The 144,179-nt window shown below is 40.5% G+C and overlaps 6 protein-coding genes across 10 annotated transcripts; 4 read left to right on the top strand and 2 right to left on the bottom strand.

The window, feature by feature from the left end:
• Nucleotides 1–65,542: 65,542 nt before the first annotated feature.
• On the top strand, nt 65,543–67,510 carry agtr1b (angiotensin II receptor, type 1b). Its single transcript, XM_040044553.1, has one exon. The coding sequence runs from the start codon at nt 65,543–65,545 to the stop codon at nt 66,632–66,634; it is 1,092 nt and encodes a 363-aa protein (XP_039900487.1). The 3' UTR covers nt 66,635–67,510.
• cpb1 (carboxypeptidase B1 (tissue)) lies at nt 65,572–72,151 on the top strand. Of its 2 annotated transcripts, none has more exons than XM_040044547.1 (11): nt 65,572–65,591; nt 68,162–68,237; nt 68,316–68,440; nt 68,553–68,652; nt 68,748–68,849; nt 69,478–69,582; nt 69,673–69,783; nt 69,900–69,990; nt 70,353–70,555; nt 71,393–71,477; nt 71,782–72,151. In XM_040044547.1, the coding sequence occupies exons 1-11, from the start codon at nt 65,587–65,589 to the stop codon at nt 71,967–71,969; spliced, it is 1,191 nt and encodes a 396-aa protein (XP_039900481.1). In that variant the 5' UTR covers nt 65,572–65,586; the 3' UTR covers nt 71,970–72,151. The 2 variants fall into 2 exon arrangements, with proteins under 2 accessions (XP_039900481.1, XP_039900480.1); XM_040044546.1 differs by lacking the exon at nt 65,572–65,591 and adding an exon at nt 67,791–67,916.
• A 1,831-nt stretch (nt 72,152–73,982) lies between these two features.
• Nucleotides 73,983–87,237, top strand: gyg1b (glycogenin 1b). Of its 2 annotated transcripts, XM_040044555.1 has the most exons (8): nt 73,983–74,116; nt 76,169–76,304; nt 76,424–76,598; nt 76,695–76,857; nt 83,878–84,004; nt 85,088–85,304; nt 85,955–85,993; nt 86,254–87,237. In XM_040044555.1, the coding sequence occupies exons 1-8, from the start codon at nt 74,110–74,112 to the stop codon at nt 86,410–86,412; spliced, it is 1,023 nt and encodes a 340-aa protein (XP_039900489.1). In that variant the 5' UTR covers nt 73,983–74,109; the 3' UTR covers nt 86,413–87,237. The 2 variants fall into 2 exon arrangements, with proteins under 2 accessions (XP_039900489.1, XP_039900490.1); XM_040044556.1 differs by lacking the exon at nt 85,955–85,993.
• A 120-nt stretch (nt 87,238–87,357) lies between these two features.
• On the top strand, nt 87,358–92,511 carry bdh1 (3-hydroxybutyrate dehydrogenase, type 1). Its single transcript, XM_040044554.1, has 5 exons — nt 87,358–88,781; nt 89,097–89,207; nt 90,254–90,395; nt 90,484–90,636; nt 91,241–92,511. The coding sequence occupies exons 1-5, from the start codon at nt 88,569–88,571 to the stop codon at nt 91,705–91,707; spliced, it is 1,086 nt and encodes a 361-aa protein (XP_039900488.1). The 5' UTR covers nt 87,358–88,568; the 3' UTR covers nt 91,708–92,511.
• A 278-nt stretch (nt 92,512–92,789) lies between these two features.
• On the bottom strand, nt 92,790–119,871 carry nck1b (NCK adaptor protein 1b). 3 transcript variants are annotated; one of them, XM_040044550.1, is made up of 5 exons: nt 119,421–119,867; nt 108,500–108,550; nt 107,934–108,174; nt 96,999–97,750; nt 92,790–96,906 (listed from the first exon to the last, which is right to left on the bottom strand). In XM_040044550.1, exons 3-5 carry the CDS (start codon nt 108,157–108,159, stop codon nt 96,706–96,708), a joined length of 1,179 nt encoding a protein of 392 aa, XP_039900484.1. In that variant the 5' UTR covers nt 108,160–108,174; nt 108,500–108,550; nt 119,421–119,867; the 3' UTR covers nt 92,790–96,705. The 3 variants fall into 3 exon arrangements, with proteins under 3 accessions (XP_039900484.1, XP_039900485.1, XP_039900486.1); XM_040044551.1 differs by lacking the exon at nt 108,500–108,550 and having other exon boundaries at nt 119,421–119,871; XM_040044552.1 differs by lacking the exons at nt 107,934–108,174; nt 108,500–108,550; nt 119,421–119,867 and adding an exon at nt 105,585–107,460.
• A 1,898-nt stretch (nt 119,872–121,769) lies between these two features.
• slc35g2b (solute carrier family 35 member G2b) lies at nt 121,770–125,220 on the bottom strand. The gene is made up of 2 exons (XM_040044549.1): nt 124,408–125,220; nt 121,770–123,284 (listed from the first exon to the last, which is right to left on the bottom strand). Exon 2 carries the CDS (start codon nt 123,256–123,258, stop codon nt 122,008–122,010), a length of 1,251 nt encoding a protein of 416 aa, XP_039900483.1. The 5' UTR covers nt 123,259–123,284; nt 124,408–125,220; the 3' UTR covers nt 121,770–122,007.
• Between the last annotated feature and the right edge of the window lie 18,959 nt (nt 125,221–144,179).

Raw genomic sequence — 144,179 nt, 5'->3', positions numbered from 1 at the left:
AGGGAAGTTCGATTGCACATTAAGAAAAATACATGTATCTATTTAGCTGTGTTCCTTTTAGTTCGAGTAACATGATCTGCATCTGCGTGTGAAACTGCCCATTCATCACTGGACTACCATTGAGAAACTATTCTAAGCAAGTAATCTATAACCTTATGAAATGACTGAATTGACCCAGAAGAAAGAGCAAGTGTTCAAGAAGCAGTTTAATAAGAAGCTCAGTGAAATACAGGGCAACGTATGAAAAACCAGTATAATCGCCTTGCTTGCACTTTGCCCTTATTTTTAACACACATGTTGAGTGCTTGACTCAGACGGTTCGATCGATTCGCAGGTTGTCGATTGTGCCACTCACATGTGCACCCTTATGATAATAGGCCCTTTTAGAGTCATCTGATTCTGATGATGAATTGGACTTCCATAGTAAGCCAAAAAGGAGTTACTGTGGTAACCGCATGGCTTGTCAATCACTTGCAATCAGCCTTTTCTCTCTGTTCATTGCTTGATGCGTCAAGATTAGGACCTTCTCTGTGGGGGGTTTCAAAACACTCAGAGGAAATGAAGAACCATGTGGAAGTTCTGCGGCTGATGTTTGGAAACTTTTGCAGAATGTGACCCTTCGGCTTTGGCTTGCCTGCAGCCGAGAAGAACTGAAAACTTGACTTTGTGGTGACGTGGCAGTACCTTGCGCCAATTAGTACCTCAAGCACAGACAGAGAAATCTTTTTTCCTTGTAGCTAAAACAAAATCTATTTTCAAAAATACAACTGTGCTCTAATGTTTTGTTTTAAACCTCTACAGTGTGTTCATCAGCCAAAGAGACAGCATGTGTTTCTGACCATGGGCTTATAATGAAATGCCCACCTTAAGAATAGAAGGCCATTTAAATGCTAATGATTTGCGTGTATAAAGGTGAGGTAAGGGTTTGAAAATGTCCCACTGTAAGCTTGTCTTTGAAGATAATCACACAATATTTAACGCAAACTATTAGAAGCTGTTTTCAATAAGACAAAAACAACACTACGTCATAGGTAAGTTTGTTTTCCTGTCTTGTGGTTTTTCTAGAATAACTGCGGGCTTAAGCAACTGCATGCTTTTTAAATTAGGTAACATTTTACCATAGCACACTGGCAGCAGTTAAACGTTTAGGGGAAGTGCAACTAATTCGCTGGGCAGGACTATGAACTGTGGCATTACATTGTGGAAGAAAAGGGGAAAAGCCATATAACAGAAGCACAGAGGCTCTAAAGATCTTAATTCCCCATTAGTTCCTTATTCTCTTCAGTGACAAAGACAGGGTCCTTTCAGTCTTGTGTTCCCTTGCATACCAAAGTCATTCAACAGAGGAGACCTTTAGCAAGAGCAATGCTCTATTCAAGCCATGTTAATTACAATTTTAAACCATTATTTGTTTCAACACCTGGTTAACCTATTCAGACCTGTTTAAATCCTCTTTATTATCCCAGGTGTGATGGGAAGGCACTAAGGAGTGAAAGGTTCCTGTGTGTACGAGGAACATAATCAAGCCAGCACTACATAGTCTTGAATAGCTTTTAGGATAAGATCAGATGTTACACACTCCAGTCCTCAAGTAAAATGGTGCTAGGTGGATTATGTCTGAAAAGAGGATTTTGTCAAGCATGTGTCCTCAACTTTTCTTTTTTTGGCAGTAAAGCATCATGAATAGCGTACTGCTTCTTCAGCAGCTGTATTAGAGCTAGAAAACTCAATGGAAGGCTTAAAAGCAATTGGCTTTGTTGTACATTTCTGTGCATATATTTGTGTTGCAGTTAGAGGCTTTCGGACTGAGAGGCCATGCTGCGTCATGAGGATGGATGGCGTTTCTATTAGAGGACGTGGTCACAGAAAGGTCTCATCTTCTAAGCTCCTTTTCTTTCTCCAGCTCTCACCTACTTTGAAGTTGTAGTTAGTAGTTACACCATAGTCCTCTGTCCATTATGATGTCATTAACAAGGCTTTACACAGGAACTTGACCCCTGTGGTGTCTTTGTTGCCATGGCCACTCGTGGCTTACCTGTCTTAGGTACTTGTTTGAGGATGATCCTATTTCAATAGGAAATATCAACAGAGTGGCATAATGGGACAACATGATGAAAATGGGTAAAAGGAGAATATTACACCGTCATGAGAGCTTTTTATTCTGACTTCACTCAATGCCTTTTTCTAATTTCCTGGTCCACCACCTACATCCACAATGGCTAGAGGCTGTTTGTATACACCACCTACTGTGTGGTTCAAATATAGTGCAGACTTCAATATAGTAAAGGATAGCCACACCAAGTTCTGATTAACGAATTAACACCCTCTAATAACCCTTCACCATCCTCCCTTAAACGGATTAAGTCTCCTCTCTAACACTTTCTTTTGCTCAAAATTTAATTAAGATTTAGATTTGGTTAGAACATGCCAGGACAGATTCACACTGCATTCATGATGTACTTAAATTAAGGAGCAAAGCATCTTAAGCTGCTTCACCAATAATTAGACTATCTCCTTTTGTAAATGGCATCTAATTATGCATTATCCCTTTGTAATTCAATTTCTTTGTAATTTACAGCACAGATACTGAGACCATCTATTTGTGTTTTAAAGGTCATCTTCCCTCAGTTTTTTGGACTCATATTGAGTGCAAACCTTTTAAATGCACACTTTATTTTATAGATCTCTAATAGAGCTGCAGTTCATCTACAGCACAGGTCCAATTAGGTGCCATTTTAACCCTTAGCCATCGTTGAGAAAACACTCTCAGTTAGAAAAGAGTCAACGGCTACTTCAGAACAGATAGAGCAAATAAAGCTTCATGGCAAGTGTTTACCTACATGACGGGTTACCAAACAGTATATTTCTTTCTTTTATGTCTATGTTGACATTTGGCCTCCTGAGGTTGTTGCCCATGTATTTGTATAGTGATGTAAAACAACAGAATGTCCTGCCCAGTGTTAATTTACTCAAAGCAGGAGGGGATTCTGGCCTGGCCACTGACCATTACACAGTAGGACAGGGGTGTCCAGCTGACTGTCCTTTTAATCGACAACAGCAGGCCTAAGGAATTTAACAGCATGGGATTCTCCTTTTTTTTTTTTCCTCCAGCAAATAACGTTTATGGAAGATTTACGAGTTACCGGAATTGTCTGGGCATTCCTTCCTTTCAGAAGATTCAATTAGCAGCTGTGAACATCTCGCTTAAAGTGGGTGATAAGACAATTGAAACAGTCACCTAATTATTTTATCCCTGTGCAGTGGAAAGCCTCCCCCGTGCTGGAATCCCTGGCCTTGGCTTGATGACATGAAGTAAATGGGTTAAAGCAGCAGGGGTGGCAAAATAGGTGGCTCTCCCGTAGATGTGTTCCCAACATCTAGCACCTTTAAAGTGAATCAAGGATCTGCAGGATTGCCAATCTATTTGATAAGAAAATATAGGCAGCAAGGTGAATCAAATTACCTGCTTTATATGCACATTTATGAGTAGGTTGCACCTTGTAAGGTCAGACACTATACAGGATTTACTTGCGTATTCCCCATAGTAATGGCTGTTGAGAGCAGGCCAAAGGATGCAAACTGCGATAAAGAATTGATTGATTCCTATTTCAACTATCAGCCCATATGGAAGTTTCAAAAGCTTTACTTTACCCCAAGCTGGCTAAGAAATACTTGGACTGAGAAGTCATGTGAACAGTGCAGAATAGTAGCAGGAGGCCACAAGCATGAAGTCTGTCCTGCAGCCAGGTTTTCCCCCCTTGTTTGTAAATTAGCTGTGAGTAATGGATTCTGGGAAACTGCCCTGCTGCACGGTTGCTCCCTCACTGCCCGTCCCACCCTTGCTTCCCTGTCGGGATTGCCTTCCCAAATCTGTCCTGATGTTCCTAGTCTGTCAGGAGCCGCCCCAGGGGGCTGTGCGATAGCCCGCATGGCCTACCCCCTTCCCGTCTCTGGGTCCAAGCCAACTGAACCGTGTAAGTCCCTGCCATTGCAAACACGGTGACCCCAAATGGGATTGACATATCCCAGACCGTGGACGCTAGGCCACCAGTCCGGTGACATCAGTTTCTACTGGTGGTAAGAAAACGAGCAGCATGATGTGATCATGTATTCAGTTTGAGGGTGTTTACTTTGATAATTACATAGAGAATGTCACTTCTGCAAGTATACAAGAAAAATCTAGGCTAGGGTCTTTGGATGATGTGTAAACAACAGTTTAGCTAAAAGAAATGCCTTTAAATTCACTGTGAGTGAAATCTGCACTGTATGGAAATCAAAGAACATGCTCAATTTCCTCATTTCCTCTGTACTGCTACACTTATCCTTAAAGCCTTGGCTATGACTATCACATGGGTCCCCAAGCGCACATTAGAGAGCCTAGGGGGTCCCTAAGTGTCACCCATGAAATCAGGATGTTAGGGTATGAAAAACAGGGGAGGGACCGCTAGTAATTCTCATTATTGTTAAATGTTCATCGTCCCTGGTGTTGACTTTGCCTTAGTCTGGCTCCACTGCCAAGAAACAACACGAGTACTACACCCGCAGTCTGTTGTAACTGATACAGATATGGGGAAAATCTTCTTAAGTCTAAGTGTGACCCTAAATTAATTACAGCTATATCTGGCAATTAGTTGTGCAAATTTTCCTCACCACATCCTGCTGTAAAATTGTCAAAAAAAAGAGAGAGAAATAAAATCAACTCTTGTGAAAGATTAATAATGTTATGGTGATAAATCCTATATTTTCTAATTCTAATTCCAAAGGTCAGTATCAACTTGTCAGCAATTAATGTAAAGAAGGAACTGCAGCGCAGCCACATCATTAACACTGTGACCCTGTAAAATCCATTCTGCAGCTTTGATTGGCAGAGAGAAAAGAACTTCTCAATGGCAGATTTTTGACTTCCATAATGGCTTAATGTCTGCGTTTGACAGAGATATTGGGGAAAGAAGAGTGACTCTTTGCGCTTTGGCGTGGCCCAGAGGCTTTTTCTGTCACAGCTGATGACAGTAACTTTCTCCATGCAGATTAAATTGGTGTTTACAGATTTGCCCTGGGTGTACATTTTTCCCCCTGCTGGGCTCCACTGGCTGATGATGAGTCGCAGATGAGACCAACCGTTTTCGACACTGATGCTTATGCTTCCATCACACAGAGCTTGTAGTGGCTTACCAAGCGTACAGCACTGTACTGCCACACAGTGCTTTCCGCTCTGGCACAAATGGTACAGTATTACCAGCTATTTACATTTGCAGAAAATGTGAGTGCTGCTGCTGTTGCGTCTGTCATGCTGTACTTGCTGCATGCCAGAACTGCCTGGCCAAGGAAGATGAAACGCTGCAGAGAAAATTAAACATCATCAGTCATGATGTTGACTGTAGACTCGAACCAAAGGTCCCATAGAGTTACAATAGATATCAGTGACTTCCCAGTGCTGTTTTACTTCTGGAGTTTTCACAGCTGGTCAGTAAGAATGTGCTCAAAGTTTAAAGACACAGTGGGTTGTTTTCACAGATGCCTTTTTTTTTTTCTTGGGACCCCACTTCAAAAAGGAAAGCAACTCGCTTTATGGGGAGTAAAGTTTGGGCTTCATACTCATGGAAAACTAAACAGATATACATACAGATTTCCACTATAATGTTGATTACTGGTGCATGGATGTATACATATGTTGTTTGCAGGAGCAGCGTGAAATGCATAGAGCGGCATGGCACGTGATCATATGGAATAATAAGTATTTGATTACTGAGGCATATTAAAAAGCATGGAATAAACAGCTGTGTAGTCACATGGCCTTCCACTGTATGAAACACTAAAAGTGATAAGCTATTGTTCCAATAGCAACATGCAAAATATTAAGTAGTTTGCTACATGCAATTTGCATTGATTAAACTTTAAAGGTACAATTGTGGGGCAGGGTATGGTGATTGCTTCAAGTGTTTGATACAGAGTATTTACTCTGAGGGGCACTTTGTTAGTACTAATTAACTACAGTAAAGGAAAAAAGAATCAATGAAGAGAATAGTTTTGACTACCCTGGTCATAACAGAAAGGCTTAATCACCATAAAATACCCACTCCTGTTACAAATCGCCATATTTCATTTTATATTTTGGTTGTCATGCGCCACTTGTGTGTTTTCTTTAAAAAACAAAACAAAAGCATATGAGTGACACTGGTGAATATTGGCATTTGTGTGCACTTATTAAACCGGTTATTTTTTTATAGATATGATTAACACTCCTTAAAACTTTTAAACCATCGCCAAAAAGTGTCAACGGCCGAGCAGAGAATATACAGAGCAGCACCTATGTGTGTATTCATTTCAGGTTGTAAACAGTAGCCTCTGAGCACTGGGTTGTTATCGAGTTGTGGCCCCTGGCGTAGGATTGATCCACTTCAGTCCAGCAGCAGGGGGGCGGGAGCTCTGGAGGGGCTCAGCAGGGCTCCAAATCAATAAGGTTAATAGATGTGGGGGCCACGCAGTCAGAGGTGTGCAGCCTGGCATTTTCGGTGCCAATGAGGAAAATTCCTGATGACGAGGTGTCTCTTTTGGAGCCTGCATTAATGTCAGTCTGATTACCTGGAGCCAGGATGTCAGATACAGTGGAGGCTTGTTCCTCGGCCATTAACCGGAATTAGCTTTACAAGGAGACCCTTCAGATTGGAGACTTTAACTTGCCACCTCTTCATCCGCTGTCCATTGAGAACAAATTGCCAACCCCTCCCTCTTTTCCTGCTGACTCTATTCTTTCACGCTGATTTCTATAATGCCAACAGTTTCATAATCACTTGATGAGTAATTTCCTCTCATTTGGGATTGGGAGAGAGAGAGAGAGAGGTTTCATTTAGAAGTTTCTCCCCCCCCCCCCGGTCTCATTTTTACGGTATTTCTCACATCACGTTTTTCTTAAGAGCATAATTGAACAAGAGGAGAGGGTTGAAGGGGGAAGAAGAAAAAAATGATTGCACAGTGCAAAAATTAAACGTTAAAAAGAGTCACGACAAAAATTGAAGGTGGTTAAAATCTTGTTTAACTGACAAAATGGAAATTAAAGCTTTCTGTTAAAAGATTCACTCTTCCACATTTGCTGCCGGACCTGGCTATCGCTCTCAGAGTCTAAATTGAATTTCCTCATATTATTTATTTTCGAGGACAATAATCTAACAGTTCACAGTGAGTCTTTTGTACATTTTCCTCACACAGAAAGTTTGTGCTTAGCTTTCCCACACTGTGATATCCACTAGACTATTAAGATTTCTGAATAGGGCCCTTCAGTTTCTCTCAGACTTACAGCAGAGTTTGAATGGCGAAATGCAAATGAAGTACTTGCTGATCCATTCTCTCAGTACCTGGTTGATGTCTATATAGAAAGCCAAGCATCTGAGTGCATGTCTCTCTGTGCGTGGATGAGGATATACAGACAGAGGTGAGGCTGGCCAGCAGCACACCTGCAATTAGCCATGCACCTGCATCATCTGAATTAAAGTGCATGAGCAGAAGTCATGCTGGCTTCACTACCCTCAGCCCCCCTAAACAAAACACTGAAGTCATTTGCAATAAAAGAATCAGTTGTCTCTCTCTCGCCCCCTCCCTCTTTCAAAAGGACCCTTTGCATAGGAAATCAGTTGTCTGTCCCTTCATGGACATCATGCCGTGTGGGCTCCCATGGAAATGAGTTTTGGCATTGTTGTGCCGAGGCACCCCCCCTCTAATAAATTGAGGAGGATTAAGGGAGAAGAATGTAATAAAGGATAGTCATTTCATCATGACAGCCATTTTTAGAGGGGGTTGGGGCAGCCAGAGATTTAAAGGATAATCAGCCTCGGGTTTATTTCCATAACATGCATTACAATCTGCTTCTTTGAACTTTGCTGCCACTTAGGTTACTAGATTTGTACGAGGAAAAAGAGAAAAAAAAGCACTATTATCAAATGTTTAGTGTTGGAGGGTTGAGTGACATATTAGAGACATCTGAGTGAGTTATTAAACCGTTATGGCTCTTGGAGATTATTATGCATTAATCTAAGTACTTTGAAGTGTGTGCGTGTGTGTGTGCGCGTGCTTCAAGAGTGGAATTATAAGCATACATCTCCTAAACTAAGGCTGTAAATGATATTTAAGAGTCTTGCATCTTCTCACTTTCAAATATATTTCCCTGACTTCTTATTTATATGCAAAGAAATGTCTTGTTCAAATAAAATAAACCTCAAGTGGTTAAAATATTTACTTTAGTCTGATCACACAGCCAAGTTCTACTTCCACACGAGTATTAGTTTTCATTGATCATGAAGTCAGTGTCCACCCAGCCCCTGCTAACTGTTTGTTTAGTCTCTGTATTTGATTGGAAACACTTCAGAAATGGTGACCAGCAGCAGGTGAAGGGTGCCTGAGCTTTGATGTCTGTGCTCCTTATTGATCCCATGCATATTCTAAAAATCAAAGAAGGCATCAAAGGCATAGCTAAACTCTTTAAGACTCTGCACACACCAAAAGGGGCACCAATGACAGCGTGAACAAGCAAAGCAGGTGGTGGCTGCTGGTTGGAGCACTCACACCTCCAACTCCCGTCACAGCCCAGACAGACCGCTCAGGGCTTCTATTTTAATGTTGGACAGCAGTGTGGCTCCCACTTTGACTGGCACGTATGTCTCATTAGAGGACAGAGAGGCAGCTTGAATAAATCTAAAGCTCAAAAGAATAACCAAAACCACTGCAGAGGACAAATTACTCGAATATAACATTTGCTGCTATAAGTGAATAGAGATACTTGACAGTTAAGTATTACAAAAACGTAAAACAAATCTGAATTTATAAAATATGGTGTGTTTTTATCAGCAGCAAATTCTCTAGATTTTTCTCTAAACAGTAGCAGTGAAACTCTGGAAATCTTAGTAGTCCATCATTCTTAAGCAAAAATGATGCAACATGTGCTGCCAAATTTCATAAACGTAATAAGGCTAGTGGGCTGTAATTACCAGGAATGTCACTAAAACAAGCAATAGCTACGACAGGTAGCATGTGTACAGTGAAGAAAAAAGATACTTAGATAGTAATTTGTATTAAAGATTATTATCAGATTAGAGACTCATTTGCAACAGTATTGATGGCAACAGTGCCGTCTTCACCTTATCTAGTTTACCCAAAACTTCCTACAGCCATCCCCTCGATAGCAGCTAAACACATGAACAGCAGCACAACAAACTTGACAAAGCATCTTAAAAAGTGACACTCTGTTCTGTACAAAGATTTTCCTGTATACCTTCTGTTTCAGCAATATCTAAGTATTAAACAGTTGTCGTAAATATTAAGCTGGCCGGTACACATGTTAACGTTAGCCCCATGTATCTATTTTGCAATTACCCACATTAGCTGTCTTTTAAGTTATCATTAAGATAGTGGCTAGCAGCTATGGCTAATAAGTAAATGATAACATTAATGTTTGAGCCAGAAAAGATTAGTCTTGCCTGTCAGTAACGTTAATAGATAGTTCTATTTCAACCGGATATCAAAACTGTTTTTGTTGAAAAAGTATTAGGTTCATTATAAAGTGGTAGATTGAAGGTGAGAAAAGTCTACCAGCAACTAGACAGCATCAATGGCAACCTTACCAGGACCTTTTAATCAGGAAAGCATCACAGTGCTAAGTCAAGGGGAGGAGCTAATCTGCATGTTTCAGTATTATTGTAATCTTTATTAAGGATTTGTTGCTGTTTTTATGTTTTATACAATGAATTTCTATAAGGAATGCATTGGGGTTGGTATCTTCCTTCTGACAACCGGACTGGAGAATTTGAACCACCAACCTTCTGATAAGCAGAGGACAAAGCAGCTCCAACTTTGTTTCTAACCCCAATTATTTTTTATCTGTCATTAACTTTCCTTAAAAAAGTAACAAAATGATTAAAATAATTTAAGTATTACTTAAATATATAGACCTAATTATAACAACAAAAGAACTTTTTTTAGTACTTTTAGTGTTAGTGATATATAAGAAGAGTTGGCCAGATCTAATTTTGTGGCTACCAATCTCTCTGACAGCAGACGATACACAGAGCAATCACCTCAACAGTCAATGGCTCCACTATTGGCAGAATTGATGACAGTAACGCAACAAGGTGGAGGCTGCAATCGGAGCATCTCTGTGACACTCCAAGATAAATCCACACTCCTTCAACCTCCAGCTCCCCCTCTGATGTATGCCTGTCCTCTGCTCTCCTTGGGTGCACATGGGAGTTATTTGAGCCTTTCTGGGACCAGCGGGAAACAACGCTGCCACACCAGCTCACTGTTGGATTACCCTCATTGCGTGAGTCTTTGGCCTCTTTCCTCTTGTGACGACACAGGGTCGAGTTTACGAGAGACTGATTTAACTCATTCACCGCAGTCCACTGCCACTAGCCACATGCCTGCCAGCCCAGTGATTCTAGTACAACACTAAGTGCTCCTGAAATGAGGAGACAAAATGCCTCTTTGACTCAGTTCACAAAGATTTTTTTTTTAGGGGTGATGATGGTTTGATTTTATGCCCACCACTCTCTGGGGAGTTAATCCTAAAGAAATATAGCTCAGAGCACTATATGTAGCTCCTGTAGTTCCATGTTGTAGAATTTGTGCTAATTTGCTTACCTCCATAGTAGACCTGACTGTGCTCTGGTGCCTCGTGGTGCCTTTTAAAGCTAAATCTCAAGTGACAAATATTAAAGGTCAGAAAATGGGTTAATGGTTATTTTCAAAGCACCCCCCCCCCCCCCCCCCCCTCAAATATTTCCATGTCTAGCCTTGTTACAGGCAATGATTTATTTAATGATTTTCTACAATTTATAAAAAATGTTGGTTATACTTGGTCAAATAAGTAAGACATGACCAGTGTTGAACAGCTTTTTTCCCCATTTACATGAGATTACTTAAACATGAAACCCAACAACAGGATCGGTACTGCAATGGGCAAGCAAACAAGCAACAAAGAGCACCTTAAGCACCCCAAGAAAACCACTAAAATATTGTTTTTTTTAATAGTTAAATCAAGAAACAAACATGTTTTCTTTCTCCCACAGCTATCAAAAGGGGGTGTTTTATATCCGTCTCTCAGTTTGGGTTGTTTATTTGCTACCCGAGCCTTGATGGAGAGCACTCTACATGATTGTCAGTTCAAACTTTACTTTGAAAACGTTGTGTAGTGCCATTTTTTTTCCAACTGAGAAAAATAAGCAAGTGCATGACACACCATCGACTTTGTCATCCTAATGAATGAATATTAAGGCTGCTTCATTTGACCTTAAGAGTTTCAAGTTTCTACTGGAAGTCAGTCGAGTTAGAAAATATATTCTGATTATAATTTGATTGTCTAGAAATAAGTTCCAAATACAGAAACGTGCATCTGAAAATCATAACACTAAACTTTTTTTTAAAAAAACTCTTCTTGCTGATTGTACATAGGTTGAGATGACTGATCTTTCTCGTTTTATGGGGTGGAAGCTCAAGAAAGAAAAAAAAAAGGAAAAAGCTTATCCTGCCTTTTCTCAAGAGACTTAACACTAATACATACAATGAACCTACTGACCCTTGAAAGCCCTCTTTTTAGTCATTGTAAGGATGTCATGTTTTTATTGGCTTTGTTTTTTAAGTGCTGTAAGTAGTCCGTACAGCAAAACGTCTAACAGAGGCATCCCACTGACGTCCCAAGGGACACAACATGAGCAATGCTCTCACATTTACAGGGCAAACAAGGGATACACTTTGCAATGGGGGTTCTAATTGTGCTATTTTCAACAGAAAGTTGCAGACGTCTTCATTCCAATGCTTTTTCTTTCCCTTTTGTCAGTATGAATTTCTGGTGGAGATTTGGTGGAGATTTACATCAAAAATTATCACTGACTCATTGGGAACAAGTGAACATCATCTGTAGCTGCAGTTGGATGTTTCCTCTGCTTTGGTGTTTCTGATCCGTGTCATGTAATTAAAACCCAAATAATGCCAAGTTAACTCCTTTAAAGGAGGATGAGCATTAACTTGAAGTTTTCGGGCAAAAAACCTAAATAAATCATAGAAAAAAACTTTCTAATGAGCTATGAATTGCAATTGTGTTTGACATAAAACGTGCAGTTTTCAACATATTTGTATTTCTTGACATATTTCCTCCACAGTGTTCCAGCTCAGGGCAATGAGAATGTTTAGAAATGGTGTGAAAAAGTCCGCTGCTTGTGGCCAAAAGAATGAACTATGGCAGACTGGAGATTGTGAATAGCCCTTTTACAGGTCACAGAATCCTTTCAGCCCACTGACATTGTTATTATCTGACCGTCATAGATGGGCCTAATTAATATTCTAATCATATGCCTCCGGAACATTGTAAGCAAAATTATCCGCTGAGTACCATTTGCTTATTCAGTTAGTTGTTGACTCTGTTGGTGAGAAACCACCACTTTGGGAAAAGTGAACATTGTGTAAAGGCTGACTTAAACTCAAAATCTATATTATTTCACTGGTGTGTTTATGGAATGACACAAAGTCAATCAAAAGTAAGAATATCTAAATTTAGGAGGAAACTTTGGGCTTGTTAGTTTCGCAAGCATAAAGATTATTTGAGTCTTGATTTGGGGATCTTGTTAACAACCACTGGCTTTTTATTGGGGCGGCGTGCAGCAGCAATATGTCTTACTTCTTCAAATTTAATTGACAGAAATCCTTCCAACTCTTATTATCATAATTCACTCATGATAACTGTCTTGCAAGTCTTCAAACTCTTGCAAGTACCCAGATAATACAACAGCCCCTTTTGAGCATTGCACCTTTGTATTGATGCCCAATATTGGAACTGTATTTTAATAGTTTCTGAAGTGCCTACAAAACGCCATGCTGCAAATCTCCATCATTATTGCTCCCCGTCTTCTCTGTGGGGAGTTAGCAGAGTTATGGAGTGTTGTGACGAAAGAGACCTGAAGTCGACAGACATCTTTCCAGGACGCACAGTCTCGCTATGGAGCGCCATCAGATGGGAAAGTGAACAGACTGAAATGCTAATTTCCACACAATGATAAATCTGCGGTATGAAATTGTCGGTACAGAGCTCTCGCCCCGAGGCTGTGCGTTATTGCTTTATTCTATTAGTCAGTTATTACCAGCAATCACAGTCAACCCCCACTGCCCCCACACACAAAGGCCCTTTTACATTACATTTATCAGGCGTTGTACAAACGTTGAAAACATATGACGGCAGCCCTGAGAGCTGTGTTTCCTCTGGGGCTGGGGGCCTCTGTAGAGGGAATGGAGCTCCAGCTGGCCCATAGTGCATCTGTTCACTGGGCTGGCCGGCAGTGACACCATGAGGGCCACTTGCAATCTTCTCCATCAAGCTCTCGCACATCCTCCTAAAAACGGCACTTGTTAGTTTTTATTTGTGTACATTTAAGGATCTCTTGAAAGCGACGACGTTTAAGGCTCAGAGTCAAGTTTTCAAAGTGAAGTGTGAATGCTTCTGACAAATATAAGTTTCTGCTAATGCATCTGTGACAGCCACCTGACTCTGCACTTCTAATTCTGGTACTTCTTCACCCAGATGTTCAGCCACATGCCCTCTCTTGAAGTCCTCATATGGGAGCAGCAGCCTGAGGCTGTTTGCATCACTATCTGTAGAGTAATTACCATACTGTTTTATATAATGCCAAGGCAATAATAGGGTGATAACATGCAATTAAGTAGTGTTCTCTGATTTGGACATAGACAATCTTTCCTCTCTGCAGCCCTGAAGATAAAGTGCCCATCTCAAAATGTCAGATTGCAGCAGCTTAATCTGATTATTTTCAATTAATATTCATGTCTCTATCCTGGGATTGTTGCCGCTATCGACAGTGATAAATTGAGATAAATTCGAAGCCAAGAAACTCAATTTGGCTGAATTTAACCGGCTATACTTTTTTTGCCACTCACTCCCTTCCTGGTTTTGCTCCATCTGTCATGCAAGATGAAGGAAATATTCCAGACCTGATTTTTTTTTTAGCATTAGGAAAGTCTTGAAAGGAGCAAGATACCCATTAAAGGGTGATATGATTGTGTCATGTCATTTCCCCACTTTGCAAATTTCCTCTGAGTGCTGTTGGAAGGTAGCAGGCATCTGAGGATGGCAGCTACCAGGGGGATTGGTGTTTATAGCATTGCCCAGGAGAGTATTGCCTGGGACCTGAGAGATGGTGGCTTGCAATTTTAGCCACTCTATACAGATGATTTTGTAAGTGTCACTGAGTAAAACCAATACAACAGGACTGTCAAAAATCTTAGGTTTCTATGTTTTCAGTAAAAAATTACATTTGTTACAAAGACAGCTAATTTTTATAGAAAGAGAGACCTGAGCTGCTGTGGTGAGCAGGCTGCTCAAATGGGCAGGCAGATCCGTCACATTTGAGCAGATTCTTCCATCTAGCCTGAGGGAGCGTGGTGCTCACCGTTTGAAGATTAAAACATCCACTGTCATTTCCTGCTCCAGTGGTTGCTTTACCAAGAAGACTAGAGATATGAATTGTATTTTCCACCCCCTTCAGAGCTGATTATCGAGAGCCAGGCCTTTCAGTGGCCTCCATGTTTCATGGTGGTCTCAGGAACAAGCCACCAAAGAGGCGGAATTGGAGGGGTGCAGATCAGCTGTGTGTTGTATTTGTGTAAGCCATTGTTCCAACCAAATACAAAAAGGTGAAGCATGGCTAAATCCTTTCTACTTACTTGTGCGGTTCTTGTGTGTTTGTGCGCACAGCCGCGTCCATGTGCCTCCCTTCACATGCATATGTCTGTGTCTGTTTTTATGTGTGTTGGTCTATTGGTGAGTCTCTGAATGTGGTTGTTGGTGTGTTTAGACCCTCCATTTAGTCTTCCCCTTAGCCCATCAGTGCGTTGTCAGCAGCACATCCAGTAGAGAGAAAGGCCGGGGATAGGACTAGGTACCATAGTGGGGGGCTCTAATAGAGCCATCAGTCAAGTGCCTGTCCAGCCGACCATACTACGGGGCGTTAGCGTTAATGCTGAGGCGCACGGCGTAAGCGCTGAGGAGCAGGGCTGTTTGTCAAAGGGCATCCAATGTGAAGGAAGTTGTTAGTTAAGTGTGTTTGCCCTGTCACATAGCTGTACGACTCTCCCACTGGAACACCTTTCTGTGGCAGCTTTGGTTTGCTGTCAGAAAGGCCAGAAGGTGGAGGGTATGCTAGCTACACTTTAATGTGTACATTTTCTGGTTTATTATTTATTTTTGGCCAGAGTTCATATCTAGTGTGTTTATGGAAGTATGTATGAGTGGATGGATGACTGTTCAACCATGTATTTGTATCTAACATATGCACACTTCTCTAATGTACATTTTATCCAGATTGTGAGTGCATTTTAAAAAGTTATTATTGCTGTTGTTGTTTAAAAAGAAGTTAATTACTCCCTTACTTAAGTAGCCATTTCACTAATAGGAAGCATTTTAATAATAATAGCTTTTTGTCAAAGAAAAAAAAGATTTGAGGATGTGTCTTTAGCTCTGTGAACTATGATGGGCTTTTTTTTTTATTGTTTTATGGTCATTTATAGACCAACCATTTAATCTCATTCAATAAGGACTGACCAGCAGTCTGTAAGTTAGCACAATTTCATGCTCTTCCATTTATTTTTTCCAGGTTTTTCAAAGACTCCAAACACTGCAGTCTCATTTATGCTGATGTTTGATACTTTGGGGAAATGTGCATTGAGAATATTAACATTTGAAGGAACTATGAAAACATTGCTCAGCACTTTTTTGATGAGCTTTAATATCATGTTACAAGACTTAATTAATAATCTCAAATGGTCATTACCAGAAGCTCTAATCATAAGCAAGGCTGTAGCAGATATTCTTCTGCTGTTGTCTGTCTATAGTAGCATGAGAGCTATTTTAAGGTTGGCTGGAAATGCGTGTGTGTTTTTGTGTACGTGTGCAAGCCACTCCCTGTGTGACCTTCTGGAGTGTGAGAGGAGCCACAGTAAGTCACACCCTGACTCTGCATGGAGCAACAGCCAGCACTGCCCACTCTCCATCACAAGATCAGCATATCACTCCACTTCTGCTGCATCACAGATCATCTTTCAACACATTTTTTTTTTATTCCTGTGTGCCATTTTAACCCTGAACTGTCCTACAAATACTTCTTTTCCTGTTTATACGATTAGCACACAGTCTTGTCAAATAAGGTGATGAGAGAACAGAAGTGAGATTGTTTTGGAGCTACTGCTTCTCTGCAATATAGGTTTTCGTTATGTGAAACCATACTGAAGCATTATGTTTCACATTGAATTGTGTTTAATGTATTTCTATAACAGATACATATATGCCAGCTAATTAGCATTATTTCTGGAAAAAAAGTCTCACCTGAGCAAGCCATATGTTTTTTCCGACAGACTTTGCAGAAAATACTTGTAAAATATGGTTCATCTTGACGCTTCTTTGAGAGGAGAATGTTGCCTCGGGTCGAGATTGAAATAGCTCAGCTGTTTCCAATACAACAGCTCTGTTTTAGCAAAAACAGAAGTCGAGATTTAAAGATAGCACATGTTGGAGCATATAGATCTTATGTTCACATGGGACTTGCTGCTTGTTTAGAGACTCTCTGATCAAAGCCACCCCTCCTGAGAACGGCTTTATTAGATTTCACACCTTCCCCCTAGGAGTCGGGGAAAAACACAAAGCATACTTTTCTACATCAATAAATATTCATTTTCCTCTGAGATTGATCCCTTTTCGAGTTTTTTTTCCTCTTTTTTTATTAAATTGCAGCACATTAGGGTTTATCAAGGCAGCGTAATGGCTATTTTGACACAAATAATCAAATCCTACAATCTTTTCAAGCCTTGTAAAAATCATCCCGCATGTTCTGACCCATCAAAACGAAAAGAAAGAAAAACAAACCGCTACCTTCGTCTTGATGAACTGCATTCTCATCAGCATAATGACAGAGGAGGAAAAGCAATGCCATCTTTTAATTGGCTGGGATTAAGTTTGGATTGAGAAGACTTTTTGGTTGAATGAGATCTGGGCATGCTGCCAAATGAATAGAAAATGGTGTTCTCTTCCTCTCGACTGGTCATGGCACTCCCTCGTCATTAGGAGGAAGTGCATGTGAGCCTTTCCAGATTTGATTTTAATAATGCCAACGTCTTCATTTTGCCTCCCAGCCTCCTTAAATGGTAAGTTTGGGGGTAAATGCAATTCTGGCTCGCCTTTCTCTGTTTAGGATCTGCCATAAAAACACGTCGCGGTTCGTTTGATTGCCTGCTCGAGAAGTATCAAGCATATAGCAGGACTGTTTGAAAGCAATACTCTGAAATTGAGGAATTGTATTGGCTTTCGTGAAAGAGTTTAGCTTAACTGAAGGGTGTTAGAATGGGGTGAACCTATTGCTTTTGGGTTTTATGCTTAGTTTTTAACAAGTGATAATGTCCAGATCTGAAAAATTAAGCTCACACTGAAGTGGCAAAAACTGCAGTTCCTCAATTTGCCACTTGAGGTTTGTTCCAAAACCAAATAAATGCCTGCACATGCCTACTGTATGACGTCCAATTGTATAGTCATAAATAAAGATGTTTAAAGACTGGTTTGGCTAACTTAATTCTTGTGTAAAAACTGTACTAGTTGGTGACTTTGTTTTAGGTCATCTGTTTAATAAATTAAAAACATTTAAATTGCATTATTAGAGGCATGTTTGCCTCTAATAATGTTTGAGTAAAAAAAGCAGCTGCCTGCTACGTGTCAATGCAGCTAATAAGAGACACAAAACAAGGCCTCCCATTGTGTTTGTGTTGTTGGTGCTGTTTGGAGAATTTTTTTAATGCAATTACCTCACAAAATGGCTTAGACTGAATTCACTCGGCCTTTAATGTGTTCATTTCTCAGTCATTTTGAATGTACTAATGTCACACATTGTAGAACTGAATTATGAATCTGCTGCTTTGCGTAGAAAAAAAAAGAAACTTCTTAAGTGCCACTGCAGGTTTCGGTCAAACAGATCACATCTATTCAGCACGGCTCTTAGCCAATGAAATCACATTATGCAAATATCCTGAGAAAGCAACATGGTCTGCTGTGCTTTCCAGCAACAAAATAAAAAGTTGATCATTGCTGTGAATAATCAGCTTTTGTACATGAACAGCTACTAAATTTATCTTATCTTATCTTATCTTATCTTACTAACAATTGGCTTGCTTGGCTCATGCTAACGGCTAATCGAAGCTCAACAAACTTACCTCGTAACGATTGGTTACTGTTGCTATAACGATTCCACGAGCAAAAATACTGCTCCAAAAGCCAAGAACAAGCACTTAACCAATGCATTCATGTGAATACGAAGCTGCTCATCTAGAATTCTTTGATCCAGTTTTAGTGAGTAAAATTCCATTTTATTCTTTTGTTAGCACATGTGTTTCTGATGCACATATAAAGTCCTTCCATGAAACTTATTTACCCAGTTGGATAGAACCCCAGTGTCATACGTGGTTGTGGTACAATACTGATGTCCTTTCCACATAGAATAAAGGTCGTTCAAACAATCTCTCACAAAATGAGAAGTATATCAAATTATTGCAAAGAAGAAAATAAATGCATTTGTCTGCAACTAACATGGTTGGTGCATGATTGTGAACAGACATCGAAACAATGTCTTCTCCGTATACACCAATTAGTTTAAGAAAAAGAAGATCAACAATTTCAAGCTAATTATAGTTTTTGACATCTGCATATGGTTTTACTTGTGGGATGATGCACCTAAATCTTTGGACACTTCAGACTGCAATAATCCCATCTGTCTGCGAGATTCATGTCATAAAATGCAGAGTACTACAGTGCACAAAGGAAGACGATTAACTCAGTAGGCTATGTGATACTTTCTAAAGGTGTGAGGTTCCGACTTTTTTGTTTTATTTTAATCTACTGTATAAAGACACAGTAGAAAACACTCACTGAACACAAGCTTTCTCTTGCTAGAAAGTCTGACGAGGACGTCTAGTTTGTGTTTCAACCTTGACTAGACATTGGGAAAAGGCCGCCAGCTGATGGTTACTCAATGTCTAAACATTCACTTTAGAATGTAAAAAATGTTCAGGGGTCAGGTTGAAATCAAGGCTGTTTACATAGTCTACTGTTTACCTATACATATATTCTGTTACATTACATCAGCTGTAATTATGCAATGGTCCCTGTGGCCAATTACGCTACAGTATTATATATATCTTATTTATGGCCACATGATTACCAGAGTGTTTGACAGATAGTGCCACTATGTCCCCGTTTCACCATTTCAAGTGCTGGCATTGTCAGCATACAAACAAACAGGCAGAGTGCTGTTTCCTGCTCTTCCCAAATGAACCATCTGGCCTGGGAGCCAGCTAAAGCCAGAGGTTAGAGCTCCATTTCCCTCCCTTCTCGCCACATCACCATGACAACGGATATAGAAATCACACTGTCTCCTGGGAAGAAAGCCTGGGTGACACCACACAGTGGCACTTTTGTGGTACATGAAGAGAGCAGGGTTCATTTAGGTGAGCCGGTCAAGGATGAGTATTCAGTCCTCTGAAGAGGAAAGATCAGGGTGGACAGAGAGGGGGGGGGGGGAAAAAGAGGCCTTGGTCAAAAAGCTGTGATGCGGCTCCAACCACTGAATACTCCAGCCAGAAAGAGAAAGGTGACCAATCCATTTATTCTGAAAATAGCCAGCAAGTTTATCAAGAGCCAGGGCCTGTCCGCAGGTCTTTAAAAAACACAAAATCTTCTCTTTTTTAAAAAATATTTACAGGCAATTTGAAAAGTAACTCACATTAGACCATGCCAAAATATCTATTTGGCTTTTGGCCACAGAATTCTCTAACTTGTATAAAAGGGTTATACAAGACATGAGAGGCCTCTGCTGGCTGCTGAGGTCCTAACATCTGTCGCATTAGTGGGAAACAAACCACATCCTACACAAGGGACTGTGACATAAGAGGCATTTGGAGGAAGCAGCTACTGTAAAATAAGCAGAACAGCAGCATCTGAAATCCGAGCAGCTGTGTATAGTGTGACTTCAGAAGGCTTATTAAAATTCAATGCACACTCCGTTTGATGGATTAAATCTAAGAACTGAAAAGTCTTCTTCCTTTCTGTGTTTAAGAGCATGTGTCTAAATCCGTTCAATAAAACAGTCAAAGGCTTCACATTGTTCGCTGAACAATAAAAATCGATACCATTAAACACTTCTTTAAGAAACCCTTAAGTGTTTCCCGAGAGGCCTTGTCAGTTTCAATGTATCATATCTTTTTACAGTCTTGTCAATAAAACATTTGGAGGATCTTAAATTCTTCATTACATCTCAGAGGCAGAGGTCTCCACACGTCTTTTTTCCCTCTAGTTTTGAAGATTCGGGTAACTGATAGATCAATAGACAATACTCTTAAGAGGAGTGAGCATACCTTTCATGCAGCAGTAACTTGTTTCTTCCTGCGCCCCAGCTGTCTGGGGCATCTGTCCAATCAGAAGATCCCATAAGAAAAGCCTGACGGAATACAAGCCTCATCATTCGCTTCCTGAAGGCATTCCAATTCCTTCACAGGCATATAAGCAATTTTTACAGTAGTTAAGCAGAGGTGGAACTGCTTCACATAATCTTGCTTAGACGGTCTCCACTGTCGGCCCAGTGACAAATCATGTTAAATCCCAGGCTGAGCTCAAGCACACAGTGGAATAAGCTTTTCTGTAGCAATAAACACCCGGGTACGGACAGCGCAAACACTTCTGTGATCAGTGTTATCCATCCTCTGAGTACAGCAAAGCATCCTCTACCCTGCAAGTCACAGCTTGTGGTAATGGATGTTTAATTTGTGTCTGTTTTCCATGGGCTCCTTTTTTTTTCTTCTTTTTAATGTGAATAAACTATAATTCAGAGGTAAAACAGCATGCTGTGACAGAGCTGTGTTGACCGTGAATTGGTGACGTATTCGTTTATGATTATCGGGGTTTTGTTTGGTGCCCGAGGGTGTCAAAAAGTCAGTTAACTAGGTCAGTTAACTATTAACCAAGTTGGGTTATTTAACCTTTTTTTCTCCCCCTCTTTCTTTTACCATCTGAACCATTGGTGTCCATGCCTAACTTGACACTAACTTGACTCTATGGAGCAGCTTTAATTGCTTAACCTTAAGCTGACCATGACAAAGTAGCCTTTTCAAAGTAGCCAACAGGCTTACTTCCACTACAAATAGCAATGCTGTGGTGAAAATAGCATTTAAATCCAGAAAACACACACAAATACGCGAAACACAAAAACAGTATTAGGGCGACCAGACACACAAAAGAGCACATGAATTTTACAACCAATGGAGAGTCAAATTTTTTAAACTAAATGCCTGACTAGTCATCTTTTTTTAAAATTTGCATTGTTTAGTTCAAAGTTATGGCACTTTAAACTGTATTTAAATGCAGTCCCCTTTTCTTTAAGCAATTGCCCATCTACTGATAAAGAATATCTATAAAATGTCAGGAAACAAAATCTCCAAATTCCAAAGAAAATCAATTTATAATGATATAACAAAGTAAAAGGCATGAAATTTTGCCCTTTGAGACACTAGAAGGAGAAAATGAACTTTTTACCCTCACTGTTTGTGGTATTAATGCTGTGTGTACCCACAAACCTGTTTCCCCCCACTTCTGATACTGACTCTTGACTCTCTTGGACTTGAGGCCCTCTGAAGACTGTGGCATGTGGCATGCCTCCCAGCCCCTGCCTCATCACCCTTACTCCTCTCCCACCCGCCCCCTTTACCCCATCCTGTTTTGAGCTTCATCAAAGCAGAAGTAGCTCAAGGATTGCTAATGCTTTAGATGGTAGCACTAGTCCTAACAACCCTGAGGTTGAGGAATTCTTTGCAGCAGACTAAGGTCATTTTTTTCTCCATTCTCTCCCCCCTTCTCTCCCTCACTTTCTCTCTCCATCTAACCCCCTCTCTCCCCCAAAATGCTTTTCTCTATTAATCAGAGCTCACAGCTCAAACTGGTCTTCAACTTCCTCCCCAATCCTTGCTAAGCCTGTCATTTCTGGCTATTATTTACTTTAATGGGCTTTGGCTGATCCCTGGCGAAGCCTTGGATCTGAGAATAATGCGGCTGAGGGTAGCAGACCCAGACGCAAGTGCGGGGCTGCCTGTAGATTAGCTATGGCAGATGGGCTTTACAGGGGCTTCCTGTGAGCAGGAGTGTTGATTGAGAGGGCATAATGAGAGAGGTGGTGTCCTCACAATGGACCCAGCCACCTCGCTGCACCTCTTGGGTCCAAACAACCCCACCGCCCACCCCCCCATTCTCCAAGCCCCTCAGCACTCTCCCTCTCCTCACCCTCCCATCTCTCTCTCTCTCTCTCTCTCTCTCTCTCTCTCTCTCTCCTGTGCGGAAGTCGGAGTGCAGAAACAAGCACAAAAGCAACTGTAAATAACCATGAATGTTAATCCAGCATTAATTGGTTCCCTCTTAAACTGGGTGTGCACTTTCACAGGCTGGGGCTCCTCCGCAGGTCATTAAAGGCATAGACCCCTTCTCATTGTTTACTTAACAAGCTTTTTTTAAATATATTTCAACAGACAGACTAATAAAATTGACCATGGCTACAGTATCAAGATGAACTCACTTGATCGTGTTTTGTCTGAAAGAGAAACAGTAAAATCCAAACTATGAAGCGGGTAAAAATGATCCTGTACCCCTCACACCCACACACAAGCAAACAATTGTCTACTTTTAACACTTTCTCCTCACTCTAAAGTAAATTTCCTTTTTTTTTTAAAAAAAAAAAAAAAAAACTGCAATGTTGTTACTGTTGTCCCTTACTTGGTCTGTCACATGTTTCTCTACACACTCTGCAGTGTTGACACTGGGCCCTGGGCCACACTAGGGCAAACACTCTGCAAATGAAGTGTGGAAAACCCCACAGTAGTCTCGGGGTCAAGTTTGTGTACAAGAGTTAAAATTTTGTTCCGCGCAACTCTCTCTGTCTACAAGCTCTGGAAGTTTCCACACAAGGGCCACTACACAATCCACAGACTCCAATTATCCCCTTCCTCTGAGCGCTTTAAGCAAGTTTTTCTAAACTCCTTTCACTTTGCTCTTGTCAAGCAATGAAAGAAAAACTAACCACCATGTCAAGAGAACTCAGCTGCCTAGCAACAGGGCCACAGTTTAATTCTGATTTGCTTCAGGTTTTGAGTAATGGGAATTGACAATGTTAAGCCAGTCACAAGTGTTGTTTGTCACCTCTGAAATGCAAACAAAAATGCATTGTTTTTCCAAAGTATTGAGCATGATTGATGTTTAGAGACCACAATGGTATCGTTCATTTCTCCCTTGTGTTTTTGCCAGGATTGATGTCATATCTTTTCATGGCAAGTTAAAGGTTTTGAAGGGCCATGAAAACGCACAGCTTTTCATCTCGCAGCAGACGGCAGCGCGGCGCATGCATTCCTATAACTGGTGAACTTTAATGATTCTATTCAGCCTCTGTTCATCTCACCCAGAAATAATTTAATAAGAAACTTTGGCCTTTAGAAGTCTCTGTGTCCTGTCACAATAGTCAGTGGACAGACAAAAGACAGCCTGAATACAACAAAGAAAAAGTCCTGAATATGAAAGCCTTTGATACTCTTCATCTGCTTGTTCTTTGACTTTTTATGGGTTTTTAAAAAAATAATTGTTATTATGCTAGACCTTGATACTGAAATATTTTGATGCGTGGCTTTACACTTTTTAGAGATCACTTTCAGACTTCAAGACTGAGCATATGCTAATATAGAAATTCATGAATACAGTAACTAAAATCCACATTCAAGTAAAAAAAAAAACTGCCATTTAAATGATAAAATATACTCACCTACTGTACAGCCATTCTAAAGTTTGATTTTTAACGCCTTTATTTTTATTGGTCAGTTTATAAAAATAAAGGCGTTTTAAACTCTGCATTTCTCATGTAATTTACTCTATTTATGATAATCTTCTTTGTCCTACACACAAGCTTTTTTTTTCCTCTCTTCAGATCACTGTGCGTGTTTGTATGATTTGGAAGATGGTAATTTCTTCTGCTCCAAGGAGCATTTTTCAAAGGCACAAATGACACAATAAGAAAGCCATCCATCACAAAGGAAAATTAGTGTAGAAATAAATGGCAGCCCTTGCCTCTCCCTCTTCTGTGTCCCGTGTGAAGCTCGGATGAATATTGAGGCAGACAGCAGAGAATAGTCAACAATAACCTCAGTGACATCAAAGGCCCAGACAGTGGTACTGAGGAAGCCCACAGAGGGCCAAAGACAAAATAAACAGTGGCTATGTCAAAGCCCACATTTCTCCAGCTAGAACTCCCCCTTCAGACGCGTTACTGTTGCAGGTCTTCAGAGTGAATCCAGCATCCATGCTGTTGTGTTTATAGTGCCATCTGCAATAGATTCTAAAGCTTTATCTTCGCTGCAAATAAATTTCTCCCACCCAGGGTTAACACTGGCCTCAGTGATAACAACGCATCTTATTCTCACCAGCCAAAAGAGACTTCATTTTCTTAATTGTGGAAAACCCCACTGTTCACTTTGTGCGTCTTGCATTCATTGCCATTTCAAAGCACCATTCAATATATGGAAAGCAATCTCTCACCAGCATTTAGAGTCTCCATTATATGGAGTTTAATTCATATCGTATGAAGTGACAGTGAAATCTATGTCAGCGCAGAAGTCATGCATATGGCGCATGTAATATCAGAAGCCCGCAACATGACTGCTTTTTACATTCCTATTCCTCCTGGCATCATCACGAGGCAAGGTTGCATACTTAACGTATAGCTGATTTGATCAACATTGGCAATTTGGTTAAAGATTTTGGAGGGTATAATTTAACAAGGCAATTAAAAATAATCTGTCAAAATGATGAAATATTACAAGGTTTTTATCACTTAAACAAAAAAGGGAATGTATATGCCAGCGCCAGTCATAACACATGGAGAGGAGTCTCGGGCTCATCTCGTTTTGAAAGTCGCTCATTTATAATCATCAACATGCTGAAATAATCAAGAACTACACCACCACAACAAATAGTGCTTGGTGTGAAAAACATATCTGATGTCTCTCAGGTTCTGACATTGTCTGAAATGTCTTCCTGCATCCATAACGAATGGCTTTTAGCACTCATGCCATCTGTCCTTAATGAGTCCATTTTCTCTCCGAGCCATTTCCATACTGTATTGTGCATTGCCTTACATGCATTTGCATAATTGTTCAAAGATTTTGCGCCAAAATAGATATCCATGCTGGGAGTGAATGTGAGAGGATGAAGCCGGAGAAGAAAAGACGGGGAGAGAAAGAAGGCAGAGTGAAGATGTTTGTGAAATAATGTGCAAGGAAAATCCATTTTTCCTTCTAAGCCCCACAGTAACCTAATCAGGAGTTGCTTTATCTGCTAATCCACATTTAAACTTTAACCTGTAGGGGGGCTCTTTGTGTTAGTTAATGTAAGCATAAAAGCAGAGGCCGGCCTGAATGACTAATCAGATCTATCATACATTGTAAGACTAAATAGCTTTTCCAAAAGGAAATCAGAATTAGCGTGACTTCCATCTAAAGAGAATCAGGGTAAACTTTAAATGAAACAATGGCCATATAACAAAATGGTGGAGTGGAATAAATTACTGTTCAAAAGGCAACTTCTTAATCAGCTCAGCTGTCTAAGCCAGACAGAAACGGCAAAGTTGGGTCATTTGGTAAATAAAGGCGTGGAAGGGCAAAACCTCAAGACGCAGATAGGCAGCTACTAATGAAGCCGAAGTTCGAATGGAGTGGAAGGACAGGCATATAAACAGGAACAAATGCTGGCAATTTAATAAAAAGTAATTTGAGGGAAATCTTTAAAGGCCCACAGGACACGCTGCAGCTAAGATGATAAATGACAGTCGTGACAGATGACATATTAGCCTTTTAATATTTCAGTATACAAAGAGAATTAAGAGTTTGAGCTCAAAGCAGGACGCAAATGAGATCATCCAACAACAATGGTTAATTCATTGCAGTATTTTACAAGTATCAGCTGCTGGCGTGAACTTGCCATTACCCAGACACGCCAGCTAAGCAGAAGAGGTGTTTTGGTGCTTTAAACACATTTTCTACATAAAATCATTGCTGAAAAAGAAATAAAAGTACATAAAGTTGTTGAAATTCTCCCAATCTACATAAACTATGAATATTGATAAAGGCGCTGAAACAATGCATTATTTACCATGACATAAAGACTCCTCACTGGATTCTGAAGTCAATTACCTGTCACAACTGCTACACGTTAAATGGTGCAACTCACATGAGAGATCGAGAGAAATGGTGATATTTTTCCACTTCTTTTCACAGCATTAAACATCTGTTGACAGAGTTCATGTTTACTCCTGTGGGACTAGCACTTAAATTTGTTTTCACTCACTCTTACGTTACCCGTGTGTCAAGGCACCGAATCCATGTATGTGGCATCGCAGTCACATACGGAGTCCCACGAATAATGTGCGTAACATTCAAATGAATATAATGATGCAGAGTATCTGACTCAGTACAGATTATAAAAGGCTATTTTTCTACTTTATTATTCTTTTGGAACAGGCTGTGCTGTGCTGTTTATACATGTGTAAGAGACGGACTAGCAATGCTCCCCAATTACAATAATTTTTCTGCTTTTATCGACCATTAACATTAAAATGCTGTTCTTGGACTCAAAGCAGAGAGGGAAGATTGAAAAAAAAAAAAGCGTGTCATTCCCACTTATCAATGTATCTAACTATATAATTTTCCCTCCATTAGAGACCAGGAAGTGCATCTGTATCAGCATTATCATATCCAACTGTAAAGCAGTTCCTGATGTATTTGAATCCTCTCTTGAAAAAATATAAAAAAAATCACAGTAATTATGAGCAGTGAGATTCATCTTACAGAAAACCCTTTAAACTTGTGTGGATTTTATTTATTTATTTTATAAATCATAAGCCTTTAAGTCTTGTAGTAAAGAATGAGGTTCTTTTTGAGGGATTTACACATAAAAGCACTGTTTTCGTTTTATAAAGCACATAAGCACAAAATGCTCTTATGCAAAGCTTGTTAACATATAGGTGCATGGACAATCCAAACAGTAGCATAGGTAATTAGCTCACTGTATGAGAGCCGCTGAAAGCTGGGGGATGCACTCAAGGTGATTATCATTTTCATTTTAATAAAGGTAGCTGCTCCCATGGTAGGTGTGTGTACAGTCTATTTATGAACCCTAAATGCTCCTAGGATACTACATAAGAGCGGGCCACTGGAAGATTGTGCTGTGGTCTCTGTGCAGGAAACTATGCATTTTAGCTTCCAAGGGTCTGAGCACACAGAGGGGCTACGTGTCCTCTTTTTCACTTGTGCTGTTATTGTCTTGTTTCAGCCAACATCCCAAAGCTCTTTTGTAGGATCTAACTCCATCTAGTGGTCCTGTGTGCCATCTTCAGCACATGCACAACTTTAAACCGGATTCAACTCACAGCTACAGCATAGGCACGTTACTCCAACTCCTAATTTAGATCCTTAATCAGAAGGAATTTCAAATATAGTCATTCGACCTCGGGGGACATTCAGGGACTTTTCCAGTTTCCTGTTCTTAGTATCTTCATTTCGTTTGTGTTATAATACAAACCCAATTCCAAAAAAGTTAGGATACTGTAATAATACTGTTGGATGTGCATATGTTTCAAACCATATATTTAAGTGAAAAAAACTTGCCAAGGCAAGATATCAACCAAGTGTATGGCTGATTTAAATGTGATGGCAGCAACAAGTTTTAAAATAAAAAGCTCCATGTTTATCTCCGTCTTGAATCATGTCTTCATTCCAACACTTAGGCGACTAATTGTCATACTTTGGAGTAAATCTTTTTCCATCCTTATTTAGTGTAGCAGGCGCTTTTATGGCATTGTTATTTCATTATGTACTAAATGATTCCAGTGGGTGACGGGTCTGGACTGCAGGCAGGCCAGTTTAATACACCAGCTGTCCTCCTTCAGGAGTATGTTGCTTGGAATACGATTTGGTATCGTGTTAAAATAAGCAAAGCATTCTCTGGAAATAATATTATCTGGTTGCCAGGATGTTGCTCTAAAAACTGCATGTAGATAGTTTAGCATTAGTGGTGCCCTCACATTAATGGCAAACTGGTAAAACATACCATGTGCACCATATGATCACAAATGCTGGCTTTTGAACTGTGCACTGATGACAAGGTAGATTGCACTTTCCCCTAGGTGTCTCTAGGCAGGATACCAATATCAAGAATAAACAATATAAGACTATCAAACTTAATTCAAAAGACCAAAAAAAATCTTTGAACTTTGCTTCAGTTCATCTTGAATAAGCTAGGGCCCCTAAAAACACTGGATCTTATTTATGCATGTTTTCTTTCTATGGTAAAGCTTTCATTTGAATTCATATGTGAATGCACTGACAAACCATGTTTCCTGACCCGGTGCACCGATGTCCAACATTTTGCAGTCTGTTTTTCACATATTATGCCCATTCAGTATTGGTCTTGTCTCCTGAGCACAGAGACTGATAATATCCACAGTGGATGATGAACGCTCCAAATTCTTTGCACTTTTACACTAAAAAAAACATGTTATTCATAAATTGTCTGGCTGTGTGCTGTAGACTTTCAAGCTTTACTTTTGAAGGTCTCAGCTCAACTGAGATGCTCTTTTTGTTCCAAATTACATAACTAATTATATAACCTAATTAGATGTGTTGTGTCCTCCAGATGTGTTTGTTAGTGTTACATAACTTTTCTAGTGTTTTGATGCCCCTGCTGCAACTTTTGGAAACATGTTGCTTGCAAATTTAAACGATACAGTATAATTATATGTCCTTGTAAAATAAAGAATAAAACGTCTTTGTACTTAAATATGGGGTTTAAATCACTTGTACGTCATCACATTCAATTTTTTTCCCCCTTCTTTAAATTTTGCACAGCATCCAAACTTTTCTTGGAAACCAGGTTGTAAGATGGGGTACTGTGGCAATGTCTCTAAAGGACCGGTCTGCCAGAGGCTGGGGGTAATAAAACACTCAGAGCCTAATAATAAAAGAAGCCATCTCAAGGGACATGTAATCTTTGCACATCCTCTAAAGCTCATTATAACCATAATACCACAATAAAGTTGTCTCTGTCATATTAATGTTACCACTTTTTTTTTTTTTTTTAGAATTCTAATGAAGTTGTCCGGTCCATTTTCATTTAGCAGATTACGATATATAAAGAAACAATAAGGGAGGCCGAGGCTTTGCGACTGTAATCACGCAATTTACAACCACTCTCAGGACTTATATGACAGGCCAATTTCCACACTTATTAAGCCTCTGACACACTCGAAATAATCGTATTAGCGTTTTTTTTTTTCTGAAATTAGCCCAATTTCTGGCAGACATTCTTGAATTGACGTAATAGACTCTTATACATAACTTGTGATGTCTCTATTGCTGCTCAGCACCAGGCAGGGGGTGGAAAGGATGGTCCTTACTCAGAGCTATCAGTCAAATCCTGCTCTCTGCCTGGCCCTCTATAAACCAAACTTTAGATTCCTTTATAAAATTTTCTAATCAAGGATGGGGGGCTAAATGATTTCATTTGCTTTGCAAAGAAAGATATGGCATGCTTTACCGTCCCTAGCAGTTTCCTGTAGTTAGGGTCAGAAGCGAGTTACGATCTCTACTGCAGCCAACTTCCCCATTTGTTTTTCGCCTACTATGTTTAACATGGCTGACATTTTGCCTCTGTGCCACTGGTAAACACTGCCAAAGTAGCAAGCACGAAACTTGCGGTGTCATAATTCACGACCACAAAATGAGGCCTCTCACCGCGAGTGGTGGAAAGAAGAAACACAAGGCACAGTGCTCATCGCCCCCCTCCAGTGAGGAATGCACACACTGCAAACCGGTTTCTTGTTGGGGTATGCCACATCCTGGTACTTTTATCTTTAACCCCTGACCCACAGCACATCTGGAAACATAGTTGGAGTCGAACATAAGGAAGTTTTCTTTTCTCTTCGCTTGGAGTACTCAGAGCTTTTTTTTAAAGTATTTCTGCAAAACAGTAGACACAGCTTTCTCCGAGCAGAGATGTTTAATGGCTGCACTAGCTATGAACTCTGGGATATCGACTATTTGGGCAGTCAAGTAAGTGAGTATGGGACACTGAAATGGTTTGAAAACACTATTCTTCTTCTTGGCTGGGTGGTTTCAAGACTTGGAAGTAGATAAACATCTCAGCTGGAGGTAGACTGCTTTGATCTTCGAGGATGATGATCTGGACATCGAAGTCGAGCCAATGCAAACATTTTCGTGCGGGATATTTTGAAGTAACACACAGAGGCACATTTTTTTCTCTTTGGATCAACTGTTTCCAATCAGCTCGTTATTGGTTCTTCTAATCCTTTTTAGACAATATAGGGTGGAGCATTTTTATCTTTCTTGCCGAGTGTTTAGTGGTTTGTTGGAGGTGGACTTTGTGCATGTGCTAAAATGAGTAACAGGGATATCGTCAGTCTTGTGATAAATCGTCACATCGTGGTACTGATTGGGCCACTTTTGACAGCATGAGTCAGTCAGAGGGCGTCTCGGCGACACAAGTGACCTTCTTTGAATGAAGATGGCAATCAATGGAAAACAATTAGTCGTGCAAGTGCAGGTATTTAGGTGCTGTTTGTTACCTGAACCGAGAAGTTATGTTAGTCAGTGCAAGGGGGTGAAATTATTTGTTCATCACTTTCACTATTGAGACCCGTCATGAGGTTATGGATATGAAAATCACAGTGATTTAGTGGTCATTAAAATGTGTTCAGAATTTGCAAATTAATCATGATTCATCTCATAAACAATGACACACTGCTCTCTTCTGGAAAAGCTGCTTTTATAAGGTAATAGTATCAATATTGGTTCAGTCGGATCAATACCAAAATTTGCAGTATCACACAGAATTAGTCGTGACCATTTAGTATCGCTGACATTTACTGGAGTACCTCCACCACCTTCCTCTCTTGTTCCAGCTGTTTTTTCACCCACAGCTGTTTCATGATTCTTTATAGGGGCTATTTTAGAGATAACACTAGATGTCTCAGTAACACTAGGAAAGAAATTAAAAGTGTTGACCGAAGCGATAAATAGGAATTCTTAGCTAGTCTATGTCTAACTCAGAGGACGTGATCCAAAGCTGAAATCTCAAAAAGACTGACTTTACACTGATCTTTCTTTTGGTCGTGGTTAGAGGATTATCTCTGAGGTAAATCTTCATCTTCATCCCTCACAAGCTTAAACAATTATTTCATTTCTTCTCTATTTTTCTACCAGTTAATGTTGCACAACTTTGAATGGCACTGGCCTGAAAAAAAGGAAAGAAAGAAAGAAAAAAGAAGAAAAAAAACAAGCTTTTGTTGTAAAATAAATAAATGTATTTAATGAGATATGAAATGCTTATAAATGTCTTCTGACTCCACGCTTAATTGCAGCTTGTCACCCTAAAGCACTCACTGATATATTGCGCACGCACACAGAGAGCAAAGCATTTTGTTTTCAGTCTATGACTTTTATATTACATCTGTGTTTTGTGCCAGAGTTTTCAAATGCCACTAAAGCCTGCTCAGTAATTTTAATGTATAATGATGTCTATCACTGGAAGTTTATAGGTAGGCTTACATCACTTAGTGTGACACCAAATCACGCCCAAATCATGCCCAGGGATGTATTTTTGCACAAAAAAGAAAGAAGAAAAAAATCAAGTAAAGCACCAACACAACAGCTTCTCTTCTTTGACAAAAGTTATATGAGCAAGGCAATCGCTGCCAACATTTACATCAAAATTCACCAATAAAGTCAGTGTGCTGTAAAAACGGGCTATATTTTTACATCTGTGGCCCTTGCTGAGCGAGGCTGCACAGGGAAGACCATTTCACACATCTTACTACCCTGTGGTTTTCCTGGCTTACAGTCTCAAGAGTCCATGTTCTCCACATTTTCCTGTATGCTCTGCCTCGTTAACTCTTACTCAGACCTGCTAGTGTGAAAAGACATTTTTGCTCTGTTGTTCTTGATTGTTATCGGCCCAACTTTGTTTCCCAATTTTCTTTTTTCAGAAAGAAAAAAAGAAGTTAAAGAAGCCTGCACCGTCTTCGCCAGCTTATATACATGAACTTGTATGATTTATGAGAAGGAAGAAAAGACAGTGGTATCTCGGGGTTAAGCTGGAAAGCTTCTGGAAGGCGTTTGAATGCAACACTGCATGTTTTAGCTGTCGAGTATTTAGAATAAAAACAAAAAAGACAGCTGCTGTAGTCTGACCTCAATCTTTGTGCAGATAAGACAAAGTGCAAAAAACAAACAGAAGCGAGTAATTGAGAGAAAATGAGATTGAATGTGGCAGAAATAAAACGACGACAGAAGTTCTGACTTCATAGAAACACTTTCTTTCACACTTCTATCAGCGCCAACACATCAGCAGCAATCAGAGGCTGGTTCAGCAGGCCAGATGAGAAATCCAGTAAAGAGTCTGGGAGGCAACAGATTAGAGGAGGTCACATCATGCTAATGAGAGTCATTACTATCACATGATAGCCAAATAAACTAATTGCCAGCTTATTTGCGAAAGAGAATGTCCTAAATCAAAAGGTTAATTACATCTGAGACAGAGTCCTTCACTGGAAATTGACCTTTAGATGTTGTTTTTTTGTTTTTTTACCCTTTTTCTCATTGCATTCCTATTTTCTCTTTTCTGTGCAAGAGACAAAAGGCCACATCCAGCTTGCCTGCTTGTTTTTTGATAAGCTTCAGGCACAGACCCTTGCCTGCTACTTTTTGTGTTTTCCCAGGAAGTGCCTGGCTGCATAATTAGCAAACATCATCAGACAAGAAGTGGTGCCACCAAGGACTTTATTTTTCCTGAAGTTTCTGCGCCCGAAGCTTTCCCCCAGCCACCAAAGAATGTTTGTTCTTCTTGAAATTAGATGGGTTTAATTGCTGTGGAACAACAGCAAAAACACCCAGCCCCCTCCAAACACAAACACACGCACACACACACACACACTCACATAAAAAGTCTAAGATCAGGCGGGCTAATTATGCTAATAGCCAATTGTTCAGCCATGGTGATATGTTTACTGAGGGAGTTGATGTGTTTCCTTTTGCTTCGTCATAAGCAGCCTGTCTACGAGTCCTCTGTGAGATCGCTGCACCTGAAGGCAAGAGGACTGTGCCCTCATCCATCCTGCCTAACCCATTACCCTTGGACAGGGAAGAAGATAAATATTGTTGCAGATGCGTAACTTTCTGCAAATGAGATTTTTCAAGCCAGATTTATCAAGCCTTGGCGGGGTGTTTAAGGCTCCAAAACTTGGCCCTCGGCATGATAAAATGGCAGCACATGTTTCTGAATCACCCACCACAGTGTTATTGCCAAAGGGTTATGATGATATAGTCAACTGTTTTTTTTCCCTGTTGTGCATCATAGCCTTTGAGGTTCTCATATTGTGTTTTCTCAAAGCCTAAGACCTTAAAAATTCTGGATGAAGAATATTATTTATCTTTATTTTTTTTGCAAAAGTGTTGCTTCTTCCTGCTTTTATGATGCCATATTTTTAGTTTATAGCGTGCAATGATTGAAGGTCGTAACGTAATGAATTTTCTACCTTCTTATCTCCTGTAAGATATTCATTCCTGGTTACATAGTTCATTAAAAGAAAACATTGAGCAGGATTTGAAATTTCATTTAGCTTCTGCAGGTTGTCAAAAGAAAGCATGCTGCTCCTCCATTTTTTAAAGAAAGAAGGGGTACATATTCTTGCATGAGCAGGTATTTTCCTCTGCTCTAAATCATCTCCCTTCATTAACAGATATCCACATTTTAAAAAGGATTCATAGTATGTGGGCTCACATACATACATACATGCCAAAAAAATACAAAAAAATAAAATAGAAATCATAGATTCTGCAGTAAAAGTTGTGTATCTGAACCTGTTGCTGCTGAGTCTTGTTTTTAATGACCCTCTGCGGAGCATCCCACAGCGAGGTGCCATATTTATGTTGGCAATATAGGCGAAAGAATTAGGAACATAAAACTCAGCGGCCACACAAAAACTCTCAAGGACTGCCGTTTTGTGTGGCTGGCTTTATTTATGCAACTTTTTCTTACGTTCAAAACAATATTTCCTTTCTCGCAATGCTTTGTGGCTGTGACGTCTCAGTGAAATTTACGACCTGAAAGTATTTATTTACGATCGCCTTCGCTGAATAATGCTCGCGTTTTGTTTTACCCATTTTTCTCCCGACAGTCTCTCGTTTGTTTTTTCGGTCCACTGGTAGGAACTCAGTCCCACAAAACTACACGGACAGTGTGCTCAACGTGGCATGGCTCCTGCAGGCCAGCATTGCCCAGAAGACACAATAAGTTGAAAAACATACAGTACTTACAGAGTTCTACTATGAGACTCATGCAAGACTCTTTTTTATATATTTGAGTAGAAATGAGGACAGTTTTTATTTTTTATTTTTTAATTTTTTTTTTTTTGTTGTTTTACTAAAACAAAAAATAAAAGGCTTCTTGGTCTGTGTAGAAGTAAAGGTCAACAAGCTACAGACTTACAATGTTATGGTTGAGTGGTGGTTGTTACAGCAGGTGTTGAAACCTCCCAACAAAAACCATATGTCATATTTATTTTTTAATGGGAAGAGGTGCTTGTAAATTCCACCAACCTGCACCACATGTCTATATTGCCTGTGCAAGAAAGAAGAAACACAATATAAGGAAGGTTAAAATGTATTGAACTTCATAGGTGGGCTCGGGGAGTGGGAGGGGGGGGGGGGTCTAAAAGCTTAGCCCAAAATCTAGGAATACTGTAATTCTACACTTTGCCTACCTCATGTCCTCTCCCTCATCTACACCCCCTCCTCCAGGGGGAGCTCTAACCAGCGGCACCAGCAGCAGGAGGTTGCTTGTAAAATAAACACAAGCTGAAACCTCAGGCTGAAGACTTTACCTGCCCTTTGAGCCAGGAAACGAAAAACCGACAGTGAGGCTGGTTTTGTCTCTTTTCCCGTCTTCACTGTTGGTGGGTCTGGACCAATAACATAAAACATCATTAATATCTGAAATGAAATAACTTTTTTTATGCTTACTGCAGACAGCAAGGACAGATGCTCAATTAAAGGGCGATGCGGTGTCTCCATAAAGGTGACCTTTGACACTGCATTTCCACTCCAAATCAACACTCTCCTCACACATTCCTCTCAAGCCAACAGGGAGCCTGGAGTTTCTGCAAATGAACGATCTGTCAGGAGGCTGTTTATATCCCATCTCCCACTCCTTTATTTAACACTCTCGCATTAAAAGGGAAGAGCTTTTTAATTAGCTATGGACTCTCCTATTTTAATCAACTCACAAGCGGAGTCCAGCTGCGACAGCCTTGACAGGCGAAGACTGGTGACGTTCCAAATGCTGACTGCCCCCCACACCCACACCCACAAAAAAAAAAAAAAAAAAAAAGCGAGAGAGACGAGACCAGTAAATTTGCAATCTCGAGTGGAAAACTGTTTAGAGAGATAGATGAGTAGTAACAGCCTGTCCCTTCAAGGCTAGATGAGTTACTGCAGTAACTTCTGAGCTTTGTAAAGTATTTGAATATATACATGTTGTCCTTCTGCTGTCTGCATAGGAATGCGAAGGTCACCTGAACTAGAAACAAGGAAAGACTGTGATAACTTCTATGTAATGAATTCAACTCTCGCCTACTCTCAGTCTCGTCACATATTGCACATTACAGTGCATTAAAGCCATTACAAAGATTTGATTATACCGGACTTCATGCCAGAATGTGCATAATGAAGTGCACTTGGCACATTAATCGTCTTGCTTCATCAACATCATTTGCGTTATCATCCTTCAGTTCAGCCACTGACTTCTACCGAGCTGTCTTTTATCCCTGGAGTGGCTTTAAGCTCTTAACTGAAATCACAACAACACTGAAAGTGTAACTGAGGGTCTTGTTTCCACCATTTGATGTGGCTGCCAGGCAGCCAGTGGGATACTTTGAATTTAATTTCCTCCATTCAAGATGCAGCTTTTATTTACATGACAAGACTGAACAGATTGCACCGACCTTGGAAGAGATAAATGAAAGAAGGCAAAAAAAATAAATAAATAAATAGAAATTAGAGCTGATATCTGCCAAACAATGTAATGCAATTAAAACGGAGAGAGCTGTTGCGTACATAATGTTAGTCCACTCACTTTAACCATCAGTGACTTTCTGATCTTTTATTACACATAGGAGAGTAGCCCACTGTTAGACTATGATGTGCAATCTGCTCGCCTCTCATATTGTCATGGAAATGCATTAGCTTAGGAGATGGGTCCCTCCGCAGTGCTCTCAGTGGACGGCACTCATTAAACTAATTACACATTGAACCTAAACTGGGTGGAGTGTAATGAGGTATGTGATATTCACAAGGAACTTATGCCACTGGGAACATGCCAATAGAAATTTATGATGCCACCATTCCACACCTGCCTGATACTCACAATCAGTGAAAACATAATAGCTTCTGGAATCTATTGGAGTAATTGGAAATTTGGAGTATCTGGAGTGCTAGAGGGGAGAATGGACTGAGTCATTTAGAATCCATAAGCTTATAGATTCTCTCTGTAAAAGCTGCAAACACAATGAGGATCATACTTTCAAAATATTACAACCAGCTGCCTAATTTTGTCCATGTTCCCCTGGTGCTGCACAAACAGCTCTAATCTATCAAAGTGCACAAAGTGTATGAACATAGGACCTCAAGGGGTGTTCTGTGATGTCTGGATGTTGGTAGTGGATACTTTGGATCTTGTAGGTTGCTAGGTGGGACTTCTGTTTCTGCATGTTTGGTTGCACTGTGCTGTTGATCAGATTGTGATCTGGGGAGGTTGGAGGGCAGTTCAGTGGGTTCCCTATGTGTGGGGAAACTTTTTTACATTGTGCAAAAGTGAGTTTGCACGCAAAGTCATTGTCAAATTCATGTCACATTTGTGTGCACCTGCCGATATTTGTATGTTAGTGAATCAGATTCATTCCAAATCCATGGCTTGTGTTTGCTGCCTGCATATCATCTGCCATGTATTATCGGCCAGCATCACTAACATGTGAATTATACTTCTGCATCAGATCTGTCTTTGAACTTACGCCATAACCAGAATCTCAATTTAACCCCACGCCAACCTGACGTGCACCTCCCAATAAATGTAACTACACTACCACAACAGCTTTAATGGTGTGCAAGGTTGTGGTGTAAGGATAAAAGGAGTTTCTATATAAGTTAAGACAGAGATTTCCCACAGAAGTTTAAATCGAGTTTTAGACGAAAAAGCAGGAGAAAGTTTGACAGAAGAAAATTCATTAATAATGTCTAAATACGAAGACATTTCACTTATGGTGTTTGAGAAAACTGTAAATAATTAGAAAAAGGCAATAACATAATAATATATATCATTATTATTAGTAGTATTAGTAGCAGTAGCGGTATTAGAAGTATTAGTAGTAATTACAGTACAGCACGTATTCTAACACAGCCAGATATTCATAATTTGCTCATACGAATGGTCTGACGCACGTCTAAGTTTGTTCTGAAAGAATGAAATACAAAAATGTTGTTGGCTTCTTCACATCATTGCTGAGCTCTGATCAGGGACTATGCTGATGACGTGTGCTTGGCGTGTAACATTGCTTGGATGGTTGGTACATGTCAAAGTAAGGTACACTTGGCAGATGTGATGCTAGGAGGTTTTCCAGAAGAACTTTGCATTGTAAGCAGATAAATGTTCTTCACCTCAACAGTCAGTATATGAATATTGTCATATGACACTATTTGTATTGCAAGTTTTTACACTTAACTAAGATTTTTAATTAACAGACCAGAGCATTGATTAGTTGTGTTCAACAGAACAAACCGTACCATCTACACCCAAGTATCGTTAGTAACCTAATCAGAAGTCAAATGAAAACATCAGTAGGATATAAAATTTGACCCTACTTTCTATCATGTGGATGTTTTTTCTTTACTCTTAAGAGAAATGTATTTCCTTCAGTGGGATGTGATGCTTCAAAAGGATTTCAAACAGTTCTGCAGCAGTACAACTTATATGTATTCTCTTTGGTTGATCTGAACTAAAAACACTGGGCCTGGAAACTAACCGCCCGCACATTTCCCTGTAGGATGTTAGTATAAAGTCATTTCCCTGATGTTCTCACAGAGACTAAGGGCAGGAGCTCCTTGTTTCTGGTATCCAGAAAAATTGTGCAGTAGCTTCTATCACTATGCCAGTATCAAGTTACTTCAAAAACTATTAAATGTATGTATTATATTATGTATTATATAACCCTTATAACCATTAAACACTATCATCACTGCTCTAGGCATTTTTCCATGTGTTGGACTTGCACATGTGTTTCCCACACTCACCAAAATGGCAGCTAAGCTCCCTTTATAATCTTATGACCCCTCAACCCCTCCTATGAGCTCTATTTTAATCTCACTTTGTTTAATATCGGTTAGCTCAATTTCTATTAATATAAAGTTCTATAAAGTTGGAAATAAATTCTAACTTGTTTATTTTTTCACACCGTAAGGCCGCAGCTGGGATTTAAACAAGCTAAATGCAGTCAAATTGATTGGGCGGCGTTTCATAACACAGATGCACAATGGCCAAGTCAGTCACCTGATATTAACCCAATTGAGCATGCATTTCACTTGACTAAACTTCGGACAGAAAGGCCCACAAAGAAACAGCAATTTTCAGTTTTTAAATCTGTCCAATTACTTTTGAGCACGTGAGATGAAGGGATCGTGTTAAAAATGCTCTCATTTCTCACATTTCTGTACAATTTTTTTGTTCAACCCACTGAATTAATGCTGAAAGTCTGCACTTTAACTGCATTTGAGACGTTTTATTCAAAACTCATTGTGGTAATGTACACAACCAAAATTAGAAAAAAAAAGTTGTCTCCTTCCAAATATTTATGGACCTAACTGTAAATCTTTAATCTAATGCCATGTAATACTCTGTCATGTAATACTTTGTCCTGTCAACAAAATATAAAGTTAACATTATAAATAAAAGATATGTCAGTGATATGACATTTTATAAGATTTTATAAGGTAGTTTGAGTACATGGGATAATCATTTTATTTTTATTTTTTACAGTGGTCTCAAATTGGGCATTAAGAATAATGTAATTTTACCATTAGTGGAACTGACCACTATATTTCCAGTACCATAGCATCCCTATTATCTGTCAACTCACAAAGTGAACCACTACTCTGTTATGTAGTTGGACACACTGATGCCAAAAGACCAAATTGTCCAGCTGCACTAAATTCTTTATCCAAGGACCACAGTGTGGTGTCTCAATGTCTTTCGTGGTTCAGTAAATTTAAACCGCTTCATGAAAGGTTTAAAAACTAAACATTATTCTCTTTGCTAGAGTCTTTACCATTCCTCTCTGTGTGTTAGTTCATGTGTGTGAGCATGGCTGAAAAACTGAGGAAAGCATTTAATTCTCTGCTCACTCCATGCAACCTTCTAAGAAGCACAAAGAATTAATTCATTGATACGTTTATACGCTGCTAATATATCTGCACTGTTATTTTTATTACATCTCACACTGAGGAAACAGTATCGCATTTCGTTTGGCAGGACTGTTTGTTAAAATGTTTTATTTCATTACAAACTATCTAATTCTCTGGCTTAAGTTCTAAGCCACCCCGCTTGCTTTTGTTCCTCTTATTTTTTCCCCTCCTCCTTTTCTTTCCTCCTCACTTCACTAAACGTACCCAGACTGGCTGTGATGGTGTGTGCTGGAAGTTTTCCATGCATCATAATTGTTTCGCTAATTTGCTATGCTAATTGAGTAATTAATTCAGGAACAGGAGATTAGAAGGGGGCAAAAATACAGAAAATAAATAAACAAGTAAAGCGTTGAGTGTTACCGCCGGGGCTACCGTTTTGTTCTTACATTAGGGATGCAAACTGACTCAAATACTCCAGCATGTTTGCTTCCTTTGCCCAAGGCTAGCTGGTTGATGTGCTTGGTGTGCAGGCACAGAGTTAGCATCTCTAACTTCTCACCATGGAACTCACACATATTCATCCGCTAACTGCATGCTTCGACACGTCAATTGAACTCCAATGGTGTGGTCAAACTTAATAGTCGTCATTGTGTACACATCTAAGATTTAATTGCCGTTTCATTGCTGACACCTTAAACTGAACACATAAAGGAGGTCATTTGAGTGTCACAGTAATTTCAAGATTTCACATTTGCGTAGAAATTTCATGAAGCGGAAAGATGGAAGGTAGCTTACTGGGTGTGACGAACAGACGGGAGGAAACTCTTTTTCTCATTCTATGGGAAAAAAAACACGCAGACCCTGCATGCTGGTATCTAACAACAGTGGAAGAGAGATAGGGCTAAAAACAACAACAGCAATAAAGTCAAAGAGTGTTAAAATATCAGTGAGAAGAGTCTCGTTGCGGCTTATCTCTTGTGGAAACACGTGAAGGTGTCCTTGGTTCAGATAAGCAGCATACCTGCTACTCTAGGTAAACATTCTGGCCCACAGGCTCTTGTGTGTTCTGTCTTTGCTAATTTATTGTGCTACTGATCCAATAAGAAAAAAAGTTAATATTATTTAAGGTAAATTGCAAAATGAACTGCATCTGGAACCCTTTTAAACCAGCACAAAGGCTCAAAAATATCTTTAATGTTGAATTCTGGTTCTCCATCAATAAAATGACCTTTCACTTCAAGGCTTTTGTGCAATTGATACAGCAAACCACAAGATGGCACCCATACAGTTCCCAATTTAACCCATCGGGCTCATACTGAATAAAATATTTGTGATTTCCACACTTTGGATAAAGGTTATCATTCCCTCCAAAACATAAAATGCCCCTTACCTTTCATTTTATGCTTTCAGAGTAGTAAATAAAATTGTTAAAAAAAAAAAAAAAAAAAAGATTTACTTGAGTTAAATGTTTATGTCTCAACATTTCTTTCACTAAATTTAAATATTCTTTAATAACCATAACACACAGCCATACTGTATTGAGTAAAATTGACTGTTTGGTTATACCGAAGTAACCCCAGAAAACCTGTTTCTAGACAGGAGACCTAATTACAGTATATTAATGAGAAGGAGGAAAGAAAAAACATCTCAGACCAGTATAGGCATTAAACTAAGAAGCTTTCATTCAGCAGTTCATTTATGTCTCCACTATGTGGCAGAGTGGAGACGTGAAAAAGACTTTTATATGGTAAATAAATAAAAAGGCATAGAAGTGCTTCATTTCCCGTTCATCAAATCCAAAAGGGCTGAGCAATTAAAACCAAAGATGTCCAGACAGAAATCACTTGAGTTATATTTCTGTTACAGTAGCAAAAATGCTATAAGATTGTGGAAAATTACAAATCCTATCAGTGGAAAAGAGTACAACAAAGTGCCAGATGTGCCTGGAAGTGATCTGGTGCCCTACTAACCACACGTCAAACAGTAGAGCTGCTCGTACTATTTGCGTCGGTCAGCTGCAGTGTACAAGCTCTGTGCGGTTATCGTGCCTTGGTTACAGACAGCCTGCTTGGTGATGGCTCTGTCTGTTGTCTTAATGGATGCACAGCTTCAGAGGCAGAGTATTGTATGTGCCTGATTTTGAAAGCCTTCAGATGACGTTAGCAAAGTTTTATTCATTACTCAGTCAGAACAGCTGGCTTCCCTGGTGCTATATTTATGGTACAGAAGTCATTGCAAACATGCTGAACTGCAAAAGTGCCTGATAGGGTGTTTTTTTGTTTCATTAAATTTACCAGACATATGATAAAATAACTGCGAAAATAGCTGAATGATGTAAGCTGAGACATTAACTCTCATTGATTTAGTCAGCATATTAAAACAGAACTTATTCACTAGATAGGACGGCCTTGTGGAAGAACATGTGTTTATAAAAAAAGAGGTTTGTGAACAGAGTCATGGCGTTGCAGAGGAATCCAAGAAATTTAAATTCCTTCCATTCCAATACCTTATTTCTTCAGTTTCACTCTCCCTCGCTTCCTTCTTGTTTGACCTCTCTATTGTTTTTGGACTCACTGCTTCAGTGCCTTATTTGTTTTATTCTCTCCTTCCTATAGGCTCCATTTCTTAATCCCTTCCTTCCTCAATTTCTATCTTAAGCCCTAAATTCCTTTTTTCATGAATACTTTTATTCCTAACTTCCTTTAGCCCTCAGTCCTTAATTTTCCAAGAGTTCGTTTAAAGTCTGGAACATATGAAACTCTACCCTGTCTATATAAAGGCCTCATGATCATTTTATTAATCTCACCAATAGACTTCTTTTATTTACAGAGTCAGATTCTTGTTATTTAACTCCTGTTTGCCATTATCGTGACTGGTCCAAGGCACACTACAAGATAATGTGTGTGGCTGTCTGTGGTGACCCTCCTCATTTTTTCCACAGGCCAGTGCCTGTGATCCCTAAAATTAATCACTAACATGTCTGGCGTATTAGTGTTTCTATTTTGTAATATCTTTTATCTTTAGGCAATTATGGGAGAATATTTTCACAAGATTACTGTATGTGACTCAAAAGATATGGATAAAAATAATGAATTCGGCTGTAGCTTAATACTAAAAAAAAATGATAACAACAACTCTAAAACAGCGCCATTAAAAACAAAACTTACAAAGTGCTTTGACAGACAAACTGGTACTTGCTGTTGAAAGTACTCAGAAAACAAATAACACACAAAATTTAAACAACTAGTAGAGTAGATGGAAAAATGGTAAATGCAAAATCCATCCATTTCCTTTGGCATATGCGGTTCAGGGTGGTGTTGGCCTGGGGGCTATCCTAGCCATCATAAGTTGTGAAGCTGGCGCATTCTGGACAAGTCGCCAGTCTATCGCAGTGCTAATACCAAGAAAAACAATCATTAAGACTCACATTCATACCTACAGCCAATTACAGTCATCAGTTTATTTAATGTGAATGCCTTTGAGCTGAGGGAGGAAGCCCACATACAAAGAGAGAATTCATGCAGACACAGGCAACAGTGCTAACAGTGGTTAACGTTGTTACCTTACAGCAAGAAGGTCCTGAGTTCTGCGCCACCATCTGGTTGCAGCATTTCTGTGTGGTGTTCACTTGTGTTTACGTGGGTTCTCTTTGGGTACTCCGGCTCCTCAACAGTCCAAAGACATGCGGTTAGTTATGCTAGGTTAACTGGTGTCTGTCTATTTTGTGCTAGCCCTGCGTCAGATTGGTTACCTGTCCTCTAACCTTGTGATAGCTTGGATAGGTTCCAGTAGCCCCGCAATCATGATAAGGGTAAGCGGAAGATGATAGATGGATGGATAAAAAAATACACCATAAAAATGTCTACAAAGTGTGAAATAGCAGGAAGGGTTATCTGATGATCTAATGGTGCACATCGGTTTGCGTGGAGTCAACAATACTGCTATAGCATGGACAAAGACCTCTAACTGATCAGTAAAATATGTAAATGCAGTAAAAATTATACGATATTTCTATTAAAACCAGTACGATGCTAAACTGCAGCTTCTGAACTAGCCAGAGGTGAGAACATGACCTAAAGTTCAAATAGTAAATCCTAGAGAAAGTGAGCGTGTGACTGACTTTTTGCAGGTCAGAGTTTAAGAGCTCTGGTTGAATTCTGGACATTTCCTTTGTTTGAGCTGTATTGCACAATCACCATGAGAAACAAGCCTGGGAAACTTCTTCCAACTAAGCCAACTTTACCATGGGGGAAACGGTTCCTCCTGAATGGATAACATATGTTCTTTACTTAATGCAGACATCATTACAAGAAAATGTATATGACGGTTGTTAGCGGGAATATGTGAAGATGTCCCTCAAAAGTCACTTGAAGTGAGCGTTTCCTTAAAGTAAATTGCCCTAGGGAGCGTAGCTGGTGCTATATGCAACATGAAACAGACACACACTAAAGGAAATGACAAATTAGAAGAAGAATAACACGTTATTTTAAGTGTCTACATCTGGAGATTGTTTTTCCTGCTCTGGAATAAGTGAATATGGTCATAAGGGCCGATACAATCCTGTTTGCAAATCCTTTTCACCCAAATTGACTTGACGACCCATGTTTCAATCCAACAGATATCCTCACAGCAAAAACAGGTCATAAATAAAAACTTGGCATTAGACTGGTGTGACACGTAAAAATAACAAAGGGATGAATCATTTCAACAAAACTCGACTCCTTGTGTGAACATGTTGCTCTAAATCCATCCCTCTGAGAAATTAAAAACTAAGAAATCACAATGCATGTCAAACAAAAAAGAAAATGGCTTTCTACCTTAAGGAAACCACCTGCATGAGTGAATCATCTCATAGTTCATTTAAATTCTGTTCCAGGCTTGTCACACACGTACAATAAGTAGAATCAGTCAGTGGTTAATTCACATACCTAATTCGGTCACACTCCAGACAGAAAACAATGCCAGAAAAAAAAAATCATTTACAGAGTAATCACCAGCCTTACTTTCCATGTTCTGCCTTGTTATGGCTTTAAACGGGTCTGAGTCACTGCAAGCAATCATGGTTTGCGCTGTTGTCCTTTTTCTAATGTAATTAAACGGGCGATAAGACAAAAGGCTAATGAGCAGCGGCTGTTGTGAGGGAGGTCAGCTGCAAATTAAACCCTGATATTTGGAAAAAGTTCTTTTTTTTAAAGTATGCATGTCTGAAAGAGAGATGTTGGGTAGAGGTGTGTGCATGATCTGAGCAGCAGGGCAGACACACTTAGGATTGATGTACCAGGGTGTCTCATGTTCATGTCTATATGGCCCTTTTAATCTAATGAAAAATGAGAAGTGTGCTGTAACTTTGTTAAGAAGTGGGTAACACAGCCAGGGGAAATGGAAATAGGGCCAGGTTTGCAGGCCTCCTGCACATTCAGTGTAAGAGCTAACCTGATTTGCAGTGCCGTCGCTCAGAGACCAATATCTGCCTGTATCAACCAAAGCCCATCAGGAGGGATTGAATAAACATGATGGACAGTTTTCTGAGGACCTATTAACTGTCCTGTCTGTTTAACAAGGCTTATATATGCACGCCCATTCTATTGACTTTTCCATCAAATTGAGGGATTCAGTCTCCAAAGGTGTGACCCTCACTCACTCCTTTCCACTTATCCTTACGATATGAAATAGATGCTGTTCAATTTATTACAGAAAATATTAGGAAGATGGGAAGTTTGAAAATGAGATGAATGTTTTCCTCCACGTGTGACAAAGATCCACATGATATCCATCTGCGGTTGGGCCCAAACCAAGTAAAAGGCAAGAGGCTCGTGTGGAAACTCAACTTTAATCAATCAGTATTACTGCCATTGGTAAGTAATGCTTTTCAAATAACCAGCACGACTGAAGGAGTTTAGCCTCTGGAATAAAGACAGATTCAACTGTTTTCTCAGCATGAGTGGTACATTTCACCTGTCAGTGAAGGATTAGATGTGCGAGGGTGTATATTTATTTGCTGTGCAGAAGATGAGTCCAAGTATATATCCTGAGCAAACTCAGCACATCATTTCAAAAAATGAATGCAATAATTAATCTTTTTTTTGCAGAAAAAAAATGAATTGAAGTATTGCATTTCACTTCCAATACTTCAGTCCTGCCATATCCCCTTATTAATCTTTATTAAAGAAAACAGACTGTCTTAGAACACAGAGTACGGTTTCCTGTGTGTGATGCAGTGATGCAGTTAAATGCTAAATGACCGAGAAAGGAAATGTTTACATTAAACATTATTATGCATACAATTAAATCATCTGATTGCACGTGAAACAAATCAGGTTTACCGTAAGCCTTCATACACCATGAAAGAAGCTCATATATATGGTAATAATTCCACTTAAGGATCAGGACTGCAGAAGTCTGGTAGCAGATATTGACATTCCAGGTATTAAATTCATTAACTAAACTGAAAACAATTGAACCATCTATTTTAATATATCAAAATCCACTTATGCAGCTAAGATAGCTGATATATATGTGTGGGCATCTGTGTTAATATTAACAGTTTCTAAGTTGACTTTCCTAGACATTTATAGACATTTAACACGTGTTGCTGAGATCATAAAGTTTAGTATCTCAAAAACCAACAGGGTCTATCCTCATCCCAAGTAATACACAGGTGTAAAAGGAGTACATTTAAGATCAAGCGATATTGTCTTTATGTGTTTGCAATAAATCCTCTGAAAATGTCATATATAAACTGATCCACACATTATGTTCAGTTTTTTCCTGATGCTATAAAAAAACATTGAAGTACAACTGAAAAATAGTTTCTCTAATCCAGTAATTTACCAGCTATTGATTAATAATCATCAACACTGCATGAAATTATGGGAAAGTGTTGTTGAAGCTAGGTTCAACAAAAGAGTTGATGATCAGTGAGCAGCGGGGTGACATCTTGTCGAGAAAGAGCACTGATGTTTACTTTGAGAGTATAGAGAAGGTCAGAAGGAATATTGCACTGTGGCTTTCTCAATGTAGAGAAAGCATGTGATAGAGTGCCAAGAGAGAAACTGGAGTACTGAATGGAAAAATCAAGAGTGGCAAAGAAGTATGTGAGGTTGGTGCAGGGCATGAATGAGGACAGCGATACAGTGGTGAGGTGTGCGGTACGAATACTTCTTGTTTGCAATTCCAACTGACAGGCAGCAGTCTCCATGGACTGTTTCGAAGGCAAAGTTAGAGGGTGAAATGGTTGGAAAAAGGAAAACCACAGGGAAAATTTATGAGTCTAGTGAAGGAAGACGTGCAGAGGGTTGGTGTGACCAAAGAGGCTTAGACAGGGTGAGATGGAGGAAGATGGTCCATTGTTGACTCATAAAAAAAACCTAATCGAGGATTTAAATACTCACTTGTCTCACCAACAGATCAAAACGCTGCAATTTACTACGAGCTGATACAGAGAAAATGTCAAATCTTTGCTTCTAAGTATCTTAACTAATTTCATATGAGTCTATTTTCACTTGCCTGTGCACATTCACTCACATGTGTATCTGAGGAGAGGACAGGATAGGCTGCATACATGGTGTTGATGTGGACAGCTTCCAACAACAGCCGTGTGTCCACTTATCCAATTCCTCCCATCCACTCCTCAGTGATTAATTAGGAAAGTGAGGGGAATTAGTCTATCAGCAGGCTGAGGGAGAGGATGAAAATATTTACAGAGCTCCCAGGAAGGGGATTTCATTAGGACGTGCCTCGTGGTGAGTCGCCTCCTCTCTGTTCATGCCGACACAGAGAGGGAGTACATTGAAACTTGACCCTGTGTGTCCAAGTGCTCGGTAACTGTGTTAAATGCCACAATGACAAATACAATTACTCAGTTACATACGAGTTTATGTCGACAGACATAACAATATCAAACAGAGTGCACACAGTAAAAATGCTAACTGAACTCCTTCAGAACATAAATGACTAAACCACTCTACAAAAAGCTTAAAATATTAAAAACACTAAAGCATGAAACCACTGAGACAGAACGACTAAAGCTTCAGGAGGCACATTAACCAGTCCCTCCTCTCAAGGGAAAAAAAACCATCCACCCACACAGTCTGGGGAAATTGGTAAGCCTCATCCATTTGGCTGATGTTTCTTACTTTACTGTATGTTGATTGGAGTCAGATATCCCACTGATGTCTTATTTCCTCAAGCTCTTCTGCTTATATCCACTCCACTGACCTCAGAAACACACAGTACAATCACCACTGTGGCAGCTAAATGCCTCCGATTATCAGGGAGGAGGAAAACGTGCATTTAGAAGTCTTAGACTTTGGTCCAAGAAAACAATGGCCTAAAATACTACTGCAAACATATTTTTTAAAATGCTTTAGCATCTATGGTTATTAGTTACCCTTGGTTTAAAATATTTATTTAGATACCATTCTAGTTTGATTGTCTGGTATTCAATAAAGCCAGTCAGTGAGGCATTGGGGCTTAATGAGATATTCAATGTGAAACACTAAAACTGCAGGAAAGTTACAATTTATCTATTAAACACTTGCACTGTACCGTAAAATAAAAAGTTATTACAACAGTTGTCTTCATTTTCCTGCATTTATATTCGTTTGGTAAAGTCGGTTGCCTTGAATTACTTCTTATTTTGGGTGGGGTGCTTTTTGCCTATTATTAAAAAATAATAATAATAAAATAAAATAAATAAAATACTGGATCATTTTTGGCTCCAGTTGGGGGATTCCCTGGCTTACCCTTTAAGGCCTACCATAGAACCAATCCCGCCAGAGCTTATGTTATATTTTTACATGCTGTGGAGCCATTTTTGGGAGCATTTCAAGTTGCTATACATCAATGCAACCATTATAGCCAACATTTTAATAATATGTCTGCATTAAGTGCATAGTAATTACATAAATTGCAAAAAAAGTGCAATAAACTACAAAAAAATTGAAAATCGTTTTTGTTTTTTTAACATATATTTCTAGTTAGAGAAATTTAAGAGGCTTATCCCTCAAAACTGTAAATACAAAAAAGTTGCACAATAGTTTTATTTTTGAAATACACCAATTTCTATAATATACTGCAGGAAAAACGAAAATAAATATTGTAATGCAAATTTGCAAAAAAAAAATCAGCATATGCATCAAAATAAACGATTTCCAGCAGTGCAATCTTAGTCCTAAGCATCCCAGAAACGACACAGAAAGTCATAAAGTCAAACATAACTTTTAAAAACACCAGTATAGGCTCATAAGGCCCTGATGGTAAAAAACTGCATTTCCGCAAAATGACGTCACTTCCGGTTTCGGGCAGGTCATGGCGGACATGCGATAGTTCGGCTGACGTCTATTCCAACGTAGGAAGTGTTACAAACAGCTGATCCGGATTGGCAAAGCGTGTTTCTGGAATATTATGTTTTTGTTGCTGCAAGTGCTTTTTATGCAGTTTTTGCAAAGCTATATGTGGAAGGAAACCGTGACCGAGGACAAGCTGATGGCATAAGATGTAAGTACAACTCCTCCGGTTTCATATGCAAAAAAAATTATTGCGCTAGCTTACGTGGTTGCAGTGCTACCGGGATTTAAAAACAGTTACGCAAAACGGAGCGTGCCAGCTCCTACCGGCTTTAAAGGGTTAAATCCCAAAATTCTGAGCTAGTTATTCACAGAGGGAAGGTAATTTACTCTGTTATGCTCAGCAGTATGTTCTTTAAACTTAAACAACAGATGATTTCACACATGCACTGCAGCCCTGAATCTTTGGAGACTTTACTCCAGCTCCCCCAGGGCTCATGCATGAATTGTGCAGGTAAGTCACAAGCAAGTGAATGGGCATGGCGTGGTCTGCCTCAGCATGCTCCACAAAGGGAGCGACTCCCACGACTAAACCAAACAGAATAATTCCAGTGCGACATGTGAGAAAAATGCAACTTCACAAAACATCCTTGTCTCACTAGTAAGTAATCTGGAACAGTGTTTGGGGGTGAGACATATAAAAACACAGCAAGATTGTTATCTGGCATGCCACTAGATTAATTATTCAATAGCAATTAGAAAATGCCTCTTTTTTTCATGAAGATATTTCATTAAACACTAAAGTTTATGCAGTTAAGTGCTTCTAATCAATGTATATCTTGTGGATTGCAGTAGCAATTTGGTTTGTTAGTCATGCATCATAGTAGAGTTTTTGTTGGCCAAAAAGTAGAGCTGTCAACAGAAATGCCAAAAATATGATGGAGGTCTCTTAGAAACAGAGTCTCCAGGGAATAGTGCATGCACACAAAGAGAGCAAGCACTCACAAGTTTATGTCGGGCACAAATGTTGATCACATTTAATTAACCAAATGTTAGAATTGCTCTTTAGAAAATAGCTGTGCACCATCATCAGCTTTATAAAGCATTAGCAACACTGGCCTTTAAAAACTTGTGTCCTCTGTGTCCAACTTCTGGTAAACTCAACATAATTCTCCAGGACATTATACTCACATTCCACGTTCTTCTATACTAGGAAATGAGTCACAATATGGCAGCTAACAATGTTCCCATTTCCAGATATTTATGTCTCTACATCCGGACGCCATAGAACCAACAGGAAAGAAGACTAAATTAAAAAACCTGTATGAGCTCCTCCTTTCCTTGGACTATGTGTTGATTGCAAGACCTCGGTGCCATCCGATGACTGGCACTCCTTTAAAACACAGTCAAGACAAACTCCCTAAGTGATTCCACCTCAGCAGAAAAAAGCAGCCAGACAAGCCGTTTAAAACTTGCAAAACAAAAAGGTCAGCAGACACACCAGGGACTAGCTAGACTTTAGACATTTTCTCACAAAATATATATATATATGATATTTTCTAGTGTGCCTGTTATCTGCGCACTGGAGGGATGGAGAGATGAATGGAACAAAGTTCTTGACCTGTTGTTTACTTTAGGTCAAATGAACCCAGCGTCCCAGAGTGCGCAGCAGACTTGCAGGAATAGGATGACGAACAGAGATGACGAAAAATGCGAGTGAAGGCTATTTAGAGTCGGGTTTTCAGATTTTAAGCTGTTGTCGGTATAGAGTGTTACTGGTACAGCTGAGCTAAGAGCAATATTACAGCTAAACAGTATGTTCTCATAAAAGGTTATTGCTTCCATTAACTGAGTCATGGCTCTTATGGCGCACGAGGGATAACGATGTGAAGAGAAAATATACCAGTAACAATTGTATAGAGTTTGTCAAAGTACGAAAAGCAAAGAATAAAGTGGGCTCGTAATGTCATGTTATTGCTTTCTGGATGTATGTTTGTGATTTTTTTAATACTTCCCATCCCCTCTTTTCCTACCTTCTAGCTACTGTTTGCCCAAAGGACAGTCCATCATTGGATGATCTTAACAGACTTCCACGCTCATGAGCACTTTATCTAGAACACCATATGGATACTGGGGAGACTGTTGCCTTGATTTCAAAACAACTTTGGACCTCAGCATAGACTCACACAATGCTGGAAACCTTCTCTTTATTTCTGACATGTTTGCATCTTGTTTGTCGACTGTACATTCATGCCACAAATTCATTGTACCCAAAGGTCTTTTAATGAATTCAGATCTTCTGGTTTACTTGTGGTTCACACAGGCGTCATTCAAACCATGAGACCCAAAGCATGTCAAGACAATATTACGCAAACCGTACCTTGGACTGGTGGTCCTTCATCTCATGCTATGAATGCCAAATTCTGACCCTACCATCTGATACCTCAGCCCAAACTGAGATTCAGACCACGATTTTCCAGTTTTCAACTGTCCAACTCTGATTGGCCTGTGCACCCTCAGGTTTTGGTTCTTGGCTGACCTCGAGAGGAATACAGTCAATTTAATTAAATCAACATTTAGACTTTATCTCATAGCAATATGTTTGTTTGTTTTTTAAGCAGCTGAGGTCTGTGCAATCTCCTTAGTAATCTTATCATCCTATAGTCCTGCAGTGGCATCAACAATAATAGATATCAGCACTGCTGGGTTGACGAATGGCGTTAACATCTACTCCTTAAAATAGTGATTTTCGCCCTTTGTAATGCATACTGTGTTGTTCAAACACACACAAAGAAAAAAAGCAATAAATATATATTATATATGTAAAGATTATGTGATGACTCTGTATTTCATGTTTGTAAATCCAGCTATCACAACCACCTAAATGATTTCAGACTGGCTGGCTGTGTTGAAACTGCTTGAAAACTGGTGAAGTCAGAAATGTTGAGAAAAACCAAGCATGGTTTCGACCTCCTGCAGTTTACTAACAGGCCACATAGGAGCAGAAAATGCCAAAGAAACCTTGTTTAACCTAATTGTTAAACAGTTGGAAGGAAACGGTTCTTATGCTTGATTCCTGTATTCCAGCACTTACACAATGCTGGAATTCAACACAATTCAGCCTTGTATTTTTGTCAGCAGACGTTTAGAACAATTGGACCTGAATACAAATCTTGTGCCCTGGATTGTTAATTGTAAGAGGACTCAAAGAGTCGAGATAAATTGAGTTCTGTCGGCTCAAGTCGCTTCTCAACTGGCTCCCCCACAAGGATGTATGCTCTCGCCCTTGTTATTTATCCTGTACACCAATACATGTCAGAGCAGGTATGAAAACAGAGCCATTTTAAAGTAAGCAGATGACTCTATTATTGTTAGGTGGCTTCAGGACAATGAGACCATCCTCGCACTGTGAAGCTGTGTGGCATTAAAGGGCACCAGCATCATTCATGCTAGAGGCAACCTTCTGAGTTCATTGATTTTTTTATTTTAATCACACTTTAATGAAGTCCCTTTTTTCACTGTTTTCACTTTCGTTTATGTCATTACTTGGTTATGGTTTGGTCACAAACTCACATCTACCTACAGGTGCACATAAAGCAACCTGAACCTGAACCACAGCGAGTTACCGCTTATGGTCACTCACTCACTAGAAATACTGGTTTCTTGCTGTGCGATGATGGAACGAACATACACACGAACACACACACCTGTGGCACAAATGTCAGTTATATGCAGAAATAATGACATTAAACGGTCCTAAGTGTCACATTTGCACTGTCCTACTGATGGGGCTTTTTTATACCACGTGGTAAGCATTGTGAAAGCGTAAATGTTTTACCCAAACCATTTCATTTTCATAAATATGTCCAAGTAGTTTTAATGCACAACTCTGACAGTGAGTGAAAATGAAACTGAAGTTTACAAAATAAAATATAAAACAATCTAAAATATGGTTCCACGTAGAAATCAAACATCACGTCTCACGTTTGGGTGCATTTCTGTTTGTTTGTTTGTTTTTCCTTTTTTTGTTGTTGTTGTTAGTGGTCACTTGACATTTCAAAGCAGTAGCGTCTCGAACGTATTTAATAAATTACCAGTGGTGGGGGGGGAAAGCAGCTCTCAGCAGCAGGAGACTCTTTAGCCTCGCAACTGAGGACTCTTGCAAGTGTGACACGGTGATTGCAACACAAAATACTTTGTTTGAAATATAACCGTTTGGAAGGAGAATATTCAAATGTCATTATATAATCGAATACTTTAGAAAATTGGATGTTTGATTATGGAAAAACAGAATTAGCACTATCAGCGGTTGCTTGTCTCCCATGTGGTTGGGAATGGAAAGCTGAGCTCCACCAGAACAGTTGTTTGACAGCACCGCTGGGGAGATATAAGAGTATCCACCTAAAATCCCACACTGTGTGCTGAAAACTAAGAACAGCTGTTTGGCATAGCGCTCTGTTGCAGTTTGAACTCCTTCATATTTCAGATACACTTTACAGAATCTGCTTTATGTACACGTGTAGTTTGTTCCCTTGCCGTGTGATGTTTGGGTCGACTCATCCACAAAAATCCAAAATTCACAGTTCTTTGCTTTTAAATACCTTAAACACTGCTCAAAATGTCTGCTCACATATTTATTCGACACAGTCGTTGAAGCCTGAGCTCTTTCGTCAAAACATCACATACGAGTCTGTTTGTTACTACAGCGATGAGGACTTGACAAAAACATTACAAGCATGGTTTGAGTCACCCTCTTCCTGGAGGACGGGGGTGTTTATACGGTCAGAAGAGCCCCAAGGCTGTTGACTCAGTTGAGCCCAAAACTCCCAACAGCTACAGAGGGTACAGTATGGCCCAGCAGGTGGGGGGGTCAGGGGAAAAGTGGACACAAGATAAGATACTTCACCTTCCTATTCACACACGATAGGCTCTTACAAAAGCTGGATGACTAATATATATTTTTTAATTATCATATTTTTATACATTTTATACATATTCTGTTTTTATATTATTATATTGTTTTGCGTGTAATTTGGATTTTACTCTCTTTTGGTTAATGACTCTTTCACAAGAATGAGAAAGACAATTCAAAGCTGTTAACATGCTGTTTACATAAGGAAAGCCTGCTAGGGATAAGAACAGGTTCCAGACCCCTAGTGCGCCAATGCGCTTGTGAAACTTCTCTGACCTGTGCACACACAATCACATGCATAAACACAAAAGACGCACAGAAACCCTGTGTTTTCAACACACACACACACACTCAATGAACTTAACACGAGCAGCCTAAAAGTAAGCAACATAGCCTCAGAGGGACACACGCCGCAGAACTTTATTCAGTTTAGATTTAGGTGACATAAGAATACCCAAAGTGAGTTTATGCACAGACACACTGACAGCACACGCAGCCAAGTAAAAAGCATAAATGAACATGGAGACAAATGTATATGTTTACGCTCTTACAATTTGTGTCTGAGATGCCTAAATGGAATAAAAAAATCACTTTAATAAACACAAACAAACCTTTAGAGCAAGATACTCACTTCCTCGCTCGAAGGCAACGGTGCATTATCCTCGATTGGGCTATAAAGCTCCTTTGGCTGAACAGATACTACTTTAAGAAAGTAAAACATGTCTGCATTACAGCTCACTGTTTTATTGAATTCAAATGTCATCCAACTGATAAATCTCAACAGACCAGAGGGAAGTATTAATGCATTTTTAACCTCCATAGATCTAATAAAGAGCCCAAAATATTCATGGGAGAGGTTACACTCAAGGAGTACCAGCAAGCCTCCCTCGGTGTGCACCCCTTCAGTATTTTCCCATCCCTCCCTGCATAGATGCAAAACGGCAACCTTGGGGAGACCCGACCTAAACAATGTGACTCTCAGAGGCCTTTTTAAAAGCCTTCCCACCACTTTTCCTCCAATCTCTCAGATGCTTCCTGTTTGTGTAAAAGATTTGTTGCCTTTTACATATCTGTTCTTTTGCTCCAATTTAGAGGAGTGTGCTGGCCATACAATTTTACAGATCCAAGGTCAACCACTGGGTCACTGATTTCCATGATGTTTTAAAGGAATTAAAACTTAAGGGTAGTGGTAAAACCGTGGCAGATACAGGTTGTATATGTATTCCTGACTCTTCATACCACCTTAAAAGTATATTGTAATGTGACAAAACACACTTTGTACACTGTTACTCGTAATCCCTGTACACGCCCCTCCCTTCATCCTCCTACACAGCTTCTAAGTCAGACTCATGCGGGCAACAGCACTAACAAGGCAGGTCCATTGAGTGTGAGAGATGCAGTAAATATTTTCTGAGCCTTGACTGCCCCAGAGGGATGGTGCTGGCGCTGTCCTTGACACTTACACAGCACACTGACAAAATAAAAAGCTTGTTAAAGTCACACTGGACAGGCCCCTCTTGGCCCATCAGGGGGTGATGTATGTAGTGCTGGATGTTTAGGACTGTCAGGAGCTCAGACGTTAGTTATGAACAGATGGATGTTTCTTATATCTATACAAAGCATAAGAGTGCCAAGCCTCCATTAGATAAAATATATGCCATGCATGTGTTTTGATGGAGTCCAACAGCATTCCTGTGATATCGTACTAAGTTAAGCTCACTAAGCTCCCACTCATGAACATTATTCTTTTTAATACTATAACCAAGGCAATATTCTAAATGTAACCACCTACATTAACTAGATGCGTAATTAAACTGCCCTCTATATCTTCTTTAATAAATACCACCAAAAGTTAAATGGAAAGGTACTCCAAAAAAATATTGCTGTCCAAGAATGTATCCACTCAGAGAGATAAATATCCCAACGATTACATAATGTTCTGCATACCACAGTTTGGGGACATTAAGATGGTACAACTGGGAGGGTTCTGTAGCCAACTGATACAAAAGAGATTTATGATGTGAATTCAGAGTTCATATTTGGCATCTAAGCTCTGACCTCGGCTCTGCCAGCATCCACCAAGTTCAGCAAAACATGGATCGGAAAGAACAAAAAATAAACTTTCTTCACCTCTGAAGGGAAAAATTGGTCTGCATGTTAATGAGAGTGTGGGGAGTGAGTTGGAGGGCGGGGTGGGGTGGGCTGCTTTTAACCATGTAAAGCACTTTGTGCTACATTTCTGTATGAAAAGTGCTTTATAAATAAAGATTGATTGAGTGATTGATGTCGAACAGTAAAAGCAGTTTAAAAGTAGATTTTGCAAAGTAAAAGCAGATACAACTATCAGAGCAGACAGTACACAGATACAAGATGAAGTCAGCGGCTGAATAATAAAACCAGAAATTAATGCAGACATCCTGACCGAAGTGTAGCTGAAATGTGTGTAACTGGTGGGCTTGTTTTGTGGCCAACTCATCCAACCAAACATTAGACTTTTAACTGTTCAGTGCACACTTACTTAGGCTTACAGAGAAGCATGCACTGCAGCATGAAATCATCCAGGAATAACATCAAAAAAAGGAAAATATGGTGCAATACCACTTCAGCCGCACTCACATTCCAATATAAGCATCCACATGCAACATGTATCCTCATGCCAAACAATAATAACCAGGCAAAAAAGAAGAATTGAAGCCAAGGACACTTGATATATAGTGAATGAAAGACAGCAGTAACAAAAGCCAAAATATAAGCCACAAGCATACCTGTCAAAGACCAACTCAACACCAAGCAGATGTCAAGCAGCAAGCTCTTACTTTGACAGAGGAAGCAGTGATCTTAGCAGGCTTTTTGAAGAGTCACAGCAGCTTCCACGCCAAGATTTGAAGATCATGTGGAATATGGCTTAGCTTAGAAAAGCCTTAATAGCTAAAAAGAAAAGTAGCAGCATGCATTTTGGTGGATTTGGGGGCAGAATGAGCATCACTGCTTGACACTATTGGTGGTTGAAATGGTCTTATTATTTGAAGACAATGCTTTCAATGTAAGTCATAGAAGTGGTTTTTAGTGCAGCGGTTCTCTACATTATTTTGTAACCTGATATCAACTTATAATTATTCCCTAGCTAGAATTTGTTGCTATTTTACATTGTCTTTACATTTGAGTCAGAGAACAGCTGTTTTTCTAACATGATAATAATAATTCCCAGTGGATAAACCAAAGTTGCCTTAAAAAGTAAAGTACAACTTCTCACGTGTCAGAGGGGTGTCTAACATTATTTGCTGTTTAGCATTGAAGCGTTTGCTGGGGGGGGAAAAAAAGCTGCCATTAGTGATATTAGTTCCACCTGTGATTCTCATACTGTGAGGGGTCTAAATGTCCAGAGAAACGCTGAGAAACATGTCTCTGGGCATTTTTTAATTACGGGTCTTAAGGGAATGGTGGGGAAGTGAGTTTCAAAACAATATCTAAAGCAATGGTACAGCATGGAACTGTTTAAAACAAAGGGGGAAAATGTGGTCGGGCTTATTAAGACAACATGTCCATCAAATCCCAAACATAAAGAGAACTGCTTCACTCTGCACATATTGTTTTAATAGAGAATATTTTTTTTGTGTTATTTAAAAAAAGATATTTTGGGGTAAAGTTTGGATACAAACTTATGAGGAACATGTGTGAAAAGAAACATGTAGTTCTTGTTCTGCATATATTTCTTTTGATCACATTAACCTGGCTCCGTGTCGGCAGAGAGTCTGCAGATGGAAATTAGCCCAAGGCTATAATCTGGCATATTTACATTTGTTAAAATGTTCATTAATATGTATTGCCCCTCTTTCTAATAAATAAATAAATAAATAAATAAGTTAAACATGCAATAGGTTCTCTCAGAGAATTGGCTTTGATAGAAACACGCAGCACGAACCTGTCAAAAGCTGATAGAGCACACTTTGTTTTGGAAATTTTAGATATTTATACACATCTAGAAGCTACAAATAGGCAAATTAAAAGGAAATCTTGAACTCTTGAGTCAGGTTATAGCGGTGGTGGTTTAGTTCCATTAGTGAGGGACCAGTGCAAATTAATCCAAATTTAAGATGCTTCCTGGACTTCCATAATGGCAACCCATCTACACTACAAGCCTTTGGAATTGACCACATTCATATTTTAACACAAACAGGTGACAGAGGAACCTTTTACAAAGGAAAGTTTTCTGGATAATCTACAGGCCACTAAATATTCTGTTCTAACGGGCAACTTTTCTTTTTTATAGACCTTCATGTTGTCTGTAGTTGATGCTGCTGTGTGTGTCTTGCCTGATTTGGACTAAATTTGGTGAATTCTTTTGGGCTTGGTGTTTATATCCTTTTTTTTAGGTTTTATTGGTGGAATATTCGAACCCTCACCCTTGTGGGAAGCTTTCTATTGGTGAAACACAGCAAGAACATATCTGGTTTGCTCATGGCACCTCAAGTAGAAGTGATTTTGAATCCAGGAACTGCTGCAACTCAGCAGTTGAAGTCAATAAAAACTTTGTTCTGAGTAATAATTTTTATCCTGTGCTCACACATTTTCTATCCTTGTGGGAGAAGCCTTTTCCAGGTTCCCCAGAGTAACTTGGAATTACTGGATGGTTTATTAATCATGTGGCTTTCAGGTTTTCAGCCCATGTTAACACTTACTTGGCCCAATGTGTTGGACGTGGATCTCCATTAACATCTTTAAAACACCAAATGAGGGAACAGATTTTAAAATAATGTTTTTCCATCCCTCCAGTACATTTCCAGAGAACATTTAGAATCAATCCCAAGATGCATTTAAGCTGTTCTGCCGGTATGTGGTGGTTCATTTTCTTGCTAAGACGCTTTATGCTGTTAATTTTTTTTCTCTCCAGTTTGTCACCCGTGTTCATTTTACAGCTCGAGCTCAACTTCAGAACTCACACAGTATTGTCTTTCTTCAGCAGGTGGCTGTGTGCTGGTTTGGCATTTTACCGCCTGTGTTGCTGTGGTGTAAAAAGTCTATTTCCCCGCAGTGGTCTGCTACCAGTAATTACCTCAGACATCAATTTATTCTACTACAGCTTAAGTGCTAACACGGCTAATCTTGTTAGAGTGATGTGATTAGCAGGAACATCGCCCAAGATCACACCTCCAGGGTATGAGCAGTTGAGATGAAGCCTTGGCCTCTTTCTGGCCTCATCCAGCCACAACTGATGAATTATTCTGTAAAAAAAAAAAAAAAAAAAACTGGATTTACTTGATGATGATAGTTGCATGGGTTCATAAAAGTTGCACAACTATAACTTGGATTAAACATTGATGCATTTATTGAGTGCATTAAAGAGGACACTGTCAGAATATGTAATTTTACCTTTTTAATGCACCAACTTCAATTAAATAAACTCTATTCTTTCTATAAAAAGAAAACAAAAAAAGCTTTAGGAACATTAACTATGTCATTTCCCTTCTAATCTTTTGCATATCTCTGTTTTAAGATCACCAACATCTGGTTCTGCTTGTACCCAAGGAGTGTAAATCATTGTTGTAGTACGGGGTGTTGCAACAACATCCTGTCCCCACTGAGAATTATTTGCTTTGTGGAAAATACATGTAGTGATTCTGCACTCTCTGCTCACTTCCTGAGAGGTCTCAAGGGTCAGATATAGACAAGATCATTCTTGTGGCAGCGAGGACCGTAAGGACGAAGGGATACCATACAGATGCTCAGTGCTGTGACAGGATACGCAATAAGATAACATTCGCCTAATGGATGATTCTTATCATTTGCAGTAATTGAAGACATAATGGAGCTTGATCATAATCCCCTGGAGGTGTAAATGGCTCTGTTGCTGAGCAAAGTGAGTTACTCTCCTCCACAACCTGCCCTTCCTGAAAAATGACAGGTATAAAAAGCGAAGAGCTATTTGCTGCACGTCACGTATTTTCAAAACGTTTTCCAGACCTTTGTACCTGCTGCCTTTTGACCCCCGGTGACCTTTGAAGAACCGCCTGCCATAAAAACCTCAGCAAATGTGATCATTCTCAAATGACCAGGTCACACCTGAGTGAGCAAAAGTCACCAAACAGGACCTCCACTTAGCCCAAAGTGTTTGTTTTTCCTTTCTTTCCTTGTTTGTCTTTAGCCCAGGCGACGGCTTTCTTCAACAGCCGCCACTGAAACTGAGGGGATTTGCAGGATGGCTGCCACGCCACCTCATCCATCACTTATCCATGTCAGCGACATTTGCAATAGGTTGCAGCAGAGAGGCGAGGATGTGACCTGCTTCTCAACACCTGTCAGACCTTGAGAAAGAATAGGGGGAGACGAATAACAACCAAGCTGTGTCTGACGGTTCTGTGCAATCCCTAAAAATAGAAATTCCTTCTTAATGCAGCTGGATTACACAAGCGCGCAGACAAGTTCTTTCCTTTTCGTGCCTGAGTTGGGTTTTTCCTTCTTTTCTTTTTGATCACACATGAACTGTTTTAGTGGTTTAATAAGTCACTTTCATCAAACTTACAGCTTCAGTAGAGACAGTTTGGCCAAGGGGGAGTTGTAAGCTCTGAGGTATGCATGCACATAGATTTACACAATGCCGAGAAAAGGTCCATATGTTTTAAAAAAAAAGCGTGGCAAATGAGTGACAGATGAATCGCATACTGAAATGCAGGAAACGCTTTGAGGAACCCTAGCAAGAAGTGGGGAAAAAATAGCAGTGTCCCAACTCTCAGGCTCCACCCAACTGATCTCCCCCGACATACACACACCTTTTTGAGCCCGTGTTGCATAGTGATTCAAGGGGATTCTTGTGGCAGCTATTAATAAAGTGTGTTGACAGGCTCAGTCATAATCAGACCCTGGCCGTTCCTTTCATGCTGTGCAGAGGACGAGGGACGGTGGGACTGTCATTGGATGAGAGCTGACATAAGTGGAAGGAGAGAGGTGGCCAAAATATTGAAGTAAGACTTGAACAAAGTGCTGTCTGTGATTATGAGCATGATTTTGCATAGTCGATTAAAATGCAGAGCCAAATTGAACACCCTTAAAGGATTATGCAACAGGGCTAGATTTGGAACGTTAATCATCTCTAGCTGTCAGAAGTAGTCAATTTCATAAGACAGAAAAAAGTTGATGATTAAAAGCAGACGTTAGGGGAGAGGAGGGGAGATAGTGCTTGAGGTGCAAGGGGGAAAGTAGAGAGGAGGAGGAGAGAGAGGAGGAGAGGAGAGGTGCTATTGTGTAAGAGCTCATGTGTGGTTGTTTGTGTATCTGCAGAGTCTGTTGGCCAGAGTGAAAGATGGGTCAAGACAATATGTAGCTGACTGGCTCCAGTGTAACTCATTCATCACTGTAGAGTGTGTGTTTGTGTGTTTGTGTGTGTGTCAGAGAGAGAGAGAGAGTAGTGGTGGGGTGAGGAGGGGGTTGTGTGTCAGACGGTGTTCCTCCTCGTCCTGCTCCAGCGGTTAAGTTAAATCAGAGGCAGTCAGTGACACGCTGCGGTGGTCTCTCTATCTCTCAGCCCGTCCTGCTCTGAAAGCATCAACAGCCTCCTGGTTCAGCACTGCAGGTAAGCACTGACACTGCCTCGCTTTCAGGAAGGATTCTCACCAACTTTCATCTTTGCTTTCATTGATGAACGTTAGCATTTTAGGGATAAGTTAGAGAAACTGTTTTCTGCTGATTCTTGGTGCAGTTCGAAAAACTTTTTTTCATTTACTAAAATGACTAATATTACTTTCAGAACCTGCAAATGAAAATAAAACAACACAACAACATACTGGCTTTATTCATGAAGTAAATCAGCGCAGTTTTATTCCTTCTGTTTGTTTACTCTGTCTATGAAATTCTTCTGTGTTTAAAACCCTTAAACCAACTACAGTAAATCTGCGGTAGGAATGAGAAGAATTCAGAACCTAGTCATGCCATCTATACAAACCCAGGTCTTATATCTCCATAGAAAATTGGATCCACTTCCTGATAAACAGTATCTCCGTGCTCTTTGAAAATCCTCGCTTATGAAGAATTTAATTGCAAAAAAAACACGTGAAAAGGTGAAGGAAAATCAAACCAGGGGTAAAAAGAACTGATGGAATTTAATTTATAGTTGTGTGAGTGAAGGCGACAAAATTCATACTATTGAAGTAATAATGAGGAAAGAAGAAGTTAAGGGACAAAATAAAGTGCTGCAGACTTCTCAGAGTAAAAGTTGCTGTCAAAGTTTTTAGGAGTTTCATTCCCCCCTCTCGTGTTTCCATATTCAAGAGACTTGTTGTTCTCAGGTTATACGAGGTTTTCTTTTTTTAACAGAATTACCAAAACAATTGGAAATAAATAAAAGATAGCAGGATTTATAGTCTCCTAGGTTATTGTAATTCAAAGTCGTAGTACAAGAAATGATTGGAAGCCTCTCAGGCACAAGTTTGTGTTGTTTGATTGTGTACGTCACATGAAAGCGCAGTTCTATAAACAGAAAGATGCAGACATAACTTCTGGAGCCAATATTTCCATTAGCTGCCCAGCTGCAGGCCATAAGTCAAGTCTTTAATTAGTTCATGGACACTGTCACAATGTCATACACACATGTATTATTAATTTAAACCCTTTGATGTTTTTCTATTTCTGGATTCATGTTAAAATGAGAGCTTTACTGTATCACTTTTTTAATGCAGTGGCAGATTCTTCAGCAGTTTAGGGAGGTTGCCTCACTTCAAGAAGCTCATGATTTAAAGCAACACCCTGCAAGCTGAGACGGAGGAGGAAGTGAGTTGTAGGAGGCTACGGCTGAGATGCACTATGCAATTAGACACCATTGTTGTTCATCTTCAGGGAAAGGAGGAAATTTAAGGTTCAGGTCTTGTTGTTGGTTAATTAACTCATGCTGAATTTGTATTTCTTTAACACCTTTAGAGATGCAGGATGCACAAAAGTCAGAGGCACCCATTGTTGCAGAGCATCCTGTTGACCAAACAGGGCTGAAACAGGAAGGTGGGGTGAAGTGGCCTGTTTCCAGTAAGATGAACCTCACTTTGTAATAGGCTGATATAAATCATTAACTCGATCAGCCACTGATTTTAGTGGTTTTCTCTTTGAACAGCCAGATGGTGGTGCTCATGTCCGAGCAGCTGGGTTCTCAAGCTAAGGGTAGCCTCAGATAGCTCAGTTGATGGGAACTTTCTCACTGTCCCAACTTAGACAATCCTATTATTCTAAACTAAAAGTGATTTAATTTGTCCTTTTTTTAGTTTTTGTAAATAAATCCCATGTTCCCAGAACGATTCCACTTTTAAATGCCCCAAAATAGGACTCAAATGTTGCTACTATAATGTCACTCAGGATTCAGCCACAGAGATCTGGGGGGCAGAAATGTCCCCAAACTTCCTCCTAACCCTGATTTTATCATTCAGTGTAAGCAGCTTTGTTTGCAAACAACTCTGGGCCTTTGCAGCCTTTTTGTCTTGTCTCAGAGGATGCAGCTTGCACACGGACTTTGTGAAGGGGCTGTTTGCCTTCCTGTCTGTGGTCACCCAGGGTTTATAGCTGCCATTCAGTAATGTGCCATCTCACTCAAGCTATAGCTCACTGGACAAAGCCACCCTAAATAGCCTTCTTCTGAGTCACCTTCTTTCTGTGCCACCTTATCTTTATTATAGATATTCAGCACATTTAGCCTTGTTTGTATTAACTCAACACACGTTCCCTTACTATCTTCATCTCCCTCATGGAAAAACACTGGCGTTGCACTGCACTAATAATAGTAAAAGAGTGTCCATTTTCTCTCCTATTTCCATTTCTGGCAATCAAAAATCTTCTGAGCATCAAGAGATTTCCTTTAATCGTTTAAAAATCCCCAAACTGTGAAACCGATATTCATTTTAATGCTCTTGTTTGCATGGTTTGATATTACAGTCACCCACCGTTATTAACATTAAGAAGGAAAACACCCGCACTTTGAATCCGAGCTTCGACATCTGTGTCGGTGCTTTATCCTACCTGTTACACTGGGGCCTGTGCAGGAAACTGGCAGAGATATTCCATTATTCTGCTGCCCTTGGCATCCACACATCTTCCACACTTGATAAATCCCACATCTGCAGCAGATAGGGTCGTTGCTTTAGTGCACGCAGGGTTTTTTTTTCTTATCTCGTTTTTTTCAAAGAATTCACCTACTGAAATCTGCTGAAAAATTAGGATCTTTTTATTATTCTGAGATAAAACAGTTGTGCTGCTGGAGCTCGGACTCTGAGCTCAGTAGATGTGAAGGTAAAGTGTCTGCAATAGGTTGATTCGAGTAGCTTAAACTCCAATGAGATTGTGACAGGAGCACATGGCTACTTTTTTTTTTTTAAAAATCTAAATGTATAGAAACACCCTGGCTGAAATTATCAGTAGTGTTTCTGTCAAAATGCGCTGTGTCCCTGCTGAGTCAGCAGTGAGACGTAAAGAGTAAAATCCTAATGCTAGCATGCCATCTTGTGGCAAAATCCTGCTCCGTTTACTCAGACTGGTAATCCAGGGAATTCCATTTCTGTCGTGACAGCTGTATAATAATAAAAGGTTAACTTCTCATCCACAAAAGAAATCATAAATCAGTTAAACAGTTGTTCATTATCTTCAAATTGTATTTGCCTACTTATGATCTCTAAAGGCAGAGTTATGTTTTCTTTGGCATCAGATTGGATTTACTGTAACCACAAATATTTCTTGTTTTTTGTGCAAGTTTGGGTAATCTCTTCAGCTATATTGTCATATAAATGAGGCTTATGCTAATATTATTACATCAGCTCCACTAATGACACCCACAAAGCTATTCTATTAAACATAAAGATGCTCAGCAAAGGAGAGAATTTGTTTTTTATATTCCCATTTCACTCTAAGCTTGTGCAAATCAAGCATAAAAAAAAGAGAGAAAAAGAAAAAAGAAAAAAATAGCCCCGAGGCCAATTTTCCGCAGCACGCAGGTTTGATTTTCTCACAGAGCAAAGTTTCCACAGAGCTGAATCCCTGCTGTCCTGTTTGTTTAGGTGTGTGCTGATTAGAAGTTCTCATGCTGTGTACAATGTATCTCGGCGCGCCGAGGGTTTAAAACGTGACATGTCTTTTACGGTGACTGGAGCCTCGAACCTCTCCTCTCCTCCCCTGCTCCCTCAGCGCTTTAGTGTTTAATGGCGTTGTTATCCAAGCTCGCGCTTTGCCATGCGGCCTTCATTAACTCAGGTCATAACACGAGGCATAAATGTTCTCCTTCCGGGTGCTGACAGTCCAACCCAGATGGACCGAGCATTTGATAAACACTGTACAGTTTTACTGTTGCCCTTCATTAGCCGAGGGACGATTATAAGGCGAAGGCAGAATGCAGGCTGTCTGAATAATGACGTTTTTAAAGGGCATTTTTGGAATATTGAATAACATGCAACATCTGTTTTTCATGGCTTCTTACTTTACAGAAATAACATAAAGCGTCAGGATGGCTTTAATGTGCAGGTCTTTAATGAGCTGGTGTAGAGTGAGCATTTTCATGGGTGCTCGTGTGGATTAGCGTTTATGGGCCGTGCCAGCAGTAATGATGGCTCCTCTCCTGGGCTGCCTGTGACATTTTCTTTTTTTGTGTGTGTGTTTCTTTTATAGGACTCGCTGAGGCCCTCTCCCAAGGCTTGTATCAGTCACCACAGACCAACCCTGCCTACAGGGACCCTCCATTTGGGATTTGGTGCTCAAAATGCAAAATCTAACGACAGAAACAACAGACGGTTTAGAACTGGCATGTGGTATGTCTGGACACCATGAAATAATTTTCACCCTGGTACCCATCGTCTATGGCTGTATTTTTGTCATCGGCATTGTTGGAAACAGCATGGTGGTGGCTGTCATCTACTGCTATATGAAGCTTAAGACGGTGGCTAACATTTTCGTCCTGAATCTTGCCGTGTCTGACCTCACGTTTCTCATCACTCTACCAATGTGGGCCACCTACACCGCCACAGGGTATAGTTGGCCCTTTGGAGGATTCCTGTGCAAGGCCAGTGCAGGGCTGGTGATTTTTAACATCTACACCAGCATCTTCTTCCTCACAGCCCTCAGCCTAGACCGTTACCTGGCTATTGTGCATCCAATGCGATCGAGGCGCTTCCGCACCGTGGTGTATGCGCGTCTCACCTGTGTGGTGATCTGGCTTTTTGCCTTCGTGCTCAGTGTGCCCACAGCGGTGATCAGGGATCTCCACGACATCTCACACTCTAACACTACAGTGTGCGGCATTCTGCACCCGACTGAAGAAAATGAAATGTGGTTGAAAGAGCTCCGCCTCGCCATCAGCCTCATGAAGATCCTGCTGGGCTTCCTGGTGCCCTTTGTCATCATCCTCACTTGTTATTGCCTTATTGGGCAGGCGCTGCTGGGGGCCACGCACATACAGAAGAGCTCTCGTTCGCGGGACGACGAGGTACTGCGCATGCTCGCAGCGGCTGTCTTGGCCTTTTTCTTGTGCTGGGCGCCACACCAGGTATTCCACTTCATGGAGGTGCTCACCCAACTGAAACTTGTGAACAACTGCTCCATCGTGGAACTCATTGACACCGCCATACCCTTCACCATATGCATTGCCTACTTCAATAGCTGCGTGAACCCTATCGTGTACAGCTTCGTGGGGCACAACTTTCGCAAAAACTTACTCCATCTGCTGCGTTGCTCCCGAGGTGCAGTTCCCGGGCCTCACCCGAGCATTAGCTCCAAGATGAGTGCACTCTCTTTTCGCGCCACAGAGGCACTGAGCCTTGCAGTCAAAAGTAATGCCTCCTCTGACGTGAAGTAAAGGGGGAAAAAAGGTGGGGGGGAGAGAGAAACAGGGTACAGTTGACCTCTCCTCGCTCTTTCAGTTTGAGGTCAAAGACCTGGGGATGGAGACATTCCATTCTTTTTTTTTCTCCATGCCCAACTGTATTACCCAGCACTGAAACATCCACAATGATTGTAATGTTGTGCACATGTTCCTCTGTAGTTGCAGAATATTTATTCATATACCATTCCATGTCACATAGCATGCTGGCAAATTTTCCCATCTAACCCTGTGAAATGAATGAGAGTGTCACAAAAAAAGCCATATTAATATAGTATGGCTCTGCAAGAAAATATTATACAGAATTACTGAACACTTATCCCATTATTTATAAAAAGATATGCATGTTCTGCAAAATTATGTCAGCATTGTGCCTCGATGATACAGTGCAGTACTATAGTGTCTAGTGATAACTATCCTTTGCTCTCAGCAGGTTGTTCACTAGTTGGAACAATGCTAAAAAAAAGTGCTAAGCCACTCATGAATGCTCTGCCAGTGGCAACATACATGAAATAATTGGAAATGTATTGCAAAATGTCATGTAAATGTATATTTGCAGCATATCTGACTTCAGTAACTATTTTCCGTATGTTATATAGTATAGTCAGACTATGTCCTCTTTGTGAAAATGTATATTTGTTTGCATATCAACACTGAAATGCTACCAAGTTTGGGAGTGACATGCTATCAAAAATGGAGTGCCATGTAAATAATCCAGGCTGGGAGATCATTGTCAGTGTCTTTGGTGGTTGTCTTTGTGGTATTTAAACTTGACAGGTGTGTTTTTTTATACCGTGTAGGTGTACATTTTGTGAATACGAAAATATAATTAAAAAGAAATAAAATACAGTCCATGGTGGATCTTATTTTTTAATAGCTGAGTGTAAAAAGAGACAAATCATCCTGATTAGTCGTGAAAGCAAGTCACACATTACAAAAAACACTTCTGATAACTGTGACTTATCCAAATCAAATGACCTTGGTTTAAAAATGCCTCAAACACGTCTTGAATCTATTAATCATTGACAGTGCATCATGCAGGCTCTTGTTTTTCCACGTAACACCTAAAAAAAACCAGCGACACAGCAAAGGACGTATGACACATCTTTGCGTAAAAGACTCAGATTGGTGGATGTACGGCAAGCTGCGAGGTATAAGTGTCGTACACAAGGAAAGCCAGCTTCATTGCCAACATGAAGGTCCTCCTGTTTTTTGGATTGGTGGCTTTTGCCCTCGCTGACGTCACTCGCTTTGAGGGGTAAATTTACACTTTTGTTTAAAAAAAAAGGACAGCATTCCTGTAAACTACAGCATGTGATGACACAAAAAATATAATGACGCAGTTCTAATAATAGAAGTACTATATAAGCCTGCGTTCCCTAAGTTTGTGGCTTATGCAAAGGGTATTACTGTGTTCCAAAGAAACTGCTGAGGAGTGAAGGCAAAGTGTTTGTCGATGCTATTTTATAATGTTGATTTCTCTCACCCCCCTTTTTTAAACAGTGATAAAGTTCTGCGTCTGAAGCCTGTCCTTAATGAACATGTGAAAGTCATTAGGGAACTGGCTAACAGTGTTCAGGTACCCATCTGCTTTCACACATACAGGCACACACATATGTTTCATTGCTCAAGTGTTTGACTTTGCTGCCATCTGCAGCTCGACTTTTGGACCCCAGAAAATGCTGAGCAGGTGACTGTGGGCATGAGCGTGGACATCCGTGTGCCTGCTCAGTACCTGGACATGGTGTTCACCGTCCTGCAGCAGAGCGGCATGCAGCTAGAGTAGGTCGCTAGACAAACAATTAAACTAAACGATATTTATCTGGATATTTTGTGCCCCAGATTTACATTCTTCACGCAATGCTGTGACACTTTTTAATTAAATCCTATTCAGGGTCTTTATTGATGACGTTCAGGAGGCTGTTGATCGCCAGATTGAAAACAAGGGTTCTCCCAGAGCCCACAGCTACACCAAGTATAACACCTGGAGCAATGTAAGAGTCGAAACCCTTAAGAGCGCCGATCTCAATTCTGATTTTCTTTTCTGGTTTTCAGTAATTCCTTACCATATTTGTCCTGTTTATTTTAGATTGAGTCATGGATGAACTCAATGGCTACTTCCAATTCTGATATGATCAGCAAGGAGGTGATTGGAAACACCTATGAGGGGCGTCCCATGGTAGTTCTCAAGGTAGGCTTACCCAAATAAATATTAAAGAATTTAGTCTAAGGAGCTTGGAAAGAAAAGCTTGAAGACGTTTCACCTCTCATCCGAGAAGCTTCTTCAGTTCTAAGGTCAAATGGTGGAGAGTCCCAGATTTAAACCCAGTGGGAGTTTCCCCCCAAAGAGGGACAAAAGGACCCCCTGATTATCCTCTACCTAATCGCATGAGCCAAGGTGTGAAAACAGGTGCGGGTCACAATCAGCCAGGGTTTCGGATGAGCTCATTGTGAAACCATTGTGAAACCCTATCATGTGATTTCCTGAGGTCAGATGGCCCAGGGTGTGAGTGGGCGTTAAGGCGTCTGGGAAGGGATCTCAAAACTGGATTATAGATGGCAGACAGTTGGTGTCGTAAACCACCGCCTCTGTTCAAAGATGGTCGCTCACAGTGGACGTAAATGGCTTCTTTCACTCCTCTTTCAAACCATCTGTCCTCTCTGTCCAAAATGTGAACATTGGCATCCTCTTTCCAAGCTCCTTAGACTATGATGACCTGGATGACTGAGAACCTTCACAGACATTAAAGAATTTATTTTTTAATTTACATTATAACTACATGCAACAATTGTTTTGTGATTACATTTAACAACCACAGATTGGTAAGAAGTCTGGTTCCACCAAGCCTGCCATCTTCATGGACTGTGGATTCCACGCCAGAGAGTGGATCTCTCATGCTTTCTGTCAGTGGTTTGTCAATGAGGTAAGGAAGACGCCAGGATGACCGAGGCAAGCACCTACAAATAAGGAATATAACTGATTACAGCACAAATTTTTTTGCAATCTTCCTCAGGCTGTGACCGCCTATGGTAGTGATTCTCAGATGACTAGCCTGCTCGACCAGATGGATGTCTTTGTTCTGCCCGTCTTCAACGTCGATGGTTACGTGTTCACCCACACAAACGTACGTTACAATCCATTCAAACTTAAGTTGTTTGCCTTAGTTAAAAGAAGACATCCTTGCGCTATATCTCGAAGAATGCATTTAATGCACATCTGTATGCATTTTGGGAACTTTAGAACAGGATGTGGAGAAAAACTCGCTCCAGGAACGCTGGATCCAGCTGCCTTGGGACTGATCCAAACAGAAACTTCAATGCTGGCTGGTGCAGTAAGTATGACATATGAACAGTTAAATCTTAGACTGATAAAAGAAAAATTGGGGTAATTTGCAATTGCATTGGTTATTTTTAAATGTCAGTTAATAGGCATTCCATAAAAAGTTAAATTTATTTTAAACAAATACAAAAAACTTCAGCAAAAATATCAGGTTTAAGGACAGGACATAGAACTGTATTTTTTTTTTTTTTATATAGATTTTCCATGTATTTTAATCTGGCAAGTCAATAATATGTTTAGTTACAGTTTGGCTGCTTGGTAACATTTTTAGTTTGTAATTTATTATGTCATTTTATTTAACAATTTTAAAAAGAAAAAGAAAACTTTTATACGTGGTTTGCTATGTGACTGCAGCCACTGGAGCTTCCACCAACCCCTGCAGCGAAACTTATTGTGGCACCGCTCCTGAATCGGAAATTGAATCCAAGAATCTTGCTGACTTCATCCGCAAAAATAAATCCATCATCAAGGCCTACATCACTATCCACTCCTATTCTCAGATGCTGCTCTTCCCCTACTCCTACACCTATGAGTTAGCTGCAGACCATGACGAGCTGGTAAGTCACCGTTATCTGCCTTAGCATTGCAGTGAGTGTACAAAACCTACCTCTGAGTCAGGCTATGTATAATTATGAATTCGGTTCATTCAAATAATGATCTGTATGTGTGATATACATGAATACGAGCAAATAAAAAGTTTTACAATAGATCATATAATATAAACATATATAACTCTACCCACCCCATTACTGTGTTACTCTTATCTAAGGGCCACACTTAGCTGCAGCAAATCATTTACTCCCTGCTTACATGGCTCATTCTCATGGCTCTTTTACCTCTCACTGGGGTGTCCGTGGTGCTGCACAGTTAACACTCACACCCCTGCTCCAGCTCTCACACTAACTGAGGCAGATCACACGTCTCTGCCTCTCTATTACTCACTTGTAATTTAGACTGTCTTCTGACACTTTACAGAACAAAAGAACTCCAGGGATCTGTCATAACTCATCAGTCTGGCCAGAAATATCATTTCCTGCTTGTGCGTTTCTCTGGGGGTTTCATTTCCTCTTGCAACTCACTGATGCTTTTACTGCTTTCTATAATATCACTAAAAATGTTACTGGAAACCCGCAGGGTGAAAAGCATGTATTTATAACGTGTAACAGCTGTATTTTAAAGGTGGTGTCGTTTGTGTGCGTGCTTCGTTTCGTTTAAAGTGACAAATTTTACATTAAAAAGTCCTCCAAATTCAAGCATTTCCAGACAATGACACACCTTTGCTCAGTCTGATATACTCAGATACTGTGTTGATATATATACATGTATATAGTTTAAACCTTATAATTAATTCACTCTATAACACATTTGACTTTTGTTTGTATTTTGTATTGTAGATGGCAGTTGCTAAGGGAGCTTCTTCTGCTCTGCGTAGCCTGTATGGCACAGTCTACACCAGCGGCCCCGGTGCTCCAACTATCTGTAAGTACAGCAAATAGTCACACTTTATTGTGGGAAGATTGCATATTCAGTGATAGCTTGATAACCTATTTCCACCTCTGTCATTATGCATTATGGTGTGTTCTCAGCGCACCCATCTCCATTGAGAAATGTGGCCTCTTGAAACCACAAAAGGCAATCATGAGCCACAGCTATTTCAAGCAAGGGATTCTTTTTTTTGCCCCCCTGAAGTAAAATGTGTATGAAAACACATGTAGACTGTCCCAGGTTGTCAGAATGTCACCATCTCAGTGATTTCCCTCACTCTCTCCTCATCTGCCCTTAGACCCCGCTGCTGGAGGCTCTGATGACTGGGCCTACGACCTGGGAGTGAAATATTCCTACACCTTCGAGTTGCGTGACGAGGGTCAATATGGCTTCCTGCTGCCCGAGTCTCAGATCAAGCCCACATGCGAGGAGACCATGCTGGCCGTCAAGTACATTGCGGCCCACGTGCAGAAGAACCTCTATTAAAATGCGGAACTGCCAGGACCCCTGCCAACTCGGCTCCTCTGTACCAGCCCCCAGCCCCTCCAACCTCTCAGCCATCTCCTGCCCGTATCCATGGATACAGGGCACCACCCGCCATGTTTCCTCACTGTGCTTGACAGAATGTCAAGATGAGTGCAAACAATAAAATCAATGATCCATCCCCACACGCTGAATCAATTTTTTTATGTGTATACGATAATATTGTGTCTGGTACACAGAGGCTTTACTGCGTACGAACAACAGCAATAATAACACTTTCAATTTAGGGCTCATCATCTGCTGCAATGAATGCAAATTAAGAGGGAAACATTTTAGAAACGTATACCACAACCTTTAAGAAAAAATATTGTGTAATGTAACCATAATGAAACCATAATGTAACTGTGCCAAACACCAAATGTTCTTATAGTTTCTATAAAGTGTCTATAAAGGAGACATTTAAGAAAACAAAAGAAAGAGCCACAAATTTATTGCACCCCTTTGGATCACAGTGATCCCTCTTGTTCAGATGGCACTGCTCCAGTAGCAGCGCTTAGGTGGGCGTGGGTATCTGTTGTTAGGGATTTTCTAAACAAGGGCACAGTATGTGACAAGCAAAGAGCACTTCTTGGCAGCATCTCCATTCTGCCAAGCATCTGCCTCGGTGGAGAAAATAAGGGAGCCAAAGACCAGCGGGAAATTTTACTTCACATTCACATTTCTGGGGTAAAATTGGAAAAGTAAATTTCACTGACTGGTTTTCACGCATCACAATGCAGGGAAAAAAATATGACTAGTTTTATATTCAAATAAAAGCAGTGTATTGACCCTCATCCCACTGATATATATAATACAGTATGTACTATATTTTTTTTCATTGTTCCAATTTTTTATGACTTTGTCAGTCAGCTTGTTCGTGATATTGTCATTTCAGTGATTTCTATTTCTCCTTTGATTAGTGCTTTTTAAAAATGCAAATGCCCATGCAGTTTGGTATGGGCCTAAATTAAAAAGGCACTCTTTCAGTGATTTAAAAGAAGAAATTTCAACATCGTATGAAGGCTCGAGGCCAGACCCAGGACACACTGGGGAGATTATGCCTCTGTGCTGGATAGTTACACGTTTATTTCAATGATAACACAAATGATTTTTACTTTAAATTACTGAAAATTAACAGACAAAAGATGATAAACAGGCTTTTACATAATAATGTTTAGATTTCTGTTTTACAAATATGCAAATTAACTGTAACATTTTCAAAAATAATAATAGTCATCTTTTTTCTTTAGATTAATTAATAAAATAACACTTTAAGAAGATTATATTTGCTTTTTGCAGTAAATTATTCTTGAGCTACTTAGGCAACAGTCCATTGCATGCATGTTAAACATGTTGGTAAGATTGTGGCCAATATTCCCATTTGTATGCTTTTAATTCTGCCACTTGATGTCATTATTTTGATTTAAATGTAAGACAGTAAAATGACATATCATCCTCTTGCTCAATTATGACACTCCTCTTAAAGTACACTACTTGAGCTAAAAATAATTCACTGTTGTGTAATACAATAAGAGCACTGAATGACCTCCTAAACTACGGTTTGATAAATGCCTTGCTATACGGTCTTCAATCCACAAGGTGACGACAACGTGCCAAATGTTTACTACAGGACATCTTGTTCCTGGACGCATTACATCTTCGCCGTCTTTCATTTGTCACTATAACTAAAGATGACAGGACTCAGGGGAGATACCCGGCAGCTGTTTGAAAGGTCAGAGCTGTAGAATTATGTCCTGAGAGTGCAACGTTATCTCTGACTCAATTTTCCCCCTTTACCTTTTCAGAGTTGTGAAATTTCCGTAACGTTAGGAGGAGGAAGCAATGCACAATATTTTCAATAATTGTAATTTTTCTTCATCTGTAGGCTGTAAACCTGTTCAAAGCGGTGTTGCTTGAGGTGCTGCTGTGTAGCGGTGGAGCATGTCAACAGCAGGTGGGTGTGTTGGGGGCTGTCACGTGACGCCGGTCTGGCTGCTGTCATCTTGGTATTTAAACCACCTCTGTATATTTAGTCGGTCCTTTTCGCCACGCAAGGCTTCTGCAAAGTCCAGGCTACAGAGTAGCTGCGACTTATTCGTCAGTCATGGCTGGTAGGTAACATTTTAACACTCTCAGCGTCGATAGTAAAAAAAATCTTGTTAATTATTTGTTTTTTTTTTCTCTAAAGTTTTAAAAGTAGCAAATGGCGCGAACTTTGGTGACATTAAATTACATTATGTAGCTAATATAGTCTTTTGTCACTGTTCTCTTTGTTTTTGGGTAGTTGTGTTCCCTTGTTGAATAAGAAGTTTAGTATTCTTAAAGTGGTTACAGTCTTACTTTACATAATTAACTTCTATTTGTCACAGTGACCAGCTACCGGTGTGACATAATTACAGTGTTACTACTTTTTATAACTGTGTTCCATTTTGTCATGTATATATTAGGAAACTGCCAAAAGTAGGTGCAGTGGACACAGTGCGATAAAATCATTTCACAGGGTACCTTTTTAGACTACTTTACTATCATTGGACCTTAGTTTGAGACCTACTACACTACTCTGTGTCCTAAGTCGCCATAATTAATTTTTAATTTGTGGTATAAGCTTACTGGGAACCGTCCCCCTGACTCAAAATGAAATGACCCTGCTGCCTGGACGGTGACTTCACTGTAACTTGGGTTGTTGCAGAGCTAATTCTCATCTTTTATGTGTTTTTTTAGTGTTACATTCATATCGCAGAAGGGTTTCTACCAATTGAAAAGGGGGCGTAAGAGAAAGGAGGTGTGGCACTGTGAAAAGGCAGTGAGACAGAACAAATTTTCCTGGCAAGCTGTGGTATTTGGAACCATTGTTCTCCAACTGGCCCAAACTTATAGAAACTCTGGGCTGCTAGCATGTCAGACATACTCTATCTATTGTGATCTCCTTGCCCATTATTGGTATCTTACTGCCAGAGGGTTAGCGCATAGGCCAAATGGGATTGGTGTTGGCCTAACTGCTAGTCACACAACTATCCCAGCTGCCATGCTGATTTCGTCATCTCAGTTTATATGTCCTCTCACAGGCAAGCCGTTGTTCCCAAGACTTGACTTGGCAGATTTTCCTCCCAGTAGCCTGAGGTGGTGGTACAGAGTAGATGCCACACTGCAAATAAAAATCACCTTAATGAGACATTTAAACCTTTATGGGGTACTTTGTGAGAAAACTTTTAGTGAGGTTAGATTGTGTTGCTCATTCAAAAACACTTGAAATAATCAACATATGAATTATTTGGATCATTCATGCTTTAGAGAATCCACACAGAAATGCATCACCTAAAAGGCAAGAGGCTACAACTGCAGTGTAATGTTTTTGGTGTGTGTTTCATATTCCTGCAGTAAACTTTAAAAATACATGCAATGCAGTTACACTGGAGGAAAATATCTACCTATCCATCTTTCCACTTCTTCAATTCAGAGTCACAGGAAGCTGGAGCCCATCCCACCTGTCTTAGGTGGCGAGGTCACCAATCTGTTGAAGGGCTTGGGGGGAAAATAGACTAGCATCTTTCCATCATTTGGTCATTCACAGAAGAGTTATGGAAATTTTTTAAATGGGATGAATTCATTGACTAACACATCCATCCATCAATTTTCTTCCCTACCTATCGAAGGGAACACCACGGTGTTCCCATGACACACCCCAATCTCTTGGGCGTGCCATGGCTCTACCTCCTAGTAGGACATTCCTGGAACACCTTACCCAGGAGGCATCCTTGTCAAATGTGCGAATTACCTCAGCTGGCACCTTTGGATGTGCAGGATTAGTGGCTCTACTCTGAGCCGCTCACAAATGAGCCCCACACTGCGAAAACGGAGGCTTTCGAAAAATATGACACATTTAAGTCATATGATGCAGTCATATGATGCAGTTATGTGACCAATTCAACTAAGACAACTAACCAATTCAACCACTTCATAACATTTAGAACAGAATCTGACTAACACACGAGTTTGAGAGCATTCTTAAATTGTATGTACTATATTAAGAAGCAACTTTAAGTTAAGCAACTCAGGGTGCCCCCAATCTCTTCTCATCTTGGAAGCGAAGCAGGGTTGGGCGTGGTTAGTACTTGGGTGGGAGCAACCTTTAACCAATTTAATTCAGTTTTCTTTCTTTACAGATCAGGCATTTGTGACATTGGCTACCAATGACAGCTATGCTCGGGGAGCAATGGTTTTGGGTAAATCCCTCCGTAAGCACAATACAGCCAAGAAGCTGGTGGCACTCATTGGTCCACAAGTATCAGAGCCTAGCCAGTAAGTAACTTTACCTACATTCACTTTTTCTCACTCATACACATTACCGTTCCTGTGAACTCTTGTTTTCCACATGGGTGGTTGACAGTGATTAATTTCATAGTATTGTAAATCATTAGGTCTGTGCTGAAGAGGATCTACGATGAGGTGAGGGTGGTGGATGTGCTAGACAGTGGCGACACTGCACACCTGGCCATGATGAAGAGACCCGAACTGGGCGTCACCTTCACCAAACTCCACTGCTGGACCCTCACACATTACTCCAAATGTGTTTTCATGGATGCAGACACTATGGTGAGGCTAACAGGTCATTTTGCTTCAGCACAAAGAAAATGAAGATGCTGCACATCACTGGTGTGTATAAACATGTGCTTTGTTTGTGCATCTCAGGTTCTTTCAAATATAGATGAGTTGTTTGATAGAGAGGAACTGTCAGCTGCTCCTGACCCTGGCTGGCCCGATTGCTTCAACTCTGGCGTTTTTGTTTTTCGTCCTTCTGTGGAGACTCATGGCAAACTGCTTCAGTATTGTACAGAACATGGCAGCTTTGACGGTAAGCTGCTGTAAAATGCCGTGATGCATTTTATAGAATGTCTATTAAAGGGCTATTATAGCATTTTCAGGAATGCACTTGGTTCTATGCAATGACCAATGACATGTAACATGTTTATTATTGAGATTCAGGGTTGCAGTTAGTGAAAATTTATGTTTCAATCTACTTTTCATGTTATTGGCAATGATATAGCAAGGGAGGAACTTCTGCCCTTTTAAATTCCTTTTTTTTTTTTGAGTCAAACATGGTTTTGGAAACGCTCTTGGTAACATGATGTTTAACTGGGCTTGTTTATCTTTTGCTCTAAGTAAGGTCTTTATCAAGCTCGGTGCCTGGAAACAAGGCTCGCCTGTAAGAGACTTTCGAGCTCTGCTGAGTTATTCTCAGGGGCTCACCGGGGTGGGGTGAAGGTTAAATTTGAGAGGCCCTGTTTTGCACAGAGCACCAGTTGACATTAAGCAACACTTTTCCATGGAGCGTACTGTTGCTGAATTGTAGTCAAAGCTATGCCGGCCATATCAGGTTCAGTGAAGGGCTAGAATCATCATCGATCCGTAGTTTCATGGTGCTCCTCAAGAATTTGTTTTTAATATTACATAATCTAAATGGGAAAAAATGAACACTTGCATTTTAGAAAGTAGCTGAGTAACTGAGTCTGACATATTGTAGCTATCCAAAGAGAGTCTGGTGGACATCAGACCAAGTTGCCTATTTGCTTTTGAATTTATTTTTAATTAAATTTGTGCCATGTAACTTAAAAATAATTTCAAGTTGTTGTCCACTTATTAGATTTTCTTCCAGGAGACCACGTGATAGTCTAAAGTGGCAAAAAGAGTTTCTCAGTTCATCTAAGACCATGCAGCTAAGGCGACAGCTACGTCACATGACCAAAATAATGTCATGTGCATGCTGGAAACCCATCGTATATTTCTGATTGCCAAGTCTCTGTTTTGGGGAGACTAGTGTAGCTCATAGAAATCTAGGCCAAGACTTTCTTATCTGTGGCGTTGTCATCATTGTCAGATGATGGGAGATACTTTTGAGTTGTACAGGAAATTTAATCCTTCATTTCCTCTTCACTGGGGCTGTTTACCTAAATGTAGCCAAAGCCTGCCAACTGGGCAGTACTGGTTAGACCAGGGGTGTCAAACATAAGACCGGGCAAAGACTCCAATCTGGCCCTCTGCATGTCTTTGGAAAATGTGAAAGTGGGCAGGCATAAACTTCAGATTTTAACTATATTGTCTCAAGTTTTATAGCTTTTCTTATCTTCACACTATATTATAAAAAAATGAAATTGCAAAAATGTTTCTGTTTTTTTCACGATCTACCTTATTATCTGTTTTATTTAAGTAAGAATGAGTTAACAAAAACCTTTTTGTTTAATAATTACAACACAGTCCAGGCAATGATCTACCAGAACTTGTATTTATTTCTCATAATTTAAACCCAAAGTGTTGTGCTGAGAAATTTCTTTAATGTCTTTATTATGTAGAAAAACTGACATGTATCGTTAAAATTGCACTTCTTATGTTAAGATATTTCAGGGATTAAATATGAAGTTACACTTCTTTACACTGACAGAGAGAGACGTTTCACTGGTCATGCATTGAGGTGATAGTTGTTGTGATTTGGCACTTTATAGATAAAATTGAATGTAACTGAATTGGTTTGGCCAATTAAATTAATGAGATCAAAGTGGGTCACAATTTAAAAGGAGTTTGATCTCCCTGGTTTGGACTATAAATATCTTCTGACATCAAAAAATCGAATGTATTGTGATGAAATCTCAATTAAGTGCTTAAGTGAAGAACAGTATTTATTATGTATCTGATATGCCTAGAAAAAGCTTTTGATTTCATTCAGCTGTCAGTCCTGCTGATAGAACGGCCGGACTCTAGACAAAATTATAGTTTTCTCGGGCTGCTCTGACCGCAAAAATTCCAACAAACAAAGAAAACAGTCGTGGAGTAAACAAAAGACGAAAGGGGTTTATAGTTAGGCTCGGAAGTGCCAAACTATGTACTTGTTAGTGTCACTGAATCTGTTTCCCTTGTGATGCTGTGAGACAGATTCCATCAGGGATGGGGGTGCCACTGGAAAAACCAATTAGTTTGCTTAATATGGGCCACTGCTTTCAAGTGCCGACTCATTCTGCCACAACAATCTTTCACATCATGATTTCAACCACAAACAAAAGACATTTTCTTATTTCTTTATGAGAAAGAGTCCCTTTGGAAGCTGAAACTCATTTATCCCTTAGTGTCTTTTTGTGGATAATTTTAAAGTCCCTGTTTCAGTGTGATGCCACTATCTAAATGCTTGATGGCATGCTAATAAGTAAAGCTGTCTTATTTATAGACATGGATGGTCTTTTCGTGTGCACTGGGGCATGAGGTGAAGCCGCTTTGACCTTCAGCGTTTCAGTTCTGCTGTCCTGCATGGAATGCATGATATACACATGTACGCCTCTCTACCCCGCAGAACATGAAAGATGTATTGGAAAAGAAAAATTGCAGAGGAGGAAAGAAAATAAGTGACTGAACCCAGAGGCTCTATCTCTGCATCTGTGGCTCCAGTGTTATCTGCTGCCAAAACAAACTGGCACCGGTTAGATGCACATTCTTCCTGTGTTCTGCTCATCCCCTCAAAATGAAGATACTCAGCTCCATATTAAGTTTTGAACTCTCCAGTGGAGGCTGTGGGTTCAGACAAACGCCAGCTATGTGTGTTATTTTAAACCGAAGCCACAGACTTTACAGTCCTATGCTTTTTTAGGAGAGACATGTGAAAGTTTTGTTAACAGCCAACATCTCGTCCTGTGTCAGTGTCATTTCAGTGACTCATTCACAGATTCACTGAACTTTTATCACATTTTGGGGGGGCTGTCATTTATTTAAGGCTCGGGTCTGGTCTAGTTGTCTACCTGTCACCCACCTCACATAACATCAAATAGATCCCTGCCTCCCAAACTTTTATAAGTTGTGTATTTATGTAAGTTGCTGCTGTGAGAAGGGGCTGCCCCAGTTCTAAAGCAGCCAAACTTGAGGGAGGGCAAATGGTTGTAACAGCCCTCCAATTGAACTCCAGGACCTGAGGCAACTCAGACGCAAACTTGCAGTCCATTTACTTAAAACCCAGAGGCCAGTGTTAATTCACGTACCAGCACAGTGAGAGACAAAAGTCTTTAAACGCCTTTGTCTGTTTGTATTATTTAAAGTTGGCTGGTCATGAATGGAGTAGGGTAAAGTTTGGAAATATTCAATGTAATTGCAGAGGCAGCACCTCAATTTTTTCTACTGACACCAACATTATCCTTTGATTAGGATTTTTTTGTTTTGCCTTTTAATCTGAAAAAAATAAAAAGGATTATTTACAAATAAAATGTTTTATGCAATAAAAAGAAACCTAATGACAATAATATCCCTCCCCCTCATGCCACAAAAAAAGAAAAGAAAAAAGAAAAAAGAGCTTTGACCCGTCTGGGAATGAACATGAGAGTTCAGGGGGGTGTCCTGTGGTATCTGGCACCAGACTTTGGCAGCAGATCCTTTGGGTCCTGTGGATTTCAGGGTGTAGTCTCCTTTGAATGGGCTTGTTCAGGCGCATCCCATAGATGGTGATTGGATTGGGATCTGCAAAGTTTGGAGGCCTGGTTAATGCTGTGGGCTCTTTGTTTTTTGAACTGTTTCCCGAAGCATTTTTGCAATGTCGTGCCTCTAATGAGACAATCAACACTGTTCACATTAACTTTGGTGGGTTTAATGTTGTGGCTGCTAAAACACATGCCCCAACCTGTGTGCACCCACTGAGGTAAAGCACTACCTGCAGTTTCTAGAAAATCAGATCTACTTTTTTCAGGTAGCAGTGGGAACATGAGATCCAGTTGTGTGCCCTAAACATGTGAGAACATTTCTTTAAATGCTTGTCTGGGCTTATATCTCAGCAGATGAGCTGAGCTGAGAACTAATGTGGTTTGTCACAGGTGTGCCTTTCATTCGTCTCACTCTTTCAGTGAAGACATTCAGCCAACAAACAAAACCTGACCAGGAACATTTTTAAAGCCAAGTTTGCTGTTATGTGACCATATCAGAGATTTTCACAGCATGCAAATGCCACCAAGGCAAATTACTTCAAGACACACATTTTTACAAAAAATTACAAAACTGTTAATAAATTTTAAAACCTGAGGCTTGTTTTGTTTTCATGACTGATGTTATTAAAAAGTCAGCGCTGGAAAAGACACTGTACACTATTTGCAAATCCACTTGTCTTGAAAAGATGTTACAATGTTTGAACTACACAGCAGCTGGTCCTCAGAGCCTAATTAAATCAGATTCAGTTATTTTATTATTGTAATTTTGTTATTCTAGCAAATTGTTAATCACTGAAAAATATGCTTAAACTATAGTTTATTCGGGTTTTTTATTTATGTGACTATTAGTTTTATCTATACAAGACACATCTCCTGGATGCACTGGTACTCATCTTCAGTGATGTATCCTGGGGTCATCAGGTGTTTCTGGTCTCACAACATCATACACCCTCGCCCAGGCGACCCAGCCGGGGGTGATCAGGCCCCGACTTGCGTACCAGTAGCTACCCACGGATCAGCACTCTTAATCCACAGCCACCTTGTGGCTTTCTTTGCCGCTTTGCTCACAGCCTGGGTGGCCGTCTTCTTGGCTGTCCCAGCCACACCCAGCTGGCCCAGGACTTCGCAGAGTGATCGTCCTCCAAAGCCTCTAGAACCCACTTCTATGGGCTCATAGAAAGTCTTCTAGCCCCTTCCCCTGCACTCCTGCACTAGTTCCTGGTACTTTGCATGTTTCCTTTCATTGGCCTCCTCGATCCACTCTTCCCAGGGCACTGTGAGTTCCAGCATGATCAGCTGTTTTGAGACCTCAGAAATAATGATCATGTCTGGCCGGAGGGATGTTTTTGCAATGTGCTGTGGGAACTTTAGCTGTTTACCCAGGTCCCAGCTCCTCATTTGCCTTCTGAATGGCAGCAGAGTATTTCAGGCTGGAGTCAAAGAGTTTCCCCAAGCTCTTAACTGGTTGTTCCGTTAATGGTCCCTGAGATTGAGAACCGGAAACTTGTCCGTCACCTTCCCCTTCTTCAGTACCATAGATCTTGACTTGGAAGGTTTAAAACTCATCCTTGCCCATGAGATGAGTATCTCAAGTCCTTGCAAGATCCACCTGGAACTGATGATGTTGTGATGGTGAGGTCATCCATATAGGCTCTAATAGGGGGCTGACGAACACCTGACCTTGTTAGCGGCCCTCTGCACTCCACCTCAGCAGCCTTTACCACCATGTTCATTGCAAGGGCAAAGAGCGTAACTGAGATGGTATAGCCTGTTATTATACCTTTCCTGAGGCAGTGCCAGCCTGAAGTAACTGACCCAGAAGTGACCCTAAGCCTGAAGTTGGCATATAGTCCAGGATCAGGTCCTTAATCTTGCTGGGGACATGGTAGAGGTGTAAAGCATGCTCAACCATTTTGTGTGGGATAGACCCATAGGCATTAGTCAGGTCCAGCCACAATACGGCTAGGTCACCTCTGTTCTCGTGGGCTTCTCTTATAAGGTGCGTAACTACGCCAGTGTGCTCTAGGCAACCAGGAACTCCTGGGATCCCCCCCTTCTGAACTGATGGATCAATATAATTGTTTCTAAGGAGAAACTCAGTCAATCTCCGGGAGACAATGCTAAAAAACACCTTCCCCTCCACGCTCAATAGTGAGATGCTCCGAAACTGGTTTATGTTTTTAGAGTCCTCCTCTTTGGGAACCCAGACTCCCTCTGCGCACCTCCACTGATCAGCAACTCTCCCTCTCCGCCATATCACCTTTAAGATCTTCCACAGGTGACGAAGCAGCTCTGGGCAGCGCTTATAGACAAGGCAGGGTACGCCACTGGGACCTGGAGAGGATGCTGAGCGGGCTGCTTTGATGACCTCACACACCTCCTTCAAACTTGGCTCCGTCAACTTAAACTCTACTGATGGTGGGGCAGGGTTGATGAGAGCTTCGTTGGGTCCCAAGTCTTGTTCCCTCAGTGGGTCACTCATGGTCTCATGAAGGAAGTTATTCACCTCCTCTGCTGAGCACTCCAACCGGCCCGCTTCGCTTAACCCCAAGCAATTGTTTTGAAAAGCGAAAGGGATCAGCAATAAAAGCTGCACGTTTCCTGGCTCTCTCTCTTCCCCGCCTCCTGTGCCATTCTGCTCTACGGAGGGTAATCAGCTTCTTCCGCAAGATGTTTTGCAGTTCCTCTAAAGCTTGCTTATCCTCCGCATCGGTGTTCTTGAACTGCTTCTTAAGGCTCCTAAGCTCCTGGCGCAGTCGATGAATCTTCATGGCCCTGCGGTTCATGGTATAAGGGGTCTTGTTACACTTCTCGGTCAGGCCGAACCTTTCTGAGGCATAGCTGACTATGATGGTGGTCATTGTTTTAAGCCTGCTGTCAGCATCTCTTTTGGCTACAGCTTGTATGATGTTGGAGAGATCCTCGTCAAACTTCTGCCACTTGCTCCAACTGCTGGCTGGGGGCCACTTAATCCGCTGTTGTGGAAATACACTGCTTGGATTGGAAGACTCCGGTGTGTGGAGGGACTGGGCTCTGTGGGCCAGGCTCCTCCTGCGTCTCACCAGGTTCAGGACCTGTGCGTTGCACCTCACTTTCCCGCTCCAAACATTACATTCTGGCTTGATGGACCTTTAGGCCACGCTGGTTCTTACACACCTTGCCGCAGACGCATATCTTACTCATAGTCCTTTCCGTTGCGTTGGTCATTAACCTTGAGTCCATCCAATTGGAGATCTCATCCTCCCCCCCTGTCGGGATCTCCTGGGGGTATCTCTCTTTAGGGCTTTATATGTATGTTTCTAGAGATTTGCCTTGTTATTCTACCTCATTTGGAAAGCATCAACTGCTGTTGTTTTTAAATGTGCCATATAAAGCGACTCGACTTATCATACTGTCACACTTACCTTCGTATTTCTCTGTTGCAGGAGGAGACCAAGGGATTTTGAATGGCTTCTTTAGCAACTGGGCAACAGCTGACATATCAAAACATCTCCCTTTCATTTACAATCTCAGCAGCATAGCCATCTACACTTACCTCCCAGCATTTAAACAGTAAGTGTCTGCTAAGCACACTTAAACTCATGGAGTAATTATGAAATGCTTAAAGTCACAGGTGCGGTTTAAAAAAATTATGTGACCAAACTCTATAAGATACTATATTTACCTGCTACCCTGGGAAATTCATATTACGCAACAGCAGTCTGTCCATGTGACTAAAATCTTGTGTCTTGGATACAAAGCCAAGATGTAAGTAGATACCTGGTCACATGAACGCGTATTCACATCGTGACATGACATCAGGTTACGGGTGAGATGAGCAGCGAGATTCCAGCAGCACAGTTAGAGTGTCGCCCCAGCAGGCCCTCAGCTCTGGGTTGGATGCCCACTCTGAGCTCAGAGCAGCTGATACCCACTCCTGAAATAGAGCACTTTATTTAAAGACCTTTTAATGTTTGCCTCCAGGACTGGTCATTGTGTGCTGTGTCTAAAGCTACCCTCTCATCCTCATTGCATCTCTGTGTCTTCACCTCTGGTCTCATCAGCAGGCTTTTTTTGGTTTGGCATTTCCTGGCATCCATCAGGAGGACAGGGAAGATAAACATGTCTTTAGTTGTTTGTAGTTGTCAGCAATAACGCTTAGAGGTCTGACAAACACAGCAAAACAAACCCGACAGTGTCGGGTTCAGGTTTATTTGTGTACTTGAGCAGATTGCCAGTGCTACAAAGACATCTAAGCTTGTCAGAACTGGGGTGGATCAATATGTTTCTCATTCTTATTTCTCCAAAAGGATTTTGTTTCGTTCATGCTAACCCAGCTTTTAAACACAGACACCCAAAAATGTTTCCTGGAGCATTAAAATTTATATTAGTGTCCAGTCCATTATTATGACCAATTAAAAACACAACAATTTAATAATATGTTTTTTGACACTAACATACAGGGTTTCTCCTAAAACATTTCTAAAACTTTTTTATTTAAGAATATTCTATACTATTTATGTCTATGAATACAAATGTCTTTATTGCTACAATTTGATATTAAAAACTATTCAGAAAAGCTTCATTTAGTAAATCGAACCATAACCACACTGCATCTACAGTACATCCTCTCATTTACTGTAATACTGGTTTCAGATATGGTGGAAATGCCAAGGTGGTCCATTTCCTGGGGAAGACCAAACCATGGGGTTACACATTTGATCCCAAAACCAAACAGATTTCAGGGAGTGAGCAGGATGCTGCCACACACCCTACTTTCCTTCTCAACTGGTGGACCCTATACTCGGGTGATGTGGTCCCCATGCTGCATGAGGAGTATGGAGAACAGCCCTTCCACTCAGGATGTGTGGAGGTAAGTCGACATTTTAATTGAACCTGCACTATTTGCGACTTCTCATCAGGTATTATCTTTAAAACAGAGCTGTTTCCTTATTTTCTGTATAGTTACAAAGGGGTATAGTTCATAAGAAAAAGACATACTTTTGTTGCTATATATTTCTAAAGGGGTCACCATAGATTTTACACCACATAGTCTCCCCTGACAACCATTTGATGAACCCCTGAGGCTGGGTGTGTATGTCCTCCCTGTCTTGAACCTAAGATCGTTTGCAACGAATGCACAAAACTACAACCATGGAGTCACTGGATAATTCATAACAAATGGCTAAAATGGCAAGGTCAGCGTATGTGTAAGTAATCCCTGAGAGCCAAAAGTTGAGGCTTCAGACTGCTCGAAATGCTCTTAGATGTCAGCAAGAGGATCTATCCCTAATATAGTCATCTCAGACATACAGTCCCTCCCACCTGCTGATCTTTTTCAGATCCTTTGCCTGCATGGGGAAGCCAATCTCAACAGATTTAACTTAAGGGAGCTAAAAGATCCTCTTTCAGACAGTGGATGAGCTGAAACGCTCCAGTATAAATTTATAGCCGTTATTTTGAACTTTGAATGATGCAAAGCTATTTAAACCTCTTTTCTGTCTTCTTATTCATCTCACAAAGTTCCAGCACAGTGAAACTGTCACTTTTGAGAGTGAACAGGTATGGAGACAAAGATTTGTTTTGTTTTTTATAGCTCAGCAGTGATTAAGCATCCGTTGGCGCCTGGTTTATTGCTGTTGCTGCCCTTCCTCTAAAATCAGAGCTTTCGCGTGTTTGCCTGCAGCCATTAATTTGGAAAGGCTAAGTATGGCAGTTTGCTGCTTCCAAAAAGCAAAAAAAGGAAAAACAGCATGTTGTGTGCAGTCTGCGTGTCTTGTCATTTATTCATTTCCCTGCTGTTATGTTCCATATTCCTTCAGGGCGAGAGCAGGTCTTTGCACGCGCACGCACAGGCATCCCAATCCCAGCAGATGTCCTCAGAAGAACGGAAGCAGAAATGGGAGCAAGGTCAGGCAGACTACTTGGGAATGGACTCATTTGACAATATCCAGAGAAAACTTGATACTTTTCTCAAATAAAGAAGGATTGGCACGTGATATTTTTAAAAGAGCACTTGCGTTCTACTTGTTGCCAAGAAAATACTGCCGAAAAAAATCAGATTGCAGTTTTTCTTCCTACCTTTATTTCAACTATAAATGAGCCAAGTCCCTCTTTCCACCAGCACTACCAACTCCATACTCCAAAGACAGCCCAATTTAAGTGGGGGGAAGTAATGTGAAATTTTATGAGTGGTTTTAATTCTCTCTGCAAGATTATTATCATACAGTTTACCCTGACACTCATATATGTTCTTCTACAGTGTGAAAAAAGGTTTATAACCGAAGTGTGCTTGTTTAAAGGTGATTATTAAAATCTTTTTTTTTCTCATGTTTATGCTTCTTTTGTAAAAAAACAAACAAACAAAAAAAAGGAGATGGCAACAAGAGATCAACTGTGGGCCATTTGTATCGGTGTGGTTAAGATGTGTAGTCACTGACATTGTCATTTTTCAGTTTATTCTTTCCTTTTTTACTCTGCAGTAACCTGACAGTCTTCTTAATATTTTCTTTTCTCAAAAGAATTAATTCTATTGTTTTTGAATTAGAAGTCTCTGTTTTACACAGATATGAAGATATGTTTACAGCACTTCTCAAGGCCGTAGTATGGTCAGTGAGCCATGCACACTAGATCTTTAGTGCCTTAATGCCTTGCTCTCCCTACTGCTGTCATCCTATGTTATCTCACTCTTGACCAGCAGCTTTTTTAGTAGATGAAACAGGTTTGTAATTTTACCACATTATACTTGACCTGGATGTTGGCTGGAAATCTTTTATCTGGAAACAATAAAACATCCTTACAAGCTGTGGAGTTGCTCAGGTGCTTTTTTTTCTTGCTGGAATTTATATTATCTTTATATTATCCTAGGAAATGGGAGCTATTTATTAAAATGTGCAAACGTAAATGCAGATACAGTAAATTTTTTCTTCTTCTTCTGTTATCCTCCACCAGTTTCCTCAGATTTTTTTAAGGACACACTGCACAGCATGCTCAGATTTGCCTTTTTTGCCAAAGGCTACTTGGGAATGATCTTGTTTATGCAAAAATGCTATTTCATGTCTGTTAAACTCTTATCTTTGACATTCTTCATAGATCCAACTACAGAAATGTGAATAAAGGATTTGTTTTTATGGGGTGGCTGTAGCGCAGGTCACCTACTAATCTGAAGGTTGGTGGTTTAATCTCCGTCTGCTCCAGGCTGCATGCTAAATATCCTTGGGCAACATACTAACCCCAAGTTGCTGAAAGTGTGTGGATGAGAGATAAAAAGCACTTAAACCGAAACTTGGAAAAAAGTGCTTGTGCAAGTGGGTGAATGGGGCAAGTTGTGCAAGTGCTTTGAGTACTTATACATGCATACTTCTATGATAAGTTGTCTCTTAGTTGTAGAGACATCACTGCCTCATCCTTTGAGTTAGGTGCCAGTCCAGTGCAAGGCTGCCCCCCCTTTTTGTGCATATTAATAAACAAAATAACCCAACAACTACTTTAGCTCTTGCTTTCGAGAAGTCCAATATCAACGATTTGGTAAGCGAGGCTATGCTAAATGAGAATATACCCAGGCTTCAAAGTGTGCTTGCTCATTAATGTGTAATGATAAACGACTCTTTTTATATACCTTTTAATAAGCGAGGGAGAAATCTCTTCAAAGCAAATATGTTTTATGTCAAGAAACTTCCCTCCGTGTTACTTCCGGTTCCGTCTCAATCCCGATGATAGCCAAATAAGTGTCCTGTTTTTAGAAACGGAGCATTGACATGTAAAATATTAACGTAAAGCATAAAAAAACCCACCTCATGGTGACTTTGCAGTGAGAGCTTACTCCTGATACATAATGGCTGGACAGTGCTTAAGTCGGGGGCTTGTTCGTGAAGCTCGGCCCGAAGTTGGTTCGAGCGACACTTAACAGCTTGCCACACGATATAATGGTTACTTAGCGACGTCGGTTAGCCGAAAACACGATTTTAACCTGCAACCGGATGCTTTGCGGCTACTTTTGCGGTTACACATTACAACAGGGGACTTCCCTATCCCGTGGCTTGTCGCTGCAGTGATACAGGGGGCGTGCCGCCCACCCGTGGTGACGGCTGTAAAGCGGACCGCTACGCCAGGAAAGCAAACACACCATTCCGACAAGATGGCCTCGCTGCCCGCGCTCCGAGCGGTACTCCTGGTGGCTCTTTCGGTTTTCCTGACGGTGGTGCTGGGTTTTGGACTCCCTGCTCTGCTGAACGCGTTCATGAGGATGCTGGGGTTGCCAGAGACGAGCGTCACCGAGTGCATAGTTGCATTGTACGCAGTTTTTGTGCTGTACGTGGCGACGCCTCGAATTCCAAGAGGACTGGTGGAGGTAATGTCACAACAAACACGGGGATTAATCGCTGGTTTGCATTTTATCAGGCAAAACATTGAAATGGAACACAGATGTCAGTGAAACGTTGTAAAATGCAAAATTAAGGCTTGTAACTCGCAGACAATCCTTTACAAGATACGCTACAGTAATGTGGGGTGGGCAATATAAGTTTTTGTTTATACTGTAACAAACTGTACAGAGAGTTTGCGTTCACTTGGAAATATGCGTGTTTTTGTAAGCATTTTTTCTCTAATTTGCATATAATGTTAATTGTGTGTTTTGGGGGAAACTGTACTGTACCCATCTCTGTAGGTGAAAGGGAAAGCCGTGCTTATTACAGGCTGTGACACTGGATTTGGTTACGCTCTCGCCAAACATCTGCACAAACTTGGCTTTACAGTCTTTGCCGGATGTCTTCTCAAGGTAAGGATGTTGCTCATCGAGTCTGCATTTTTCCCTGATTTGCAAACAGGAAGTGAGCAAAACGTTTTCCAGAAAATCTCCCATTCCGAGGAAGATGTGGTATCGATTGCACAGCTTAGCTGGGAATCAAGAACAACATGGCCACAAATCCCACCCACATGAAAATCAGAATGATCATTCCCTACCTATGTCCTTCGGGAGACCTGTTTTCACACTGTAAATACACCTTTTTCAGCCTGACCTCCACTCTGCTTCCTGAGTTTAAAAAAAAGCGATTGAAACATGTGCTTTTAAGATAAGATATCCTAAGCTTATCTCAAAAGCTGTAAAAACGGCTGTTTCACAGCAACAGATGTCGGCAAATTCAGCCTTTGAAAAAAATGGGCGCTTCTTTAGTTGTGACCTCTGAACTTTTGTGGGATGAGTAAAATAATAATAATAAACCATCCACAGAGCATTGTTTTACATGTGTGGCACAAAGCGATTTACTTAAGGAATAAACGAGCAGATGATAACATCAAGCACAAGAATGATAAGCATAACAGTACAGTGTAAAATGTCAGCAACAGCATGTTAGCGTTCTAGTAGAAAATTAAAAACATAGATCAGTAATGGGCTCTTCAATAAATGTCTGAACAGGGGATTTAAGACTCTGCTGACCTTTATTTTTGCTTTAGGATCTTATTTCATACCTTCAGGGCTCTTTGCCACGTTTAGTTTTCACTTGTGCCTTACAAAGATAAAAAAATAATTCTTTGAGCTGACAGTAACCCAGGCAACAGTAACCCAGATATTCACTTGTCACAACCAAGGTATGCAGAAGAGCATCTCTGCTTGTACAGTTTGTCATACCTTGAAACAGATGGGCTACAGCAGCAGAAAGCCAAACCAGGTACCACTCCTGCCCGCCAAGAACTGGAAAAAACATTTATACTGAAGGCACAAAAAGGTTTTGATGCTCTTGCTCTTGTTAAAAGCACTGAAGCTGATTGAACTGAGACCTCTTATGCCGAGGCCGTGAGTTTAACTAATGTCCCCGCTTACAGGATAAAGGTGGAGACGGTGCAAAGGAGCTTGAGGAACTTCATTCAGATCGAATGAAGGTCGTGCAGCTGGACGTGTGCAATGAAGAGCAGGTCAACAAGGCAGTGGACCACATCAAGGAGATCCTGGGTGAATCTGAAGCGGGTAGGTCGCTCGGTAATCAAATAGATCCCACATAAAAGAAGTCGACTTTACTCATACATTTCATTCTCTCTGACTTTCTCCTGCCCAGTTCTCTGGGCTGTAGTGAATAATGCTGGTGTGTCAACGTTTGGAGAGGTCGAATTTACCTCCATGGACACCTACAAGCACGTGTCAGAGGTCAACTTGTGGGGCACCATCAGGGTTACTAAAGCTGTTTTGCCGTTAATCCGCAGGGCGAAGGGTAAGCTGCATTTTGTTCCCTCCACTCTGTGACATATAAACAGGAATCAGTTACACAGTGTCCAAAATAACTGCGCCAAAGTGCAAAAATTTGCAAGATACATCCGCCTTTGAGTGAGCTGTGAAGAGTTATAACAATTCAAACAAGGCTGGAAGTGAAAGAACATATTAACACATTATATAACCTTTGTTATATAAACCCTTCAATGCTGATAAGCATATTTGCACTGAACAAGTATTAAGAACCACAATTATAAATGAATATATAAAAACATTACTATAAAATAGGAATAAATTATGTTTTGAAGTAAAGCAAAAAAAAACAGTTTTATCAAAGTTGTGCTGAAGAAAAAAGAAAACTTCGCAGACGCTAACAGAACAGCAGCTCTGTTAACAAGTGTGTTATGAGTGACTGTTCAACAGTGAGGGGCCGTTATTTGCTGAGCTAAGCAAATAGCCAAGAAATGTTCTTAAAGACATCTGAACTCTGGACCTGCAAGCCTAGCAGCTTTAAAAGTGCACTAAAGGCTCTTAATTCACTTTTAAATGATGATGCATTTATTTGGAGAGTCTAAAATCTGTCCCCTTGTATCTCTTGACCACAGGCCGTGTCGTGAATGTGGCCAGCATGTATGGAAGGATGGGCAACATCATGAGGTCACCGTACTGCATTTCCAAATACGCCGTGGAAGCCTTTTCTGACTGCCTCCGCTACGAGATGAAAGCGTGGGGCGTAAAAGTGTCCGTAATCGAACCGGGCAACTTTATTGTGGCCACTGGCATCTTGACCCGCGACATCGTGGCTACCACGGCCAATAAGCTGTGGAGCGAGGCGCCCTCGGAGGTGAAGGAGGATTATGGGAAGACCCACTTCGAGCAGAACATGGCTCTGATGCGCTCTTACTGCAGCAGCGGGCAGAAGGATACGGTCTCCGTGCTGGATGACATTACCGACGCCATCATGTCCAAGCGTCCTCACACGCGCTACAGCCCCATGGAGCCGCACTGGTGGATCAGAATGCAGGTGATGACCCACCTGCCGGGTGCCATATCTGACCTCCTTTACTTCTAGAAGAGAAGCTGTTCCTGTGTTTAGCTCACCCTGAGAATCAGATAGCTGAAGAATATCACACTAAGTAGCAGTTACACAGATCTACAGACTAAGTGGGGTTCCTGCCATTTGGCCCTCAGCACTTGAAATCATCTAATGATCAATCAAGCCTTAACAATATATATATTAAAAAAAAAAGGTTTTGTAAATTGTAAGTAAATTATTGCACTTTGCTTTTCATGTGTCTGGCAAGAAGCATAACTTTATCTATACAGATATTCTCTGTTGAGTAGTAACTGCTTTGTGTTTGGTATCAGCAGAGCCAAAATCTACTCATAGCTACCGTATAAGCGCTGCATCCTTATCCCGTGCTGTGGTAAAAATCTTTTTAAAAAAATAGTTTCTCCTTCTAGCTCTAAATATTTTTTTCCCAAATACTTGTAACGTTTTTCCTTATGGGAATCTTGTGGGGCCACCCCATTGGCACGAGGACCAATGCTGGCTCAGGAGAAAGCTCCTGCTGCTCTTCTATAGCAGACAGTGGAAAAAACCAGGGTCAGCTACTGTAGGACCATGGTGAGATTTTGGCCCGGCTCGGTCCGACGTTGCGTAACAACAGCACAATCACACTTTGTCTGTCGTGCTCCAAAACCCCTTCACGCAGGATGGTTTGGAGCACGTCAGCACCGAGGTCTTTTGATGTGATAAATGAGTATGCTGGACTGAAAAAGCCCCCCCCCCCTTGTAACCTCCCCTCCCCTCTCTGATGACAAAGTATTTTGTATATGGATGATCCTAATAAAAAGAGTATTATATTTTAAAATATTACAAGCATGGTGTCCTTTTATTCCCACCCAAATAAGTATGAAAGACTCTTTTAATATTGGTTTGGGTTTTTAGGACTAGTAAATGTAATGTTACTAAAGGCCACCAGGTGGCAGGAATGAATCATTTAAAAATCCCACAGCTTTCCTCATGCAATAGTGTACTGCCGTTTAAGCTGTAACCACACTGCGCTGGGTTAGGGTCATACAGTTTGTGGCTTCATACATCACCTGTTTTGTCCCAGACTGAGCAAACGACAAAATTAAAAACAGACGGGACCATTTTTATGCTGTTTATTACGTCTTTTGAACACTCTAATAGACTCTTCTAAATTATTACACCTGAAGACAATCTCCCCTCCATAAAAACAGTATTAAGAGCATGACATTAAATTTTCACAGCACTGCCTTTATCATCCGTTTTCTTCACTCTCGTACAGGAAGGGGGAGGGAAAGAAAAAGAGGGGGGGGGGAAGCATTGTGAGTTAAAGACCACCATAGAAATGTAAGCAGCACAAAGCACCAACGATTTAATACCAGAGCCACTTGTTCTGAATATTATCAAGAAATCCATGAAAATAATAATAATTAAAAAAAAAAAAAAAAAAAAAAGATCTCAGGCTAGTTGAGCAGTCAGGAAGAAGCTTCTGCTGCGCTGTAGTTTTCCATCTTTAATAGTTTGATAGACAATCTCTTGATAATATCAGTCACAACTGACTTCAGCGTTTTCAAACCATTTTCTGTACAGCTACGAGGCTCTGCTCATGCGGCCTCCATTCTTGTAAAGTGAGAAAGATCCCATTAACGATATCTAAGCATGGAGATACTGTAGTTCTGCGTTGGAATATCAAGTAAAACATTTAGGTACTCAGGATTTTTTTGCTTTTTTTTCCATATTTAAGTGGCTAAACTGGAAAAGTGGATGTCTTAACACTAGTTTTACATACAGACATTAAAAAAAAAAAAAAAAAACTATATCCTTAAAAACCGTGACAGTTTCTCACAACCAACAATAATGTGATACCGTTACTTGAGGTGCTCATACATGGAGATTCAGGTCATGATTACATCACACCTGGTGTTACGTTTCTGAATGAACATCAGCACATAGTTTCATACTGTACAATGTAGGCATTCACTTATGTTATACTTGATTAAAATCAGCTACGGTAAGGTCACTTGAAACTACACACAATATCAACTAATGGGCATTTTATGCAGGAGATTTAAAAAGAAAAAAAAAAAAAAGGTCAGACAATGACATTTTCAGCCTGCGTCACCAGGAAATGCTCTTCCCTATAAGGAAGGACATCCCAAAACATCGCTCACTAATCACTTAACTGACGCGCATGCAAAGCTTTAACCAAATACGTCGCAGCGGAGAAGTGGAAAGCACAGGATAAAGACAAGAATAAAAGAAGGTTTGGGGGGGAGCGGTTACTAAACCTTTGGTAGACAAAAAAAAAAAAAAAAAAAAGCCAAACAAAACAAACAAACAAAAAAAATATAAATAAAATTGTGAAGGCACATTTTTAAATCCCTTCCTCAATTCTTCAAACTGGGGCACGTTGCGTTGGCGTTGCGTAATATTGCAGGATGCTTACAGAACTGAAAGTTAGGGAGGGCATTTTTGCCAAGAGTGATTCAAAGTGTAGGGAAATGCTGTTTCACGTAGAGCAAAACGGCAGCTGTACGACAAACAGCCACTGATCTGGGTATAATAAAGGAAATGTGACAGAATTCATATGACCCACATACTGATCTAGTGACTGAAAATGAAGCACAAACAGGCACTAATTGTCCCTTTAACATCGTGACATAAAAATAGTTTGGGACCCAAAAAACCAAAATCACTCAAGCCATGCTGACACTTTAAACCACACATTCAGAAATCCCTCCAGAAGCAGTGCACTCCTGGAATGTTTTTCTTTTCCCGCCTTAAACGTTTAAATAAGACATAATCCGACTTCAATTCAGATTTCAAGTGGTGCAGTGCAGGTTTAAAATTGGCGCTTGCACTTTTCACCCATCATAAACCAAACTGAAAGCCGATTGTTTCACTGTTTAGAATTCATCTTATACAAGTCCAGGACAGAGGAAAGTCTGCTCACAGCTCTCTGTATGAATAGCTCAGTCAATCACCTGGGGAATGGAGGGAGGGAAAAAAAGGTTCACACCCATGTTTTGTGTTCTTTGTAGCATGACTGAATTTTTTTTTTTCATGCTTGGATTAACTAGACCTCCAGAACCCTCCCATCTCAACTCCTTTAGTCTCTGCTATGATATAGCAACAATTTCCCTGCCTGGGTATGCGATTCCAGATACTCTTATCCAATGGAAAAAAGTCTCAGTCTCCTCCTTTGCTCCAGATTCACCTCTTTTTTTCTTTTAAATGTCCGTTGTCCCCCTTTCCTCCTCCTTCCTCTCTCTCCCTGTACTCGGGTCCAACTGGCCACAGCTGGAGAACTCATCATCGCAGGCATCGTGATCGTGATCATCATCATCGTGATCGGCGTCTCCCGGAGCACACTGCTGAAGCGGCTCCCCGCCAACACTGCTGCAGCTTTGATTGCAGGCAGCACGCAGCGGCACTAGCTGCCGCACAACATTCAACAACTACTTGGTCCACTTTCACTCAAAAACAGCCATTCACTAGAAGTCCTTCACTGTAAATATAAACCATGTGTGCTGCTGAAAGCATTCAGACATACGGACATTGAACATACATTTGGTAAAACCAGCTTAATGTCCCAAAGTTTGACTGCACGTACATTTAAAGCAGCTCTTAGGATACATTAATCAAAAGAAAACAAGCACTTTCTTTATCATTTCTTCAGCATAAGGAATTGTTCTCCGACAACCCCAGTGCTGGCTTAAGCTCGACGTGTACGCTTTGCAACCACACAAACGCGACCCCTAAGTAACCCTCAACTCCTCCATTCCCTCCAGTGATCACCACATCATCACAGGGAGCAGTGACATCATCCCTCCCAGCCCTCCATTTCTCCTCAGAGCTCCGGCAAACCAGCACTGTATATATTTTTGGAAGCCGCGCAGCTCACCCTGGCTCACCTCACTGCCGTCCATCTCCATCCCCTTTGGCAACACTGAAGACACATCTGCTGTCACCCACACACTGGGCCGGGGGTGGAGGAGAGACCCAGGAGGGAAAAATACTTTGAGTCTTCACATGACCTTTATATGCAAAGATAAACTCCCCATCACCCCTGTGGACTGTCTCTCCCTCTCCTGTCAGAGCTAGGCGGAAGGTGTTAGGACACTATTCGGTTTGTGCGCGTCCATGCAAAGTTAGAGGATTTAAAATCCCTATCTACGCTGCCTCGGTTTTGTAACATTCACGTGATACAGATACAGCAATATGTGAGACAAGCAATACTGTTGTACAAAGGAAGACCACTATATAGAGAGTTTGACCTTTTACAATAAGAGGAAACCTTGAAATCCTTAAAAAAAAAAGAAAAAAGAAAATGCACAGTGTGATATTCCAATCTCTACAACATTGATCATTACAGAATTGTATCAATAAATATATTTTGGTCACTTCATTTTTATTCGGGATTAGCAGAAGTTGTGTATTAGTTTGTCCACAGCCACAAACAGCGCCTTAAGACAGACAAAAAGAAATAAGCTGAAATGTAGACCTATAGGCTCGGCTCGGCTCTCGAGTTCGCTAACATCTGAAAGAAAATGCCTCAGTCAGGTGTTGGTTGTATAATGTGTAAAGTTAAAAAAAAAAACAAATCACATTTTTAAAAGAAACCGTTAAAAAGATTATATATTATCAACAACATCAACAACAACAAAAAAAGGAAAAGAAAACTAAATGCAATAGATATCAAGGTGGAAATAACCATGGCATTGCCTATGACCTAGCACATCTGGATAATTTAAAATAGGCAACCAAGAGGTCTGTAGTTACTCTCAGGAGTCCACCTTCTTGCCGTCTCCCTCCTCAATGTCTCTCCCATGCTTTTTTACCCCACACCTCCTCTTGGAATGCTCACAAATCTGTGACAAATCACATATCATTTAAGTCCTGATGATGTGTTAAGTCTTCAGGCTTGGAGCTGAAATGTTAGTGTGTGTTCTCGTGTAAGTATCTGTATTATATGTTGATGAAAATAATGTGTAGAGGTGTGTGTGTGTGCGTGCATCACTGTGTGAGACAGATGGATCAGGAAGCAGCCAGGGCTTTAATCAGGTACAGTTTGTCTCCCTGCTCACTGGTGAAGATGGGGGCCTTTTTGTAGTGTTCAACAAGCTCTTCCATAGAGTTGAACTTGCGCTGTCCGATGCAGTAAAGGTTGTCCTTCAGCTGCACTTTGAAATGCTTGTTCTTGCTCTGCGCCTTCAGGGAGATGGAAAAGTCGTTTGGCTAAAAATGAAAAGAGAACCGGGGTTACTAACAGTGTTTCAAAGCACCGACACATAACAAGATAAACCAAGGAGAAGGTGGAGGCTACTGACCGATGACTCGCTGTCTCGGATGAGGAAGTCTCCCTCTGTGCCTCTTTGATTGAGCGCCACCTCTGCCTGGTGGCGCGTCACCTTTCCGTAGTACCACTCCTTCCCCGCAAAGCGCCCGCTGCCTGATGGCAAGATGTAGTCGCACTCGGGTGTGGGCGGCCCAGCGAGCCCCGCTTGCGGTTTATGGGAGGTGGAGTCCAGCACAGTGACGTAGTTCTTGGGCACCAAGCCCAGCTGTCCATCCGCTTTGCGGCACTTCCACCACTCCGGGTCATTCTCGGGCTTCTCCACCACCTCCATTACCTCGCCCTTCTCAAAGTTCAGTTCCTCGTCGTTGCCTGAGCTGAACGGGTAGAGCGCCTGAACTGTGTGCAGCACTCTGTTTCCGTTCGCTGTGATGTTCACCACCGCAGCCAGTTTCTCTGTCAGCGATCCGGCAGGGTCGAGTCCGCCCATACCCCCTCCCCCCGCCGTCCCATCCACGTCCTCCGTCACATAGTTGGACGGAAACCAACCTGACCGTCCGCTGTAGCTACCGCGCCACCAGCCGTCGCTGCACTTCTCCATCACCACCACACGTGTTCCCTTCACCAGAGACAGCTCATCCTCACGCTCTGCTGTGTAGCTGAACTTGACCAGGGCGGGAAGGTTGAGGTCATACAGCCTCTCTCCATTATCTGCATTCATATCTGGGTCAGCATTAGGGGCTGGATCTCTCATACCCCCCTTTCTGCTCTTCACTTTCCCAATTCCTAAAAAAAAAAAAAAAATAAAAAAAAATATGACGAATATAGTAAAGATGTTGGCGTTTGCAGGGGAATCATTATCGTCATTCATATTAAAATTGAACCCAGTGAATTCGATCAGAATCTGAAAAGCAGCCGAGACATGCTTATTTGTCTACATTCAAATTTAAAAGTCATCATTTCAATTAAAACAAAAAAAGGCCAGTTCTTTGGAATTTTATTTTCCCCATAATGGTGAGGAACAAGTCTGGAATTTAAAAAAAACAAACACAAAAAACCAAAACTGCACACACTTCCCATTATAAACATGAAAATTTAAGGCAGGAAGAAAAAATCCCAGACAAATACCAGGAAGCAATAATAAGCATTATGGGCTGGGTGGGTGAGTGGGTGGGTAAGCAGGGCTAAACATCATTCCTTTTCAACATTACATTCCCCTAACCCCCCGCTCCACAGTCCAAATCCAAATACATTCTTGGGGATTAGGCCTAGGTGCTGAGGAAACAAGGAAAAAAAAATGCAATGCTGGTGTGCTGGGGGAAAAAAAGTGAGTGGGATGAAAACTTGTTTTGGCATGGACCTATAAACTCTGTGGAAACTAGAAAGAAAGTAAACTGCTGCTACCCAACAGTGGTTAAAAAAAAACAAAACAACAACTAATACTATTTCATTGCTGCTAATCACATTGAACTAATCACCTGCAGCTTGATACAAAAAAAAAAAAAAAAAAAAAAAAAAAAAACTCAGCAGGAGCATCAGAAATATGACGCACAGGGCAGGTAACAATTCTGCAAACTGTGAGCACTGCAAAGAATTCATGAGGAAGGTAAAAATAAAAATAAAAATTCAATGCAATGCTGTATGTCATGTGAGGACAGATAAACAATAGAACAGAAAGTTAACGATCTTTCTACACTGCAACTGCACTGGATCCACTTTGAATACATTTGGAAGAATAAGTACAATTTCAAACATGTTTTAGTGCAAAGTAATCTCTGTAGGCCACTTGTGATCTTGTGTAACTGAAAGTCACCGTCTTCAGAATGTACTGGTACTTGTTTACATGTATATAAAAGCAACATGTCATATATATTTAATGGGTTATTTTGCAATGTATATTACTAGTCTGGCCCAGCTGAGATTAAACTGGGCTGTATTTTACCTATACAATCAAAGGCTTTTGACTTCCTTGTTCTAGAGTGCTCTTCCCAGTCTCTACCCAGCACCATCACTCGCCAAACACCCCTTCAACCTGACCGGTGTGCGATGATAAGGAGCATATTCATCAACGTGCTATCAACTGTGGGCTATCAGCAAACTAGCTATTCCTTTCTGTATTTGATGCCAACCTAGCCCACACACATTTCCATAGGTGACCACTGGCAAAAGGGCAACAAACGGAGGCTAACGGTAGAACAGTCACCATGCCCGTGAACCTTTTTCCCAGCAATTGTTTTAATCGGCAAGAACTTCCACCTGGCAGCCATTTTGCTACTTAAACAAAGCCCACGTGACGTTACTGTAACCATGACACATCTATGCTCTTACCGATGATGTGACAGTAAACCAGACTGAAGCTAAAACTAACCAGACACTGATATCAGATAGAGCAAGCAGACGAGAGACCCTATTCCTGATTACGTCTGCAAAGCTATTGCTTGCACAATCAAAAGACAGCTGGGTGAAATTATATACTAAGGCAGGGTGTAGTCTCCAGGACGGAGTGGGGAACGTGACTAATGTGTCACAACGCCATACTGAATATCCTTTACCACACATAAATTGCTACTGAAAGGTGTCTCTGACTCAAGGAGAGCAGACAAATTTCACGGTAGTGCTCAGAGTCCAACGTCAAATTGCTTCCAGGTAGACCCTGTTATTAGTCACACCACTGTACATAACTACAGACTCCAGACAGGGTGTTAAGAGCTGATGTCTGTAGGTGGAGGTTAAGTGCTGCGCAGATGCTAGTTATGCATCTGTGCAGTCTTTAGGACTTGAAGGCAAAATGTCAAACAACAACAACAACAACAAAAAAAATTGTTTTTTCTTACAAAAAACAAATGTTTCCACAGCATAAATCCACTAGTCTAAGTTTTTAAATATGCATAAACATCACAGACCAAAATCTAGATTTCCAACAGCCAAAGCATCTGCAATTCTTGGAAACAAACAAACAAACAAACAAAGAGTGATTATGCAGGTGCAGGCTCCGGGGTGTGCCTTTGCACAGTTGGAAATGGCCTAGTTAGCTCCATACAAAGGTTAAAGGTGAACTCTGTATAAATAATGCGTCTTTTACCTCCGACTGACACCGGAGACAACTTATTTTTGAGTTTTTATCTCTTTGGCCAGCCAACAGTCCTTATCAGTGTCCCTGTCACAGTTTTTATTTGGCACTTCCTGCTCCGCTCACATGAACACTTTGCATTAAAAAAAAAAAAAAAAAAAAAAAACGGAGCCACTAAATTTGACTAGATGCTTAATCTGTAGTAGTAGGAAGTTCAGATTTGCCTGTATGGCTACAGGTAGACAATACCAGAAGACAAAAGAAAAGAAAATTGAAGGCACCTGCTTCTCTAAGGGCCCATCTGTAATGCTGCTGTAGGTCGATTACAAAAATGTACGTGGCTGTGTAGAATAGGGCTCTGAGCACAATCTCTGAACCTTTTAATATGTCGAACTCAACAAGGTATGTGCAGAGTAGTAAAGGCACAGTAACAAGCACGTACAAGTGGTAACAGCAAACAAACAACAAACAAAGTGTGTAGAGGCATTTTGAAACCTGCAGAAATTCCAGATTATCATGGCACAGATAAGAGGTAGCTGGGTTTAGTGTCTTTTTTATGAAGTAATGGTAACACATTACATAAGTGACGTACGTTGGGGCAGTAACAGGACAGTCTGAGGTTAAGCACTGCTGGATTATATGAGGGCTGAAGCTGGAAATCTTTCATCTGACCAACAGCCCACTGCAACAACTAGTAATGAAACCTTTGCCACAAAATGACCCACATGACGAGAAGCAGAATCCTTCAACTGCAGACATGAGACAGAGTAAAGCAGCAATGAATCTTAAAACCCCAAAACAAGTCAGTGCTTTCACCTCTGGTTCCCTGTGAAAAATCAATGACTGCTGAAATACGGCTTGTGTTTACCGCAAGCTTCAGACAAACGTTTTACTATCCGGTTGTTCAGTGATGACGCGACGAATCCTACTTCCGGGTCTAAAGTAGTCTGCGTTTAATATGGATTTTGTGTTGTTAACATGTTTAATGTTATGTATTTTCTTCTATTTGATCTCAAAAAGCTCCTAAAACAGTCAGTGATCACTGTTGACCTCCCTCGGCTTTTATTACCACTAATCATTTATTTAAGCTCAGTTTTTAAAACCTTAGGATGTAACTACAGCCCAGCCCATGCAGCAGTATATGAATGACTAACCTCGTATTGTGGATGGATTATCTCAGTTGTTCTCCTGGCTGAAGTTTGGTCCTTTTACAGCATCCTGCCATGCGATTACATTTGTTCCTGACCACCAAGAACACTCACGTTAACTTTTATCGAGTGGAAAAAAAGTTAGCTTGTTTATATTATGCTAACATAGCTGTGTCGCTAGCGGTCACGTAGCACATCATTATATACCAGCTAGCCCAACTTCAGTAACCCTACAAACGTCACTGCTGTTTAGTTTTCAGTCTTCATTTATGCTGGAAGTGACAGCAGAGCTGTATGTTTTAATTTGTTTCCAAAACCCCACAGTTAGGACATGCTATATTGTATTTAGATAGAAGCTAGCGAGCTAACTCCCTGCTAACTTCTAACTCCGTTAAATGTCATAAATTCAGTTTTCATGGATGGCTGGATGTTAAACTCAATTGTTACACCTGGTAGAGCAGAACACTGATCGTTTTATTAAAGATTAAAGACTTTAGACAGTTTTTCAACTCTCAGTAATGCCATATAGTGATCGTGTGATATATGGACCTGCAGCGGAGTTTAGACCCAGACACGGCTAGTGACGTCAGACTGAACAATCTGATAGGAAATATTTTAGAACTCACGAGTCGCTAATTGAGGTTACAGAAAGTCTCAAAGCCATTTAACACAATCACAATCGAACACAAGACCTCACCGATTGTGCCGTCATTCAGCTGCAGTTGCAGAGTTTATGACCTCAAATTTGGATTTTCTTTCTAGTGACAGCATTTACACAAATGCCATTTTGCCAAAGAAAACAAACTAATTCTCCATATTTTATGCAATAATCCAACAAACCTATTGAAACACCTATTGGTTTTATTTCTCGTGGGACAACGTCCAAGCTGGCCTACAAAAAGAAAACGGTGTTTTTGGCTACAGATACATGTACTCTGAAAAAAGCAGATTTAAATGTAGAAAGCTAAAAATAAACACCATCTCACCACCTACAGAGCAGTTTCCGCTCATTGCTGACACCTGAACTTAACCTAAAATTCTGCCCTCACGGTGCATGTGTACATGCAGTGTGGGATTTTCAGCTTCCCCAAAAACCCACAAACCCCACCGTTACTCTATTGCTACCAGAAAAAGGATAACAAGAGAAATGAAAAAGAACTTTGCTTTGGAAATTTTTCTCTCATTTGACGTCACATGCTTTTTCCTGTGTATTTCCTTAGAGGAGGACACAGAGGAAGGAACTCATATTGCAACAGATGGCAGTAAATAACAATGATTAAGACCATGACTTAGTTGGTAACCACCTCTGAAACAGTTGCTTTTTTGGGGGTTTATAGATGAGGTACACTCAGCAGGAGGAGAAGAAAGTGCTGGGGAGTTTGCTCAGCTACCAGTGGTAGACAGGAACTAGTTTTGTTTTTCAACTGTGGCCTCCCTACACTGGCTGGCTGTCCCATTGTCTGCTAGGACCCTTTCGACCTCCTGGCTTCCCTCCATTTCACGACTCTTCCTCTGCGGACGACAACACCCCGCGTCAGGCTGTCTGACAGTGCCTGAACACACTCCTGCTTTGGCATTTTGAGTCCTCCTGCTCTAATCACAGTCATATTCTCAACTGCACTTCTGCTCATGTTCCCTAAATTATCACGCAAACTACACTTATGTCATGTGGTGACAACACAGAGCCTCAGAAAGTGCTCTATAGATTCACAGCAATGCAAACTCAGACAATATATGTACCGCAAAACAGCCACACTCAGTCGTATGGTTTATGTGCCAAATATAACGACAGCCATGTGTAGTTCAAAAATCAAACAAGCTAAAGGAAAGACACACAAGAGTGAGTTGGCTGTTCTTCAGTGGAGACGACCGGGGCTACCTTTTAAGACTACAGCTTCAATAAAGCTGCCAACGCGGTTGAAACGCAGGAAACGTGCAAACTTCTTTCAACTTCAGCTGTTCGAGACATCAAAAGCAAGCAGGCAGCCATCGATCTCTGTGACGGAGCAGCGCTCGGAGAGAAATACTCCTCTGTTCTTTACGCATCTGGACAGCACACCGCTACAGTCAGGCGCTACAGGAAAATTATTTGGTTAACATATGTAATCACAAAAAACCCCAAAACAAAGAAAACTGCACAGTAACTTTAAAACTCGTTTTCACTTTCTCTTCACCTTTACTCAGGTGACCTAAATTTAAATTGCATTTTGCTGATGCTGTAAATCATGTGTGCTCCCCCCCCAAATACAAACACGTCAGTTCAATTAAAAAGAAAAAAGAAAAAGATTTCCATAACCACTTCTTTTACATGATTGCTATTTGGACACGCCAATAAAGCAACGAGTGTCATGATACTGGCATGCTGCACAAACAAACGATAGATATTCAATTGTGGGCAGCAAACAGGGGGGCAAAGAGACGCTCTACTGAGAGCTAATATTTATATTCCTTCAGCCACCAGTTTGTCAAAATGTTATTCAGCATCATTTTGACAAAGTCTAAAACAAAACTTTTTCTATGTGCCAGCCCCCCTGCATTTTAACTAAACCAAATAAGTAACTCACAATAGATATACAGTCTGGTTTACTTGTTCCTTTTGGATTTCTGAGTTTTGGATTATCATAAACAAACCCTTTAAGTGATCTTTTGACTGTACTCTACAGACCAAATTGTGGTTATTCACTGGGAAAAAAAATCTGTACATTATTCTATAATAAAATCAACCATCTATAGTAGACAATATAATTCAATTGACAAGGCAGGGGGAGGGCGTTGTTAATGTCGGCAATGTTTCAACAGGTCCAGACCCTTGCTCACTTCCTCTTAAGCAATTCTTAATGGAAGAATATACAGGAAAACAAAGACGAGTAAATGTCTTTTCACAGGAGAACAACATCTGAAGGCCTGAGTAAACTTGACAACTCCCCTGCCAAACTTCTAATTATGATTACGTCTTTTGCCTTTTTGGTCAGGGAAGAGCGATCAGTGGTTTTGGAGAAAAGCCGGACTTTGAAATGAGGGAGCGTGCGACAGATAGATCCCCCCCCCCATATGATTCAACTTCCTTCTAACTTCTTGCTTCCTCTCTGGCTTCACTTCTCCAAATGCTCAGAGAGAAATGTGGCTCAAATTAGAGTTTCCGCTCGCTGGGGAGGCTGAGAAACAGGAAAACAGAGGGAGGGGAGAGAGACAGAGAGAGAGACTAACAGCTCTCAGTTTACACAAGCAAAACATTTGTTAGCTCATCTCTGTGTTGTTTTCATCCCCATACTCTGGATCCTTCAGACAGCAAGCAGACTAGTCAGTGGACACACACACACACACACACACACACACAGAAAGATAGACAGAGACAGGCGATATCACTCAGCAGTTACAAGGTGAGATTACAGCAAGCGTGTGTGCCGAAGCCTTTTGAAAACGAGTGTCAGCGTGGCTGTAAAATATCCTCATCCCACAGAGCTGTCCATGTAGCGACATTCCTCTGATAACCGAGTGAGGTGCGGGAGATGGGAACCCGGGTCCCATCAATCAGCAAAGACCCCTTCCTCCTCTTCACTACAATGACTACAGTGTTCTACATAAGCACCCTGCGTCCCTTCAACTGTAGCCCATGACAGGAGGTGGGGTGGACGGTGGGGGAAGAGACCCTCCTAGAATGAGTGGGGGCACCCTTAGGTTAGCATAAGAGAAAACACACACTGGCTATATATTAAGATATTCCTAAACAGGGTAGGGGTCTTCAAGCCTGATAAAGTAATACACCTAGCTCACTGGGACTAATAGTAGAAAGAACTGGAGTGGGATTACTGTGTGTATGCATGTGTGTTCAACAGAAAGAGGCAGAGAACGATTGCTGAGGCAATTACAGGCTTCGGCTCAGCAGAAGGCTTTTCAAAAGCATATCCACCCAGTCTTTGCAGCTGCTCACACACACACACACACACACACACACACACACACACACACACACACACACACACACACACACACACACACACACACACACACACACACACACACACACACACACACACACACACACACACACACAAAAAAGCTGTTAAGACACCCTTTCACCCTCTCTTTACCAGCACAACATGTTAGCACAGAAATCAGTTTCCACCAGTTCCAATTATGACACATTTACTTGGTTAACTTGAAGATAAAACTAACCAGTGTGAGAAATCACAAAGGGAAAATGAAAAAGAAAGAAGATTTGACAATTGCCGCTGCACAGCTAGAGAGAGAAAGAGAGCGCGAGAGTGAGAGGAGGAAAAAAAAAAAAAAAAAAAGCCACTCAAACTTCAGACAAAACATTTCCGGACAACTTGTAAAACAACAAATGAGTCATACTTGCTTTAAAAGCAGCTTAAAAAGACTAGAAATGTAGAAAACTCACGAAAGAAATGTTTGAATAGGTTAGCCATGTCCATTTTGGGCTTGCCGTCTCTCTCTCTCTCCTTCCCGGCCCCTGCTCTCTTCCCACTGCAGCTGTAGAGTTATTCCATGTGAACACCCAGAGAGCTGGGAGGATTTTAGAGCAGGGCAGCCCACTTGTGACCATGTGGTCAGGCTTAGCCAATGAGAGTGTGGGATATAGAGGCCTTCAGTCCAGCTATGGAAGGCAGAGCACAGAGGCCTCATGGAGAGGGGAAGAAGAAGGGGGGGTTGACACTTATACGCGCAGAGAAAGAAAAGGGAAAGACAAGGAATAAAGAAAGTGAAGGAGTAATTTCCTCAACATATAGAAGCAGGAGGGTAGTGTCCTTAAAAAAATTATATATGGATCTGTGAGGACATGGCAGCAGCTGAGTGAGTCAGTGAACACTCAGTGTCACATGACTGCAGTTGTTGGGAGAAACACTCATAACTTTACAACAAACACAGGAAACATGAGTACTAAAACACACACACACGGATCATACCATCACACATTCTTTCGAATGATGACACTGCTCCACACCCAGCAACGGACCTGGCTAAGAAAAGAAGAAGGGAAAAAAAGAAAAGAAAAAAAAAGGTTTTCCCTCCCACATATTATTGAAGAGTCAGCCCTAAAGTTCACAGCTAAAATGCTTTAAATCTACTTAATAAATAATTAAAAACAAGAAAAAGTGAAAGTTATACATTTACAACCTTTCTATTGCTATATTTGTGTTTCATAAAGTTTGGTTTATGGTTAGACCACATTTGCTCATGTTTTACTGAGTTGTATGTGTAAGTGAGAAATAGCTGGAGTTGCCATTGCTGCAGCTGTTCATGTGAACCATTTGATCAACGGATGTACCGACAGGTGGGATGTTACGGGGAAGCTCGTCGCTGTGGTGCATGACAACCACACACACACACACACACTACAGACAACAGAGCACAGACAGGCAAATAAACCTATAAAAGCCTAGGACATGAAGACTGAGGAGACCTAAACTGCAGCAGTAAAAATAAATAAATAAATAAAAATTTACATGCCATAAACAGAAAAATAACAGGAGAAAAAAGGGAAATCCCTGCTTATTTAAGTGAGCAAAAACAGAAAAGAAATGAGCCGCACATTAAAAACTAGAGAGGCTGCTTCCTGCCCTTACATGATTTTTCATTACGAGAGCATTTGAGCTGACAGGCTCATCTAACCACAGCACTCAGGCACACACTAACAGGAAGACACATTTCACGTGTCCAACAGATAAGGGTTTTGCAAACATTTGTAATGTATACACTTATGACACACTTCTGGTTAGAAGGACGGAGAATAGCCCCATTTTTTTCTAAACTTTCGGGAGGAAAAACACCTTTCAGACAAAGGGTTTCCTCGCAGAGATCCTCCTACTCAACAGCACGCTGACACTGCCACATCACCAATAAACAAAACTGCTTAAAAAGTACCCTTTTTCCCCCTGCAATTTGATGTTATGCAGATAAATAGCAGACGATGAGTAGTGTACACCTAATGGATTAGCGTAAACTGACAACAGCTATGCCATTACGCTTTAATTAGGATAATGATGGCATGTGGTTCAAACAGTTTGGAGTTCAATGTTTAAAAAAAGCTTCTGACACTAAAGACAAGGCATAAAAAACTAGGTAATTTATGAAAAGAGAAATCACAAACAAACTGTGTTACTATGGTGCAGATAGAGGAGAAAACACCTGTGCTGTATCAATTCAAGACAAGATAAAAGGATTAGGTGCTGCTCATACAGAAACTAGAAATTGCCCAATTTACCTCCACCTAACACACATCAACAGGAGAAAACATCAATTGTATTGGCATTTAAAAATAGAGATCACCGCCTTACCAGAGTAAATGCTTCAAAATACACAATCGTGCATCAGACAACGCTCCAAGAAACTAAAGTTTCAAACTAAAGTGCACAGTGAGATGAAAATCGCTCTCTGCATTTCAACCAATCACATATCAGCCTGCGACCATTCTCCTGTGGTGACTTTCACAAGATTCATCACACGCCACAACAATGTGGTCAGACACGTATTGTAGCTGGCCTAGATAAACGTGCTCTGTAATGCCACCCTTCTTTTTCTTTTTTAAAGCATGCAAAACACAGAGCACATCAACCAACAGTCAAAGATGCTGCAAGGCATCAAACATGCGCAAATATTTCATAAAACATCCTCAAAGCTTTACCGGGAAATGGTGAGATCCTCCATAACACTAAACAAATTTGTGGAGAAGAGTGTTAACTTTAATACAGCTTCAAGTCAAAGTCAGGAAATCATAACTACTTTTTACCTAGTGTGTCTTTGAGATTCTTGACTATAGATGCTTTCCTGGCACTGTTTTTCCTTTCCACATAGTTGGACGGCACAAAGCCTGTTTTGTTGGTGGCATTTCGAACCCTCCACCAGGACTTTGAGTCATCGAGAAGCCAGAGACGCTCGTTTTTCTTGATGTCCAGCTCCTGGTCCTGCTGGGCCATGTAGTCAAATTTGGCGATGACAATCACCTCTTCCGTCATCTTGCACTAGGAACACTGAGAGAGAGCAAGGAGAGACATGAGAGTGACCAAAGCGTATATTCTACCTCACAAACTCTTTGAATCCTTTTAAACATTAAAACATTTTCAAAATAGTGTCATCGAGAATAGTGTTATCTCATGAGCAGCAGTAGCAGTTACTTATTTACACTTATACCAAGCCTTCATATCTTGCCCAAGTATGGATTATGAGCATCTGTTTCCTGTATCTGCTAACACTTGAGACGCATGTCCAGACTGTGGTGTTTGCTCATGTAGAATGATTATTTAGAAGACACAGCAGACGTAAATTTAGAAGCCGTTTAGAAACAGGCAGCCGTACCTGTACTGCATCAAAGCTGAGAACTTCAAGGGCTCTGACAATTCTGCTGACCTAGAAAAAGAACAAGAACGATGCGAGATAATTACTACTTGCTTCTTCTTAAAACTCTTCTCTGCAGATTTGTCGATATTACCAGGAAACTTCCTCTTTTATACAGTGTTGGCTCTTGATTTTTAAATAAAACGAACCCAGTGTGTTTACAACATTGTCTTTGTAGTGCACCAATGCCAAGATACAGATGATGTTATTAAACTATATTAGCAGAAGGCCAGCCAACATTTCCACAGTTTAGTCTCTTCAGATATAATTTCCCTCCACTAATTGTATTCTTTTAATAACAGTCATAACTGACTATTCACAATGACGGTGTACAAACGAAGCCTTCATACATTTACACAGGTGGTTAGGAGCAATGCTAAACTACCAAACTCTCTTTTCTTTTAGGCATCAAATGTGAAGCGAGAAATCAGAACGATGGTAAAGATTACTGCAACAGGGAAGCAAAAAAAGAGAGAGGCACTGTGCGTCAGAAATGTGGGTACGTCAGTGAGCGAGGCTCTCAGCGAGCACCAGTGATGAAGGATATTATTTTAAATTTAGCACTGGCCTATAAATATTCAAAACTGTGCGCAGCGCCAATGCAAATGTTCAGCTTATATGAACAGCGATGTTTGCGATCATTCATAGGTTCCCTGAGCTATCTAAAATTATGATTTTGGAAGACTGTGATCCACTGTGAAGACTTCATGTTCAACAATGAGCACATTCACAACAGCTGGTCTCATGACCCCTGCAGCCATCAGCACAATCAGAATATGCTAGATTAATACAGCAGATACTTGGGTCAACAGTGAGGGAGTGGGGCACCACTGAAGCATCTGCTTAGCTGCTCTGATGTCACGAGAGTGGATGGAGTTTCACCTTCACCCCCCCGCCCCAAAAACTCCCGACTGACTCCAGGGACCAGACACTGACCTCGTTGATAGAGAGCTCTTGGTTTTTATTTGAAGCAGCAGCAGTGTCTAAGTTTCCTTCTACAGCTGGCCTTGAGATACGCCTAAACCTGATCTTAGGCAAACACAAGCAGAAGCTGCAGAGCTAAGTTTCAGCATGGTTAAGAAAGAGGAGGCGGAAAAAAAACAAAACAACACAAAACACAAAAAGAACAAATATTAAAAAAAAAAAAAAGGAGGTCTGGGGAGATCTTAGCAGACTAAAAAAAAAAGAACAGAAGACAGTTAAAGCAACATGAGATGATGCTGCCACATTAAGACTACAACAAGTTTAGAGTCAGAAACTAAGAGGTGTGATTAAAAAAAAATTATTTGTGTAACATAGTTTCCATAAAATGCTGGGTGGGTGGGGGGCACCTGTGGTTTAAGCTTTCCACATATGGGGTGTTGTCTTAATTTGCAAAAAAACTAATAAATAAATGAAAAAAAATCATTTGGGTGTATAATGTGGTTTTATCTCATGGCTTGTTATTGCATGCTCCTTTTCCATCCTTAATTAAATTAATGAACACTGCGAGACATGTTAGGGAGTGGCACAAAAAAAACAAAGAGCTGATTTACTCTTCTCCAGAGCCTCCTTCACCCAAGACAAAAGCAACAATCTCTCCACTCCCTGGGCTGGGCTGGATAACTGTCTGCCAAAACAGGAATACAAGTGTGTATATGCGCTCCTCCTCCATTTACAACATCCCACCCTTACTATAGTTTTTCCATTTTACACTCTCCCTAGTATTTCATGACCAAATCGCAAGTGCACAGCTATTCCTCCCATTTTCAGAAAACACGCTGCAACCCATCACCCCCCACATCTAAGATGGCTAAGCACTAAGTGCACATTAACACCACAGTGACTTGCGATGCGAATGTGAGGGAGGATCAAAAAGTTAAGCGACAGATGCCCTGAGCTAGTCATGCAGCTGCATACTGAGCCGAGACCAGTCGCCTTGCCCCAAAGCGCTACGCGAGAGGTCAGACGGGTCAAACTGCTCAAACGGTGTCGCATTAACATCAACTGTGGATCTCCACTTACCCTGCTGCCAGGCAGAATTAACAGGTAAGCCCAATCCGCCAGCAGCACATAACACGCATCGATCTTATTGACTTTGTGACTAAATGTTTTCACATTTATCTAACTCACAGCTTTAAAAACAAAACAAAACAACAAAAAAAGGACTCCTCTTAAATTATAAAATACAGTAGAATAGCCCTTTATTGTCATCGTACATGTACAACAAAATTGTAGTTCGGGAGCACTGTGCTGCTGTATACGTTCATATTTGCCGCCATCTTGCAAGCATCTTGCATTTGTGAGACAAAAATTAGGTTAACTAACCAAAAAACGTGAAAAAAACTGTCTTTCCATTTAGAGTTGAGATGAATTAACATATGCAGAATCACCTGTAGTTGGAGGATTTTGCAAGACAAGTAAAAATAAAAAACAAAACAAAAAAAACATATTCACTGATGATTCACAGTGATGTGGAGGAGAAAAGAGGCCAACCAATAACAGCAGCAACAACAAAAACCACTACGAGGGCAAGGGCTGCTGATGTGGAAATGTTCAGTGGACAAGATTATCAAATGCGATGATGTCATGACTCAATGCTCCCAGACAAATAGCCTGTGACCTTTATAATGAGTAAGTAGTAGAAGTATAGATGTTTTGAAGAAACCAAGCACTGGGAAAAATAACGTGGGTGCCAAACATAAAGCAAAAACACGATCTTTACAGACAAGCTTTGTGGTCATCAATGAGGGCACCGAGACTGCATGAAATGGTTGGAGAAGTAGCCAGATCTGGTGGTCTGTGGTAAGTGCAGGGTTTTCCCTGCTCGTGGTAGCTCTACTATTCCTCCCTCGTAACATTCAAAACCAGACTGCTGTCAATAAAAAAACAAACAAAAAAAAAAAAAAAACATCTTTAATATTCTGCCTTGAAACAGAATAAAAACCTGTGTTCTAGTAGCTTCTTTACTGAGAGCTTTTCCAACACGTTATTATCAGTATCATCTGCTTTAAAGGCTGAATTATAATTTAGATTAATCAAGTAATATCTGACAAAGTATCGGAAAATATTAGAAACATCCGGGGCAGTTTTTACACAAAACAACCAGCTGAGTGTACGCTGAAACGCTGTCACTTCACAGCTAACAGCTCAAGATTGAACTCAGTGTGGGGGTATTACCACAAGTGGAATGTGTGTTTATAAAGAAAGTGGGCCTATTTATGTCGTGCTAATGTGCAGAATTATAAACCAAGCGGTTAGTCTGGCTCAACGTTATCTAATGTCACGCCAGGCTAGTGACAGATCAAGCAGTGTTAATACAAGTCAACCACTCGTGTTCTCAAGAGTACCAACTCTAGTCACAACTGTTTCCCATCAGCAATGTAAAACTAACCCAAATGGCATCACTGGGGTACTGAACACAGGTCAGCGATCCTTTATTTAGAGTCATCAGAAAATACCTTTCTGTTACACAAAATTTGACGAGGCTCAAGTGACGGCGTAAACCACAAACCGCAATAACTGCAAATTAGCAGTGTAATGAAGATGCACAGTGCAACTTTGTCAGTTATTGTATTACAATAAAACAACACTGACATGAATTCACCACATCCTGCAATCTACAGCTACTGCCATAACCTCTCGAGTCTTTGCATGAGAAAAGGGGGGAGAAAAAAAAAAAGCACACAAGTGAAGAGCCAGTCAAAGAGCACTCCTAGTGGACTCTTAGTGGAATGCATTTTATAGAGATGCTGTCCTGGAGACAAGCATGAGTAGAAAATAGCCAGAGCTGCACTGACGTCATTTTTTGTCCTTTTACAAGTCATATGAGAAGTTATTTGTTAAACAAAATGAACAAACAAACAAGAAAACCTCACAACAGTTGGATATTGTATCAGCTAAACAAGCCAAAAAGAACAACTATGGATCCTTGTCTATCTTCACTGTGTGGGCATACAGTGTATCACTGCTCGGCAAGACTGCTGAGGCACTGAGACAGCAGCAGCATGAGCTCACAGAGGCAGACAGAGTAACCTAATCCCTGTGACAGCCTGCTAAAATCACAGGGCTCTGCTGCCTTCTGGAATGTGCTCTTTCTGCTCGCTGCTCACTCAGCCCCTCTGGCACTGCTACACTTCCTCCTTCCACCAAAATGTGCATTTTAGATACAGGGAAGGTCTGATTCACAAACTGACAGCACAGGATGGCGATGGGCCGATTAAGACATGTTTGCGCTTCTCTTCACACTGAACCACAGCAGCTGAAATCCCATGAGACTGCAGCTCATCCCAGATGTCCCAGTTTCTCTCTAAACAAAACAGAAGCACAGCAGCAAAGGGTCATGGGAGACTTGGCAGGCCAGCTGTGAGACAGGAAGTGTGGACACAAGGGTGACCGGATGATGGGAAAGTGATGCAAGCTGACAGAGAGCAGGCTTGACCCTCTTCGAGTTTAGATGAGTTCAGATAACTTATCTTTGCACTGATGCTTGTAATGTACCTTGTTAAAGAGATCAAAGATGAACTGCTGGACTAGTTTAAACTTTAGCACCAAGAGAGATCACATGATTTCCCACTTTAGAAAACTGTATTGTTCCAGCATCACATTAAAATTGAATTAGTGGGCCTCTAGTGTTTTGGGTTAAGCATATAGGCTAAGCTACATTCATGACTGTGTGAAAGCAGTTGGTTATCCACCCCTCGGGATCACCCTCAGCAGTTGGGAATGGCCTAAAATAGACCGTGGCTCATGTCCTTTGAGAACTGTCAGAGATTTACTCTCATAGCAACGACCAACAGCAAAAGTTTCAAGCTTTCTTTTAGACTAACTTCACATCAAAAGCCCCACTCTACACTCTAAACAAATATGTGAAAGGCCCACATAAACGCCACTGTTTGAAATATGTTGCTTAGCAATTTAGCCTGAAAATCCCATGCAAAAAAAAAAAAAAAAAAAGGAGTAGTGCAATTTTCATAAAAGGCAGTATTTATGTAATTTTGGCAAACTTAATGTCTCAAACACCACAATAAAGAAATTAAATCATAGCCCATGACATTTTCAAATCTATAGCAGACAAACAAACAAACATATTGTCATATAGGCATCCATCCATATTAGAGGATATCCATTGTTGTGTCTGAGAAGAGTATCTGTTCATAAAATTCAAATTAACAAACATTACTCTAAAAATGTTTTCACTTCCTTATTTCACTTCACAGTTTATTATTACAACTGCATATTCACCCTCAGTCTGGTTGTGAACTGTCTAGCCCACAGAAAGACAGTACTGGTGAAGTGACTCCTTTTCTGTGGCTGGAAGAGGGGGACGAGATGTTAAACAGAATGCCAATGTCTGTGTCTAAGCTGCACAGAGATTCACCTGTAATAAAGTCAGTTTTGATTGCTGAATTTTGATTTTTCACAAAGTCTAAATCACTGCCCCAGAAGAGAGCAATCTACCAAGCATTGCTTCAGAGGCTCACACTAACGTTGCTCAAATGAAAAGAGAAGACAAGAAATGTGAAACCAAGACGGTTTTCATGGGTCCTTACAAGTAGGCGTTTGCTAATAAAAGTTAAGAAAAAAAATGCTGAAACCGAGATTGTCAAAATGAAATAAGTTGATCTGTATCAGCCCTGAAAACCTGATCAAAGCTTCCTTATCAGAAATCACAGCAAGTTACATAACCAAAGAGTTTGTAGAAAGCCTATGATGTTGCAAAAAAAGCAAAACATAGAAAAAATGTTACTGTAAAGCCACTTGCAAGACTGCACACAAGTCATGCTTTATCTAATTATAATTAATTATTTATAGTGAATGCACACTCTGCAGCTGGCAGCACGAGGTGATTCACCAGAAGCATGCTTTTATTCCATCCGTAAGCAGATATCTGTCAGAGCTTAATACCTCTGTGGAAGAAAGGATCCATTTCCTTAGACTCAACCTAATTTAGCAGCCTACACCTCTTCATGTACACCCTGAAATTGGCAGCTCTTGTTCTAGCTGGCCTACCCACCAGGTAAAATGATGGCCACATCCAAGAAATCTTGGGTTTAAAGCAACAGTGCATCTGTGATTCTGGAGCTCCAGGGGATTTCCCAATGACTAATCTAAGTTTACAAAGCAGAAGGAACTCCAACACACAGCAGTGCAGTTTAATAAAGCTGCTCTTGGTTTGGTTTTGTGTACTGTCATGGTTCCTAAACCTGCTAGGAGTCAGTATGAACAAAATCTAAATATGGGGAAGTACTGCCATGAAGCAGAAGACCTTGTTATTGTTTCAGTAAAAACCGCAGATTATTTGTAAACTGGACAGTAGTAGATATAAAATAGATAAAGGCTTCATTTTAACTCTTCCTACATCCTCAAAAATGCCATCACAATAGAACTAAACAAGCTACTTGTGGCAGACATTTGAGAAGGACACAAGTTGGAAAAATCGAAAATCTAGGATCTGCAAAAATTCCCATCCTTACATTCTCTGATAGGAGAGAGGGGGGAAAAGAACATTTTCCACAGAAACGCTCATCTCTATACTCCCCAAATCAGTCAACCTACACACATTTCAGTTCATTTTATTTCTTTAGGGTATTATCTGAGAGTAAAATCAATGTTCTCATGCATTTTTAATGAAAGCTGGAGATTGTTTGGCAACTTTTCCATACCCAGGGAAATGGTGTGAAACAGCACTTGTTATATATGTTGCTAACTAGGGCTGCCACAAACGATTATTTTGACAGTCGACTAGTCACCGATTATTTCTGCGATTAGTCAACTAATCAGATCATGCATCCATTGGATGTAAAACATACAGCTTATTGCACCAGCATGCATCTGCTCTTATATAACTATCATTAGCTTACAGCTTGAAGTGTTTAAGGTATGTGCTAACTAAAGAAAAAGACAAGATGATAGTTTATTAAATTTTAATGACATCTGCAGATTGTTTCGGTGGAGTTTAATAAACTCAGCCGTCTGCTCCTTGCTATCTAAAATATAACAGGACACCGGAGTATACTCTCAAGCATCTCACACTTCTGATAATCATTTGTCTGCTTGACGTTTATTCAGCTGTGTAAAAACTATAACTTTATTTCTCAGCCAAACTGATTTACTCAGGAACAAATAAAATACTAAAAATAAAAATAAAAAAAAGCCAAACAATAACATTTTTAAGTTATCTAAGTGACTTATATTAAATGTTTAACCTGAGTAGCGAAAGACGGCGGTGGGTTTGAAAACGATTTGTGTTCTCACAGGCTCGAGTGAGCCTTGAACCCGGCTAGCTATCGAGCTAGTGGGTAACAGATGTCTCAGAAAACGTCGGAGCGCTTTTGAAAATATGTGGTGTCTTGATAAAGTGAGCAGATATTTGAGGTTTACACAGCTACATTCTCGCCTGAAAATATGTTAAACTTTATTTTGTGACCCAAAAAGAATAATAAGAGTAATATTAAAACTAACTAGCTGCCGCCATTGTTGACAAATGCGCTGGGCCGCGCTATGAATTCTGGGACACAGCTTCTTCTTCGGGGTTTAACGGCAGCTGGCATCCTTGTACATGTAGTGCTGCCATCTTCTGTTTCAGTCCGTTATTACACTCTTAAATCCTACTACTTATTCCTGCGTCTTTTGGGATCTTACAAAGCTTCAAACGACGCGTCGACTATTAAATTAGTCGTTGACGATTTTAATAGTCGACGTAATCGTGACTAGTCGACTAATCGTGGCAGCCCTATTGCTAACCCCTTCAAAAGATCCAGCACATTCATTTCAGAGGCAACAACAGATTTTTATAGGGATGGTCAGCTTTTTTTCTACACACAAAAACTAAAGAAATCAAAATAATCTGATTAAGATGCTTAAGTCTGCAACAAAGCCAATATGTCAGCAGTTGCTTGAAGGTCAGTTTCAAGGCGATCAGAAACGCGATAAGAAAAACAAACTGATTCTCAAATGACTGATGAGATTCCTAGGTTGCCGGACTGTTTAATTATTTCATTCTTGCTGTTTGATTTCCCGTGTGATTGCATTCAAGATCTAGCTTGCTTTAATTCAAATATTTTCCATGTTGTCGTTACGGCCAAGAGCGCTATGCCATAAAATTGAACTTTGCTCCTAGGTTTGGGTGTTATAAAATAGTCACAGGAAAATTTCCATCTAATCACTGATCTCTATTTGCTACCAGTGGACCACAGACAACACTGAGAGGTGAGATTATAGACCCAAAAATCTGGTACACAAGAGGTTTTAATTAGAACACTCTCATATACTGGAGCTATATGAGGGTCTAACTGTTTTTTTGGTTTTTTTGCATAACATGTTCATAAAGAACATGACAAGAAAAACGGGTGGTGTGGAAGCCACCCATGAACCATCATTTTCTTGCTCCTACTGAAAGTACTGTAGCAGACTGAGGAAGGTCTGTGGACAGGACTTACTATTGGTTTAATAAATTCACAGAAATGACCTAAGCTTGTGCCTAAAAAGCCTGCTTTCATCATTAAAGACACGCACAGTTCTTTCATTATGACAGTATTGCTTTTTTTGTAATTCAGTGCTACACAACTGCTGTCACAACAATGACAGTCGTAGTTGCACGAGTACGCACATCCTCATTATCACTTTGCCAAACCCACTGAAAGAAAACCCCGAACCATAATGGACTAAGAGAAGAAACACTGAAACTGCACACTTCTCCTACTCGACACGAGGAAGTCAAATCACTTCAAAAGAAAACAAAAAGATGGCAAATACAGCCGGGACAGTACACTTTTACAAAAGTTGGAAAACTTAGTCCAAACAAGAAACAATAACTGTGCACTTCCTTACAACTTTGCTTTAGTAGTTAAGCTGAAATTTATCTTTTTCTCCCCTTTTTTTGGTTTCAGTGTTTTGCTCTTTGCCAGGGCACAGAAAGCAGGAGCTGTTGCTCCGTCATATTCTGTCACAGTTAATGTATACAGAGAACGTCTGTTATTTACTCTTCAAACATCTACATGCATGAGCAGTCGGGCACAAAAAAAGAAAAAAAATGAAAGAGGAAATGGAAGAGAATGTATGCAATAACAGAGATTAAGGCGATAACATGCAAAGAGACAATTGCGGAAAAAAGAAAAAAAAAAAATCCCCATTTCTCAACTTCATAAAAAGTCCAAAAAAAAAAAAAAGAAAGAAAGGTGACTTTATGAACTAGCTTCTGAGCCCTGACGAGGGAAATTTTAGCCATCGTTTTGACTATCGAGAAAAGCGAAGTTGGTATTTTACCCTGGGCTGCGAGGACAGATTTGGCTGCTGGAAGCCACTGGTAGCCAGACACTCGGAAAAGAGGAAAGGGCACAGCCAAACAAAAAAAGGATAACGCCTTCATACGCATACGATTATTCTGTCATAAAATCCAAACAAGAGCACCATTATACTGTGGGATGTATGACTATTACAGGAGTACACAAGGAGTATATCAGAGTGAAGGAACAGTCCTCACTTCTGCACAGAAGCTCATTACATGGCAGCTGACAGGTGCAATTTTTTTAAAATAGGTTGCCTAATTGCAGTTTCCATGCATGCATTTGATTTTCAAATGTAAGCCTTCGAGTACGAAATGCTGATAAGAATGGCATCACCATTTCCTCCTGCAAGCTGTGGATACCCTCTCTGTGACTCCAACTGAGAAGAAAGCAACAGCAGAGCAAATGCCTCTCTCTTCCTCCTCCTCCTCTCACCTCCTTGAAAACTAACTTGTGACAATAATTACAGAGTAATTCTTAACCAGTCGCTAGTATTTGGTTGCAGAGATGTGCAGGCTACTCGCATAAATCGCTCTGATATAATTAATTAATTATAGAAGGCCACACAAACAAAAGCCGCAAGGGCTCACCAGGAGTTATACAGACGAATTGCCCCATTGTGCTTCTAAGAATGACATTTAGTCTGGCTTGGGTTGTGTAAGGTAGAAACAATGTTACGAGATAAACTAAGTGTGCAATTACCCAAAATCTTGCCCAAAACAAGATCTAAGTGATCCAACTAGGAATATGTAGGCTCAAATGCATTTTGCACGTAGTATACAGGTAGGTATTTATCCACAAATTGAGTTTAGATAAAAAAAAACAATTTAACAAACAAAAAAAAAAAAACAATTCATTGTTGTATGTTCTCTAGGGTGAAGATTTTTCCTGCATTTGAAATCTCTGGGACAGAATGTCTTTAGGTTGAGCACTACTGGTCCAAATAAACAGATACCAAGCCAACTGGGTATCACTGGGTGAAGATAGAGGTGATGGACCAGCTATGACTAATTATGGCTACTTGAAGCAAACCCCAATACCAGTGATGCACATCGTGACCACGACCAAGCGAGTTCAACTCAGTACGCAATTAAAAAACGTAATCCTGAGATATAATAAGAAAAAAATAAAGCTGCATTTAAGTATAAACTGTAAATTGGATCAAACGGTTTAACATCACTGTGGCTTCATTTAATTGTCAGTCTTACAAATAGAAGTGTTTACGTGGTGCCCGCTTGAACGAAAAGAAGAATAAAGATGATAAAGATGTGTAGCAGTTTTGGTGGAGTTTTTACCTTATAACCTGAGCTTGACAGCGTGTCACGCTAAAACGGCTAACATTAACCTGGCTAAGAAAATTTCCCCCATATGCTTTTAGTGGTTACAGCCAGACTAACCGTCTGCCAGCTGGATAACAGTATGCTGGCCATGCTGGCATGGACACTAGGTGTTTTTCTCTCTCTCTCCTTTTCTTTTTCAGTCTAGGTTAACGTTTAGCTGTTAGCTTGCGTGAGCTTTAACGCTGGAGAACCGTTAGTGCTGCAGTCTGTATCACAGAGCTTCACCATCAGCGGCAGCTCAGATTCATACCCTGCTCTAGTCATACCAGGTCTTACCTGATTCCTGACGGCCACCTCTTCTTATGTCCTTTTGGAAATATGTTAAAGGGTTACACACAGCAGCCGAAGATGCACAGAAGCGGCATCCAGAATCCTAGCTAAGCAGCCAGGTTTTTTTTTTTCTTTTTTTCCCCACTCCAAGACGCTAGCCTAGCTGACGAGACGCCGTGCCCCGTTGGAATAGCATTTCTGCATCAATGCATGTCATCGCTCAGCAGCACGGCTAAGCTAACTAGCAGCTACACAAGCAGTTCAGACGCTCTCTGGGTCCCGCCTGCTGCCACACGATTGGCTGAGAGAGAATCAGGACTTTGTGATTGGACAAAGACACTGTCCATTAATCCCACTGCAGCTGCTGGTGCTTTGCTTTCCCCTAAGCATTCGTCATGTTTTCGTCTCTGTGAGGGTAAAGAATCGATCGAATCGCTACCATTGATAGACGTGTGTATGAAAAGAGAGATGAAAAGTGAGTCTGGTTATCGCATCACGTTCTGTTTAATGTTTTGGTATCTAAAAGAAAGATACGTAGTGTGTGGGACTTTAGCACAAGACCCAAACTATAATTTAGGCTAGTAAGAAATTGATGTTCTGTACTATACTTGCTAAAATAAAATACATAAAAAGTGCAAGCTTGCCCTTCCGCAAGCATTGCGTTAAATGCTGCCTACGTGTTTTTAGTATATGACAACTGTAGTTTTCTCAGCATTAATAAGCATTTCAAAGAAGTGCCCAGTCATCACCAACCGTGCGATACACAAAACGAATCTACATAAAATAACTCGTCATCCAATCCCATTCGGGCTCCACATGTGAAATGATGATACATCTATTAAACGTGTCTGTGGTGAAGAGACTTGCAGAGTAATTTGGAAGGCTGTGCAACTCGCTGCAGGATGCAATCTGTTTCCTGCTCAAACAGATGGGCCTGCCCTACATGTATTCTGTGATCTGCACCCAAAACTAGACTATAATACTGCATGTATAGTGGATTATAAACTCCATCTAATACTTCTATTCACTTTTTAATATAAATTGGACTGTTTAAAATAAAATATGGCATGGTGGAATGTGTTTTGAGTCACTTTCTTATTAGCTTGAGAAAGATTGTGTCCACATTTTCTCTGCAAATGGATCTAGCTTGTTGCTTTAGTCATTTTGTATTATTCAGTAGTAGTAGACTGTCATTACACAGGCGGATTTGATTTACTGCTTATATTGTTGCTGTAATAAGGGTATATTACTGGTCCCATGACATTTATTACCTATTTGTGTGCAAATAAGGTTATTATTCAATAGATTGTCATCAGCTGTGCGCAGTCTCAGATCAATTTGCTCCATCAATATGCTTCCATTTCTACTGTATACACAAAACATTCGCTTCCTGGCTTTCTGAAGTAAAATAATTTCCTAGCTCTAGCAGTCTAAATGAAGTGGATCCTGAATGCCACCTGCTGGGCTATCAGTGAATCATGCGTTTGTGTCAGCTGTGAGCAAGCATCATCCCCTCTTTTCATCCACTCTGCATCCTCATTTTGTTCTTATTTCATTCCATTGCTTTTGGTTTTGCTTTGCCTTGGGGAAACGTAGAGCTCAAGTGGGCTTGGTTTTTCTCAAGAGAGAAAAGGAGACGTCACTGGTGAGACACAGAAAAAGCAAATGGTCTCACGCTGTCAAAAGGCGACTCTAATTCAATACAGTGCACCTGCTTCTGGGCATTAGTTTGATATGCATCTGACAGTAAACAGAAGCAGAATCCAGGGTTATAATCGCCAGTGTTAAATATCAACTAGGCGACGGGGCCAGAGCATACGTGATAGGGAGCAGCAACAACAAAACAACAGTTTGTGCACAAAATATAAGGAATTATAGACAAGACCTTTTATTTTTCAAAGTCACATTTGACCTCCAGTAAATTTGGAGTCTGTTTGTGGTGTTCAATTTAGATTTAATAAGAACAATCTCACATAATGCCACAGCCTGCAGCCTATCACATAAAGGACATTATATTCTACTTTGTAGCTTCGCTGGCTCATCTGTAATTGTTTCTTTGAAGAAATTATACTGTCTTGGAAAGCAACAGCTTAGGAGCCACACAAATAAATACCAGTTGTTTTTTTGTTTTTGTTTTGTTTTTTATAAAAGGTTGGGCTGCTTTTAAAGTTCTTATTTTATTCCTTTTATGTAGCGTGACCCATCTCTGGGCTGACATTTACAGAGATACATCTTTGCTGATTTTACATTGACATTCACAAGACCAGATCCCACGGGGTCAATTTGATTTCAAATCTTGGAGCGTGGTAAAGCACACAAACTAAACAGATCATTTTCATGCCCAACATTTTGGCCAGTCACACAACTGATTAGACATTAAAGCAATACTACTGGGGCAAAGTCGTCACCATGTTATATCTGCCTTTTTTATTATTATTTCCCACACAAATATTAAGACACCATTTTTTTTATTAGTTACACAACTGGCACTCATTTGACAACACAACAATACAAAATCATCAGATGACGACCCAGACATTCTTTGAATTGTACAACCAAGCAACATTGTAAACAATTAGACTGACATCTAAATTCATTTGATGGGTGAGTCCAGGATCTCTTGGTAATCCTGCCGAATGGCTCTGCTCACCCTGTACAGCTTGACTCCAGTCAGAGTAAACACACTAATCATGATGACTAGGCCCCCGATGACGTCATAGACAGAGGGGATCATCCTCAGAACGATTAGCTGGAGAAACATGGCAACCACAATCTCCAGGTGCTGCACGGTGCTCACTAAGGCTGGATGAAACTTATTTAGAGCATAGTAGACTCCGAGAAATGCCACAGTGGAGCAGATACAAATCCCAATTAAATAGCCCCAGGTCTCCGCATCCAGAGGAATGATGGGCTCCTGCATGATAAACATGGTGGAGGCGCCCCAAACTGTGCCCGTCCAGCCGAAGGTAAAGAGTGCGGTCCACATGCTGACCCGCTCCTTAATGGCCCTGTAGACGATCATGGAGAGGGCAGCAGTCATGCCGGCCATCACTGTCATTGTGTAGCCAAAGGCCTCCTTCCAAAACCCCAGCCTGGACTTCTCCTCATCTGCTACATTTGGCACCATAACCAGGCACAAGCCAAACACGCTTCCTACCACTGTGACTACATCAGTATAGCCCAGCCTCTCATCCAGCAGCAGGAAGGCTAGAACTGCACTGAAGACTGTGGTGGAGGCACGCCACATGATAGTGCCATTGCTAGGTGGTACTATGGCAAAGGATGTGTAAGCGCAGGTGATTGAGATTACGTTGCAGACACCGTAAAAGAAGAGACGCAGTCGATAGCCCTTGGGGCCAAAGGGGGCTTCGTGGTAGTAGAAGACCACCAGGATGGACAGCACTTGGATCACCGAGCGGATGAATAGTAGCTCAAGAGAAGGAACTTTAGAACGGTCAGCTGCTAAACGAGTAATCAATGCCACACAGCCATGAGCTACTGCTGCCCCAAACAAGGCCATCCAGGTCACCCTGGAGGCCAACACATTCGCCTCGCCAAAGCTGGCCAGCTGCCCCTCAACGCCCTTGTCTCTTTGCACACTTGGCTGCTTAGGTTGGGTTTCCATGGTTCCAAAGAAAGTCCTGCCACCTTTGCTATCTGACACCAGTCTCTTCCCCACATTGGCTTCAGCAAAGGCGCCAAAGTCCTCAAAAGAGGGTGCATCGTCATAGCCCTCATCTCCAGGCTGAGGGAAGTGAGTGGCATATTTCACCGTCACTGTGTTGGGGTGAATCTTGACCCGCTTTTTTGATCCGTACTGAAGCGAAGATGAAGATATATCCATGTTGTATGGGCGTCAAATGGGGCAATCTGAAAAATGAAGTGAAATCCATTACAGTGTAACAGCAACCAAAGTGCTGTCAAATATTTGGACTTAGTTTAGAGGTTTGCATAATTTATCTCTCAGTATCCAAACTGCCACACTCACATGTATCCAAAATACACATGTGCTGACACACAACAAAAATCTCTCACGTTACCTCGTCGCTGTTACCTTTTACCCTTCCTAGATTTACACTTGTGTTACATTGCCTCTGTGTATATAGGCTGTGTATACCCCGTGTGAGCTCATATAAGCCAAGCAGCAAACATTGTGAGGCTGATGCAGTCTGATGGGGATGAAATTACATAACAGGGATCCACCAGGGGATGATATATGAATGTGGGCCACTTATGAGCTGAATGGAACTGCACACCATAAATAAGCAAATCCTGTAGCTATGTCGGTGTGTGTGAAAGGGTTAAATGGAGGGGAAGAGTTTGAACCTTTTCTACTTTGTTTTATACAGCGCAAGGATTTAGCTTCAGTAGCCTTACTGATTATTAATATTCATTATAAAATATAATTTTCAAAGTGTAAAGCCTAAATATATTCATATATACTGTGAGTATGAAGTAGTGCCTCTGATGTTTGTTTGTTTTTTCTTAACTCTAAAATTTATGGCTACTGCAGCATTCATTTGGGCAATACACAGCACATCAAAACCACAAGGGGGCAGATAGGTACTCTTGTTTGCCGTCTCTCTTCCTCTTGCTCCTCCTTTTTGAAATATAGATGAATATAACTTCATTACTGATAATTAACACAAGTCACACGTATATAAGGTATTAAAAAGCCTAAAGCCTAAAACAATGCTTTCTAACACCTACAGGACATTCATTACTTAACATCGTATTTTTAGCTGGCCAAACCAATTAAAGCGATTTATTTTCCACCGATGTACGAAAAATTTGATAAGAACGTGTTTTCAAACCGATAATTATTTAAGATAGTAGTATCTTAAATGCCACATTTTTTTCATGTCATTCAATCTCGTTGAAATCTGGTTAAATGTATATTTTGATACCTGTATTTTGACAAGCTCCTATGTGAGCCATTATAGCGCCAACTTAGCGTAGAGAGAGGAAAACATGTTATCGGTGAACGTCTTACCTTTTTGTTCCTTAAATAGTTCCTACTGTTGCACGGATCCGGGTTTTTGTCATAAAAGAAGATTTTGTCGAATTTCTTGGTCCTTACATTCGCTCATCTGCAACTGCCATTTCTCCATCTTCCGTCTCAAGTGGAGCACCTTTTCTTTTTTCTTTTTTTTTTCTTTTTAAAAAAAGATGCGTGCTGCTTAGGTTTTTCGTTCTCCACTCTCTCGACGGACACTCCTTCTGCCTCTGATGAAGCTGAAGCTGCTGTTGCCGAGGCGGGTGATGATGATGCTGGTGCTGATGATGAAGTTGAAGGAGGGGATGGAGCAGAGGAGCAACTGTCACTGTCACAGCCAGCGGTTACTCTTCCTCATTCTCCTCCTCGAGAGTCCTTCCCACCTAGGCTCCCTCATAGTCATCATCCCTCAGGGAAAAGAGAAGCGCGTCTGTCATTCATCATCATCATTTTCATTAGATTAAAACCCCCATCCACTTTAAGAGCAGCATTTGAATTTCCTATGCGACTTAGTTATGGAGAGATGCAAGAAATATTAAAGTGCAACCAGGTTATTCTTATTCTCTTCTTTACAGACATTTTGAACATGTATCACTTTTACTGCACAATATATAAAGCAATTTATGTAATTACAGTATATTTCACACACTGTGCTTTATCTCTTTATCTCTTTTCAGCTCCTGGTATATTCTAAATTGCCCACAGGTGTGAATGTGAGTGCAAATGGTTGTCTGTCTCTCTGTGTTAGCACTGCCACAGAATGACAACCTGTCCGGGGTGTACCCCACCTCTTGCCCTATGGTAGGTGAGATAGGCCCAGCCCCCTAGCAGCCCTGACAAAGGATAAGGAGAAGAGGATGAATGGATGGATATTTTGCTAGACTAACCCACTAACCCTAACCCCCTGATGTTGTGCCAGGAATCTGCTGGAACCACTCAATTCTTATTGGAGTCCTATTGGACTTCACATCTCTCAGCTCCTGGTACTTGCCTCTTTTCTCATGCTGTTTTTTCCTGATGTTGCTGTCCTCTGTGATTGCCACCTCTATCAAAACGTTGGTCTTCTACTCTTCATCAACCATCAGTATGTGTCCCTGTCCAGCAGGTGGTTGCCTGTCTTGAAGAAGACCCTAGCCCTATTGTTCTCACCCACCTTTGGTGGTGTCTCCAATCAGGACTTGGCAACCTCTAGTCCATGCATCACAGATATTTCTAAACATGGGACTATGTTTAGAAATATCTGTGATGCATGGACTAGAGGTTGCCACTTGGTTGTACCTCTCAATGTACATGCTCCTCTTACAAACTGCTACTATGCAGCATATACATTATAAGCGGACTTGAGATTCCCTATAATCCCATATCCACGGGATACCATAATAAGATTTGATAATCCTATGTGGGAATAAAGACCAAAGCCCCCAAAAACATGCCATATAAAAAGGTAAAACATCCTGAAAGGACAATTAAGGCGTGACATATGGTGGCTGGAACTTGATGAGAAGTAAGAGTAAATTTGTAGTTTATATTCACCTCAAGATGAAGGAAGTTGAAAGCTGTTAAATTAGACTGTCGACTTTACTCCCACAGGCAATGCTACAGGAGCCTCAGCTGGTAATATAGATCATAATGCCATTAGCTGCCACTGCCTGTGTAACATGTCGGATTTTAATTGGTACCGTGCACAGAGGAAGGTGATTTGTGAAGCTGTGGCAATTAACTTTGTGTCAACATTTACATTAAGCTATTTGCAGTCACCGTAAAGCAGACAGCAGGGAACTGTCATTTTAGGGGTTATAACTAACCTATTAAGGGAGCCAATAAAGGTCGCTGTATAGAAGCAGCAATTATTATGAATGAACAGGTCACCTAATAGTGCTCATATGTTTGTCCATCATATGAATAAAAGGTCAAATTGCTGCATAGGTACATAAACACTAATGTCACAAAGTTTGTTTCTTGATGAGGTAGAACTAGTCCAAATTTGTTGCACTGATAAATAATTTAATATATAAAGAGTACACATTATAGCCTACCTACCACCTCATATGGTTAAACATTCATCTTCAGGAAGGGCTGTAACTGCAAACTCATTATCTCACAAAGGCAACTTATTTTCTCCCAGATTACGTGTCATGTGATGTATCAAAAATTCTTTGCTAATCAACATATCTTTTCTTTGCTTTTCCATTATTGCTCCTTATCAGGCAACCAGTCCTGTATTAAATAGGGTTGGATTCCTCACCGTGGCAACCCAGAAAATGGAAGAGAAGCTTCTAATGTGGCAGCTGCTGTAAAGGGTCCCAAATCGTTATCTTTTTCTAAGCTTAAATAAGATGCTTGTCTGCCTAAAGCTAAACCAAATCTTAAACAGTCACGAAAATAGTAACAAACTAAGGTAAAATCACACAGTGCCACTCAGGAGATTATTCATTACTGCATAATGTTTACTGGAAGCAAAATATGTTTACTTTAAAATCTTTTTTAAGGCAATTTTTAGGCATGAAACAAAGGGGACACAGGCGTGTTTCTACCCCTTTAAAAAGGCTAATTATGTGTTTGCACCCAGCTAATTTTGCCACGTCCTCTCATTTTATTATTAGCGATGCATTATTTTATAACAAAAACATTGATGAGATGGAACATTTGGACTACTGGGAGGCGTTGAAAGAAGTGAAATCCTGGAGGATTTTTTTATTGTCTCATTTAACCGGGGAATGGCTTTGTTCTATCAAATATCTCCAGGGAGATAGCAACATGTTAAGCTCCACTAATCCTGACTGCACCAATTTTATGTCTGGCATTTTGAAGAGGCAGCTCACAAGCAGAGGTATCTTTAAAATAAAAGCCTATTGATTGCATTATACCACCTACAGAAAGCACCGGCCCTCTGTAAGGTCTTTTCATGTAATTCCTATTCCTCTGATGCCCTGAGCGGAGAACATTCTGTAAATGAATCAGACTCTTAGGCAACAATGGGCACGTAATGACAAGACCTCGGTGGCGATAGCAAATCATGTTTGTTATTATTTGCTGTGAAGCAGCAGTTTTCAGTCCAATGTCTTTGCATGCACACAAACATTTCAAGACAATATAAAAAATTATATATTCGGCCTGCACTACATGCAGTTAATCAATGCAAAAATCTCAAGAGATACACATAAGAAGTTGTTTACATTTTTTTAAAGTTAATTTTAAGCAGTTGTTTAACTAGATTTGCTTTGTGCTTGCGTTGGTCCATAGAAACCCAGCCAGGTACGAGATATGCAAATGAACAGTGACTGGAAGTCTTACAGACATTGCAAAAATTGTGTTTTACTGAAATGTGGCAAGATTTGCTAAAAAAATATCAAAAATGATTTCACATATAGTATTTCAGTGCTGGCAACAGTTGCACAAGCTGTTATATGTTACCTGACTCCACAGCTGTCACCTCATATCCATCTTTCTTTTATTTCCTTCAGAGAAGTGTTCTCTACTGAAACTGGAGCCTTGTATTACCCCTGCTTGCTTGTTGTTGAACATAGTGGAGAAAAAATGAGAGCCTAGAGGTGTTTTTGTGTTGATCACCAACTGGACCCCCCTCCCTCCACCTTCCTCGTTTGGTATTTCACAAAAAATCACAAAGGACGTGTTTCTCATTCATCTTCTATTTTGGGCTTTAGCAATTTCTTATTGATTAAGCAATTATATCTCTGTTTCCCGAGACCAGGAGAAGATGGTGACAAGCAATCTCTTTAGTTGTTATGGGGAATGTAACAGCTGGCCTGTCACTGACATCCAATGAAATGAGCTGAAGTTGGTGTATGTGTAGTCCTTTTAGGATCTTTTAGGATTGTGCAAACCAAGCAGTAAAGACTATATGCTCGGCCCAAACATTTTGCATTAACTGGCCAGACTAATGCTAATTATCTACATGCATAATGATGCACTAATTTATGAACACATTAACAGCAATTTTAGTTCATCCATTTGTTGCTAGAAACACATTTTGAATGTTGCAAATTGTGGTTCGGTGTTGTTTGCTCCTAATTCACTTTGACTGTGAGAACGCACTGGTAATGTGTAGCCAGCTGTCAAGGACCAAGCCAAACTGTTACCAGCATAATGATACCTGCAGACATCGCTCTGAGAATAGCTCGGCGAGATTCCTGCAGGTTTTGTTTTCTGTCTATGTACTGAACCCAAAATCAAATAGTGCCCCATACTTTCATGAATCACAAATAGGGCAACTCAGCAGCTTGTTCTAAATCAAGCCTTTTAAATTATGCATGAGCAGGAGAGGTTTCCCTTCGTGAAACGAAAGAAAACAAGAGAGAAATTATGATTTTTTTTCTGTGTCAAATGATGTAATAATTATCTAATCACACACCTCAACTATGAATGAGTTATCCCTGATCTGATGTGTATTAAAATAATATCTTTATTCATGAACATTCATATATGCTTTTAGAAGAAAAGATTGCCATACGCTCATCCAAAGGCCATCAGCTCCTGTAACAACATGGGATGGAAAACTTATTCATCTCAGAAAGGTATAATTTCACCTGGAAGCCAAACATACACCGGGGGAAGACGGCGCATGGAGGAGTTAACTTCATTCATTTGAATCTGTCACCACAATGAGCTCATACTGCACCTTTGAAGATTATTCTTTTCATATCTGCCAGAGATCAGATACAATGATGCACTACTTAATCAGTTGCACTCATCACTGCAGATATTCCAGCAATTATTCATGTGATAATAGCCTGCAATATTATTCAATTATTCCATCAGCTTTATAATGAACCTTTTTGGACTTTTTCCACATGTCTTCTACACTTCTTGTATGTACTGTAGCAGATGATGAGACTTAACACATTTAATTTATTTATTTTTGGATGCTCTGTTATTATCAGATCCTCAGAGCAGTTGAGGCTGAGAATAATTGGGTCCTTAAGCTCCAGCAGCTGTTTTTTTTTTAAGAGTTCATCCCTCAGTGCGAGTACCTACTAAGTAAATAGCCAGTAAAGAAAGCTGTGATGACTTTCTTATGGGAATTTTTAATCTCTGCATAATTTGGGTGGAGGATGCTGTGGCCTGTCGTTACTTTCAGATGTTTTGCAGCCAGCTTACGTCATAGCTAGTACACTGTGTGGCTGTAGGTTGAGACTTTGATTAGAGTTGATGTGTGTGAGACGCAGATGGGTAAGTTTAAAGTTCACAAGTTTATTTTCTGTGAGTATTTGTCATGTGGAAAGCTGCGTCAAACACATTTATCAGGTACACCTGTTCAACTGCATGTAAACCAAATTATCTAATTAGACAGTCGCATGAGAGCAACTCAGTGTATTTAGGCATGTAGAAATAGTAAAGACAAATTGAGTAGCCTATTAGAAAGGGGAATAACGTTGATTTAAGTAACTTTGAACGTGGCACAGTTGCTGGTGTCAGGCTGAGAGAAAGTATGTGAGAAACTACTTTTCTACTGGCATCAGCAGTTTCTGAAATACTTTTGCTTTTTTGAACCATTCTCTGTAAAACATCCAGTGAGCATCAGGGTGAAAATAAAGGAGGATGGGCAGACTGTTTCTAGCTGATAAGAAGGCAACAGTAACTCACATAACCACTTTTAAGATGAGTTAGAGCAGCAGGACACTAAACTATGACAGCATGGATCCATCTTGTATCACCAGTTCAGGCTGCCAGTGGTGGTGTAATGATGTGGGGCAGATTTTCTTGGCACATTTTGGGCCTCTTATTACCAACTGAGCATCGTTTAAACACCACAGCCTAAAACTAGCTTTTAGACAATGATAATTCATTGTACTCAAATGGCCTCCACAGTCACTAGAGCTCAATCCAACAGAGGACTTCGTAATCAGGTGGAACTCATGGATATCCAACAAATCTGCAGCAAATGTGTGATTCTATCATGTCAGTATGGACCAAGATCTCTAAGGAATGTTTGCAGCAACTTGTTGAATCGATGTCATGAAAAATGAAAGGAGCTCAGAAGGCAAAACAGGATCCAAACCTAGAACTAGCAACATGTACCTAATAAATTGGCAGGCGAACATCTTCACATTTTTAATTCTCAGAGTAGAACTCCTCATGCAAACAATGACGGATCAGAATCTTCAAGTTCATGTACACTTTATGTTTATTATTATTTTTATTATTATTATCATTTGTTTGCATGCTTTTCTCTGCTGGGTGCATAATATAAGTGCCTCATGTATTCTTGTGTGTGTTTCATGTACTCCTGATATGCCCCGACATAGCACTTTCTATGCAGGCAGTCTAAGCTGACCATGTTTTTCTGACTAAAATGTGGTGCTAATACAGGCTGTGCCAAGAATATCATATGATATTACCTCTTCCCAAACCCAAGTGAACTTGAGCTTTAACAAATCGTTCTTTTATACATTTAATAAACAGTATTTTCTATGCAGGCAGTCTAATCCAAACAAGTCAAGGATTATTTAGCTTCTATTAATCTTTTGTGCAACAGTGGCTGTTGTGAACTTAATTTACAACTGGTATAAATAAAAAATAGCCATTTCAAAACTTTGAGACCATAAACTCTGGATGCAACCAAATGGTGTTGGGACATTGTTTCCATCAAAGTTAGACTACTATACAAACCTTTTGGGAGACATTTTGCTGTTTTTCCACCATTACTCTTGTTCAGAGGAATTTGCTTTCCAGTTCCCAACACATGCATTACATATTTGAATGGTTCCCTGCTATGCATGTCTGGTATAATAATAAATTCATAAGTCAACAAGTTTTTTTTATTCCCATAGTACACGAGACAAAAAAAAAATGAACACATCTTTCAACTTTACTACACAGTTTTCATTTTTTGAAACACCTTCATTTGCAGGCATGAGAGGAAATTGGTTTCCAAGCTGTAAATGGCTTCAAGTTATACAGTTTCTAAGTTGGAATTTATGAGATAATGTTTCTGCAAGGGAAACATAAAAGTTCAAAGGCAATACAGAAAACTTTCTCATTCAGAAACCAAATATGCAACACACTGATCAACTGGCTAAAATGACGCAATCTCTCGAGCACCTGTCATCTTGGATTCAAGCTGAAAGGAATCTTATGAGAGGTGCTTAGTGAGATTTTTAAGGTGAGACAGAGTGTCCAGCGGTGGCGGACCTGGCTCTACACATGAAGAAGCATCATTTTGCACTATCTTGGTGCATGAGACATCTTCAGTTTTCATCACGGACAGAAATAGTTAAGTCAAGTCAAGCATATGAATGACTAAGCGTGCGGCCTCTGTGCTCGTGCAGCGCAGTGAATATTTATGCCTGGCTGCACAGAGGACCCTTATTTAGGATCAACAGAATCAAATCAGTTTAATCATAGAATAAAATAAAGCATCACAGAAGAACAACCACATCCGAAAGGAAAAGTTCATTGAAAAAAAATATAATTGGAAAGCCTGACTAGAACAGAAACATTATTTTATTTTATTTTTTAACCCCAGATGGCTCGACCTTACGTCAGAGTCTGTGATTAAGACATGGTCATTTCTGGTTTTGATTAGCCTGTGCCTCAAACCCCCTGGATTGCTGCCACACACTGTCCCACAAGGCCTGATGCAGCAGCCTTTGTGTGTGCCAGTGTGTGTGTGCACTGATCCATAATGCATGCGGTGATTTTTGCTAGACATCCCCCTCCCTGGAGAAAGCCCTTTTCTTTGCATCTGTCTACCCAATAGAAAGCTACATCTCCTCTGATCCCATATCAAAAGCGAATGCTCAACTGAATTTATTAGATTAACAATTATGAAAATGTGTAAATGGATTGCACTGCCAGAGATGCTGTTTTATTTAAAACTCTGTCTGTTTCCCAGCGTATTTCAAAGCAAACAAGAGAGAGAGAGTAACACAATAGATGATTACAGGATGCTGTTTTGTGTTTATTTTCATCGTCGTGCAGGAACTACAGCAACTTTTAGAGTGCATCCACTGAGTTATGGTGAACACAAAGGATGCTTCAGTCAAATTATGAAGTGCAAAATGAAGCAAACTGTGACAGCACAAATCACACCCGCTGTGTGAGAGAGCACTACAGGCGGTAGAACAATAACACCACTGATTAACGTGTTTTGCAACAGTGGTGCTGCTCTAGTGTGATGCTGTAAATTAACAAGTTGCACCTTAAGTTCAAACTAGATTAAACTAAATCAACAGTGGTATTGATTACGAGGCTAAAAAACAGTATTTATATCCAAAATATAAATCTGATGCCAGAAGGAACTCGTGAAGCTCCGTAGATCAAATACCACTTAGAGAGCTTAATATCTTTAGATCTGGGGCTCATTTCCAGACACAAAAACAAACCATGTCTAGGGGCATTTTCATTGCTCTAAGATATCTTTATATCTTAAGTCATTTTCACGCATGAACTCCACGCAGTGCTGGGATTCTCAGGTTGGGACACTGTCCATTTCACTCATACAGCACACAGCAGGAGATATTCTGTGTCAGACACATTGTCACTGCTGGAAATACTCTGTTCGGTTTAGATGAGTGAGCTTTCTGCGTAGAGCGTGCAGGAGGCAGGACACATAGTGGGACTTGGTCATTGTGAATTTCTAGATAATTACCCTCAGTATTCTCACAGGGAGAACAATGAGCATCAGATGGACTTTGTACTAAGGAGCTGCCAGGATAAAGACCATTTAGTGTCTGATCCAGCTTCATCTCTCATGAGTTAGTGCATGTGTGGCAATAGCTGTAGACTGTATGTGAAGGATGGACACTCCTTTGGGTTGGAAAGGTAATGCCAATGCAGACGCACTGTAAACTAGCATCCATTTTCATTTCCACTAAGGGATGTCTCCTCCGCTCGCAAAAAAAGATGACAAACTGTATAGACATCTGTGAGAAAACAATCTTTCTCACGTGATATGTGACCTTGGGAAACATTTTCCTATTAATTATATTTTCTTAATTACTACAATCAAGTCCTATTTAAGTCTCTATACCCCAACGGAATTCTACGAAGTCTTCTAGAAAAAAATGGGAAATCTGATGAACTCGCTAAAAACCTAAATTTAGTTTAACCCTTTAAAGCTGGTCGGAGCGGGCACGCTCCGTTTTGCATAACTATTTTTAAATCCCTGTAGAACTGCAACCACGTAAACTAGCACGATAGTTTTTTTTGTATATGAAACCGGAGGAGTTGTACTTACATCTTATGCCATCAGCTTGTCCTAGGTCACGGTTTCCTTCCACATATAGCTTTGCAAAAACTGCATATAAAGCACTTGCAGCAACAAAAACACAATATTCCAGAAACACACTTTGCCGATCCGATCAGCTGTTCGTAACACTTCCTAGTGGGAATAGACATCAGCGCGAACTATCGCATGCCCGCCATTACCTGCCCAAAACCGGAAGTGACATCATTTTCGCGGAAATGTAGTTTTTTTTTTTTTTTTACCATCAGGGCCTTATAAGCCTATACTGGTGTTTTTAAAAGTTATGTTTGACTTTATGACTTTCTGTGTTGTTTCTGGGATGCTGAGGACTCATATTGCACTGCTGGAAATAGTTTATTTTGATGCATATGCTGGTTTTTTTTGCAGATTTGCATTATAATATTTATTTTCATTTCTCCTGCAGTATATAAAAATTGGTGTATTTCAAAAACAAAACTATGAAGACACTCAAAATAAATTTCCTGTGGTGCAACTTTTTTGTATTTACAGTTTTGAGGGATAAGACTCTTAAATTTCTCTAACTAGAATTATATGTTAAAAAAAACAAAAACGATTTTCAAGTTTTTTGTTGTTTATTGCATATTTTTGCAATTTATGTAATTACTATGCACTTAATGCATACATATTATTAAAATCTGGGCTACAATGGTTGTATTGATAGCAACTTGAAATGCTCCCAAAAATGGCACTACAGCATGTAAAAATATAATATAAGCTCTGGCGGACTTGGTTCTATGGTAGGTCTTAAAGGGTTAAAAAACTGTTGAAAGGTGTCAATTATGAGTTAATTGAAAGATCACAAATGGCCATAACATATAATTAATATTTGTACATTATATTTTCATCATTGCTTTCTCCTGCTTATCTTTATCTTCATCTTCCAGCACTTCCCTTTCCACCCTTGTCTCCACCTCATCATCTTCCTCCTCACCAGACAGGAGATGAGGTGGCTGCATAAACATGTATAAACATGTATAAACATGCTTATGTGTTCCTGAGATTGTTGCAGCGGTCAGCCGATTATACACCCAGACAAAGGGAAAGCTACGACATCACAAGCTAGTTATAACCAAAGTTAGGCTCAACCCCCCACCACCCAGAACCCCCCACCCACCCACTGATAAGCAGGCTGATAGGATTCTCACATTAGTAAAAATGTAATTAATCCATAACATTAATATTTTACCCTTACGACATTTGAATTCAAAACATTCCTATGTTAGAAAGCTTCACTCACTTTCATTTTGGGTTTCTTGACTTGGAAAGAAACTGTGAAATTGACGTGAGTGGTATGCAAATGCCTTTGGCAAGAACACTTCACACACCAGACAGCATCCAGTTCCTTAGTCAGAGACATCAAGATCTCTGGTTTTATCTGAAACACTTCTGCCTTACTGCTTTATGTAAAGGTGAGAACACCAAAGACTGTTAACATTTTCCTTTTGAACCTCGTTAACAGGTCCAACAGTTTTCACCTGAGCCTGACATCAAAGGCAGCAGTGGAAAATATACCTATTATAAAACATTTAGTTTCAATGTTATGGGCAAAAGCCTGAGAGATTTCTACTGTTCTTACAATTCCCTACAACGAGGGATAAAATTCAGCACATTAATAGCGGCAGACTGACACTGGATGAATCTTTTTGGGTTGAAGAGGTGGATTTAAAAAGTGAAAAGGCTGCAACTTGGGAGACCAGCAGTCAGAGTCAGATTCACAGAAATTGCTTATAATCTACTGGTGCTATGTGGTATCAAGCAGTATCACTATTCTAAAAAGGAACTCAATCAATAGGATATTTTGTTTTACACCTCAGTGGTTTCACAGTAAAGTCCACTGAGGCGTACAACACCACTGCCGAGGGCCTGCGTAAAATCGATGTCAAACAACAGCAAATGGAAATTAGATTGACTGCAGCACCTGAGAACAAATGTTTCCCTCAAAGTCCTTTGTGAAGCCAGAAGTCTGCTAGGAAAAACAAAAGTTTTACATCACAGATTACATTTAACAAGTTCAATATCTGCTGTGCTCACTTTTTCAGCAGACAGAACAGCAATGAAAGAAAGATGATTTACATGATAGCTCCCTTCATATAACTGCTGTGACAGTGCCTAGAGACACAATAGCAATTATGGCTTAATCTGGAGGCAAATATCACAGAACCACACTCCGCTATTTGATAGGGAATTAATCGTCTTCTGCATCACAGCACTGTTGTTTAGAAAACAAGGTGGCTGGTAAGGAGAAGTGTGATACCCAAAGCCAGAGCCAAACAGTGGAACAGACACAAAAATCCTCCCATTCGTCAGTGCATGCTCGCTCACTGATATTGCCACTCTATAAATAGAGAATATACAATATGTTCACAATAGCTCAAAATGGGAAAGCCAAACTTGGATTGGCAGTGAAGCCTGCTTTCAGAAAGTGGTTTAGATTCCTGGTAACCAGTTTATTTTAAGATCAGCTCTTCTGCTATGTTTCTTAATGAAAAGGCCAAAATAAAACAATAATTAGTCCTTTTAAAAAGCACTGCCTGAATAGCCAGGGGCTCTGAAAGAGTAATATGGATTTTTCATTCAAATGCTGAGATCAATATGTTACCAACTTCCCTCACAGGAAGTAGACCAAAAGATTGTCGATCATCTTAATTTAGGAGGTTACTATGCAAATAGTTGACATGTAAAACTATAAGAATATATATGTATGTATAGCCAGTTGTACTGATGCAGTGCCTGCTGTGATGTTGATGAAGAGATTGCTGTCTATCTGTGGTCCCACTCTCATCTATGGCCTCGAGTTATGAGCAGTGACTGAAAGAATTGGGATACAAGTGGAAGAACTTCTTCTAAAGTGCGTACTTGGAGATAAAGTGAAGAGCTTGGATAAATCCAGAGGGGTTCAGAGTAAAGCTGCCGCTGCTCATTGAAAGGAACCTCCTGGGCACCTCCTAGGTGAGGTGTTCTGGGCATGTATAACTTGGAGGAGGCCCTAGGGTAGACCCCCCCCAAAAATGGTGAGCTCTTGGATGGCTTGGGAATGCAGAGCACCCTTGGATAGCTCTCCACCGGTAGAGCTGAAGGAGGTAGCTGTGAAGAAGGTTGGATGGATGGATGATGACATGAAATAAATGATAAACCGCTTTTGTAGAAACTGGTTTTGACCTGATGATGACACTACATGCCACCTAAATTATTGCTATTTAATCTAAAAGGGACTGACATCACTCAAAACTACAAATGCGAATCTCACGAGGAGATTAAAAATGTCACTTAGCATCTTTTTCCGAGGAACATAAATGTCACGAAGATCAATTTTCAGTCTGAAAACTGCACTGTGTTGCCATCCACAGAGCAATACCACCTCACAGTAATACACAAATGAGCCACAGGCTTGAAAGGAGTAACACTTTTCTTTATTACTATGGATACTGGCATGGATGCTGCAGTTTATATTCTGCCTTACGGTTTAGTTTAAAACAAAGATTGTGTTCTGGCGCTGACCTTTAAAAAATAACTATTTGTATTGTTTGTCTTTTGTGGCTGGTTTTGAAGGTGAATGAGGATTTGGGCTGAGATGGTCAGAGATGAGTTCGGGAGTCACAAAATACAGAGAAACAGACAAAAAGAGTGCAGCTTTTTTTGTTTTTTCACGAGATTTAAAGACAGCACAAAATAACTCGACGCTTAGTAATTAAATGTGTAACAGAAGAACCCAATTATCTGCCATTTCACAGGCTATTTGGTTTTCAAGAAAAATAAAGATAAAGTTGTAATATAGGCTTTTCGTCATTACCCCTGACCACACTCATTTTCAATCAAGCTCTTAAATTGAGCAAAACTTCTTGTCCTTGGACCGCCTGCTTGAAACACCCATGAAGATGTTCTCTCTGTGTATTAGACCTTGGCCAGGGACACTCTATTTTGATTTTGGTGAATATTGATCTAAGCAGCTCAACCCATTACATTTATCTCTGCAAACACAGTTGCCATGGCGTAAAAGCCACTGCAGAGCTAATTTTTGTATCTGCGCTACAAGGGTTGACAAGAATCAGATAACGATATGAAATAACCCAACCAGCATAAAACTTCTATATTTTAGTCAGGCATGGTAAGAATATGTAGCATCTGTTGTTTTCAGGGATGCTTCTGGCATAATATATGGGAATAAAATACTGCCAAAGTATGCTATGAGTATGTCAAACTGAAACGGATCACAATAGCTTTGTGCACCGATGCATTTTAATCAGTGAATAATGGCATGGGGCAAGGATATAAATCATACTGAGTAAATGTTAGTGCTTTATAATAGCAGGGTTTCCATGCATACGCCACAAGATAATGGACTGGAAAAAATGTGAAAAACGCTCTGAGGTAGTCCGCCAGTATGAGACTGTTTCTATGTTTTAATGAGACTAAAAATAGGTGTTATTAAAGAGTCTCAGCAGCACTTTTCACATGCCTAATTGATTCCTTCTTAGCTTTGTTGGGAATTTGTCAAGTCAATTCGACACCGAAATAAAGATATCACCCAAGATATTTTTTCAATAGTATCTGTACATTATGTGAGTCTGAATAAACTGCCACTTATGCCCTCCAGCAATTCATTTTTCTGCAGTTTTGCCATCAATCACTCGAGAGCCACCCCACTAACTAAATATGTGTCACTGCTCATGCGCCATCTTCCCAAGCGAGAGAAAGAAAGAGCCAAAAACCTTCATCGACCCATAGAACGAGCTACAAGCCCTATTGACTGGCTACCTTTCTTGCTGGCCAATAGCTTCACTGCATGGTTACCAGATGGTTACCAGATGGTCACAAAAAAAAGAAAGAAAAACATAGACTGCCTTGGTGTGAACAGATGGGTGGCATCACATGCTGCAAGGATGCACAAATTACAGAGGAAGGCTTGTTGGCTGTAACTAGGCAGCACAATGAGAAAAGGAGAGAATAGATGTGCTGCAATCACCTGTTCAAATGAGGACTGATAGGATAAGGCTACATGCTGGGAAGGTGGAATTTGGTGCAGTCATTTGTATTCTCCAGGAGGACCTGAACCGGCCGACCTTTTACCACAGTTTATATATTTCCAATACAATTTTCCAATATATCCAAATTGATACTGACACTCCTATCAGTTTCTGCTCAGTGTTGAGCATTAATTACATAAACTTTATATAAAAGATGTGCAAAGCCTACCAGTCTTAAAGTAACATTGCACATGGATGGCCGGACCATCATGGCCGGATGCATTCCTGGTGCCAGATGTTCCCCATGTAAACACGCCCGGCCATCCACGTGAGGTAACAGATTGCATAGCTATTTAGACCACCTTACAATGCTCTGTGATCCAGTTCTGATGCTCATGTCCATTCTTGGCACTTTCGGCAGTGGACAGGGGTCAGCATGCACACCCTGATTGGTCCTGCAGCCATCCAGCCCCACATGCAACAAACTGCAATGCACTTTGCATTGCACCAGCAGGAACTCCTGAAATTTTAACTACAGTAGTGCATCTATTGGATTGGATCACACAGGCCAGCCTTCATTCCACATGAGTATCAGTGAGGTTTAGACACCTATGACCCTGGAACTGGTTCACCACAGTTCTTTCCTTGGACCACTTTTGATAGATACTGACCACTGCACCTCACAAGATCTGCAGTTTTGGAGATGCTCTGACTCTTGTTCTGTCTAACCCGGTCAGATCCTTATCCCTGACTGTTCACTTGCTCGCCAGTATAGTCCACCTACTGATATGTGCCATGATGAAGAGATAATCAGTATTATTCACTTCAGTGAATAATTAATGGTCATCTGTTATACCTGATCAGTATATATTTATATATATATATATATATATATATATATATATATATATATATATATGCCCGTGAAATAACCATACTTATCACCTGATTTAGGACCTTTGTGAAATCCTCCTTTAATGTGTTTAGATTTAATGCAGTATAATGTGATGAGCTGATGCTAGCTCACAGTGTAACTGTGCCTATAATTGCCTTTACCAGGATGCTGTTATGACTGTAGATTTTGGCTTTTAAAAGCAAAAAAAGAAAAGTCAGTAACTACTGCTAGGAGCTTTAGGTTTCCACTTATGAGAAGATCTTGTACTGCTGTAACAAAACATACTTACGGAATAAATATCTATTTGCTTCTATTCCTATTAGTATCTTTCTGCTGCTTTTTTCATCTTCTGGTTTTTAAGAAGTCTTGTTCACAGGCTTGAGTCTACTCACCAACGGACAGTCTGTAGGTCTCAGTGTCTGTGTAATGGATTAGCTCCTTCCCACTCATTCACATAAAACCTGTCACTAATTGAAAATGTTAGTCACAGAAAACCATGTCTGGACTCCTGCCTGGTGCTGTTATCGCTGGAAAAAATACTTTAGAATATGCTCGAAAAAGAAGAAATTTAGGGTATTTCACAATGACACATGGAATATTACAAAAGACACACTGTTGCTGAAGTTCCTGTTGGATCCAACATAACAGTATTTGCTGGTTGTGAAGGGATTTTGATTCATCTGTTACTTTATCCCAAGATAGCTTCATTAGAGAGGATAGATCTTTGGCAGAGACATTTCTCCTGATGCAGACTCAAACACAGAGAGGTGTTGTGCTCTATTAAAAAATGTTTTTGAAGTACTGCCTGCTGTCATTTCCAGCTCGTGTCCTCTTTGCATCATGAAGTGACCCGAGTGCATGTGAAAATAAGACAGATGTATACCCAACCAAAAGTTACCATCCTCTTTCTCTGTCTGTTATTCGCTTGCTCTTGTGTGGGTCTGGCTTGAATGATCCTATTTATGCGACCAGGCAGCTGTCAACAGGACAGCCTGGCAGACTGCAAAGCACCCTGAAATGTAGAAAAAGCTATTTCTAGGACTCTACAGAATAAAAAATTGAAGCTCAGGAGGGAGTAAATCATGCCACTGTACTGAACAGCATATGCTCAGTGGATGTGTAATCAGGTCATGCTGCTTTATTGTGTTTTCACTAATAAGGCAACAACCCACCCTCTAAAAATGTCATCAAATATTATTATAGTCTCATTTCAGTGCATCTATTTTTCCTCAAATTCACAGTTGCGTCTTCATCTTTCCTTATTAGACCTTATCAAAGACATATAATGAAAAACAAAGGTCGTGTCAACACGTGCAGCATTGTGCCTGCAAATAATGTGTTTGTGAGGCACGGGGACTGAGTGAGGAGAGGAGGGAGAGAGCAATGAAGAGGAGGGGGTTGAAGGAGGCAGAATAGTCACACAAAATGAGACATGAGTCATGGTGACGGTGACGGTGACGCAGATGGACGGGTCAGGTAAGCAGCACCCATGCCATGTAAACAAGAAGCCACAGGCAGCAGGCAGAAAGGAGATTCGTCACATTATCTGAACAATAAGGTGAAGCAAGACTCTCCAATCAGTGAGTGCTGTAACTCTCCCCCTTTTGTTGCATTATGGTATATTTGCTGCTGTTTGATGTGGCATTATCCCCAATCAGAAATTATTTGAAGTCTATAAATTCATGTTAGACCTATTTGGAGTGTAGTACAGTATTAAGATAGAAACACACTGTAACTTGAAAATGTTTCGTGTGTTTAAAACAGCTTCAATTAGTAGCAACAGTGAATCAAATGACTGATGTACTGTGAAAAAGCAGCTTATGTTGATCCATAGAGAATTATCTCTAACACTGCAGCTGCCTTCAGTTTTATGGAGTGTTTTGCATCTTTTATGTTACTGTTTTATTGTCTCAAAGCTCTTGTCAGCCATCTCAGCTGTGATTTATAACAAAAATAAAATAAAGTAAAAATCCTTCCTGAATCCATTGTGGGCTACTTGCTTAGCACCAAAAGATAGAGCAATGGAATTAATGACTACTTAATAAATGTAGCTTTTAGTGCCTCCAAAGACATTTAAGTGATTAATGTCAGGAGCAAAAATTGAGCTAAAAATAAATAAATCCTTTACTAGGTTTGAGTTCCCAATCTCAAATTTATGGAAAACAAATTGTAATGGTGCAGGTGTCAGCTGGAAGTGTAAACAGCCATTTGTCCAAAAATGTTTACCAGATCGACTTTATAAGGGGACAGTGTACACTGTCTGGACACTTCATTAGGTACACCTTGTTAGTGCTGGGTTGGATCCTGCCTTGATTCTTTATGACCCATATTCAGGAAGGTGCTGGAAACATCCCATATGGAAAAGAAATAGTAAAAACATATATGATTTACTCATGAAAGTGGCCACTTTCATGAGTAAATCATATATAAATCATATAAGGCTTACATGATTTACTCATGAAAGTGGCCACTTTCTCATTACTTTCATATATTTTGTTAGTAAGTATCCAAAACATACAAGTTTCATTATATAATTTTTCAAGGGATCTTATATGTGTTTTCACTCTTGTATGCTTTTCATACAAGTTTCATACAAGACAGATACGAACTTTATAAGATTTATATATATCTTTTCCATATGGGATTGCTCAGAAGATTCAGTTGATACTGACATGATTGCATTGCACAGGTACTGCACATCCATGATGAGAATCTCCTGCACCGCCACATCGAAAAGGGACTGTACTGGATTGAGATCTGCGGACTGTGGAGGTCATTTGAGTACAACGAACTCATTGTCTCTTTCTGACATGGTGTGTTATCCTGCTCGAAGCAGCCTTCAGAAGATTTGATATACCTTTATTTGATTTGATATACCTTTATTAGTCCCACAAGGGGAAATTTCATAAGGCTGCCGACCTATTGCACGCAATGGCGGTGCCATCTTACCCTCCGACCATACATACATTACACAAAACATCACATGGGGAAGACAGGTCAGAGAGGTATAACAATGGAAAAATGCACCACATGAGGAAAGATAAGGAGAAAAAAAATAACTCCCCCCAGACTGAGCTCCAACAGGGAGATCAGTTTGAGAACAGAAAAAAACACCTCTGCACATAGCACATGAAAAAACTCTTAATGCACCAAAGAAACACATGACAAGCAACAGGGGTGGGTAAAGGGTGAGAGACAGCCGATGTAGACAGTACATCCGGGCCTGCAGCCTGCGCGCTGGTCTCCTTGATCCACCGTCAGCATCGGAAGGGAATAAGCGTCGAAGGCGTTTGGAAAGGGAGGGGGGATGAGTGTGTGCATATCAGTGTATATGTATGTGTGTGCGTGTCCAGAGTTCAGCTGAGACAGTGTCCTTCGCCCTGCTAGGCAACCCAGGTGGCCTTGCATGGAATGGGAAGGAACAGTCTAAACACAGTCGTTATCAGGGTGTTTTTGTTTGGCTCCAGCCTTGAGACCGCAGCTGGCGCCGAGAGGGTATCCGCTTTTTACTTTAGTGCGAACAGCTCATATGAATTTCAAAGCAGTTCTACAGTCCAACACTGGTCTCTCAATCTCCCGCTGGAGAGCCGCGAGCTTCGCCATACTTGCGTTCTGTGATGTTGTCATTTCTTGTGCTCAAAGAGACGATTCTGAGAACTCACGGCAGTGTGCCTCCCCGAGATGTCATCCAATTTGCGCCCAGAGATGTTATTCCGAGCTAGCCCTTCCGAGTTGTAATCCAGTCTGCAGTCAGAGATCTTATTCTGAGTATTCACAGCAGCCGTAGCCTCTCCAAGATCTTATCCGTGCTGCACTCAATGAGCCCATTTTGAGAAACTCACGCCTCTCCCATCATTCCAATCCCAGCGGGCAGCCTTGTGGGGGTTTGAACAGCCGGTTCCGCTTTCTTAATTCTTCGATAAGCCAGGGCCAAGCCAGCTCTGATCCGCCAGAACCCTGTTACCATGGTTCCGAATAGGTAGATATCTTCAGCACTCAGGCTCACCCAAGCCCAAACGTTGAGAAAGGGGTGTCAATTGCATTTAGGGACCAGTTGATCCAATCCATAATTCCTCTTTTAGGTTTTAGAGAACAGACTATGAGAGAATGTACCAGGGAAAAGTAATACAAAAAACACAAGACTAGACAAGGACATAAGAGGCTAAGCAGGGAAGCTAAGGGAGAGGAGGAGGAGGAGAGGAGAAAAGTGCGACCGCCTTCGTCAAGAGTAAAATGCAGAATTTAAGATGAGTACAGTGTAGTCATAATGACTCAAGAACAACACACAGGTAGAGTTTGGTGCTTACTTGATGATCAATTAGTATTAATAGGCCCAAAGTGTGCCAAGAAACTAGACCCTGCACCATTACACAACTATGTTTCCACCTTGCTGTAACTCAAACTAGAAGAACACCTGTGAGGACCCCTGTTTAATTAAAGCAAAAGTAAAGGCAAAGAAGCCTAGAACATTATCAAAATTGTTTTGGGGTTTTTTTGTTTGTCTTTTTTTAGTAAAAGAAATGCTTACAACAGAGTATAGCCTCCACTCACTTTCAATTATCCTTGCCTGATCTTCAGCGATTAAGGAAACAAAAAGTGAATGTGTGAAAATGGGAAAAGAATTTAGGTTTTTAATGGAGCTGACAAACGCACTGAATCTAATGTACCGAATCAGAGGAAA

This window comes from Simochromis diagramma, unplaced genomic scaffold (genome assembly GCF_900408965.1).
Source record: "Simochromis diagramma unplaced genomic scaffold, fSimDia1.1 OVJJ01000602.1, whole genome shotgun sequence".
NCBI lineage: Eukaryota > Metazoa > Chordata > Actinopteri > Cichliformes > Cichlidae > Simochromis > Simochromis diagramma.
Note: the sequence above shows the minus strand (reverse complement) of the source record. Positions and strands in the feature narration are given on the sequence as shown.

What these genes read in the sequence shown, in the direction of transcription:
- agtr1b (XM_040044553.1), top strand. Translation starts at nt 65,543, where the DNA reads ATGCAAAATCTAACGACAGAAACAACAGACGGTTTAGAACTGGCATGT.
- cpb1 (XM_040044546.1), top strand. Translation starts at nt 67,852, where the DNA reads ATGAAGGTCCTCCTGTTTTTTGGATTGGTGGCTTTTGCCCTCGCTGAC. An exon ending in AGTATAACACCTGGAGCAAT is followed by an intron (nt 68,653 to 68,747) that starts GTAAGAGTCGAA and finishes TGTTTATTTTAG; the next exon opens with ATTGAGTCATGGATGAACTC. An exon ending in CTGCAGACCATGACGAGCTG is followed by an intron (nt 70,556 to 71,392) that starts GTAAGTCACCGT and finishes TTTGTATTGTAG; the next exon opens with ATGGCAGTTGCTAAGGGAGC.
- gyg1b (XM_040044555.1), top strand. An exon ending in TACCTCCCAGCATTTAAACA is followed by an intron (nt 84,005 to 85,087) that starts GTAAGTGTCTGC and finishes TACTGGTTTCAG; the next exon opens with ATATGGTGGAAATGCCAAGG. An exon ending in TCCACTCAGGATGTGTGGAG is followed by an intron (nt 85,305 to 85,954) that starts GTAAGTCGACAT and finishes CATCTCACAAAG; the next exon opens with TTCCAGCACAGTGAAACTGT.
- bdh1 (XM_040044554.1), top strand. Translation starts at nt 88,569, where the DNA reads ATGGCCTCGCTGCCCGCGCTCCGAGCGGTACTCCTGGTGGCTCTTTCG. An exon ending in TTGCCGGATGTCTTCTCAAG is followed by an intron (nt 89,208 to 90,253) that starts GTAAGGATGTTG and finishes CCCCGCTTACAG; the next exon opens with GATAAAGGTGGAGACGGTGC. An exon ending in GTTAATCCGCAGGGCGAAGG is followed by an intron (nt 90,637 to 91,240) that starts GTAAGCTGCATT and finishes TCTTGACCACAG; the next exon opens with GCCGTGTCGTGAATGTGGCC.
- nck1b (XM_040044551.1), bottom strand. Translation starts at nt 108,159, where the DNA reads ATGACGGAAGAGGTGATTGTCATCGCCAAATTTGACTACATGGCCCAG. An exon ending in GAATCTCAAAGACACACTAG is followed by an intron (nt 97,751 to 107,933) that starts GTAAAAAGTAGT and finishes TTTTTTTTTTAG; the next exon opens with GAATTGGGAAAGTGAAGAGC. An exon ending in TCCGAGACAGCGAGTCATCG is followed by an intron (nt 96,907 to 96,998) that starts GTCAGTAGCCTC and finishes TTTCATTTTTAG; the next exon opens with CCAAACGACTTTTCCATCTC.
- slc35g2b (XM_040044549.1), bottom strand. Translation starts at nt 123,258, where the DNA reads ATGGATATATCTTCATCTTCGCTTCAGTACGGATCAAAAAAGCGGGTC.